This window comes from Solanum dulcamara, chromosome 11, assembly GCF_947179165.1.
Source record: "Solanum dulcamara chromosome 11, daSolDulc1.2, whole genome shotgun sequence".
NCBI lineage: Eukaryota > Viridiplantae > Streptophyta > Magnoliopsida > Solanales > Solanaceae > Solanum > Solanum dulcamara.
This window is the reverse complement of record NC_077247.1, coordinates 32409351-32553529: the sequence shown is the minus strand read 5'-3', so window position 1 is coordinate 32553529 and position 144179 is coordinate 32409351. Positions and strand designations below refer to the sequence as shown.

At 35.3% G+C, this 144179-nt stretch overlaps 6 protein-coding genes and 1 pseudogene across 8 annotated transcripts; 3 read left to right on the top strand and 4 right to left on the bottom strand.

The window, feature by feature from the left end:
- The first annotated feature begins 37380 nt into the window (after window positions 1-37380).
- Window positions 37381-42459, top strand: LOC129874481 (uncharacterized). Its single transcript, XM_055949771.1, is given in 5 exon segments — window positions 37381-37660; window positions 38131-38215; window positions 41124-41178; window positions 41699-41837; window positions 42087-42459. Coding segments are annotated over 5 exon segments (555 nt in total). The 5' UTR covers window positions 37381-37477; the 3' UTR covers window positions 42180-42459.
- A 3351-nt stretch (window positions 42460-45810) lies between these two features.
- On the bottom strand, window positions 45811-50171 carry LOC129873413 (uncharacterized). Of its 2 annotated transcripts, none has more exons than XM_055948505.1 (4): window positions 49778-50171; window positions 47203-47991; window positions 46818-46865; window positions 45811-46722 (listed from the first exon to the last, which is right to left on the bottom strand). In XM_055948505.1, exons 1-4 carry the CDS (start codon window positions 49964-49966, stop codon window positions 46402-46404), a joined length of 1347 nt encoding a protein of 448 aa, XP_055804480.1. In that variant the 5' UTR covers window positions 49967-50171; the 3' UTR covers window positions 45811-46401. The 2 variants fall into 2 exon arrangements, with proteins under 2 accessions (XP_055804480.1, XP_055804481.1); XM_055948506.1 differs by lacking the exon at window positions 49778-50171 and adding an exon at window positions 48933-49695 and having other exon boundaries at window positions 47203-48028.
- A 6975-nt stretch (window positions 50172-57146) lies between these two features.
- LOC129873540 (uncharacterized) lies at window positions 57147-83466 on the top strand. Of its 2 annotated transcripts, XM_055948654.1 has the most exons (10): window positions 57147-57602; window positions 59571-59772; window positions 65632-65850; window positions 73817-73856; window positions 78097-78298; window positions 78769-78853; window positions 82131-82185; window positions 82706-82844; window positions 83094-83189; window positions 83285-83466. In XM_055948654.1, exons 1-9 carry the CDS (start codon window positions 57456-57458, stop codon window positions 83184-83186), a joined length of 1182 nt encoding a protein of 393 aa, XP_055804629.1. In that variant the 5' UTR covers window positions 57147-57455; the 3' UTR covers window positions 83187-83189; window positions 83285-83466. The 2 variants fall into 2 exon arrangements, with proteins under 2 accessions (XP_055804629.1, XP_055804628.1); XM_055948653.1 differs by having other exon boundaries at window positions 83094-83466.
- Window positions 83467-89835: 6369 nt separating this feature from the next.
- Window positions 89836-92077, bottom strand: LOC129873541 (uncharacterized; the record flags this gene model as incomplete). Its single annotated transcript, XM_055948655.1, has 3 exons — window positions 89836-90747; window positions 90844-90891; window positions 91229-92077. Coding segments are annotated over 3 exons (1218 nt in total), but the record flags the coding sequence as incomplete, so codon positions are not given.
- Window positions 92078-94812: 2735 nt separating this feature from the next.
- Window positions 94813-115217, top strand: LOC129873538 (uncharacterized). The gene is made up of 13 exons (XM_055948651.1): window positions 94813-95270; window positions 97830-98940; window positions 104392-104610; window positions 108031-108257; window positions 109108-109182; window positions 111404-111475; window positions 111549-111647; window positions 111775-111843; window positions 111919-112033; window positions 112699-112767; window positions 113066-113399; window positions 113570-113690; window positions 114022-115217. The coding sequence occupies exons 1-13, from the start codon at window positions 95124-95126 to the stop codon at window positions 114853-114855; spliced, it is 3492 nt and encodes a 1163-aa protein (XP_055804626.1). The 5' UTR covers window positions 94813-95123; the 3' UTR covers window positions 114856-115217.
- Window positions 115218-115438: 221 nt separating this feature from the next.
- Window positions 115439-117318, bottom strand: LOC129873539 (amino acid transporter AVT3C-like). Its single transcript, XM_055948652.1, has one exon. The coding sequence runs from the start codon at window positions 117019-117021 to the stop codon at window positions 115744-115746; it is 1278 nt and encodes a 425-aa protein (XP_055804627.1). The 5' UTR covers window positions 117022-117318; the 3' UTR covers window positions 115439-115743.
- Window positions 117319-138250: 20932 nt separating this feature from the next.
- LOC129872505 (putative F-box/LRR-repeat protein At5g02700) lies at window positions 138251-139179 on the bottom strand (annotated as a pseudogene).
- Between the last annotated feature and the right edge of the window lie 5000 nt (window positions 139180-144179).

Below are 144179 nucleotides of genomic sequence, written 5' to 3'. Positions count from 1 at the left end.
ATAATCATTCGTTCTATTCCTAAACAAAATAGATCAACCATTGGCATAAGGGATCATGTTAGAATTAGAATAAAATTTAAACTTCAAGCATTTACAAACACTAGTAAAACAGAGCTAAAATATCAAGCATGATTTGGCAAATTAAAAGAAGATTCAGCATACTACAACAAAAGAAAAATAAAACGGACCTACCATGACCAAAGTAGAACAACTATAATAGAGAGCTGAAAATATACCAACCATACCTCCAAAATTCCTGGGAAATTTGCAGTAGAGAGAAAGCTGAAAATAAATAGGGAAACAACCAAAAAAATACCTTTCTCTAAAATATACTCTAGATAGAAACATCAAAGCTTCAAAACGGAAATTTCAAATACATAATTTCCTCAACATAAAATTCGAAATAGCATGCTTAACAGCTATTGCATCAGATTTGTACCATAGCGAGACATTCATATTTTTTTTATTACAGCAACACAAGCAGACTAGCAAGTTCATAAGAGACCAAAACAGTGAAAATGCATAAGACATCTGGAATAAATTAAATCAATAGAAAATAAAATGTTAAAGAATTAAAACTACGTTCAATCTACAAACAAAGCAAATGACATGTTTAGGTAAAGCAAATCAAGATTGAGAACGATTTTATCTTATGTTGAGCAGCAAACTAGGGATTTTTGTCAAGGATTTCAACTCCGAACCCCTTTTCGAACTTGAATTTAAACTCGAAAATAAAAAGACAATAATTTTTTGAAGTTTCAAATGGATTCTTTGACGTGTATTTCTCTAGTTTCTGTCCTCTGCTTTTTGGAGGTGAAAAACCTTGTTATTTATAAGCAAATTCAAACTTGAAAATTTGAATTTCAATTGAAATGAAGGCATTTATGAGGCTAACAAGGAGAAGGTGAGAAAAGATTTCACAAATCTTACATTTTCTTTGTATTTGACTGAAAGTTGCGGCTTGGAGGAAATCTCGCTGATGATGGCAGACGAAAAAAAGAGAGAGAGAGCAGAAAGTGATGGTCAAATTTTCTGGAAATTGAAAGGAGAACAAGATGAAGGCATGGGTATGATCTTTTCTGAAAATAGGAGAGTAGGAGCTATAGTGATCTGGGGAAGATGAAAGAAAAGGGGAGTGTAGGGGTGATGTCTTTTTTTTTGGGGGGGGGGGATTCTGACTTATTTAGAGCCCTCCGATCGTTTAATCGGATGGCTTATATAAATCAAGAGTTTTAGTAAAAACAAATGATATATTATTACTATATAAAAGTTGCCACAACAAGTATCTCTTTCAAAAAAAAGGTGGACCCCTTTAATATTTCGCTTTATAGCTTTTAAGATTTCTTCTAATTTAATTAATGTTCATTCCCCCAAAATCTCATATTTCCCTCGACTATACACTTTCTTATTTGCATTTCACTCCTTTGAAATTATTAGGTAGATCACCTTCAATCCTTTGGCGTTCTTATTAACTCATTAATATATGTCTCCATTTTTTAACTGACTAAGATTTATCAACAAAATTTCAAATAAGTAAATAAATAAATCATCAAAATAATTAGAATTTATTCAATAATTGGTTAAAATTATATCGATAATATGAACATTATAAATCAAGATTATTAATAACTTAAAATATTTTTTAAAAAAATATTCTGGGAAATTGGACACGTGGTAATTAAGTACTAGCTGTTTACACTTTACAGACTATGATTCTAAAATTACTTTATTATAGTATGAGTGTGTAACGATCCATTAGGTCGTTTTGAGTACTAGAGTTTTTTATTTCATAAAAGACTGATTTTGTAAATTTTAAGGGGTATTTTAGACTATTCGATAATTACGATTATTCAGTTTAGGGGTAACTTTAGATATTTAATTTTATTAATAAGCTAAAGTGGTAATTTATTTAATACCCTATACCACTTATCCCATATTTATTAAAATAAAATAGAATAGGGTAGTAAATAATATAGATTGTATTCTCAACTTCCAGAAAGAAAAGATAAACAAAATAGACGGGCATTCGACGGCACAAGAACAACATTCAGTGCTTGAGGTAATGGCTAAACCCTTCATTCTTGTTCTGCATATTAGTTGCCAGGATATATATTAGTATATTTCTTGGTTCAATTTAGTGTTGTGTTGAAAGGATTTATGAATTGGAAATTGTGTCTGCGTAACGTGGGTCCATTATTTTGTGGGTTAAGTTGTTATCTATAGTGGGTAATATGGCGTCTTTGCTTCTGAATGTTAGGTTCATAAAATAGAATGTTAATTAGAATATAGGAAAAGGAACATTGACATACGCTAACCAAAATGAGTGGATTGTATATTAACGTTTTAGTCACTGGATTTTCAGTGTTGCATGTTGTGTTTTCGTATTCGTCGACCTTTTTATAGATTTTGCTTATAATTATCACATTATAATTAATATTTTTATATATTGAGACATGTAATTAAATATTAGGTGTATTGTATTATATGACTATCATTAGATTTTAATATTGAAGGAATTGAGGCTTAATCCTAGGCCTGAGTTTTAGGAAATTGATTATAGAGTTGGATGAATTTTTGGGTCTAGGTTAAACATATATATAATATTAGTGTTACAGATTCATTTTCTTACAAATATTATACACTTGATAGATTGAAAATAGTTTGAGGCGTTGAACAAAGGAAAAACACTGGTGAATTAGTTTGCTTGACTTTGATTCTTCAGTTGAGGTAGGTTATGGTTTATTCTATATCATATATAGACTCTTAATAGCGATTGATAGTCATTGAGTAAAGTGTGAAGTTTACTATGCATTTAGTTGTTGTGGTTTGGATGGTTGATATGTTGTTGTGATTTGTCTGAAATCCCAAAACCGCAAAATTCATAATCTTGAACTTGCCCTATCAAAAATGGTGACTTGAATAAAGAAGGTTTGATGAAATATTGTTAATGAAGTGGAATAAAATAACAAAGAATGATAAATTAATTATATTTGGATCGGGTGTCATGACCCAACACAGTATGTTTGGATCTGGTGTCATATTTCGGCACGGTATGTTTGGATCGGGTGTCACATTCCGACACGGTATATTTGAGTCGGATGTCACATTTCCGTACAGTATATTTGGATCGGATGTCACATTTCGGCACGATAATATTAAAAGAAAATAAATTAAATTGACTTAATACTACCCAATCTCCAATAACTCATTTTCCAAAAGAGCGTGATGTGGAGGCCTGATACTCATGTGTGATCTTGATATTGTTGACTAGTTATATAATTGTTCATTGTGTTTTCACTTGATCTTGATCTTATTGGTTGTCACCTTTTAAGTGTTATGCTTGATTTCCTGCTATTACTATGCATATTGATTTCTATTTTGAGTCGGCTGATGATACCTACTAATACATGTTGTCCCATACTGATCCCTACTTGTAATTTTCTTTATTTTATTTTGTGGAGTGTAGCGAATGTTTTATCGACTTCGACTCGACCTCAGCTCTAGCCAGTGTCCAGCACATCAAGTTCCAGGGTGAGTTATTCCTTCTAGCTCGTGTTGGATTCTGTCGAACATGGCATGATGTCCTTAGTTTTTGACACATTAAGTTATTTATTTATTCTGGTTTTGATATTTTCAGAGTTAGTATTTTAGAATTAGATGTCCTTGAAGTGATGACTTTTAGATTTTGGGAATGATATGTAATAGACCCTAGTGGATTGTTGATTCTTATTTTCGTAAGTTCGGCTTCTGCATTATTATAGTATTCCATAAGGTGAATCGCTAACATAAGTTGGGTTTGTAGTGTTGGTTCTCCCACCTAGGAGGTTAAGTATGGGTGTCACTCATGTCCCGTTTTGGGACGTGACAGAGTGGGAAGACAAAAGTTGCTACGTCAAAAGGAGTAATATTAAAGGGAACCACTTTAGTTATTTAATCATTAAATATATATATATATATATATATATATATATATATATATATATATATGTTAGTCGTAGGTTGTAATTGTATAATGTAGGAAATTGTTGGATAGTGGGAAATAGGTTGGGTTTTGGGGTTAAATATGGTTAGATTTGAAATTAAGAAAGGGCCACATGATTTTAAATATAGTCAAAAGAATTAAGAAATTAGCCAAATTGAGTATAATTGGACAATTCGACTAAAATTTAAATAAGATAAATTAATATCCATTAATTAACGAACTTCTTAATCTTGACAAACTAAAATAATTAACTTAAGTTTAAACTAATTAACTTAAAATTAGAGTCTATTAATTAAGTCAAACTAATTAACAAAATATTTAGTTCAAAATAAAATCTTTTTGAGACGATTTTCGAATAATGATAAAAAGTAATAATTATACAAATAAAAAACATATGAAAATATATTTATATATTATTCAAGAATTATAAGAAATGCCAAAATTACTTAAAATAATAAAAAGTATTTTTGTATTCTTGCAAGCTAATTATTTTGAAATTGTTTAAAATTGAAGAAGAACTCGATTATGAATTTACGTTGTGGAGGGTCAAAATTGGGTGTCAACAATATGGAGAGCCAAAATTGAGTGTCAACAAGAGGGACATTATATTTTCATCACATTGCCAAGAATGTCAAGCACCATTCAAATCATCGAAGAGGGTGACATTGCATTGACGAAAGGGTCATTCAATGTTGATCTCATCGAAGAGAAACACCAACATTTTCTAGTGTTATAGACGCCTGAAGGGCATACAAGACGCATCAAATATCAGAAAAGATTTGAAGTGCAACTTTCCAAAATATCCATTGTCATGTCGTAAATCGATGAGACATTGCCATTTGAAGGATTTCGTCAGTCACATTGATACCAGACATGGAAATGTGCAAAGGCCATTGAGGCCACATCATTATCCTACCAATAGAGCAACATATATCCTATCGATGGAATATCATCATCCTACAAATGGATCATTATCATTCTACCAATGGTCACACATTTATATCCTATCGATGGAACATCATCATCCTATCGATGGATCTTTATTTTCTATCGATGGACATATATTTATATCCTACCGATAGATAATTTTCATATGTCCTACCAATGGATATGCATTCATTTTGTCAAATATCCCATCAAGGTATTCTCATGTGTTTTACCGATGGACATACATTCGTCGTCAAATATCCTACGAATGGATTCTTATTTGTCCTATCAATAGACTGCCAATTAATTTGCTAGCACACTCATATCCTGTCGATAGATATTGTCTGTCCTTTCAACTGACTCACGCCACACTTCAACATAGTTTTTAGGTTCTGGGAATCAAAGGATGAGTTTAGGGAGTAAAGTCCTTACTTTAAGCGTGAAAATCCACAGAAAATTGAAGAAAATCGCCCTAAGTCACCTCCTATCGTTCTAGAAACTATTTTTGCAGAAAAAGACCATTTTCAAGGCTTTTTCCCTAACTTAAGTTGCGACTGCCCGCTCTGGCGGGATCCATCCCGCTCTGGCGGGATATACGGAAATAGTGAGCTTGGAGTTTGAGCTCCACGCCCCCATTTCTCAACACACGCCCTTTCAAAGACGTATTAAAATATACCCTTCACGTCAAATCCAATTTCGGGAGTTTTATTCGCCCGAATGTCATTCCAATCTCAGCTCAATAGAAGCATAAATAAATGATAATAAATAAAAAAATATCACTAAAATTAGTAATTATTTATTAAAAAATATTCTTTTAAGTAATTTTTACATATTTAATTAACTCATGATTTTGAACCCATAATTTTATAATTTGAGTGGTTTTGAATTTTCTTTATAACCCCTTTACATTACTTCAAAATAGGGGTGGTAAAATTTTTAGATTTGTAGTGTAAAAATTTCCTAAATGGCAAAATCCTAAATTTTCCTCTCCCGTTTCATTTCCTAAGCAGCCGCCACCCATTATCACCCCACACCGATCTCACTATTTTTCTCCAACCAAGAAAACACCAAAACAGATCCCAAAATGACCCATTTCTCCCTTTCCTAACACCACTACTATTCCAACAACAACAACCGAAAGCTCACTGTTCTCCCGCGAACAAAACCCAACCTCGTTATCCTCTTCGTTCCTTACTACTCTATCGTGTGAGCTGCTTGAAATTCTGTGAAGCTTCACACTAGAGCTCGAACCAGATTTTCATACCCACCAAACCCTATTAATAATCCTCTAACTCCGGCGAATGGTGAGCTCCGAGATTGCACAATAGCGAGCAACCAGCTAATAACAAGAAGCCACGCAACCTCACACAACGACGAACAATCGCCACCAACCAACAAACCTCCTGGGTGTCACTCACGTAAGAGATGCTCTCTTTTTCTTTAATTTTGCTTTTTCGAATAATTTTATTTTAGTTATTTTGAGAACATCCAAGAGTAGGCATTCTCAATTTAACCACGGGTGCGAGCTATGTCAACAAAAACGCAGCACAACATGGAACTTTCAATCAGATCACACTCTTATTTGAAGGTCATGAGTTCGGCCAAAATTGAATTTGTCAATTTATTTTGTTCATAATCTCTTCCATCGATCCTATCCAAATAAAGGGACAGTTGTTGATACCTAATTTTGGCCTGATTTTTTTAAATTAATACTTTTAAGTTTTATATTCTTTAGTTAGTTCAAAATGTATTTTTATGTAATTTTAGAGTAATTTATCGATAATTATTCGTATTTTCAAAATATTATGATTTTTATCAATTTAATTTAAATTTTAGTTAATCTTAATTATTAATATTTTATCGCATCCTGTTAAATTTCTTTATATTTTTCAGTTTTTAAATCATCATGTTTTACATGAATACATTTGTTTCAAATTTATTTTAGTATTTTTAACACAATTTAAGAATATGTAGAAACACAGATAAATAATAAATTACCCAGCTATTTAATGGAAAACTTACATAGATATACTATATTTAAAAACTATTTACCATTTATAGCAATAACATGTCACGACCCCGATCCGACATGACTGACACCCATATTTACCCTACAGCAGAAGAACCATCATTTCAGCCTAACTAAATAAACTCGCAATGTACACAAAAGTTTAAAGATGCAAAAGCAGGTTTAAATAAAAAAATAACTACTGAGTTCCCATAAACTCAGAAAATAACTTTGTTATCAACTCCAAACATGCAAAAGTAAAAATACCATAGAAACTAAAAGTCATCATATCAAAACTCTAAAAGTAAACAAGTCTAGAAAGGGAAGTGCAATTCCCAAAAGAAATCATTAAGAGTTAAGAAATTTGTCTGAACATCTAAGCCCCGAAAGAAAGACTAGAATAGATGAGAGAGTCCATATAAGCATGATAGAATAGCTCACCCTTAGACTCGAACGAGATAACTACTCCTCTAGGCGAGATCTCTCCGCAACCAGCTGAACATGCCTTGTACTCAACAAAGACAAAGCAAGTGTAGTATCAGTACACAAAAACAACAGTGTATTGGTAGGATCACGATGTTAGACAGTAAGCAGATCATAGACAAGTAAATCCAATACAATAAGCATACATATACAGAATAAGTTAACCATTTCCACCCAATATAATACTCAGCAAGATCAATAACCTCAACTCATATAATTTCACATAAGCATCCTTTCATGGGACCTGCAAACATTCAATATTGTGTCGGACGTGACATCCAATCCAAGGTTTGTGTCGAAATGTGACACCGATTCAGATATGTATCGAAACGTGACACCCAATCTAGATATGTGTCGGAACGTGACACCCGATCTCAATCATGCAAACAACCATAATTACATTCCATATTCAACATTTTATCCCAAGAACAGGTTCATCATACAACAGGCCAACAAGTGATCATTTCACATATCATCTAGCATGTTTCCCTACTCATATACACATATGCATATCATGAAACAATTTAACAAATATATGAAATACATACGGGAAACAAAACCATCACCTACCTTGAATTCAAGCTTCAACAACTCTAAGATGTAAGAGCCTTCTCTTTCCGGTTCCTTCTGCTAGTTCTTGGTCTAAAAAATCACATATACACTAGAATCAATAAAATATCCTCATTCACAAGAATTATAACTCAATTCTTACCCAAGGCCAAAACTCATGATCCTAACCCCACCCTAGGGCTATTTTCCACCATTAGTTTCAGTTCAAACCCTCTCCAAATGATTATCAACCATAGTTTCTAGGTTCTACGAATTAAAGGATGAGTTTAGGGAGTAAAATCCTTATCTTAAGCGTGAAAATCATGGGAAAATGACGAAAATCGCCCTAGGTCACCTCCTATCGTTCTAGAAACTATTTTTGCATAAAAAGACCATTTCCAGGGTTTTTTTCCTGACTTAAGTTGGGACTTCCCACTCTAACGGGATATAAGGAAACAGTGAGCTCGGAATTTGATCTCCAAGCCCCCATTTCGCAAAACACGCCATTTCAAAGACGTATTAAATTATACCCTTCACGTCAAATTCAATTTCGGAAGTTTTATTCACCCGAATATGATTCCGCGAAGTCGTAAATGCTCTATATCGTCTTGGCTATCAGCTTACCCAATCAAATTAGAGATTTGATCCCCACCATTCACAGGGTCCCCCTAAACCTCACCGAACTCAGAATTCATCCAAGTCTTACCTAGGCTAAAGCTTTTAGGGTTTCTAACCAAAGTTTTCTGGCCCAAAATCTCTTTCCATTTGCCTATCCATAATGATGGGGATAGGTCGTTACATAATATTTTATGTTTGCTGAACATTTATAATACATTTATAATACGGTTTTAATACATATTAAAAAATAATTTATAAAACACCTATAATATAAATTTTATTGATAGATAATACATTTATCACACACTTTAATACAATTATATTACACTGTGTCGATATTTTACTAAGCAAGTATAATATATGTTTAAAACCCTTCTAATATATTTATATTACATGCATAATTCACTTTTAATACATAGTCCAAATTTATCATAGTATTTCTATAAATGGTAATAAATAAAAAATATCACTAAAATTAGTAATTATTGTAACACCCTCCAAAATTCTTCACAAGGATTCGGACCCTTCTTCGTATACGTGTAGGATCAAACCCGGCTATGGTGAAGTGTATGCATGAGTTAGGGTGAGTTCCCAAGTAATTAAAGAGTGTTAGAGGTGATGTGGGGTCACAAAGGATCCCTAGAACCAAGCTAACTCCAAAGAATTCGTCTTGGCTAAGTTTTAGAATGAGTCCGTAGAAGGGGTTGACTTCTAGCGACCATATCTTTTGAAATATGACGATCTGGGTGGCCCATGACCTGTTAAATTAAAGGTCTTTGAGTCTTCTTTCCAACGCCGCCAAGATTGTAATTTTTGGAGTTCGAGGTCAAAAGTTATAACTATCTTAAGACGGACTAGTACTGCAGGAATGTCAGGCCTAGGTGGCAACTACTGAAACCTAGGCTTGGCGCCGCAATGGCGCGATGCGCCACTATCGCATCAGGAACAAGCCTCAGTAGTTTGGTCCCTGGCGCGGCGTGCCACTAGAAGATGTGCAGGGTTTTTAAGCCTATTTTCTAGAACCCAGAAAATATGGGCTTGGCATTGTAAGGGTGCGATGTGCCACTATCGCGCCATAAAACAGCCTCAGTAGTTTGGTTCCTAGCGCGACGCGCCACTATCAGATGTGTAGGTTATAAGCCTATATTCGACTTGGCGCCGCAGTGGCGCGAAGTTCCACTATCACGCCAAGAGTGTTTTAGCCGTTCTTCCAGATTTTTGGAGGAAGGGCAAATTGGGCATTTCCCCAAATTATATATACTCAAGCCTTGAACGTTTTTGGACCTTTTTTCAGTCCCTCTCTCTCTCTCTAAAAGCCCTAGAAAATTCCCTCTCTTCTCCTTCAAATCTTTCTCCAGCAAAGATTGCCTTCAAGAACTTCAAAGATTCAAGCCTTCCATTGAAGACCTAACATCAAGGTTTCTTCAAAGTTTTCACTAAGGCATGTAAGGCTACTCAAAACATGGGTTGAGTCCACCCATGTGCCATATATCTTCTTTGAGATTGATTGTTCATAAGAATGAAGTTTATTGATAGAGTTAGGTCCATATAGGTCCTTTTCATCTATTAATCTAATTTTTATTATGTTGATGTTGTGGAGTAAAGAAAGTGATGTGCTACATATTGGTATGAGTTGATTGAGATGAGAGGTTGAACATATATTGTTAATTTCTTAACTATGTTCATTATGATAAAGAAAGTTAATTTTCTTAAATGTGTTGCTTATCTTGAATTGTTGATTTGAAACCTTGGAGTTGTGATGAGTCCCAAAAGATTTGTTAAATGAATAGAGGAATGATTGGATAGGTTTGTATGTGGTTATAAATGTATATTTAATCTACTCTTGAAAAATATAATTGAGATTGATCGGATAATATGATTGGGAGAGGTTTGATTGTGACAGAGTTGATGAGTTGACAAAGTTGTAAATGAGACTTATCGATATGATTTAATTGAGTTGATTGGATGGAGTTTTATGAGCATTGAGTCTTGGAAGGAGTATTGAGCACCAAATTGGATAAGAGTAAGTAATAACTCGAATCCAATAACTACATCGCCAAACGTAGGAGGGGATTGAATCGTTAAAGTCGGATGCTTCCCCAAAATTATTGTCCTGATATTATAGGACTTGGTTGGATTGGATCCATGATTGGTTGATTAGTTCATACCCTGGCAAAGTATGAACAGACGCGGCAAAAACGTCGGTTTGTTGTACTCTTCACTGGCTCATAAGTGATGGTTGTCGGATAAGAGAAACTCTCATATAGGTCTTGATAGTACTCTGAGTTGAATTGAGTTGAATTGTATGCGAATAGAGTTAAACTCTATAAAACTTCCTTTCTAATTTGTGCGTTTATACGTTACAAATAATGCCTCTTAAATGTACTGCTAGCCAGAGGAATGCTGATAATGCAGAGATGCCACAGTCAGAGGTATGCCCGTCGAGGGCTAGGGGCCGACCTGCGAGGTATGCGGAAGCACTTCAAATGTCTACTACTCCGTCTGCACCAACTTTGGAAGAAGATTTTTGAGGAGCGATTGCTATGCTCACTCAATTAGTGGCTGCCCGAAATGGTAACCAGAGTTTGCCAACTCTTAGCTCTGGTTCCCAAGAGCCGTCTGCTGCCACCAGAATTAGAGACTTTCTGAGAATAAATCCGCCGGCATTCAAGAAGTCTAAGGTTGATGAAGACCCCCAAAATTTTATTGATGAGATGTGGAAGATCCTAAAAGCTATGCATGCTACAGAGATCGAGGGGGTTGAGTTGGTGTCTTATCAACTCAAAAATGGGGCAAACATTTGGTATAACCAATAGGAACAAGATAGAGGTGAGGATGTTGAACCGGCTATGTGGGATGAATTTGAGGGAGTCTTTCTTGACCATTTCTTTCCCAGAGAATTGAGGGAAGCGAAGGTGGAAGAGTTTGTGAATCTGAAACAAGAAAGTATGACCGTTAAGGAGTATAGTCTAAAGTTCATCCAGTTGTCCAGATATGCTCCAGAGATGATCCTAGATATGAGATCGAAGATGAGGAAATTTGTCTCCGATTTGGAAAGACATGTGAAGAAGGAGTGCAAAGCGGCATTGTTTATCTCCGACATGGATATTTCAAAATTAATGGTGTACGCTCAACAAGTGGAGGATGAGAAGAGGAAAGACAGAGAGGAGCATCTGAGCAAAAAGGCAAAATCAGCGGGGCATGAGAATGAACAGAGGCAAAACAAGAGCAACAGGTCCTTCATCTAGAAGAGGCCTTCCAACTATGCCTCATCTACCACTAGTGCACCTATGCCGCAGAATAGGTATGATCGGCAAGGACAGAGTCGCCAGAATCTCAGACCCCAGAGTTCTCAATCCTAGGCTAGCGTGGGTCAAGGTTCGCAAGGGAAGCCACCATGCGGCAAGTGGGGTAAGCTCCACTTGGGGGAGTGTAGAGCGGGAAGGGTTAGTTGTTATAAATGCGACCAAATGGACCATTTTCAGAAGAAGTGTCCAACATGGGGGAACAAAGCCTACTATTCTACCACCACACCACCAGCTAGAGGTAATCAGAGGGGTACTACTTCAGGTACGAGCGGAGGTACAAACCGTCTTGCCAAGATCAGGAGGACTCCCCAAATATCATGACGGGTATGATTCGAGTCTTTTCTCTTGACTGTTATGTTTTGATGGATCTGGGTGCCACACTATCTTTTGTGACTCCTTACGTGGCAAGTAAATTCAATAGAATTCCTGAATGTCTTCGTGAGCCTTTCCGTGTAGCTACTCCTGTCGGTGATGCTGTCTTAGCTGAGAAAGTCTATAGAGATTGCACTGTGTCAATCTATCATAAGGATACCTTGGCTGACTTAGTTGAGTTGGACATGGGTCACTTTGATGTGATCCTTGGCATGGACTAGATTTATGTCTGTTATGCCTCTATTGATTGTAGGACTCGGATTATCAAGTTCAAATTCCTGAATGAGGCTGTCATAGAGTGGAAGGGTAGTCCTGTCGTGCCTAAGGGTAAGTTTATTTCATACCTTAGGGCCTGAATGCTAATCTCAAAAGGGTATATTTATCACATTGTCCGAGTGAAATATGACAAGGTTGAGTCTCCATCCCTTGAGTCGGTTCAGATTGTCAATGAGTTTCCTAAAGTCTTTCCTGAAGACCTTCCTGGAGTCCCTCCTAATAGGGAGATCGACTTTGGGATTGATGTTCTTCCTGATACTCAACCTATCTCTATCCCTTCATATAGAATGGCTCCGGCTGAGTTGAAAGAGTTGAAAGAACAGTTGAAAGACTTGTTAGATAAGGGATTCATTAGGCCGAGTGTCTCACCATGGGGTACTCCTGTCCTATTCGTGTGAAAGAAAGACGGGTCCCTTAGAATGTGTATTGATTACAGGCAGCTGAACAAGGTCACCATAAAGAAAAAATACCCTCTCCCAAGAATAGATGACTTATTTGATCAACTTCAGGGTGTCACCTATTTCTCAAAGATAGACCTAAGATCGGGCTACCATCAGTTGAAGGTGAGGGAGTATGATATCCCAAAGACAGCTTTTTGGACCCGTTATGGCCACTTTGAATTCTTGGTAATGTCTTTTGGGTTGACTAATGCCCCCGCAACTTTTATGGATCTCATGAACTGAGTATTTAAACCATACCTTGAGATGTTTGTGATTGTATTCATAGATGATATTTTGGTTTACTCCAAGAATAAGGAGGAGCACACCTATTATCTTAGAGTCGTCTTGCAAACTTTGAAAGACCAGGTATTGTATGCAAAGTTCTCCAAATGTGAATTTTGGCTTGCATCAGTGGCTTTTCTAGGCCACATTATATCTGGAAATGATATTCAGGTTGATGCTCAGAAGATTGAGGCAGTGAAAAATTGGCCCAGACCCACATCCCCAACAGATATAAGAAGCTTCTTGGGTTTGGCTGGCTATTATTGAAGGTTTGTAGAGGGATTCTCATCCAACTCATCACCATTGACCAAGCTGACCCAAAAGAAGGCTAAGTTCCAATGGTCCGATACATGTGAGGAGAGTTTCCGGAAATTAAAGACCAAGCTAACCACTGCTCCTATTCTAACTCTGCCTGATGGGACAGAGGATTTTGTGATCTATTGTGATGCGTCTAGAGTTGGTTTGGGCTGTGTGTTGATGCAGAGGGGAAAAGTAATAGCCTACGCTTCAAGACAGCTTAAGATTCATGAGAGAAATTACCCAAATCATGACCTTGAGCTGGCAGCTGTGGTATTTGCCCTTAAAATGTGGCGCCACTACTTGTATGGAGTACATGTTAATGTGTTCACCGATCATAAGAGTTTACAATATGTCTTCAGCCAGAAGGAACTCAATCTGAGGCAAAGGAGATGGCTCGAGCTACTCAAAGATTATGATATAAGCATCCTCTACCAGCCAGGTAAAGCTAATATTATTGTTGATGCTCTTAGCAGGATGTCTATAGGTAGCACTACCCATATAGAGGAGGGAAGGGAAGAATTGGCAAAGGAGGTACATAGGTTAGCACGATTGGGAGTTCGTCCTGAGGAGAATAATGAAGGCGGAGTTAATATTCAGGATGGGTCTGCATCCTCACTCATGGCAGAGGTAAAAGAGAAGCAAGACCAAGATCCTATCCTTCTCCAGTTGAAGGAAGTTGTTCACAAACAAGAAGTGATGGTTTTTACTAAAGGGGAAGATGGTGTGTTGAGGTACCAAAATAGATTGTGTGTACCAGATGTCGATGATGTTCGAGAGAGGATTATGGCCAAAGTGCATAGTTCCAAATACTCTATTTATCTTGGCTCTACAAAGATGTACCATTACTTGAGGGAAATTTATTGGTGGAGTGGAATGAAGAGAGATATCGCAGAATTTGTTTCCAAGTGTCCGAATTGCCAATAGGTTAAAGTTGAGCATCAAAGGCCATGTGGGTAAGCTCAAAATATAGAGATTCTGGAATGGAAGTGGAAAATGATCAACATGGACTTTATTACAGATTTGTCGAGGTCCCGAAAGCAGCATGATTTGGTTTGGGTAATTGTGGATAGAATGACGAAATCAACTCACTTTTTGGCAGTTAAGACTACTAACACCGCAGAAGATTATGCAAAATTATATATTCAAGAGATCGTCAGATTGCACAGGGTTCCTCTTTCTATCATCTCAGACCAAGGAGCTTAATTCACTTCGCAATTTTGGAAATCCTTCTAGAAGGAACTAGGTTCAAAGGTGAATCTTAGTACAGCTTTTCATCCCCAGAAAGATGGCCAAGCGGAGCATACCATCCAGACGTTAGAGTACATGTTGAGGGCATGCGTACTTGAATTTAAAGGAATTGGAACGATTACTTACCTCTCATAGAGTTTGCATATAATAATAGCTATCGTGCAAGCATTCAAATGGCTCCTTATGAAGCTTTATATGGGAGGAGGTGTAGGTCACCAATTGGGTGGTTTGAAGTTGGTGAAGCTGAGTTGATTAGGCCTAATTTTGTTCACCAAGCTATGGAGAAGGTGAGAGTCATTCAAGATAGGCTAAAAACAGCCTAAAGCCGTCAAAAATCTTACACTGATGTAAGGAGGAGAGACTTAGAGTTCGAGGTAGATGATTGGGTGTACTTGAAAGTGTCACCCATGAAAGGCGTCATGAGGTTTAGAAGGAAGGGAAAGCTTAGTCCTCGATACATTGGTCCTTACCAGGTTGTGAGAAGGATAGGAAGTGTCACTTATGAATTGGAGTTACCCTCTGTCACGACCCAAGCCTAGGGCCTAGACGTGACATGGCGAATGAGGAACCCGAAAGTACCTCAAACAAGCCTCTTAGCATTCTTTTAGCCTTTTATAGGTAATGATGATAAATAGACAAGCGGAAATCATAATAATAAATCTTCAACTTACATATGTCCAACAATACCTCTAACTATTAGATTTAATGGGGCTAAGACAAGTTCCTAGCTCACCCTCAATCATAATAGAAGAAATGCCATAATAAAATATCTTAACATATCATAAGCTAGAAAGACAAAGGAGTATTGTTCCCGGAACATGGGAACTCACCAAAAGTAGTCTTCAATGGAATATCAACTAGCCACGTGGAGGAGAACGAGGAGGAGCAGCGATCCCTACATGGTGATATCATGTAGGCAAAAGAGTATGCGTTAGTACTTTGAATGTACTAAGTATGTAAGGATGCATGAACATTGAGAAAATATTATAACATTTATGTAATATGGAACATAATGTAATACATGCATAATAAATCATATGGATATCCTTTAAAACATTCATTTTTGTGGGAAGCTAACCATAACCGATATTTAAGACCATGCGAGCTATTACATGGAATCCAACATAACCCCCTACGTTAGCCGGGGAGACTACTTGCCAGGTAAAACTCCGTCAATTTCATTCATTTCTTTAACTTTAACTTTAAGGGCTATTTGTGGATCCATTAGCCTAAGCCTACAAGGGCTCCTATGTTGGCACATAGTTAATGAGACAAGGGGTTGCTACTAGGATTCCCTTACTGAATCCCACCTCAATGCCTCATTCGGTGCTAAGTCAATCCCACGGAATAGTTTAATACTTCAAAATATTCATAGCATATAACTTGAGAATTCAAACATCATATTCGGTAGAATAGCTCATTAAAACATTTGATAATTCAAATATGCAAGAATTGTCCTTATTGCATAAAGAATCCATCATTCATATCATTTCATAAGACTCCCTTTTTGATCATAGATATTGCTTTCATAAACATTTATTTGGAGTCAAAGCTTTCAAGTCAAACTTTATTAAAAACATAGTAAAACTAGGTGGGTTCAAATCACTTCAACTTGCAAATATGTATGTAAATAAATATACATAAATACTTTGAAATCCATTAATTAAAAATCATGCTTTTAAACAACCCACCATGAATTTCAAGAACCTTTAAATAGATAAATAGAGGAATTACTTGTAAACCATCAATTCATACATATATAATTATGTTGCATCAAAATAGACCAATAATCATTAGTTTAACCATGATTCATACTATTAAATAAAAATAAGAATTACCATAAGAAAATATTACTTGAAATCAAGATATATAATTGAAAGAGTTTTTGGACTACATGGATGGAAGAACCCATGGATAAATACACACATAACTTAGAGTAGAGTTTAAAGAAAATAAATATAATTTATCATATAATCAAAATAATTTAGACATGAGAGTGGAAGGAATACTCTCATTGAAACCTTACATACCTGGAAACCGAAGCTTTAGTTGGTACCGGAAGACTTAATGAACACTCTTGAGTCCTAGCTTCTCTCCTTGCCGGAACGTTTTGTGTATTACCCGGAATATATGAATCACCGGAATAGTATTTCTTCACTACTAAGAACTAAAACTATATTTGAGAATGTGTATAGAGAGAAGATTTGCTTGAGAAAGCTTGATGAATAAAATGAGGAAATAAGGTGGGTATTTATAGGTGGGAAAGATGACTTAACAATAAATAAAATAATTATAAATAAAAATCTGAAAATTTAGTGGAATATATTGATGTCATGGATGATGTTAAATGGAGTACAATTTATGTCATGAGTGATGTCAAATGTATCTAGATCTTTCTATGGTAGGTGAAATGAGTTATCTTTGACAGAATACTCTTTTTGGGAGCTGCGTTTGACTAAGATAAATTCCTTATTAGGATTTGGTGTCTTCATAAGAATTGTAGATATGGAAGTCTAGTTTCATATCGTTCAAGAATCAACCAATTTGGATAAACCTACAGTGAGATATGATTTTTCTTCTATAAACACTCATTTCTGTAACAGCATCCTACCTTACAAAGATTAATTTATTTGACCTACGTAACCTTCGAATCTTAAAATATGGTCTTCATAAAAGTTGTAGGTAATGATCTTGTGGTTACTCAGAAATTTGAATCACTCAATTTGGATATTTCTATGAAAAGTTATGACCAAAATACAGAGGCTGTATCATGTTTAGGCAAAAATTGAAACATCGTATACAACGTTTTTAGGGGATATTACATTATCTCCCCCTTGGGAAAATTCGTCCTCGAATGAGAAAAGACTTAGCTTGAGTAGAGTAGAGTATTAACAAACAATCTATCATTAATGCAACAGTGTAATTTAAAATATCGTTTTAAAAAAATATTTCATAATTTTGCAAGCATATGACAAGAAAAGTTGAGATGTAAGGATTTCAAGTAATTGAGCAAGGACAACTTAATACCTTAGGTTTGGGTAGAGGGGAAAAGATGAGGGTATCTCTTAATCATATCCGCTTCCGCTTCCCATGTTGCACTTTCTATTTGTTGATTCCTCCAAAGGACTTTAACAGATGCAATTTCTTTGTTCCTCAATCTCTTAACTTGCCGGTCCAAAATTTCCACATGAACTTCTTCATAGGTCAAGTTTTCTTCAATATTCACTACTGCCATAGGTACAATGGAACTAGAATCACCCACATGTTTTTTCAACATAGACACGTGAAACACCGGATGAACCATGGCCATTTCCAATGGTAATTCCAACTCATATGCAACCTTACCAACACGTCTCACAATTCTATAAGGCCCTACATATCTAGGGCTCAATTTCCCTTTCTTACCAAATCGAACCACACCTTTCATGGGTGAAACCTTCAGATACACCCAATCATCCACATTAAACTCAAGATCCCTTCTTCTAGTGTCAGAATAGGACTTTTGACGACTTTGAGCCGTCTTCAACCTCTCTCTAATGATCTTCACCTTCTCTAAAGCATCAAGTACCAAATCGGGGCCCAACAAGGTCATCTCACCTACTTCGTACCAACCTACCGGTGATCTACATCGTCTCCCATACAAAGCCTCAAACGGTGCCATCTCAATACTTGAGTGGTAACTATTATTATAGGCAAACTCGATGAGAGGTAGATGATCATCCCAATTCCCTTTAAACTCCAATACACAAGCCCTTAACATATCCTCTAGTGTTTGAATCGTCCTTTCGGCTTGCCCATCCGTTTGAGGATGGAATGCTGTGCTCAACTTTACCTTAGTACCGAGGCCTTTTTGAAATGATCTCCAGAAGTGAGAAGTGAATTGGGTACCACGATCCGAAATAATGGATAATGGCACACCATGCAACCTCACCAACTCCCGAATATACAACTTGGCATAGTCTTCGGCACTATAGGAAGTTTTAACCGGTAAGAAGTGAGCTGACTTAGTCATTCTATCAATAATTACCCAAATCGAGTCATGACGTTTCCGAGTATGAGGCAAACCCACTACAAAATCCATATTCACATTTTACCATTTCCAAGTTGGGATTTCAATGTCTTGGGCTAGGCCACCCGGTCTTTGATGTTCGGCCTTCACTTGTTGACAATTTGTACATTCGGACACAAACCTTGCTATGTCCTTCTTCATGCCACCCCACCAATACAACTCCTTTAAGTCTCGGTACATTTTTGTTGAACCGGGATGAATGGAGTATCTAGAATTATGAGCCTCCATCAAGATCAAACTCCTTAGGCCATCAACATCTGGAACACATATCCGACCTTGGTAGTATAGAACCCCATCTCCCCCTTGGGAAAAGACTTCTATCTTCTTTTCCTTTACCAACTTCTTTAACTCGATAAACTTTGGGTCAAGATCTTGCTTTGATTTAACATCCACCACCAAAGAGGATTCAGAACTATTTTGAACAACCATACCCCCATCATTAGTACTACCCAACTTCACCCCTAATCTAGCCAATCGGTGAACATCTTTCACCAACTCCCTCTTCCTTTCATCCACATGGGCCACACTCCCCATAGATATTCTACTAAGTGCATCAGCAACCACATTGGCTTTATCCGGATGATAGTGCACACTCATGTCATAGTCCTTAAGGAGTTCTAGCCACCTCCTTTGCCTTAGATTAAGGTCCTTTTGGGTAAACACATATTGAAGACTCTTATGATCAGTATATACATCCACATGCACCCCATAGAGGTAATGCCTCCAAATCTTCAGAGCAAAAACAACAGCCGCCAATTCAAGGTCATGGGTAGGGTAGTTGCGCTCATGAACCTTTAATTGCCTAGAAGCATAGGCTATTACCTTGCCTTTTTGCATTAAGACACAACCTAAACCAATCTTTGAAGCATCACAATAAACTACAAATCCTTCTAATCCTTCTGGGAGAGTCAAAATAGGAGCAGAGGTAAGTCGATCTTTTAAGGTCTGGAAACTCTTCTCACACTCATCTGTCCATATGAATTTGGATTTCTTTTGGGTCAATTTTGTCATAGGAGATGAGATGGAAGAAAAGCCTTTGACGAACCGTCTATAGTACCCGGCTAGACCTAAGAAGCTCTTAATGTCTGAAGGAGATAATGGTCTAGGCCAATTTTTGACTGCCTCTATTTTCTTAGGATCAACCTTGATTCCATCACCGGACACTACGTGACCAAGAAATGCTACCTCCTTTAACCAAAATTCACACTTACTAAATTTTGCAAATAATTGTTTATCCCTCAATGTTTGAAGCACAACTCTCAAGTGATTTTTATGTTCTTCCTCACCCCGAGAGTAAATTAAAATATCATCAATGAAGACTACTACAAAGGTATCAAGGTAAGGTTTGAACACCCTATTCATCAAGTCCATAAACACCGCTGGTGCATTCGTCAACCCAAAACTCATCACCACAAACTCATAGTGACCATACCTTGTTCGGAAGGCTGTTTTGGGAATGTCACACTCCCTTACCCGTAGTTGGTGGTAGCCGGACCGAAGGTCGATCTTGGAGAAGTGACTTGCCCCTTGTAATTGATCAAACAAGTCATCTATTCTAGGGAGTGGGTACTTGTTCTTAATGGTCATCTTATTTAATTGCCGATAGTCTATGCACATTCGAAGTGACCCATCCTTCTTTCTTACAAATAGAACGGGAGCACCCCATGGCGAAATACTTGGTCTTATGAACCCCTTCTCTAACAAGTCCTTTAATTGTTCCTTCAGCTCTTTCAATTCTGTTGGGGCCATGCGGTAAGGAGGAATAGATATAGGTTGGGTATCGGGGAGGATATCAATACCAAAATCAACTTCCCTTTCGGGAGGGATACCGGGAAGGTCATCAGGAAAGACATCGGGGAATTCATTGACTATAGGAACTGACTCAAGAGAAGGACTTTTGGAGTTGACATCCCTAACCCTCACAATATGGTAAATACATCCCTTAGAAATCATTTTGCGAGCCTTAAGATAAGAAATAAACTGACCCTTAACCACCGAATCACGACCCTGCCATTCAATAACAGGCTCATTTGGAAATTGGAACTTGACTCGACGATTCCTACAATCTATGGAAGCATAAGATGCATGTAACCAATCCATCCCAAGAATGACATCGAAATCTACCATATCTAGCTCAATGAGATCACAAGGAATAACTTTATGCAAGATAGACACAAGGCAATCCCTATAGACCTTTCTAGCAATAACTGACTCACCAACGGGGGTAGACACCAAATAGGGCTCTAATAACATTTCAGGTAAAACATCAAATCTATTAGCAAGGAATGGAGTAACAAAAGATAAATTTGCACCCGGATCTAATAGTGCATACACATCAAAAGAAAAGACCTTTAACATACCGGTAATGACATTGGGTGCATCCTCAACCTCTTGTCTCCCATGCAAGGCGTAAAAGCGGTTAGTGCGTTGGACACCTCCTTGGACTTGTTGACCATGAGCAATTTGGCCTTGAGTCCTACCACCACCATCTCTACAATCCTTAGCATGGTGGCCCAGCTTGCCACACTTAAAGCATGCATTGGAACCAGCTAAGCATTCCCCTTTGTGAGTCCTTCCACACTTCTTGCAAGCAGGGAAAGTTTGAGTAGCAACATTCTCTCTTGGAATCATTGGTTTACCACTCTTGTCCTTGTTGAACCTTGGAGGAGGAGTATTGGTGGAACCTTGTCCCACAAATCGTTGCCCACCTTGACCTTTGCCATTATTACCATAATCGGACCTTTGAGGGTTAAACCCTCCACCATCCACTCTAGCCTTTTTGAACCCCCTTGATCTCTCTCTAAGCTTCTCTTCTTCAATTTGTTCTGCGTAAGTCATTAACCGAGAGATATCCATCTCCTTGATCAACATGGCCGTTTTGCACTCCTTGGACACCAAGCTTGAGACACCGGAAATAAACTTGCTCATCCTAGCTCTTGGGTCGGAAACCATAAAAGGAGCATACTTTGACAACTTAGTGAATTTGAGAGCATACTCCCTCACGCTCATACTCCCTTGACGGAGGTTGATGAACTCTTGGATTTTGGCCTCCCTTAGCTCTAATGGGAAGAAGCGGTCTAGGAAGGCACCTTTGAACTCTTCCCATCCTATCGACCCTATTTCTTCATCCCTCTCAACAATCCATTGTTCGTACCATACTCGAGCCACACCTTTGAGTTGATAGGCCACTAGCTCGGCCTTCTCATTTGGTGGCACACCCATGATAGCCACAATCCGGTACACCTCATTAATGAACTCCATAGGGTCCTCATCTAGTTTAAAACCATCGAACTCGGGTGGATTCATCCTTTGGAAATCCCGAATCCTAGAGGCTGGATTTTGCATTTGGGGAGAAGGAACACCTAGATTCCCTTGGTTAGCTACGACTTGAGCTAACAAAGTAATAACACTGCGAAACTCGGCATGGGTTACCCCGTCCTCATGATGTTGGGCATTAGGAATCGGAGGAGTTTGGTCCTCATCGTCAACCCTTGCTCTTCGAGGTGGTCTTCCACAAGTCATTATCTAGAGAACACAAAATGGGTCGTTAGTTAAAGGAAAGCTTAGGACACTCTAAGGCACGACATGAATTTGAAAGAAGTGAAAATTTTCCTAAACGCCTCATAGTCTTTTATTCATAATTGTGGCGCGCTTCACAACCATGAACAAGAAACTATTCGACGCGGCATGTTGGACTTCCAAGGATCATTCAAAACCTCGGGCTCTGATACCAAGTTTGTCACGACCCAAGCCTAGGGCCTAGACGTGACATGGCGAATGAGGAACCCGAAAGTACCTCAAACAAGCCTCTTAGCATTCTTTTAGCCTTTCATAGGTAATGATGATAAATAGACAAACGGAAATCATAATAATAAATCTTCAACTTACATATGTCCAACAATACCTCTAACTATTAGATTTAATGGGGCTAAGACAAGTTCCTAGCTCACCCTCAATCATAATAGAAGAAATGCCATAATAAAATATCTTAACATATCATAAGCTAGAAAGACAAAGGAGTATTATTCCCGGAACATGGGAACTCACCAAAAGTAGTCTTCAATGGAATATCAACTAGCCACGTGGAGGAGAACGAGGAGGAGCAGCGATCCCTACATGGTGATATCATGTAGGCAAAAGAGTATGCGTTAGTACTTTGAATGTACTAAGTATGTAAGGATGCATGAACATTGAGAAAATATTATAACATTTATGTAATATGGAACATAATGTAATACATGCATAATAAATCATATGGATATCCTTTAAAACATTCATTTTTGTGGGAAGCTAACCATAACCGATATTTAAGACCATGCGAGCTATTACATGGAATCCAACATAACCCCCTACGTTAGCCGGGGAGACTACTTGCCAGGTAAAACTCCGTCAATTTCATTCATTTCTTTAACTTTAACTTTAAGGGCTATTTGTGGATCCATTAGCCTAAGCCTACAAGGGCTCCTATGTTGGCACATAGTTAATGAGACAAGGGGTTGCTACTAGGATTCCCTTACCGAATCCCACCTCAATGCCTCATTCGGTGCTAAGTCAATCCCACGGAATAGTTTAATACTTCAAAATATTCATAGCATATAACTTGAGAATTCAAACATCATATTCGGTAGAATAGCTCATTAAAACATTTGATAATTCAAATATGCAAGAATTGTCCTTATTGCATAAAGAATCCATCATTCATATCATTTCATAAGACTCCCTTTTTGATCATAGATATTGCTTTCATAAACATTTATTTGGAGTCAAAGCTTTCAAGTCAAACTTTATTAAAAACATAGTAAAACTAGGTGGGTTCAAATCACTTCAACTTGCAAATATGTATGTAAATAAATATACATAAATACTTTGAAATCCATTAATTAAAAATCATGCTTTTAAACAACCCACCATGAATTTCAAGAACCTTTAAATAGATAAATAGAGGAATTACTTGTAAACCATCAATTCATACATATATAATTATGTTGCATCAAAATAGACCAATAATCATTAGTTTAACCATGATTCATACTATTAAATAAAAATAAGAATTACCATAAGAAAATATTACTTGAAATCAAGATATATAATTGAAAGAGTTTTTGGACTACATGGATGGAAGAACCCATGGATAAATACACACATAACTTAGAGTAGAGTTTAAAGAAAATAAATATAATTTATCATATAATCAAAATAATTTAGACATGAGAGTGGAAGGAATACTCTCATTGAAACCTTACATACCTGGAAACCGAAGCTTTAGTTGGTACCGGAAGACTTAATGAACACTCTTGAGTCCTAGCTTCTCTCCTTGCCGGAACGTTTTGTGTACTACCCGGAATATATGAATCACCGGAATAGTATTTCTTCACTACTAAGAACTAAAACTATATTTGAGAATGTGTATAGAGAGAAGATTTGCTTGAGAAAGCTTGATGAATAAAATGAGGAAATAAGGTGGGTATTTATAGGTGGGAAAGATGACCTAACAATAAATAAAATAATTATAAATAAAAATCTGAAAATTTAGTGGAATATATTGATGTCATGGATGATGTTAAATGGAGGACAATTTATGTCATGAGTGATATCAAATGTATCTAGATCTTTCTATGGTAGGTGAAATGAGTTATCTTTGACAGAATACTCTTTTTGGGAGCTGCGTTTGACTAAGATAAATTCCTTATTAGGATTTGGTGTCTTCATAAGAATTGTAGATATGAAAGTCTAGTTTCATATCGTTCAAGAATCAACCAATTTGGATAAACCTACAGTGAGATATGATTTTTCTTCTATAAACACTCATTTCCGTAACAGCATCCTACCTTACAAAGATTAATTTATTTGACCTACGTAACCTCCGAATCTTAAAATATGGTCTTCATAAAAGTTGTAGGTAATGATCTTGTGGTTACTTAGAAATTTGAATCACTCAATTTGGATATTTCTATGATAAGTTATGACCAAAATACAGAGGTTGTATCATGTTTAGGCAAAAAATGAAACATCGTATACAACGTTTTTAGGGGATATTACACCCTCGGAGATAGCCATCATTCATCCGATATTCCACGTCTCGATGTTAAAGAAGTGCTTGGGTGATCCCTCGTTGGTAGTCCCCATTTATAGTATTGAAGTTAAGGATAGCTTGTCCTATGAAGAGGTTCTGATCCAAATTCTTGATCGTCAAATTCACAAATTGAGGAACAAAGAGATCGCCTCAATCAAAGTCCTGTGGAGAAATCAATTTGTTGAGGAAGCCACATGGGAGGCAGAGGAAGATATGAAATCTAAATATCCGCATCTATTCGTGCCTACCGATGAGAATATTGAAGGTAATGTCCATCTTCTTGACTTGAATTCGTATGTGCATTTTGAGTTCGAATAGTAAATTATTTTAAGAATTTGATTGGTTGAATGACTGAATTCTGATTGTGATTTGTACCTCGAGTCCATCCTTGGTTTACTCGTCATTCGAGGACAAATGATCCTAAGGGGGAGATAATGTAACACCCCCTAAAATTCTTCACTAGGATTCGGACCCTTTTTCGTATACGTGTGGATCGAACCCGGCTATGGTAAAGTGTATGCATAAGTTAGGGTGAGTTCCCAAGGAATTGTAGAGTGTTAGAGGTGATGTGGGGTCACAAAGGATCCATAGAACCAAGCTAAGTCCAAAGAATTCATCTTGGATAAGTTTTAGAATGAGTCTGTAGTAGGGGTCGACTTCTAGCGACCATATCTTTTAAAATATGATGATCTGGGTGGACCATGACCTATTAAATTAAAGGTCTTCAAGTCTTCTTTCCAACGCCGCTAAGATTATAATTTTTAGAGTTTGGAGTCAAAAGTTATAACTATCTTAAGAAGGACTAGTACTGCAAGAATGTCAAGCTTGGGTGGCAACTGCTGGAAACCTGGGCTTGGCACCGCAGTGGCGTGATGCGCCACTATCGCGCCAGGAACAAGCCTCAGTAGTTTGTTCCCTGACGCGGCATGCCACTAGGAGATGTGCAGGGTTTTTAAGCCTATTTCCAGAATCCAGAAAATATGAGCTTGGTGTTGTAAAGGCGCGATGCACCACTATCGCGCCATAAAACAACCTCAGTAGTTTGATCCCTGGCGCGACGCGCCACTATCAGATGTGCAGGTTCTAAGCCTATATTCAACTTGGCGCCGCAGTGGCACAACGCGCCACTATTGCGCCAAGAGTGTTTTAGCTGTTCTTCCAGATTTTTGGAGGAAGGGTAAATTGGGCATTTCCCCAAATTAAATACTCAAGCCTTGAATGTTTTTGGACCATTTTTCAGTCCCTCTCTCTCTCTAAAAGCCCTAGAAAATTCCCTCTCTTCTCCTTCAAATCTTTCTCCAACAAAGATTGCCTTCAAGAACTTCAAAGATTCAAGCCTTTCATTGAAGACCTAACATCAAGGTTTCTTCAAAGTTTTCACTAAGGCATGTAAGGCTACTCAAAACATGGGTTGAGTCCACCCATGTGCCCTATATCTTCTTTGAGATTGATTGTTCATAAGAATGAAGTTTATTGATAGAGTTAGGTCCATATAGGTCCTTTTCATCTATTAATCTAATTTTTATTATGTTGATGTTGTGGAGTAAAGAAAGTGATGTGCTACATGTTGGTATGAGTTGATTGAGATGAGAGGTTGAACATATATTGTTAATTTCTTAACTATGTTCATTATGATAAAGAAAGTTAATTTTCTTAAATGTGTTGCTTATCTTGAATTGTTGATTTAAAACCATGGAGTTGTGATGAGTCCCAAAAGATTTGTTAAATGAATAGAGGAACGACTGGATAGGTTTGTATGTGGTTATAAATGTATATTTAATCTACTCTTGAAAGATATGATTGGGATTGATCGGATAGTATGATTGGGAGAGGTTTGATTGTGACAGAGTTGATGAGTTAACAAGGTTGTAAATGAGACTTGTCGATATGATTTGATTGAGTTGATTGGATGGAGTTTTATGAGCATTGAGTCTCGGGAGGAGTATCGAGCACCGAATTGGGTAAGAGTAAGTAATAACTCGAATCCAATAACTACGTCGCCAAATATAGGAGGGGATTGAACTGTTAATATTGGATGCTTCCCCAAAATTATTGTCCTGATATTATAGGACTTGGTTGGATTGGATCCATGATTGGTTGATTCGTTCATACCCTGGCAAAGTATGAACGGACGCGGCAACAATGTCGGTTTATTGTACTATCACTGGCTCATAAGTGATGGTTGTCGGATAAGAGAAACTCACATATAGGTCTTGATAGTACTCTGAGTCGGATTGAATTGAATTATATGCGAATGGTCCCGTCTAAACCATATTCTTGTTTAGACTTAGGACACTTGATTGAGTTGTTCTTCTTTCTGAGTTGAGATTCCGAGTTTGTTTGATTCTTTTTTATGTTATTTCATTCGGCCATTTTACATACTCATACATTCCATGTACTGACACCATTTGACCTGCATCATTTCATGATGCAGAGACAGGTACTCGAGATCATCAACCGGCGCACCATTGAAGATCTTCTTACTTCCAGTCAGTTGGTGAGTCTTCCTAGTTTCCGGAGGATACCGAGATTATATTTATAGTTTTGTTTTGTTCCTTTGTTTTGATTGTTTATAGACATGGACTTGTTATGGGCACCTCCTAGATTGTTGATAGAGGCTTCATAGACTAGAGTGTGGAAGTGTTGGATTGTTCGTTTTGTCTAGTTTTATTCTATCTAGTTGTTGATTGGGTATTTGTTTGGCCTTTGGCCCAAAAATTATGAATAGTATTCTTATAATAGAGTCTTCTGCCGATAGAATGTGATTGAATAAAAGTGTGACTGGACCAAGTGGTTCGCTTGAAGGCCAAAAATGGATTTCGAGTGTCGGCCACGTCTAGGATACCCTCCCGGGGCGTGACAATTATTTATTAAAAAGTATTCTTTTAAGTATTTTTTACATATTTAATTAGCTCATGATTTTGAGCCCATAATTTTATAATTTGAGTGGTTTTGAATTTTCTTTATAACCCCTTTACATTGCTTCAAAATAGGGGTGGTAAAATTTTTAGATTTGTAGTGTAAAATTTCCTAAATGGCAAAACCCTAAATTTTCCTCTCCCATTTCATTTCCTAATCAGCCGCCACCCATTATCACCCCACACCGATCTCACTATTTTTCTCCAACCAAGAAAACACCAAAAGAGATCCCCAAAACGACCCATTTCTCCCTTTCCTAACACCACTACTATTCCAACAACAATAACCCAAAGCTCATTGTTCTCCCGCGAACAGAACCCAACCTCGTTATCCTCTTCGTTCCTTACTGCTCTATCATGTGAGCTGCTTGGAATTCTGCGAAGCTCCACACTGGAGCTGGAACCAAATTTTCAGACCCACCAAACCCTATTAATAAGCCTCTCACTCCGGCGAATGGTGAGCTCTGAGCTTGCACAATAGCGAGCAACCAACAAATAACAAGAAGCCACTCAACCTCACACAACGACAAACAACCGCCAACAACCAACAAACCTCCTGCTCCAGCGGACCAGTGATCTCCAAGCTCTGTCAAACTCATGGCCTAAGCTTCGACGAAGAGCAACGCAACACCATTGTAGAGACACGGTTTCCTTTCCTTTCTTTTTTTCACATTTTTATGCATTTTGCAGGTCATAACTTTGACAAATTTCCAGATCTGTTTTGCAATAGGTTCGTTGTTTTCTTGATTTAAATTTATTCTAATTTTTCTATCAATACTTAAATCGGTTTCGGTGTATTAGTTGTTGAATTTTTTATATGTTTAGTGGGTTGATTTAGTTGGTTATGATGTTGTGGTATTTTTCCATTTGAGCTCGTCTTCTCCATTATAATTCACTACATGTAATTATGTATGCCTTATTTAATTGTTGTTCTATTTTTGTTCATATTTGGCTACCGTTAAGTTTGTTAGAATCGATGACAATATTTTATAAGAATTTTTGGTGAACTTATGTTATTATGTTGTTATCATTTGATTACTATTTACGGGTTATTGCATGTTATTTTATATAGTTTTTTAATAATTTTATGTGATTTCGTGTTTTGATAAATGCTAAATTAAATTTGGTCAATGAAAAAATCTCTCCGTCGATTTTCGTGGCCTCTCAATTTTTAAAAAACGGAAATTTTAGTTTAAGTTTACATAATATATTATATATTATAAATTAAAATTGGCCGATGAAAAAATTACCGTCAATTTCCAAGGCCTCCTTGTTCATAATACAGATTTTATTTTTGAGTTATTATTTTTTTATTAATATTTATCCACTACTAACACTTTTACTAAGTGTCTTTACAGGTACCCAAATCAGAGTTGCTTTCCGAGGAAGCTATTCGAATTAAATTCGAATAATATTGTTTATTCATTATTATGTATATCATTGATGTTAGGCAAACATTAGGTCGTTTCTTATAGTATTATTTTACTTTATTTTTGTGTATATTTCATATTTATTTATCTCCTCCTCAATTAGAAAAAATGAGTTCAGTCGGAGATCCTGAAGGGTGCTAATATCTTCCTTTCGGAATAACTTGAACCCTTATCTAAATCTATTGATTTTGTTGACATTTTTTAAATAATAAATTAGTTTCCTAATTATCCTAAAATTAGGTAGCATGTAATGACCCGTTAGGCCATTTCGAGAACGAGTTCTCCTCCTTTCATACGAGACCCTTCCCGTAAAAAATTTAATGGGTTATTTGGACTATTCGATAACCATGGTTATTTAGTTGAGGGGTAATTTAGATAATTAATGTAATTGGTGGACTAAATTAATAATTTATTAAATACCCTTTCCAATTGAACCATGTGTATGAATAAACTAGTGGGAGTTAAAATTTATTTATTTAGTGGTTCATAATATTTGCCCTAATGTATATTTAAAAGAAAAACGAATAGCTCTCGAAGATGACTGCGATAACGAGAGAACGACAACAATAACTTCGGCGATAACCAAAAACTACGGACCAATTTGCATCAGGTAAACTACACCTTCTTGTATTTTGTTTATAGGCGGAGGTTATATCATTAGTATTACATTAATTAGGTTAGAACTTAGATGAGAATGGAGAGATTTGGAGTCGGTGACCCCCTTGGAAATGTTTCTATTTGTGCCTTTTATATCTCAAAATTTTATTAAATATGGTACCACGTGTTAAGACCCATAAATTAAAGAAAAAAATAATGTTTTATGAAGTGCTATGTACTTTCTATTAATTATCTTTTTATAAGTTTAGTGGATGTAGTATAGAGAATTGATCGTTAAGAAATTTTGAGGGATAATGATGGTGCAATGATGGATAAATTATAAATTGGCAAATCTTTACACATTTTTCTTTTCGTGGTCTTAATTCTGCACATTCTCATGGTTAACTTAGTTTTGATTTAAGTTATTTCATCAAATTATAATTCAAGTTTTGATATATTTGTATAACTAATTAAATATTAGGTGTATTGTATTATATGAACACCATTAAAATTATGATATTGGAGAAATTGAAATTTATCCCTAGACTTGAAATTCAGAAAATATGAGAGTTGACATATTATTTGGCATCAAGATTTGGGAACTTGATTATAGATTTGTGTGAGTTTTTGGGTCTAGGCTAGACATATGATAATAGGAGTGTTGTTAGTTTCGAAATTTTATTGTGATTATTTATTTGACTAGATTATATTGATTTGGAGGCCCAACGAAAAGGGAAGGCTCAAGTCCCGGAGTAATTGCTTAATTATTTGAGGCAAGTAAATTTTTAAACCTCAATTTAAGCTTGTAGATGCTTGTGTTTCCTTGTTATGTACATTGGGGAGTAATGAGAATTAGACTGGGTTATTGACTGTATGATGGCCTTAAAAATGGAGATGAGGGTTATAAAATGACGATCTAATGACATGTATTGGTGAAATTGATATGATGAGATTATGGATTTATTTTGGATATGTGAAATGACTAGGTTGATATGAGATAGAAAAAATCATTGTTGTTGTCATGTTATTATCGTGAATCATATGGACATGAATTGATTGCATTGGTTCTGACATATTGTGCTGAGACTGAAAATGATATGAAATAAAGGAGTCGGGCCACACGCTCCATGGCAGGTATTATGAAATAAGGGGTCGGACCACACGCTCCGTGGTAGGATATGTATATTGAGGGGACGGTCCATACTCTCCATGGCAGGTAACATGGACAGAAATGTCCCCCATGGGTTTCAGACTGTAATTCAGTGGATGTGTACCGATAGGACAGACATGCATCATCTCATTGTATTGCATCGCATTTTGTTGATATTTGTGAATTCGTGTTTACCACTTATTGCTCTGTATATGTTGAACTTGACTTAATATGATTCACTTGATGAGACTACTGATGAGTATTCATGAACTGTATTATTATTATTGTGTAGAGTATAGAGTTGGGTTGATTTTATGCAGGTTGTAGTTAAGGAGGTTCGGTTGGGATGACAGGGGTACTTGTATCTATTGAGCTTCGCTTAGTTTTAGTTATCCACTTGTTGAGTACCGTGTTGTTTGGTATTCACCCCTTACTTCTACACTTGTGTAGGTTGTGAGTCCAGACCTGCTTGATCTCCTAGTGTTTTCTACCACTTCCGAGGCTATCATCTCGATTGTTGAGGTAGCTGTTACATCCATCTAGCGGACACATCTTACTGTTTTAATATGTTTTAGTCCTATTCTAGAGACAAAGACATTGTGACTGTATTTTCTTTCGTACTTCGGTAATGTATTAGTGGCTTGTACACGTGACAATCGGTCTTGTGGGATTATGAGATTATTTATTTGTTTTGACTAAGTTAAACCTTACTTTATCTCATTTACTTCCGCATTTACTTTCTGTTGGGTTTTAGGTTGGCGTGTCTCGATGGGTTGAGATGAGTGTCATCACACCCGTGTTTGGGTCGTGACATAGCAACTCTTTAAATTATTTTATTTACATTATTTTTTAAATACCTAAATTGATTTTTTTATGAGTCCCAGGACGTTGCACCTTATTTGCAAAAATATGAATATCAACAATCCTTTTTTTCATAATGGATCCGGGATGGATTTGGATCAGATCATATCGTTACACATGGACAATCCATGACCCGCAAAATCTAACACATTTGAATAATTGAATATATTAAGACTCTGCTTTGATCTCTTTGATTGAACCTACTCCCCCGATTTTTTACTTACCACTCGTCCTTTTGTTTTGATATGCAATTAATGTTAATCCATTAGCTCTCTTTTTGGCACAATGGTAGTTGTCGCGCCAACTGCTAGCTCCGAGTAAGTCTTCTTTTGTTCACCTATATTATGTGTCAATCTATTACTAGTCATGTTTGTATTGATCATATACATGTGGTTTGTTTTTGTGCATATTTTACATTCAACTCCTAGTATGATATCACTTTAACATGATATAACTAAATTATTTTTTTCCACACAAAAAAAAAAAGACTCAACATAGGATTGGTCAGTTCTCTCGAGCAAGATTTACTTTATTTTTTCCCTCTATGTGTAACTTCCTCTTATTTTAAATGTGATTATTTATGATATTTATCTATCATATGTGTGATTTTCATTATTAACGTGCATAAAAAGTCAATAAATAAAAAATACAAAAATATATCGTTTCGACATAAAATTTGGTTCATTATTTGAATTTCAACTTGAAATAGATAATTTGAAGTTAGAAAAATATTTAAGTGAAATAAAGATTCATTTGCCAAGTGAACTTTGAACTTTTCTTTTTCAAAGTGAAATTAATTTCCAAATTCCAAAATTTCATTTTTAACTTTAATCACATTATTTTTTGTCCAAATGCCTACTAATAATTGTCATGTTATTATTGAGTTTAAACAGCACAAGTGTTTTGTTTTGTTTGATGGGGTCCGGATCAACCCGTTGAGATTTTTGTTGTTGATTCCGTGATCAAATCTCTCATTCGTCGACGTTGATGTCGGAGTAACAGTGGCATGGCAGAGGCATTGGCCATTGCAGTAGGAAAATACACATACGTACACGAAGTGGGTGAAGGCCCACCTGAAGCCATTGACGCCCACCATATTGTGGTTCGAAAAGGAGTAGAGAAAAGGGTTTCAATTTATGCCTCTTTACTCTTCTCCTTTTTGCCTATCCGACCTTTCTGTTATTCCGGCAGGTAAAAAGTTTATACCTTCATCTCCCTTGCCAAGCCAATCTCATTGTTTTTCCAACGTCAATTTCATTTCATTACGAAATACTTCTTATTTAAACCTAGAAAACAAAATCTCTAATGGAAATCTTATTCCACGTAATGCTGGTTTCTATAATATAAGTATCAATTTATGTAAACTCCAATTTATACTGCCTCTCTTGCTAGTTCTCATGAATTTATTATTTGACTTGAAAATTGCAATTAGGGGTTTCTTTTTCCTGTAATTAGAAGGAAGAGAGTAGAATAATACTCACTTTTTTCCATCCTCAATAGCTTTAGCAATGACAATAGTATGTAGTATGTGGTGGTTAATCATTTGGGGTTTAAGTCATTTAAATACAGTAGGATGATGTGGCTGTGCTCAAATACTCCTAGAATGGAAAGGAAATACACTCAACTACCTACTTATTCTTTCATTTTCTTATTTGTACGTTTCTATTACTTCCTGTTGTTTCTTTTTCTTCAATTATCTTATTATCTTGTTGTTGTTTCTACATCTCTCTACCCTCTCAAGGTAGGGTTAAGGTCTGCGTACCTAAGTTGCTCGGACTCTACACTTTTGATGCCGCACCGTGTCGACAGAACGTGGTGTAGGATCCATACCAGATTTAGTCAACTAACTTTGGGTACTTTGACCAAATCGATGGAGAAATTTGGGTCATATACAATGAATTTTGTAATCAAAACAAAAGCTAAGGTGAAATTGAGTTAAATGGAACATGTTGTGTATAGAAATTTCTCTGTCATTCCTTTTCCTTTTATCACCTTCTACGATTCTCCTCTTAATGAATATTTTTTCTCCTCGAAATATCTTGTAAATTTTCCACATACTGTGTCATAGTTTAGACATATAACCCTATTTTTAAATATTTATATTATTTTTAGCCAAATCCCTGCACTCGTATTTGTACATGGATCCATACCCTTGAATCTTCAAATTTAGATCATGAAGGATCTAATCTCTAAATCCAAACCCTTATCGGACACCCACAAATGAGTCTACACAATGTAGTTACGTACACACTACTCTCCTTAGACCCTACTTATAGGATTACACTGGGTTTGTTGTTGCGGTCAATCGTTTGCAAGAAACTAGAACATTATAAGTGGAGAAGGGTAGAGGGGCGGGCTCATTATCCACCGAGTTTAGAAGGCTATGGTTGGTCCAAAGGGCGGGTCATAGACGGATTTCTCGATTATCAAAAAAAATATTCTCAAAAAAAGAAACTTGAACATTATAACTACAAAAATACAGTAAATAGTAGTATGGGAGTTTAGAAGGCTATGGTTGGTCCAAAGGGCGGGCCATAGACGGATTTCTCGATTATCAAAAAAAAAATCTGAAAAAAAGAAACTTGAACATTATAACTACAAAAATACAGTAAATAGTAGTATGGGTATTTCTGTGATACCATACAACAATCTATTTGTTGCACTGGATTTGTTGGGTTTGAACCTGATTAAAGACTGTTATAGGCACTAGTATATCAAAAACTGCGTCAAGACCTTTACCTTCTCTAATAGAAAATACTTCAGTTCCTATTGACAGACAATTCTAAAGTGAAAGGTATCATAGCCAAGGTACTAACTGAAGTTATCGAGTGAGAAGGACATAGAATATTTAATGAGATTTGGTCTCAGATTTGACCTCCTTGCACAATTTGCATCAATACAAAGTACAACTGCAGTGATTTCCTGCTGAAGGGACTTCATACTGACCCACATAGCTTATATTCCGATTTAGCTCAAGAAACAATGGATGTGATTAAATCTGGAAAATGCACGATATAAGTTGTACATTAAGTAAATTCATAGAAGTTAAACGTCCTCACCTTTCTTAACTGGCTTCTTTAGAAATAACCTCATGAGCGATGCCATGATAACTAAGCTCCAACTATGAAGAGTATCTAGCTTTCCCTGCATTGAAAGACCTTCATCAAATTAAACACAATGTTCTTACTACACAATTGAGGTAAACCAAGTTTTTGAGCACAGCCACATCTTCCTACTGCATTTAACAGACTTAAACCCTAAATGATTAGCCACCACAAACTACATACTATTGTCATTGCTAAAGCTACTGAGGATGGAAAAAAAGTGAGTATTATCCTACCCTCTTCCTTCTAATTACAGGAAAAAGAAACCCCTAATTGCAATTTTCAAGCCAGATAATAAATTCTTGAGAACAAGCAAGAGAGGCAGTATAAATTGGAGTTTACATAAATTGATACTTATATTATAGAAACCAGCACTACGTGAAATAAGATTTCCATTAGAGATTTTGTTTTCTAGGTTTAAATAAGAAGTATTTCGTAATGAAATGAAATTGACGTTGGAAAAAAAATGAGATTGGCTTGGCAAGGGATATGAAGGTTTAAACTTTTTACCTGCCGGAATAACAGAAAGGTCGGATAGGCAAAAAGGAGAAGAGTAAAGAGGCATAAATTGAAACCTTTTTCTCTACTCCTTCGAACCACAATATGGTGGGCATCAATGGCTTCAGGTGGGCCTTTACCTACTTCGTGTACGTATGTGTATTGTCCTACTGTAATGGCCAATGCCTCCGCCATGCCACTGTTACTCCGGAATCAATGTCGACGAATGAGAGATTTGATCACGGAATCAACAACAAAAATCTCAACGGGTTGATCCGGACCCCATCAAACAAAACAAAACACTTGTGTTTTTTAAACTCAATAATAACATGACAATTATTAGTAGGCATTTGGACAAAAAATAATGTGATTAAAGTTAAAAATGAAATTTTGGAATTTGGAAATTAATTTCACTTTGAAAAAGAAAAGTTCAAAGTTCACTTGGCAAATGAATCATTATTTCACTTAAATATTTTTCTAACTTCAAATTATCTATTTCAAGTTGAAATTCAAATAATGAACCAAATTTTATGTCGAAACGATATGTTTTTGTATTTTTTATTTATTTATTGACTTTTTATGCACGTTAATAATGAAAATCACACATATGATAGATAAATATCATAAATAATCACATTTAAAATAAGAGGAAGTTACACATAGAGGAAAAAAATAAAGTAAATCTTGCTCGAGAGAACTGACCAATCCTATGTTGATTCTCTTTTTTGTGTGTGGAAAAAAATAATTTAGTTATATCATGTCAAAGTGATATCGTACTAGGAGTTGAATGTAAAATACGCACAAAAACAAACCACATGTATATGATCAATACAAACATGACTAGTAATAGATTGACACATAATATAGGTGAACAAAAGAAGACTTACTCGGAGCTAGCAGTTGGCGCGACAACTACCATTGTGCCAAAAAGAGAGCTAATGGATTAGCATTAATTGCATATCAAAACAAAAGGACGAGTGGTAAGTAAAAAATCGGGGGAGTAGGTTCAATCGAAGAGATCGAAGCAGAGTCTTAATATATTCAATTATTCAAATATGTTAGATTTTGCGGGTCATGGATCGTGCATGTGTAACGATCTGATTTGATCCAAATCCAACCCGAATCCATTCTGAAAAAAGGGATTGTTGATATTCATATTTTTGCAAATAAGGTGCAACGTTGTGGGACTCATAAAAAATCAATTTAGTTGTTTAAAAAATAATTTAAATAAAAGCTACCTAATTTTAGGATAATTAGGATACCAATTTATTATTTAAAAAATGTCAACGAAACCAATAGATTTTAGATAAGGGTTCAAGTTATTCCGAAGGCAAGATATTAGCACCCTCCAGAATCCACAACTGTGGATCCCCGACTGAACTCATTTTTTCTAATTGAGAAGGAGATAAATAAACATGAAATATACACAAAAATAAAGTAAAATAATAATATAAGAAATGACCTAATGTTTTCCTAACTTCAATGATATACATAATAATGAATAAAAAAAATTATTCGAATAGCTTCCTCGGGAAGCAACTCTGAGTTGGGTACCTATAAAGACACTTAGTAAAAGTGTTAGTAATTGATAAATATTAATAAAGAAATAATAACTCAAAAATAAAACTCGTCTTATGAACAAGGAGGCCTTGAAAATTGACAGTAATTTCTTCATCGGCCAATTTGACAAAGCTTGGAGCTCACTGGCCCGCCCGAAACTTAAACAATGAGCTCATTTTTAACTTTAAACTCATGGCTTAAGCTCCGGCGGGCCAGTGAAATTAATTTCCAAATTTCATTTTTAACTTTAATCACATTATTTTTTGTCACAATGCTACTAATAATTGCCATGTTATTATTGAGTTTAAACAGCACAAGTGTTTTATTTTGTTTGATGGGTCCGGATCAACCCGTTGAGATTTTTCTTGTTGATTCCGTGATCTAATCTCCCATTCGTCAACGTAGATGCCGGAGTAACAGTCGCATGGCAGAGGCATTGGCCATTGCAGTAGGAAAATACACATACATACACGAAGTAGGTTAAGGCCCACCTGAAGCCATTGACGCCCACCATATTGTGGTTCGAAGGAGTAGAGAAAAGGGTTTCAATTTATGCCTCTTTACTCTTCTCCTTTTTCCCTATCCCACCTTTCTGTTATTCCGGCAGGTAAAAAGTTTATACCTTCATCTCCCTTGCCAAGCCAATCTCATTGTTTTTCCAACGTCAATTTCATTTCATTACGAAATACTTCTTATTTAAACCTAGGAAACAAAATCTCTAATGGAAATCTTATTCCACGTAGTGCTGGTTTCTATAATATAAGTATCAATTTATGTAAACTCCAATTTATACTGCCTCTCATGCTAGTTCTCAAGAATTTATTATCTGGCTTGAAAATTGCAATTAGGGGTTTCTTTTTCCTGTAATTAGAAGGAAGAGGGTAGGATAATACTCACTTTTTTTCCATCCTCAGTAGCTTTAGCAATGACAATAGTATGTAGTTTGTGGTGGCTAATCATTTAGGGTTTAAGTCTGTTAAATGCAGTAGGAAGATGTGGATTTGCTCAAAAACTTGGTTTACCTCAATTGTGTAGTAAGAACATTGTGTTTAATTTGATGAAGGTCTTTCAATGCAGGGAAAGCTAGATACTCTTCATATTTGGAGCTTAGTTATCATGGCATCGCTCATGAGGTTATTTCTAAAGAAGCCAGTTAAGAAAGGTGAGGACGTTTAACTTCTATGAATTTACTTAATGTACAGCTTATATCGTGCATTTTCCAGATTTAATCACATCCATTGTTTCTTGAGCTAAATCGGAATATAAGCTATGTGGGTCAGTATGAAGTCCCTTCAGCAGGAAATCACTGCAGTTGCACTTTGTATTGATGCAAATTGTGCAAGAAGGTCAAATCTGAGACCAAATCTCATTAAATATTCTATGTCCTTCTCACTCGATAACTTCAGTTAGTACCTTGGCTATGATACCTTTCACTTTAGAATTGTCTGTCAATAGGAACTGAAGTATTTTCTATTAGAGAAGGTAAAGGTCTTGCGGCAGTTTTTGATATACTAGTGCCTATAACAGTCTTTAATCAGGTTCAAACCCAACAAATCCAGTGCAACAAATAGATTGTTGTATGGTATCACAGAAATACCCATACTACTATTTACTGTATTTTTGTAGTTATAATGTTCAAGTTTCTTTTTTTCAGATTTTTTTTTTGATAATCGAGAAATCCGTCTATGGCCCGCCCTTTGGACCAACCATAGCCTTCTAAACTCGGTGGATAATGAGCCCGCCCCTCTACCCTTCTCCACTTATAATGTTCTAGTTTCTTGCAAGCGATTGACCGCAACAACAAACCCAGTGTAATCCCACAAGTAGGATCTAAAAAGAGTGGTGTGTACGTAACTACATTGTGTAGACTCATTTGTGGGTGTCCGATAAGGGTTTGGATTTAGAGATTAGATCCTTCATGATCTAAATTTGAAGATTCAAGGGTATGGATCCATGTACAAATACGAGTGCAGGGATTTGGCTAAAAATAATATAAATATTTAAAAATAGGGTTATATGTCTAAACTATGACACAGTATGTGGAAAATTTACAAGATATTTCGAGGAGAAAAAATATTCATTAAGAGGAGAATCGTAGAAGGAGATAAAAGGAAAAGGACTGATATAGAAATTTCTATACACAACATGTTCCATTTTACTCAATTCCACCTTAGCTTTGGTTTTGATTACAAAATTCATTGTATATGACCCAAATTTCTCCATCGATTTGGTCAAAGTACCCAAAGTTAGTTGACTAAATCTGGTATGAATCCTACACCACATTCTGTCGACACGGTGCGGCATCGAAAGTGTAGAGTTCGAGCAACGTAGGTACGCAGACCGTAGCCCTACCCTTGAGAGGGTAGAGATGTAGAAACAACAACAAGATAATAAGATAATTGAAGCAAAAGAAACAACAGGAAGTAATAGAAACCTACGAATAAGAAAATGCAAGAATAATACTAATATTCCTAGAATGGAAAGGAAATACACTCAACTACCTACTATTCGTCTACCCTAATTCTCGACCTCTACGCCCTCCTATCATGGGTCATGTCCTCGGTGAGCTAAAGTTGTGTCATTTCATGCCTAATCACCTCCTCGATACTTCTATGACAGTTTGGCCCACCTCTATCTCTCCCCAAGTCCACCATGACCAACCTCTCACACTGCTTTATTGGAGCATCTGCACATCTCCTCTTCACATACGCGAACTATCTCAACCTCACTTCTGCATCGTGTCTACCATGGGGGCAACTCCTACCTTGTCATGAATATCTTCCCTCCTAATCTTATCTCTCTTGGTATGGGCACACATCCATCTCAGCATCCTCATTTCTGCAACCTAGCCACCACTTTGTAAAACTTGCCTTTAAGTCTCGGTGGCACATTCTTATCAAACAAGACATCTGATGCGAACCTCCATAAAGCAAGTCCCATCGATTGAGCTGTTGATGGAATAAGGGCTGCTTTCAAACCTGAAAGAGTCATCCACCTGCTCCAAAACAATGTGTGACATTAGTGTCGATCTCCCAATTAACTTGGATTACTGACACCAGGTACTTGAAAACTTCCTCTCTTGGGGATGACTTGTGTATCAAGTATTCAATTTTGGTCCTGGTCAACTTGAAACTGTTTGACTCCAAGGTCTTTCTCCAAACTTTCAGCCTCCCGTTGACTTTGTCTCGCATCTCGTCAATGAGTATTATGTCATCTACAAGTAATATGCATCATGACACCTCCCCTTGAATCATATGTTTTACGGATCATATGTTTATTTTACTCTATTTGGGACAATTCCATTCAAATCTGGTAAAGAGAATTTTCTTCCAAGGCAAATTACAGTTTCTCTAGAAACTAGAGGTTCTGAATCACCCTTAACCCCTGCCAGACATAATGTAAGTATAATAAGAGCATTAAACCGTAATCCTAATTTGTTGTTATATAGATCCATTACTATCACTGTGTTCTTCTTTGTTAAATTTGAACTGAATTTGAAGACATTCTCTCTATGTAGTTCTAGGTCTACCTTGTCCTTCTTAGCACCTTCAAGCAACATAGTGTCGCACCTATGGACAAGTGCATTTGGAGATTGACATAAAACAAGCCTAAACTATCTCAAACAATATTCTTTCGTTTTATTATCTATTTGTGCATTTGCGGTCTGTATTTAATGTGATCACTTCTGGTCTTTATTTTATATGGCCCCACATCTATCTTGAAATCCTTATTTCTAACGTGCTTTTCTCGTGGATATGTTAAGCCGTGGATGCCAATATATCACCCCAATATCAAATTGCTGGTCTCACAGTTTTTCTACAAAACTTGCCTTTTACTTTGTTAGGAAAATTCACATTACATTGCAATTCATGTACGTCTTCTTAACTCCACTACTCCATCGAAGTATCAAATTCACGACTGTCTTCTAGGATAATGCTCAAATATTTTGTGGATGCTTTATTGTTTTAACTTCTTCCTTTATAGAAGATAGAATACACTAGTATCATTTGGTTCTGGGATGTATTCATCAACGTATATTTCATTCTGTATCTTGTGTTTGCTTATAACAGAGTCTGTTCTAATTCTGCCAGCTTTTGGAGTTCAACTAGAAACTCAGTATGGAAGGTACGTACTGCTCCTGTTATAGAGGTGAATGTTTTGCTATTTGCTTGAAGTGAATTGTAAAATAATTTTTCAACATTGTTAAAAGATGCTTTTTAAATCAAATAACTTGTCATATACTCTGGCGTGGATCTATCATTTTGTTTCTGCTTCCTTAAAGATTGTTGTGCCTACAGCCACTTGTTTCTTGATCTCTTTTCCGAGATAAGCAACTATGTTACGTAAACTAGTAGAAGTATTTAGTATATTACTTTTGTTCTGTGCCTACCCTTCTCTGTGTGCGCTGCTCAAGTTATTTTCCTATATGAGGTTGGACAGATAAAGTTCTTTTTGGATACAAGTGAAAAATGATTAATTTCTTAGAATCACTTGAATTTATTTTGATGATACCATGTACATGGAACCATGCATGAGGGTACTATTTTATACTTTTTGTATCTGATCTGAGAAACTTCTGTTCAGCCTGTTGTTTTCATTTTTATGTTTATCTAAATAAAATTCTAATTCAGCAATTTGTATACAGTGGGAAAACAGTTCGCCAGTTTGTCCCCATTAGCAGGATTTTGAAACCAGTGCTGACAGAATGTGTCACACCAGTCACCTGTTATTGGAGTCTATCTCTGATTATTCGAGGAGAGGAAGAACTTATGCTAGTTTTCAAGGTGAAATTTATATCCCTGCTATATTTCTTTAGCAAATCCTTAGCAATCTTAATACTTGTATCATTGTAGTAGAAGAATAGTTGCCCTTCAAAACTAGTTTCTAAACTTGTTTGCTCTTTTGGTTGGATTTTAAGATAGAACAAACAAAGGAGAGGACTTTTAATCAACACAAAGGACTTAGTAGAGAATATTACTCCAGTTTATTTTCTCTTGCTTACACAATTTGCTGTATTCAAATATAACGTCCAGGAATTGCGTCCACCAGTGAAAATGTTAGCGCCCATTTGGAAGGCTTTATGTGCTGCCATCGAATGTGGAGAATGCACGGAGGCGATTACATAGATTGTAATAGTATAATCTCAATCGATTCAATTTCTAATATAATTTTTTTTTCAGAATTTGTATTCTTTACATTTAAAGTTGTAAATGGCATGATATAGGTCGCCATATTGTCATCACACATGCTTCCTGCAAAAGGCTAAATCAAATGAGGTGCTTACTGCATTGGAACCACTTTTCATACAGGATACTTTCTTCTAGAAATTTTAGTTTTCCTTTTCCATTACCTTGTAAATAAACCAGGTCCAGATGCCAAAGCTCTAGTTCTAGTTCTTTTACAGATCTAACATAGAGTGTGATTTAAAAGGGAAGATATTATTGGTTTCATCAATTGATATCAGTATGTTGTCAACCTTAAACAACAGCACAACAGGAATTCACTATCAATCTAATTTAGTGTGTATATATATAGTTGCCCACAATAGTGCAGATTTTGGTTCTGCAAAGGTAAACTTTCTGTTGACTGAACAGTGAGCTGATCAAATTATTGCATCTTTCATCTGCTTCAACAATTGTTCAACCAAAGTATAGTTCTGACAAATGTAATTTATGTTAACCATCTCCAAGGCAAAGTTTAGTGATCAGAGAGTATCGAATGTGTGAGTTAAGACACACATTACGAGTTTGAACCCTGCTGAGAAAAAAAAACCTCTATATTTAATTAGAAAGGAAGACAAATGGCTAGATTATTCATCGAGTATCGAACCATCCTAAGCTGGTCCTCGGAGGAGATTTCTTAGTTATAGAACACATTTATATATGTTAAACCAATAGATTATCAAATTATTCCTACTTTTCTGCAGCGTGAATTGCAGGAGAGTTGCTGGAGCCATAATGATAGGTGTAAGGAGTCTGAAATAGTTGGTGTGTGATGTATGTAGTTTGACATATTTTATTATTGAGGAACAATCAGGAGACGATATTTTATTTCACTATAGAAAATTATTTAATGGTCTAGGGGTCAATGAATTGAATTAAGAATTGAGGGAACTTAGATTTAAATCTCATTAGAGGAAAAAAATATACGTATAATAATTGAAGATAGTAAATATTCTATATAATTCGAACACCACAATTATCAAAATGTGAAAAAAGGTAATTTTGCAATCACTAATCATCATTCCAAACGGAGGATTATGGAGGGAAATTTAAGGTACTAAATTATGAAATGGTTTAGGGTTTAGTCCAAATATAATTTTTTTTATTAATGATGATTAGTTTAAAAAGATTGAAGATGATATTATGTGGTGTTTAGAATCAGTCTTGAAGTGAATGAATTAGAAAGAATAAGGAAATGAGGTGACTCTTTCTTAGATTATATCATAAACATATATATTTTCCTCTCTCCACACCAATCACATATTTTTCTCTATTCCTCTTGTTACAAAGAAATTAAAATAAAGGAGGTATATAAAATATTATATACTATAAGGGAGGTTAATGTTATGAAACCAAATCTGAGGAAGGGTCTACGAAATCATCCCTTAAATAGATTATAAAAAGCAAACAAACAAATCACAAATAATTTTGAGTTGAATGAGTTTAGTTTTATGATTTAACTTAAATTATTTCATCTATCTTAATCTAAACAAACACTGATTGAATTATAGCTCAATTCATTTATAATTCAATACATTTGACTTAATTTTTTTTTGTTTTTCACCCGATATTATGTATTTACTTTAGGGTCCCAAATAATCCGATTCATGCCGCATAAAGTCAATTAAATTCTATCGTAATTTTTTTCATTCCCGAGAAAATTTATTTCATTGCCAATTATTAATTATCACGACGTGTAAAGTTAAACTACACATGTAATTTAATAATAACATATATGATTGAAGTTGAATGCGGCTGGGGAATCTTAGTAACTCGTGTGGTTGGTTACATGAAATTTCACCTTATTGGTGAGGGTTCAATTCCACCTTTGTAATCCCCTCCCCATTTCTTGTTCTCCCAACTCTACCCCTGATGATTTTTTATTTTTTTTAAAGTTGGATGCAGCTTGTGAAGCTTGTACCTTGAGCTTAAGAAGGAAAACATACTGGATTATAAGTTTGAGAGATAGTGTCAATTAAGTCTACCTTTAGGGTGTGTTTAGTACGAAGAAAACACTTTTCAAAAAAATGCATTTTAATTTTTTCATATTCGGTTGGTTTAAATGTTCTTCGAATGAACTTTTTTTTCTCCAATTTAATGAAAATGACTTTCCTATCATAAAGTAAGGAAATACTTTTCAAAATTCTCTTTCAACCTTGCCATTGAACCCCAACCTGGGACCCGACTCTCGATCCCAATTCGAGCGACTCTCGACCCTGACCTCCATCCGAGACTAGACTCTCGGCCCTAATTCGGGTTTCAACTCCTGACCCCGACTCGAAATCAAAATCCTGACTTGGGATTCAACTCTCGACTTTGATTCAGGACACGATTCCCAATTCCAACCCAGAACCAATCCTCGATCTCAATATTAACCCAGGACCCCACTCCCGTCCCCAACTCGGTAAATAACTTTCAAACTTATATTTTAAATTTGAGCTTATTTGAAGTAGATTTGAGTTTTGAAATTTCAAAAACCAAAAAAATATATATAATTGAAAAATAAATTCAGACACACGTGATTGAGATTTAAAATAATTTTTACTTGCATTTCATATGTGAATTTTCAATCTCATTCGTGTCCATCTAAATTATTCTAAAAAAAATATTCAAAAAAATATATGAAATTTTAATGACGAGCTCAAAAGTGGATATTTATTCACTTGGCACATGTGTGAAAAGCCCAGAAGTCTTGCTACGAAATTGGGTTGGCACGTGGTCCCTGTAGCGGTATTTGGAAACATTGGGTCTCTTTCACGTCAAGAGCCCATCAATTTCTATTATTCCTCAAGGCCAGGTAGGTGCATCTTCTTCTCTATCACTTTCACCAATTGTACATTTTGCATTATTTTAGCTTCTTTTTCATGTAATAATATTGAATTGAGATGAATTTAAACAATAACAATATCATATTCAATGTAATTTCATAACTAAATCTGAAGAGAGTAGAACGTACACAGATCTTATACCTACTTTTGTAGGATTGAGAAATTATTTTCGATAAACTCTCAACTCAAAAGAAATATATCCTTGTCTAATCACAATTGTTTATTAGTACATCGGTTATAAAAATTAAAATTATTATTTTCCATTTGAGAAACCGAGTGCCACTCAATTATCAGTGATCTTTACTCTTTATTTATGAGCAAAGTTCATGATTCAAGGTTATTTTCGTACGTAGCTTAACAAGACTACTTTTATATCAAACCAAATAATGATCCACTTCCTTGCTAGTCTTAACCTTTAGAAAACTTATTCAATGTGAATCCAGATTGTAGCCATAATTGGAAACTTCATAATCTGTAATCAAGAAGATTCTTGACCTCTCTTTTTTCAGACTAACTAATATCAAACTTGTCATCCTGAGAGACGAGGAAAACAAAAAGGAAGAGAATATTGACTAGAAGTGATTTAACTTCAATAATTTCCCAAAAAGATAACAGATATGGGATATGTAAGTTTGACAAAAAGAAAGAACCAATACAACCATTAGACACAACACCATAAAAAAGGGAAGGTTCTTTGTAAAATTAAGTGGCACCTAATATTTTCAGTGATGTATATAAAAATATGTATATATCAGTTGTTACAAAGACTTCAACCTGGGTTAAAATCAAAAGAGAAAAGAATTCTTTCCTACCTGCAGAAATGGAGAATATACTTCCTCCACAGAATCCAATTCTTTTAATGTTTAATGTACATAACACACTCCATATCAAGAGGCTCCCATTAATGTTTTCTACAGGCTGCTAAAGACTCTTTCCTGTATTGATAATGCTGAGTCCAGATGATGCCATATACTACTAACTCTGTAGCTTGCTTGGTCCTCCGGGCCTTCAATAGAACATGGCCAACTTATTTGTTAGAGGAATGAAGGATTGTCTCTTTGGTGAATGTCAACATCATTAAAACAAGTGGAAGCTTCAACTAGGAATATTTCAGGACCGATGCCAATTTCTCCTATTGGAGGTTGTTTCCTCGTGATAATCAATCAAAATAATACATCTAAGTCTACCAATGACTTGAATCTAATTAAACCATAAAACAATCCAAAATTAATTCACAAGTAATCTGATACTGGGGAGAGAGGTCAATGGAGAGGTGCTGCAGTGAGAAGACCATCCATTCACTTACCGGCCTTCAATTGTAGGTTTTTCATCCCGACATTAACCTTTTCCATACAAGAATCACTCTTCACCTCTGTTTGGTTTAGACTGTTAATGTTGAGCCATGGGTGTTGCAAGGACTGCTGAGCAGTTGGTCGATTCTCTGGCTCAAAATCAAGAAGCGGACAAAGAAATTTGGCAAATTCAAGAGCATCAATTTCAGAAAATTTGAACTTGTCAGTAAGTAATTTTTCTAAAGACCCATACTTTAGCCTCCGGATCCTCTTCAAATCTCCATATCTGTCAAAGTAATCTTTAGATCGAGCCCCACCATTGGCTATCTGCTTCACCATCAGTTTTTATAAGATCTAATGTAAATAATTACTTCTAAATAATTTCTAAAAGGCTCACGTAAGCAAAAAAAAAAGGTGCTCACCTTCCGAGGTATCTTTCCTAGAAGCTCCATCATCATAGCAAGGTGATCCTGGAACCAAAAAAGATAATAAGAAATACATTCAAGTTCAGTTTTTGAAATTCTTCTGATGGTGCAATAAGATCCATCTGATAGAAATCTTTTAATGGCTAATTTGGATAACTCCGCTTCACATGTGGCAAAAAGATGATCGTAAATCAGCAAAATAAACTTCATAAACATGTCTTAACATAAATGAGAACCTTCCCCCCACTGCGAACACCAGTGGACCCAGAGTCTAAAGTTGCAAGAAAAAGGATAATATTGAAATAAAAGGCACTGAGCACAACAGTTGCATAGTACAACATCAAAAGAACGGGATCAAAAAGTATAGATGAAATAATCCTACCTCATCTTCACTGAAACCTTGTCCACCTTTGGGTGTGAACATCATCTCACCAGTGGCAAGCTCAAATGCAATACAAGCAAAAGACCACATGTCAGCAGAGAAGGAATATCCAGACTGAAGTATAACTTCTGGAGACCTATACTGTCGTGTCTGAATTTCTTGTGCAAACTGCTTGTCAGCCCAGCATGCACTTCCAAAATCCACAACCTTGCACCTCAAGTCAATCCCATCAAGACTTCTATTTGTTTTCGCACCTCCTCCCACCCCACCCATTGAAGCCCTTTTACCGGATATCCTGGCTGCCGCCCTCCTTGCCCTTTGTTTTAGCTTTTTCTCAATAATATTCATTGTTGCTCCTCCATTTGGGATCCCTTCAGGCCTTTCAAGTATGGGCGGTGTTCCCGATCTAATTGGATCCTTCGTGGCATTAATCGTGGAAAGTAAAAGAACATTTTCAAGTTTTAGGTCTGTATGAATAATTCCAAGTTCACTGTGCAAATAATCTAGACCAGTTAGAATGCACTTGCATATTTCCCTAACTTTGTCCAGCTCAAGGCCTTTATAACGATTATATTTGACGAGACGCAATAAGTTGTCACCCAGAAATTCAAGGACCATGCATGAATGCTGTCCATTTGGGCCTGTATGTTTAAAATGGTCAATAAGTCTAACAACATATTTACTATTAGAGGGATCACCATCGGCAATAGCAGAAAGGACTTCAATTTCGTGAAGAGCAGCTTGAGCAAATTGTGGTGCACTTTTCTGGATCTTCAAGGCTACAAATTCCTGCCCAAACAAAGTTAAGGACAATAAGCTCCAGAGTCTACGAAAACAATTCAATTTTTTTATAAATTCCAAAACCATCCACAATGAGAATACAGAACAGGAGATTTAATGTGCATGCTTGTTGGAGTTAGTTTTGAAGCGAGATATTTTTGAATCTTTTCAGTGCTTACTAGGTGGATTACAACCGATTAGATATGAACAAACATTCTCCAATGAAGAGCAATTCCATGTGCTTATTCTGCATAACAAGAAAGTATCATTGAACTTCCCTGATAATGCCAACTAGCGCATTGATATTTTAGCTCAGCAATCAGTCTACTATCACCAGTTGACTCCAAGCCAGGTCAAATCCCCCCACCCCAGACAAATGCTTTGACATGGAAACATTCAAATCTCTAATTCTCTATGGAGCTCAGAATATATCATTATAATACATTCGGAGATGAAAGGCATCCCAAACACTTTTTACCCTTTATGATGGCTCATAGGTCTTCAAACAATGTTTTAACCGCATACATAGAATTATCCTCAGCACCAAGGACTTAAAACTGTTACATGGGTCACGGATCTTACAACTTGAAAAAGAGACCTCGTATATTCATATTATTCATAACAAACATAAGCAATATATGCCAAGTCTGACACCATAAAGAAATGGCTAGAATGGTAACGACTAAAACTGAATGCAGATTATTTCACTGTGTAAGCAGTAAGAGACATATTTTACTTGCTCGAAATGGTCGGATATAGACAAGAGTGAACAAATAGAAAAGAAAGTAAAGGAAGCCTACTTGAGGCCTAGTGTACTACACTTCAGATCGTGTTAGAGAAGTTTATGGAAGGGTGTGAAGTGTCAGGCAAAAATAACTATGATCCAACATACAGATATGCAAAAACATAAAGTATCATCCAAATAAACAAGAAGATAGGTAAGGCTGAACCTCATCAAGTGGGAGAAAAACAGAAATAGGTGTACGGATATGTTCAAGTGCAGCATAAGGTATCAGAGAAGAATCATTATTAGACAAGTCTATTTGTTTTGTCTGAAGTGTCATTTTTACCGGGGAAATATTGCCCTCGGAAATCCTGACAAAAAGTCTTGCGCAACAACTTAGTAGCCAGGATGCTACAAATTTAATCTGCACAGTCCAACTTCAAATCACTGGCCGCTGCCAATAAATCAGTAGATCAATGAACTACTTGGAAATTCTCTATACGGATCCTGTGTATCCATTCCACTCTATTTCAGGATCCTAAATCAGTATTCATCATAGTAAGACTAAGAGCTGTCAATCTTCAACGACACTCCTCCTTTATATAGGTCTGGGACTAGTTGAGTTCCCCTCATTAACTCTGTTTTGGGAAAACAGAAAAGAACATACAAGATCTTGACAATATATCAGACGTCCAAACTAGTTGTTTGATTTTTGTAATTCATCTAGGGAAAACCGAAAGGAATATAAACAACATACTCGCTCTTCTCATTCAACTTAGTCAAATAGGATTCTCCGTAACAAAAATTATTACTAATTAACATGTGACAATTAGTTTCGACAAATTGGAAGGTATAGTTACTTAATCAAGGTGTGATCCAATATGATCAATCACCGAGAAAGGAAAACTAAAACCGGATGCATATGTCAAATTGTATTTCACTGATACTACTTAGCGACAAACAAACTAAGTGTTAACTTTTCACAAATCGTGAAATAACGATCTGAAATAAGCATAAAGAACAAAATCAAATGAAATGAGGGAAGTTATTGATGAATTGGAAGAGAGTTACGGATGATCGAGTATCATAAGCGAGCCAAACGGTGGAGAATTCTCCCCAGCCGAGTTTTCGTTGAGCGATATATCGTCCACCGGAGAATGAATCACCGATTCTGACGGCATGATATCCTCCTTTTCTGTATGAATCGATTCCTTCGTCTTCATCTTCCGATGCCGATGATGATGAAGGTGAACCTGACATGATCGATGAGTGGATCAAAGGTGATTTGTACAGTGTGATCTACAAAAATTGGGATTAGAGAAGAAGCAAGGTGGAAATTGTCGGGGTGAGAAGAAACGGAGGAAAAAGCTTTATGGAAGCAAAGAATGAATGAGAGAGTGCGTTAATAAGGGGTTATATATATATGTGGCCTTCAATACCATGTTTTCTCCACTTTTTCCTCTTTTCCTCTTTTATCCCATCCCTATAATTTCCTTTCCTCTTTTATTCAATCTAAAATAAATTCTCACTTTCTTTTTCAATTGACTAAGAAAATTTTGACCACATTTCATTCACTTAGGTATCCTTTTAGCGAAAGAAAATCCCGTTTACTTCATTATATTAAAATTAAATTCAATTTACTTATTTAGAAAAAATTAAGAGATAATTTATAGTTCTTAAATTAATTATAGTCATTTCTCAATATATTATTTAAAATATTAAATTTATTATATTCAAAAGATGATATAGTAAATTTATCATTTTGTTTATTGTTGCTTAAGATACAAGTCAATACTAAATGGATTAATTTTTTTCTTCTACCTTTTTGTGTGTGTTTTAAATTTACATGAATCTCAATAAATGTTAACAAATTCCTTGAATGTGATTTTAGGTTTACTTCATTTTTCTTTTACCATCTTCAATCAACAAGGTCTTACACTAATAAATCTATTCTTCTTAAAGATTTACATAACTAAACCATCTCGATCAAAAAAAAATTATTTATACATTACTCGTACAAAAAAGATACCATAAGTTCATTATTATAAATAGAATATATATTTTTTTTGGCTTCAAATGATTAAAATATAAGCGTATTCAGAACTTTTAATTTATTAATTATGGGCCATGATTCTTTTTGCTTACTAAATTCTGAATAGAGTATTCACATTAAATAAATTATTGTTTATATAAAAATAACAATTAAGCCAAAATTATTTAATTTTTTCAAATTCGTGATTATTACCGTGGCTTTGTCCTTAGTTGGAAATTTGTATATAATGGATTTTCATATTCTTTTTTCCCTACTTTTATTTGTGCATTTGGTATTTGGGTTTAAATTAGTTGAGTTAGAGTAATCATTTGTTGGTGGGGAATTTAGATTTGAGAACTAAGCCAACTACCAAATTGGGCATTAATCTAATGTGAGGAAAATGATGTTCATCATCTCATTAATCCCATGCGAGACTTTGTACACTTTATAATTTGCTCCACGCAACATCCAAACTATACAAATTAATTATTGTTTATCTGTATTAGTGGCCTTGCTTTTTGTTTTTATCATATCATTTATAGTTGCGTTGACACTTTTATAACTTCACTATTTTATAAAAATATATAAAAAAATAAAATCCTAATTGCTACTTTTTAAAATCACTTTTTAATAATAATAATAATAATAACAACATATTATGAAGTGTCAATTCTTGTCTTGATACATTGATAAAATGTTAGGAATTAAAAATTGATAATGAGAAATTCTTTTATCGGATTTTACTTTTGGAGTATTAATTTATCATATCAACTAAGCCAATTCATATTTTGTTGTGGATTTACTGGATCAAATCCAATTTGAAATTTGAAATACCTTTTTAAAACTTGTTAAAATATTATTTTACTAGTGAACTTAGCCGCGTTTCGCGGGGTAATAAGTTTTTTCAAATAATATTTTTATAACATGCAAATGGTAAAATATTTTAGTCTATAATCTATATATGAATTTTCTAGTTTTGATCTAATTTATAAGTAATACTTACTTTAATATTTACTTTCCTCTAATTTTTCATCACTTTTAAAGTGTTACAAAATTTGTAGATTAATTGATCTCTCAAAGTGTATATGAGTAACAAATTTGGAACATAATTTTCATTTGTACATTTAAAAATAAGTATTTAATCCTATTTCCTTTCATTGGAGTTTAATCTTTAATACTGTCATATACATACATATATATATATATATATATATATATATATATATATATAAAGAAAGGCAACTACATAAATAATCATCGTAATTTGTGTGTTCCATCTACATAATACGTATTATATATATGTGTGTGTGCGCACGCGTACAACAGACCCTTGTGGTCAGGCCTTTCCCCGAACCCCGCGCATAGAGGGAATATTAGTGCACCGAGCTGCCCTTTTTTTTGTGTGTGTGTATTCGCAAAGTGTAACCAAATTGTGTAACGCTTGCAATTTTATTTTTTTTGCTTGAATCGTCATTCATCGTGAATCACATTTACCACAAAGAAATATCACATCACCTTGCCTATAGATTAGCTTTATATTATATATAGATGTATATTTTTGATAGAATAATTTCATTTTTGAGCAATTATTGTAAGGAAAATATCAATAAAATTGATTAAAAGAAATAAAGATCAATGCTGGACTAAAAAGGGTGTCATATCACATCTTCTATTTTTAGTTTTATTATTATAGAGAGATAATAGAATATATAGAAGATTATAGTAGTACCAAAAAATTCTAGGCAATAACATTTGTTCTTTAATATGGATATTTTTTAAAAAGTTACTAGTGGTATCTTTTATCAAAAATCATATCATGTTTTATTTAATAGTCTTTTGTGCCTATCTCATACCTCAAATGCCAGCTCAAAGTGAAAAGAATCATTGAAGTCTTCTTGTCTCAATTTGGTGTGGGATCATTCTCATCAACAAAAAAATGTCACCATCTTCGCACATAAAGAAGAATTTTCTTGATTCTTGTAAGCTAATCATTCGTACAATTGAATGACTCAAAATAAATATTACAATAATTTTTTCATCGACAACAATAACACAAAAAAACAACAAAGGATCAAATTTAATTTTACTATTATCACATTATTTTACAAAAATAACTGTAACTACTAAGGATATAATAACAGATACATACATGCATTTCAGATTTAAACACTCTAATAACAAATGAAATAAAAGTAAGAATTTGAAAAAGAAAAAAAAGAACACTAAACATATCTAAGTTTAAAGAGGAAGAAGAGAAAGAGGAACATTTCTATGTTGAGTTTGAGAAAGAGCATATATTGGTGTCAAAATATCCATTATCGAAAGAGATCGATAAAAATGAAAAGTAATGGCTCTTAAATGTAGAAAAAGAGGAAGGATATTGTTACATGTATATAATTTTATTACTTAATAAATGATCTCTAAATCACTCAATTAATGACAATAATTTTTTGGCTTTTATATTTATGCTTTAATGAATTCAATACTATGCTTTAATATTCTATAAAAAAAATTAATTAATATTTTGTAATATTTTATGTCTTTTAAAATGAGAAAAAGCTTCAAAAAAATCACAAAAAGATAAATAGGTTTCTAGTCCTTAGTGACATGTCACATCAGCAAGTCTAACCTCCTTTTATATATATATATATATATATTTATAATTATCACTTTTGTTTTTGTGTTCAAACGCCTATAGGCTATATTTATACCAAATATCATTCAATTTAATCTAAGTATGATGAAAGTTGTTTTATTATTTTGTGAAAAGGAAATAAATATTATTCAAATTTGCCTAAATATTATAAAAAGTTGTTAAAAGGAAACAAGTGAAATATCGTAAATGATAACTACCTAAAGTTAATGACTTTTTTTTTTTTGGTTACAAATAAAATAGTGTCGTTGCTCTTTGTGATATCTAAGCAAATCAATGATGTTTTGGTTATCTAAATAGTTTAGTGACTTTTTGTTTTACTCGTGAGTCATTTGGTATGGTGGAACAAGAATAATAATTTGAAGATAAAATACAGAAATACTTAATTTTGAATTTGTAATTAGTCCTAAAATTATTGATATCATTATTTATATTAAAATGATGAGATTAGCTATCTCATCATATCTCAATCCACTGGATAATTTTTTCTATTTCATCTTTGTATCAAATGATCTTTTAGTGTTGGGTTCATACAAATAAATGATATTTTAAACATGGTTAATATATTACATTTTAAGTTAATTCCACACGTTTTTCCCCAAAATATCTCCCATCATTAAGAATACGCTTCATTAGTAGCTTTTTTTAGCTACATATCAATATGAAATTCTGTTCACGCATATTTTTCACTTACGCCAAGTTTCACTTGATCTATCAATTGAGTGTTTATGATTATCATGACCCACTAACTTCTTTGTGTATGCATCTTTAAAGTTATAAGTACATGTAGTCATAAAAGAGCAAAAACACTAAGCTAGCTCCAACTTATCACTCTATTACTCTGATACTAGTTGTTGGATTAGAACAATTTAATTTTTTTTTTAAAAAATATAATGTGATATTAGTTATGTTAAATTAAATCCGCATGATTTTTTCTTCAAAGACCTTTTGCCATTAAAAGTATAACAGTTTATAAATACTTATTTTACAGCCATAAATTTTGTTTACACATATACAACACTAAGATAAAATTGAGTAATTTTATATTATAAAAATAATTTAGTAATTTTAATTTGATACAATAAAATGAAAAACTACCCCACTAGCAAGAAGGCAAGGCAAGAAGAGGGTAAGGCTATTGGTGAGTAGGGTCTCTATTGATCGGTTCGGTTTATCGATTTTTAATTTTTTCAATACGCTAAACAGATAACCAAATCAATAAGATATTTGTTATTGATTTTCAGTTCATCTATTTTTGATCTTTAAAGGTTCGATTTTCGATTTAACTAATAAAAAATGCTTTCAAAACAAATATATGACTTCTCCAATAATTTAACGCGACAACAAAACAAGCAAATAAGACGTTCTTGTTGTGAATACTCACAATTCACAACTCTAGCCGTCGCCTAATTCTTGCCGTTGTCGTTGCAAACCATAGCCACTGCCGTTCTTAATTATTTAGATTTTGATGTTGTAAACCTAAAGAAATGCTAAAGCCTAAAGGGGTAATGCAGTGTGAACTATAAATTGTGTAGGGTACTAATAGTCTGTATAGTAATTATATTAATATCTTTTGTTTGATACTTTGATATTTAAGTACGAGTAAAAATTAAAATAATCAATTATTATAGTCTTAATGGGTTATCGGTTTACCCAATATTAAAAAACCAATACCGAATAGATAACCCAATATTTTTTTATAAAATCATTAAATAATCGTTAACTCAATAACCCAATAACAATAAACCAATAACATTTTTTTTTGATTCGCTTTATCGATCGTTTTGAATTTTGCACACCCCTATTAGTAGGCGAATGCCAAACTTACCTGCGTTTAGCACAAGTTTACTACCATTAGAGTGCAACTCTTATTTTAAGAAAATTATTAAAGTCCTTTGTATAAAAATATTAAGACATTTTCAAATATTGCTATTTAATAAGAGTGAATGCTAAGTAGGCAGGTGAGCGTGAGCATGTCTGCTTAAAATTATTCATATTTGGTAAGGTCTAAAAAAGTTCCTTATGAACTCCATCTATATCTGGTTTTCACTTTGATAAGGTCTAAAATAATTTCTTATGAGCTTCATCTATATCTGATTTTCACTTTGTTTATTTTTCTTTATTTAGTTTGGAGTTTGCATATTTCTCACTTAGGACATTTTCAGATATCCTTTTTATAAATACGCATACAAAAATAAAAATAAAAAAGGAACCCAACATTCTTAAAATAAACGCAATTTTCTATTACAATTTGCAAGTTTGTAATGTTAAAACTCCACTTCCAAACTTCAGTAGCAGCAAATTTGGCCTTTGACATGGTCATATGGCGCTGATTATTATTTTTATCTTTTTAAAAAATAAATTCTACCAACGAACTTTAGTTAAAGCTATAATAATTGTATCTTAATAATCTAAAATATAAGGTTATTTATCGACCTAATTAATTCAAATTTATTTCATATAAGATTTATTAAAAGGAAAACTTATTTTTATTTTTTTATTTTTAAGATCCAAATACAAAATATTTAATTAATAATGAAGGGATTATTTTTATTATTATGGGAGCATAAATTAATTAGCCTATTGTCATGACCCGCCACTTGATCATGAAGAGAGGGGAAAGATCTAGAGTCTTGGAGAGGTCCAAGAGAATTCTTGAAGAAGGTAGAAGAACCTAGAGTCTTGGAAAGGTTAGTGGAAGACTCTAGATTCTTGTAGAAGCTTGTAGAGAAGTCTTGAAAGACTTGGAATACTCTAGAGTGTGTGGAGAGTTCTAGAGTAGAGATTTCTTTGTAAATATAAAATGACTTGTATAATAAATTTTATTTACACTTAGGCCCCTTAGAAGTAGTATAAATAGAGGGGGCATTCATTTGTAGAAGATTATCAAGTAATCAAGCATTCTTCCAAAAGCAATACAAAAGACTTTTTCATAAAAGCTCTCTTATCTTTCTTACAATCTAGCGTTCCCTTAACGATCTAGTCTTAAAGGCTTACTTGAGCTTGCAAGATCGTGAAAGATTCGTGAGTAAGTTGTCAAGTGCCGCACGGATGTCTTAGTTGAAATCTAAGTCCGTGACACTATGCTATATATTCTAGTAATTGTTTGGATTGATAAGTCCATTGTCTCTTCATCTTTTTATTTTTAAACTGCAATAATATTTAATTTTGTTTGTTATCCAGAAAGCACCCAATTTTTTACCTTTTATCCATTAAGGATCATTTAATTTGCATAATAAATCTGCAAAGGTCTCATATCATACCAACCTTAATCTGTAGTACCAAAGTATATTTTTTGCTACTCCCATAGCAACAATAGGCATGTTCATATGTCTGCGAGGCCTTTATTATAATACTATTAGTAGGCATTTGACTCTAAATATTAAATATTTTGTATTTATTTAAAATTTATGGAATTAAAAATAAAGTTATGCTTGTTGGAATAACGTTTATGCTTAAAAGTAACAAATAAAATAAAAAATTTCTAAATAATTTTCAAATTTGAAATAACTTCAAGTAGAATAAACTAAACTAATTTTATTTTTAAAAATATTTAATAATAAGAGTAAAATAAAATAAAAATGATTACTTTTATTGTAATTTTTTTAAAAAAACTACCAATATAAAAGGGACGAAGTAATATTTTACAACTTTACCAAAGCTTCGGAAGGAGAAAATAGTTAAAATAAATTTCATATTATGTATATCCACAATGTAATTACTAAATTACATCATTTAAATTTCAGAAAATTCAACATTTATGTCAAAAAGGAGAAAATGAATAATTTAATTGATGAAGAACAGCATTCATTGAAATGAAATAACCAGGCTTTGATCACAACACAGGAAACTACCACGGCGAATGCACTGTTTTTTCACTTTACCCCATTCATCCTCTATACACTCCCTCCCCCACCGGCACCGGCAAGTCGCCGTCGGCGGACATTCTAAAACCCTTCTAGTTTTTATATCAAACATTGCTATAAATGATTCGATAACGATTGCTTCACTCACAGATCTAATTCAGAAACGCAATTACTCTGGAGCGATTTCTCAATTAACTAATGGCTGCACAGAATCAGACTCCGAATATGGATCAATTCGACGCCTATTTTAGGCGAGCTGATTTGGATCAGGATGGTCGAATCAGTGGCCCTGAGGCCGTTGCCTTTCTCAAAGGCTCAAATTTGCCTCAACCAGTCCTCGCTCAGGTTATTTGATTTCTGCATTTGTTTTCTTCTTCTTTTACCTGCCGTTTATTCCTTAGCGCCAATGAGAAGAAATAGAATCCATTTACTTTTCTGTCATGCTACTAATTTTTCATTTTTCCATAAATTGGTCCTGTTCAGTTGGCTTAAATTTGGAACTGTTTTAGGTATCGATGTAGCATGAAGTTCACGTGATTGCAATGTACTTTAAATTCATTTTTCTTGCTCTATTTTTTGTAGTCCGTTAGGTGTGTTGGATGAATTAGGAATTGGAGTTACATGGGGTTAGTAGGAACTAGGAAGATTTGAATATGCAGTATCATTTGATGTTCTAAACTTCAATCCCAAACTAATGGTGTCAGCTGTATGAATTTTCTATGCCAATTCCGTTATGTTCGGGCACAGTTCAGTCTCAGTTGAAAATTTTGAAATCATCCAAAGGCTGTTTAATACTGTCTTCACTTAAACCAAGTGATGGATTCAATCTCAACCAGTGGCAGATCTCCCATGTCTTCTGAATCTAGTTTCCCTCTCTATCTTTCAGAGAGGAGCCTATTTGCTGTCCTTTTCTCTCTTTACCATGTGTTTCTGCTTCCCGGTTCTTGCAGCAACTGCGAGCATTGGTTCTAGAGTCGTTGTTGGCAATGGTCAGAATCAAGGGACACTTTTATAGGAATTAAATAACCCGATTCAATCTTGTGAGATTTGTGCTTCACTTGTTGGTTCCCTGTAAATGATGTTGGCTGCTTTGTTTTGTCGTTGCAACACTAGCTGTAATTTTTTAAGATCATTTTAGCTGCAAATTTTGTGGCACTATTATAGTATATGGATTATGGGGGGTGTCTCGAGATGGAATATATGGTTGTTTGGGAAAAAAGTATGTTTTGGCATTTATTATACTGAACCAGTTTTCAGGAGCTTGAGAATTAACATAATGAATGTGAGGTAATAGATACTGAAAAGTTTCCTGAAGTGGTGAGATGAAAATATTTACATGAACTGACAGAACCATAGGCCCTAAGTTGCTCAGATTAGGGTGCGGGTGTCCGATATCGGTGCACATCTGGAGATCGGATCCTTCATGATCTAAATTTTAAAATTCGGAGGTGCGAATCCAGGTGAGGATACGGGTGCGGGAGTCGATTAAAAATAATTCAAATATCTAAAAATAGGGTTATAAAAATGCCTAAATTATGGTGGACTATTGGGAAGGAAATGAATGCACAAATTTTTTAGATCAAGTTTGAATATGTTATTATTGTTAAGTACAGATGCATAACCTTACTGTTTTTTGATGTAACATGGCTATTGGAAATGATATAGAGGCCATAATAGACTTCTTGAGTTCATTACACATTCAACAATAATGTTAACCAGTAAATATCTTTAAAGCACCGTGTGGTTGTTGACTTTTTTTTAATACAAATATCTTTTAACGATAAAAAGACATATGCCTAAATTATGATTTCACCCTAGCTTTTGTTTTGATTTAAAAACTCATTGTATGCGGCATTGGAAGTGAAGAGTCCGAGCACCTTAGACCTTCGCTATGTTTTGATAATTTGATACCTTCAGTTTCAATTCTTACAATGCATGCAAAAGAATAGTGGTCCACAAACTGATATTGAAGGAAGAGATCACTGATGTATTGAACCCAGGAACTAGTTAGTTAAATATATTAGAGCTACTTGAGATGAGGAAAAGGAGTAGAAAATAGCTTTGTGGTTCAGCCTGTGCCTGATGAACCATATCTTTATATTCCAGCAGGTGATGAATTAATTAGCTCTACGATAAATATGCTGCTTGCCAAAATTCAGGTATAGATATAAAGTTCAACATAGTCAAGATGGGGAAGAAGTAGTTTGTATAGTCTCTGTGACTCTTGTTAGATATCTGGAGCTATCGATCTCCTATTATTTTCTTAATAGTTAATACTCAAATTCACATTTGACCGTGAGACCGAACCAACAGGTCCCAGTGCAGAGTTCTGCTGCAAATCCTAGTGCAGGTAGAAATTCTCTTCCTGGTCAACCTCAGCTTCCGTGGCCAAGGATTACACAGTCTGATTATCAAAAGTATAGCAAAGTATTTATGGCAGTGGACACAGATAGGGATGGAAAAATTACTGGCTCAGAGGCACTGAGCTTGTTTCTAAGTTGGAAGCTGCCCCGAGGTGCGATTTCCTGTCTCTGATTTGGGTTTGAGAGTACATGTACCTTCTGTGAGATCCTTCTTGTTGCTAAGAGTAAGCACTTAGGTTTGCTATACGCAGCTTGAACTTTTTCTTGAATTCAAAATGCCAGCTTAAACTAAAGCAAATGGTGTAATTCTATCCTTTTCTATACTTTTAAGTTTATTTCTCTTACTAGTTTTTCCTTTTTTTCTTGATATTTACTCGTCTTAGGTACAACTAAAGTTGAGGTTGGTGTAAGAGAGAGTTCAATTATCTCTGGAGCATTTAGCGTGTGTTAGCAATAGCTGTAATGTATTGTGTTGATGGTGGTTGATAATCTTACTCATAGGATAAACTTACGTATAGGAAGTGATAGACGTTAGAGCTCAGTTGATGGAGTATATTCCAATTGAAATGCCTATAGATGTCAGATGAAAACTGTGAGGGGAATATGTACCGTAACATGATGAATACAAGACACCTATTAGGTGTCATATATATTACACGATAAATGTTTAAGCTGAAAGAATATCTAAGTTATTAACTTAACTCTTCTAATGTTCTTTTGTCAAAAAATGTTTATTTATCTATTTTCCATTTCTAACAGTAACACTATACTTCTAACACACCCCTCAAACTCAAGGTTATGGAAATTAACTTGAGTTTGCTTTTTTTAGATGAAGTAATTGATTCCATTCATGGCATCAAGAACATGCAAAGTAGTTACAAAAGAGTGAGCACCAGTATGTTGTCTCTAGTACACTATCATAGAAAAAACAAAATCTAAAAAGCTATCAGGGGAATCCATTGGGAACAAAAAAAACCCAACTATATAAATACAAAAGACATTTAGCTTTGAGCATAGATTGGCTAGTTGAGAGGCCATCAAAATATATTCTATTTCTTTCATTTCAGATAGTCCATAAGATGGAAGCTGGTATCATCTTCCAAATCTTTCTGATGGTATCATATGCCATAAGTCTGTGGCAGCCGGGCACTGCAGAAACAGATAGCTATGAGTTTCTGCTTCTCTGTTGCACATGTGACATCTATTCACAATCTGATTCTTCCTCCTTGCAGGGTTGTCCTGTGTTAGACAGGCTTCATGCATTGCTGTCCAGCTAAAGCAAACAATTTTGGGTGGAAGTTTGACCTTCCAGATTAGCTTCCAAGGCCAGTTGTCAGTGATAACATTATGGTCCATTGCTATCTTGTAGACTGCCTTCACTCTGAATTTTTGTCCATCAGTATGCTCCCATCTAAACTGGTCTGGTGCAATGTCATTTCCTATGAACCCATTGAGAGCTTGTAAGAGTTTGAGAAAATCCTCTATTTCCCAATCTTGCAAGTTCCTTCTGAAAGTTAGAGTCCAAAAATTTCCCTTTCTACAAATGTTGCACTGTTGCATTTGGCTCCCAAGCTATTTGAAACAAAGCAGGGAAATCACCCTTTAGAGTGGTGTTCCCCAGCCATCTGTCCTTCCAAACTTGACATGCTGACCATTTCCAACAATCAGATGATGATTCTGTGAGAATTCATCCCAAAGCCTGCTTATGCACTTCCAAACTCCTACTCCATGTGGGCCAATTGCTTGTTTAGTACTCCAGTGGTCATGATTTCATGCTTTTCCTTAACCACTTCCTTCTAAAGACTTTGGTCCTCCTGTGTATATCTTTTACAACTATTTCATTACCAGACATTTATTGTGCTTGGCCAGATCCTTGATACTTTGGCAGCACCACCTTGGTACTTTGGCAGCATCACCTTATCCCATCTGACTAAATGGAATTTGTGCTCAGTACTGTTCCCTCTCCACAAGAAGTTCCTCCTGATTTGATCCAGTTGCTCCAAAGTCTATAGTGACATGGAGTAGGTTGGAATGCTGCCAAGCACACTGTTTATTAAGGTTAACCTACCACCCATTGAAAGATATTGCATTTGCCAAGATGCAAGCTTTTTCTCAAACTCTTCTAATACTCCACTCCATATGGAAGATGATTTACATTTTTCCCCAAGTGGGAGGCTTAGGTAGCTGGTTGAGAAAGATTCAATACTGCAGCCTAGGATCTCTGCTAGTTCCTCCATATTGTTCCTCTCATTAACATGATACATAACTCTTTTGAGCATGTTAATGTGAAGACCTGATAGAGCTTCAAAATAAACAGAGTTAGATTCTAAAAAAGCACTTGATTCCTGTCTGCCCCACAGAAAATTAGAGTTTCATCTACATAAAGCTGATGAGAGATGTTCACTGGATTAACTCTTCCCACATCAAAACCACTTAACCATTGCATTTGTTTGGGCCTGTCTAGCATTCTGCTCAATCCCCCCATTGCTAAAATAAAGAGGAAAGGAGAGAGTGAATCTTCTTGCCTTAATCCTCTTTCCGGTGAGGAAAAGTCAACTGGACTTCTATTGATGAGAATGGAATATTTCACAGTTGAAATATTGAACTTGATCCATTTAATCCATCTTTCACCAAGACCCATTAGTTTGAGTATGGAAATGAGATAGGACCAGTTCAATTGGTCAAAAGCTTTCTCTACATCCAATTTGCATAATATACCAGAACCCCTTTGTTTTAACTACCAGTCTAGTACTTTATTTGCAATCGGAGATGTATCTGTGATTGCCTTCCTTTAATAAAGGCGTTCTGGTGATTTGAGACTAGCTTCTCCATAGCCTTCTTCAATCTTTCTGCCAAAACCTATGCTATAATTTTGTAAACACTTCCAATAAGTCTTCTTGGATTCTAAGAAAATGTAGGTTCTTGGAGACAATTTACTTTCATGTGATTTTAGGTCTAACTTATCCTCTTTTTAACATCTTCATTTACCATAATCTCATACCTACCAACCGGTCTATCCGAAGGTCGATGCATGATATGACCAAACCATCTCAAGTGGTCTTCTTTTTTTTTTCTAGAATGTGTACTACTTGCACCTTCTAGAAATGCACTTATCTTATCTAGTCTTGCATTATCGCACATCCATTTTAGCATCCACATCTCTACGACACTCATTTTGTGGATGTGTTGGACAATCACCAAAAATAGGCATGTTGCAGTCTCAACAATTACTACAATTAGGCTTATCGTCACTTGGACGACCATTGAATGTGAGATTGGTGCCACTAGAATGGTTACCAAAAATAGTATAAATTTTTAAAAAAGAGAGAACTCTGGCAGGGGCTGCGACACAATGTTGCCTTACTTGTTCATGCAAGTTACTTAAGTCTGCCAAAATCGTTGAGGCATTAATATATATATGGGCATCCCGGTGCACTAAAGCTCCCGCTATGCGCGGGGTCCGGGGAAGGGCCTGACCACAAAGGTCTATTGTTCACAGCCTTACCTTGCATTTCTGCCAGAGGCTGTTTTCAAGGCTTGAACCCGTGACCTCCTGGTCACATGGCAACAACTTTACCAATTACTCCAAGGCTCCACTTCCATTAATATATATATATATATATATATATATATAAATTACAGTTATCTCTTAAAAGTACTTGACACTCCCTGTCAACTTTTAATTGTCTTATTGAATTACTTAAACCAACTATGTTATCAGTTAATCATAATTCTTTATTTTATTATAGAAAATATTGGACATCCCCTAGCTTTTAGTATTCTAATTCTAAAATTCTAACACTGGCAGCTTACTTCTATTAGAAGTGATCTTATCCCAAAAATATTGACACTACCTAAAAAAATGGGGCTACCTGTTGCACTAAGCATCCCGCGTTCATGCAGGGTCCGAGGAAGGGATGTACCCCTAAGGGGTGTGATGTAGGCAACCTACCTGATGCAAATTAGGATATTTCGTTGATCATAGTTACATTCTATGAAAGGCGATATTAAAATATATGTGAAACATCTTACAACTAGTGATAAACATTTCACACAACTGGATCTCAACAAGTCTTGATACTCATAAATCATAGTGAAGAAGATAAATCACTTTATTACTTATGATAAGGTCGAACTTAATACTTTATTACTTGAAATTATTTACTTGAACAGTTCTTATAGAAAAAACGTTTATGTGCTTGAAGAGTGTAGGAATACTTTTTAAGGGGTTGAAAGCACTTTTGTGTATACTAGAGAACCACCTATGGGATTTGAGGTAGCATGGATGATTGGATGTTATTTGTGGAGAATCATGTATGTCTTTGTCTAGAATTCCTACATTTAATGTACTACTTTCATACAGATTCCCCATTACGTTTAAAGAGTTTAGTAAAAAGACATTCTACCTGTGGTAAATGTCCTCTTATCGGACATGTCCTCACTGATAGATTGAGCCTATGGTCATCTACTTATTAGTTTTGCAAGAAGTTGGCTTGCTGTGAAGAATTTTAAGGTCATAATAGTAGTACTCTGATCGAAGGGGAGCCTTGGAGTAACTGGTAAAGTTGCTGCCATGTGACCAGGAGGTCACGGGTTCAAGCCTTGGAAACATCCTCTGGCAGAAATGCAAGGCAAGGCTGCGTACAATAGACCCTTGTGGTCAGGCCCTTCCCCGGACCCCGCGCATAGCGGGAGCTTTAGTGCACCGGGCTGCCCCTTTAATAGTAGTACTCTGATCAAATTTTACATATTGGACACGGGAAGAGTTCCCAATCATATTTCTAGAATAAAAGAAAACAAGTGTTTTACTTTGTATATAGAGTTGGTTCTGTAGACACTGCATAGTTGCTTGTTATACGTTTGAAGCATTTAACGAGCAAAGTTGTTGACTTATCACTGGTTTATTTTATAGACAACCTGGTGTAACTCACACTGTTGAGCACCTTACCGTGGGTGAATTTGGAAATAAGCTGCAAATGGATTGCAAATAAACTTGGGGCTTGAGGATAACATTCTTGATCTTAAGTTACTAAAGACAGATTTGGACCTTGTATGCTATTGAAGTGACTAATGATCTGAAACTTACTGCAACTACCATAATTACTTCTAATACCATGAAAAGCACATTTGAAATATAATATATGATAATAAGAATGCTGCCCATAGAGTATAAACGGGCACATAATGGAATTCACCAACTACATTTCTTGCTTGAACAAAGAATGGTTGGAGTTATGACTTTAGGTATCCAAAGACAACAGTTTCAATTCAACCAGTGTTATCAAAGGCGAAAAGCGCAAAAAAACTCTAAGGTCCATTGGGGCTTTAAGCGCAGAGCGCAAATAAAGTGTGAGCTTTAATGAAAAAAACGCAAAGGGAGAAAAAAATACAAATATATATGTTTAGTCCAAGACGTATAATTATAATCATGAATGACAACGATATGACCAAAGAAATTGAAAAAAAGATATGATAAAGTGAAATATAAATTGTTCAGTGTCATTTCTTCAAAAGAGGTTCATTGTCAAGGAAAAGTTTGCCTTAGAACCTTGATGACCACACTAAAGCGCACATAAAGCGAGGCAAAGCGCTAAACACGTTTTGAGCCTCGCTTGAGAGCTTAAGCGCGCTTTGACAATACTTCATTCAACAGCTAGTAGCTTTTGTAACAAATACTGACAATGATAGTAAATACTAGTCGTAGAGCATACAATATCGAAAAAGAAAGAGAAAAGAGTAGTGGTAGACCATATCATTCTCACTTCTTTGAGAATCGTGGCTACAATCGTTTTGAGGCATTTTATTTGCTTTGTAGCGATGCTAAGCTGTTGGTCACTTGGTGCTTTGAGACATTGTTTGTACAACCTACTTAGAGTGTGATAGCATATCTCTTACTCTTTTGAGAATCTTTCCTATAATTATCTTAGATTATCTTGTTTTCTATCTTAAAGACAAGCAGGTGTTTACTTGGTCCTTTGAGACATTAATGCAGTTTGTTTTTGGTTTCCCAGAGGTCTTAAAACAGGTGTGGGATTTATCAGATCAAGATAATGACAGCATGCTTTCTTTGAGGGAATTCTGCATTGCACTCTACCTGATGGAGCGACACAGGGAAGGTCGCTCTCTTCCTTCAGTTCTTCCAGCTAATCTTATTTTTGACGAGTCACCATTGCTTGCTTCTGGCCAGCCTACAGGATCACATGGTGCGGCAGCTTGGAGAGACACACCAGGTATGTTTCACCCTTTTTACACCATGCACATACATGCCTTGGACATGGCTTGTAAGCCAATCATGTACACACATGCATATGGAAAAATTGTTAGTTAACTAACATATTACTTTGGCCTTCTCACTTTATATGCAGTTACAGATGAGATATTCATATTGGTTTAGATTATTATTAATTTACTAAAATTTGAGTAACTAATATGAGTAAATATACAGTGATCTTTATCAATATTACTAGGAGAGGCAAACTAATTTGGGGCTAAAATTCCTTGATTGAATAGGGAGCTTGTTCTCAGATTTGTGGCAGTGAAGTTGTATTTATCTTTTTTCTCTACCATAAGTTTTAGGCCTCGTCTAGTGCTCGAAAAATGGACCAAAAATTGCAACAATCCTGTCCAACTCGCCCAATTGAAAATTGGTGGAATTTGGATAATTGATAAAGGATAAAAAATGTTTTTCAATTTTCTAATGTTTGGAAACATTTTCTTTTGGAAAATAAGTTCCTTAAAGATGATCGATTTTTTAATCCATTTTTCATAAGTCATTTTCCTCATTTTTTTAAAAACTGGCAAGGTTCAAACCAGCTGATATGATATATATTGTGATTCTCCCTTTCTTGGGACTGTTACTTTGAGCCGAGGGTCTTTCGAAAACCACCTCTATCTCCATGAGGTAGTGGTAAGGTCTGTGTACACTCTACCCTCCCTAGACCCAACTTGTGGGATTTCACTGGGCATGTTGTTGTTGTTCAAACCAGCCAGAAAATCATAGATTTTTTTCTATCCGATCAATTGTTGAAAGGGAATTGCATCATCAGTATGATTCGCGTGGAGATCCTGGTAAATCATATTCTCCTGTGGTGGATGCAATCACTTTCAGGTATCTTATAAATCTGGCAGTTCATGAAAAACTTGGCATGCATCTGATGGATGTCGTTATAGCCTATTTATATGGTTCTCTGGATAGCGATATCTTTATGAAAATTTCTGAAGGATTTAAAATGCCTGAAATATATAAAGATTACCGGAAAACTTGTTCAATAAAACTTCAAAAATCTTTATATGGGCTGAAACATTCAGGACGAATGTGGTACAATCGTCTTAGCGAATATTTGCTAAAAGAAGGATATAAAAATGATCCAATTTGCCCTTGTGTCTTTATAATAAGGTATGAATCTGAATTTGTCATAATAGCAGTATATGTTGATGATTTGAATATTATTGGAACTCCAAAAGAACTTTTAAAGGCAGTAAAATATCTGAAAAGGGAGTTCGAAATGAAAGACCTTGAAAAGACAAAAAATTGTCTTGGTCTACAAATTGAACATTTTGCAAATGAGATATTTGTCCATCAATCAACATATACAGAAAATATTGTAAGAAGATTTTACATGGATAAAGCACACCTACTAAGTACCCCAATGGTTGTGAGATCTCTTGATATTAATAAAGATCCATTTCGACCTCATGAAAATGATGAAGAGCTTGTTGGTGCTGAAATACCATACCTTAGTGCAATTGGTGCATTAATGTATCTTGCCAATAATTCTAGACCAGATATAGCTTTCTCAGTAAACTTGTTAGCAAGATTTAGTTCTTCCCCAACGCGAAGACACTGGAATGGAATTAAGCATATATTCAGATACCTCCGAAGGACCACATATATGGGATTGTTTTACTCAAATGAATCCACGTCACAATTGATTGGTTACGCAGATGCGGGATATTTGTCTGATCCCCATAAAGGTCGATCACAGAAAGGCTATTTATTTACATGTGGTGGTATAGCTATATCATGGCGTTCAACAAAACAAACTATGAATGCCACTTTTTCAAATCATGCAGAGATAATAACCATCCATGAAGCAAGTCGAGAATGCATTTGGTTAAGATCTATAACTCAACACATTCAAGAAACATGTGGTCTTTCTTTGAAAAAGAGACGTTCCAACAATATTGTATGAAGACAATATTGCATGTATAGCTCAACTGAAGGGAGGATACATTAAAGGAGACAGAACAAAACATATTTCACCAAAATTCTTTTTTACTCATGATCTTCAAAAAAAGGGTAAAATAGATGTCCAACAAGTTCGTTAAGTGACAATTTAACAGACCAACTTCAACCTTTGAGAAATTGAGATACAAGATTGGAATGCGTCATCTTCGAGATATTAGATGATGTCTTCATCAGGGGAAGTATAATACGCGCTGCACTCTTTTTTCCTTAGTCTAGGTTTTGTCCCACTGGATTTTCCTGGCAAGGTTTTTAATTAGGCAGCACTTAAGGCGTATTATCATATGTATGTACTCTTTTTCCTTCATTAGGCTTTTTCCCCATTTGGGTTTTCTCTAGTAAGGTTTTTAGTAAGACACATTTCACGTGGACATCCAAGGGGGAGTGTTAAAGAACAAGTGGGGTGGTTGTCCACTTGTTTACTTTTTCTTGTAAGTGGGCAAGTTGCCCAATTGTGTCATCTTTTTTTGTCTATAAATTGCACTTTGCAATGTAAAGAGAAAAGACACACGACTTTCTCAATTCTCTCAACTCTCTCAACTCTCTCTCCGTTTTCTGTTTTTCCTCTTATTCTCACCTTATTTTGCGAAGTTAATTTACTTTATAATATCTTTCAAATTCAGTTACCAGTTTTTAAAAAAATGTTCTTTCAATACAGAGGGGCCAAGTTTTCTCCGCTCGCCTTTATTATAAATCAAGATAATTGATAACTTAAAATATTTTTAAAAACAAATTCTGGGAAATTGGACACGTGGTAATTAAGTACTAGTTGTTTACACTTTATAGACTATGATTCTAAAATTACTTTATTATAGTATGAGTGGGAAGACAAAAGTTGCTACGTCAAAAGGAGTAATATTAAAGGGAAGCACTTTAGTTATTTAATCATTAAATATATATATATATATATATATATATATATATATTTATAGGTTAGTCGTAGATTGTAGTTGTATAATGTAGGAAATTGTTGGATAGTGGGAAATAGGTTGGGTTTTGGGGTTAAATATGGTTAGATTTGAAATTAAGAAAAGGACACATGATTTTAAATATAGTCAAAAGAATTAAGAAATTAGCCAAATTGAGTATAATTGGAGATTCGACTAAAATTTAAATAAGATGAATTAATATCCATTAATTAACGAGCTTCTTAATCTTAATCTTGACAAACTAAAATAATTAACTTAAGTTTAAACTAATTAACTTAAAATAAGAGTCTATTAATTAAGCCAAACTAATTAACAAAATATTTAGTTCAAAATAAAATCTATTTGAGACGATTTTCGAATAATGATAAAAAGTAATAATTATACAAATAAAAAACATATGAAAATATATTTATATATTATTCAAGAATTATAAGAAATGCCAAAATTACTTAAAATAATAAAAAGTATTTTTGGATTTTTGCAAGTTAATTATTTTGAAATTGTTTAAAATTGAAGAACTCGATTATGAATTTATGTTGTGGAGGGTCAAAATTGGGTGTCAACAATATGGAGAGCCAAAATTGAGTGTCAACAAGAGGGACATTATATTTTCATAACATTGCCAAGAATGTCATGCACCATTCAAATCATCCAAGAGGATGACATTGCATTGTCGAGAGGGTCATTCAATGTTGATATCATCGAAGAGAAACACCAACATTTTTCAGTGTTATAGACGCCTGAAGGGCATATGTAAGACGGATCAAATGTCAAAAAAGATTTGAAGTGCAACTTTTGAAAATATCCATTGTCATGTCGTAAATCGATGAGACGTTGCCATTTGAAGGATATTCATCAGTTACATTGATACCTTGATACCAGACATGGCAATGTGCAAAGGCCATTGAGGCCACATCATTATCCTACCAATAGAGCAACATACATCCTATCGATGGAATATCATCATCCTACCAATAGATCTCCATTCGTCCTATCGATGGAACATCATCTTCCTACCGATGGATCTTTATTTTTTCTACCGATGGACATACATTTATATCCTACCGATGCATAATTTTCATATGTCCTACCAATGGATATGCATTCATTTTGTCAAATATCACATCAAGGGATTCTCATGTGTTTTACCGATGGACATGCATTCGTCGTCAAATGTCCTACGAATGGATTCTTATTTGTCCTATCAATGGACTACCAATTAATTTGCTAGCACACTCATATCCTGCCGATGGGTATTGTCTGTCCTTTCAACTGACTCACACTACACTTCAACAATCAGACAAAAGTTGTTGATATGCATTACTTTTGAAGTAAGAATGACTTTGAAGAACTAAGACAGCAACGTATCCACAAAAAATATGTAAAGAAGATGAAAGAAAGTATCGTAAGAGATGCTCTCTTTTTCTTTAATTTTGGTTTTACTAATCAGTTTTATTTTAGTTTTTTTGAGAACATTCAAGAGTAGGCATTCTCAATTTAACCACGGGTGCGGGCTATGTCAACAAGAATGCAGCACAACGTGGAACTTTCAATCAGATCACACTCTTATTTAAAGGTCATGAGTTCGGCCAAAATTGGATTTGTTATTTTTTTTTGTCCATGATCTCTTCCATCAATCCTATCCAAATAAAGGGACAGTTGTTGATACCCAATTTTGGCTTGATTTTTTAAAGTTAATGCTATTAAGTTTTATATTCTTTAAATAGTTCAAAATGCATTTTTCTGCAATTTTAGAGTAATTTATCGATAATTATTCGTATTTTTAAAATATTATGATTTTTATCAATTTAATTTAAATTTTAGTTAATGTTAATTATTAATATTTTATCGCACCCTGTTAAATTTCTTTATATTTTTTAGTTTTTAAATCATCATTTTTTACATGAATACATTTGTTTCATATTTATTTTAGTATTTTTAGCACAATTTAAGAATATGTAGAAACACAGATAAATAATAAATTACCCAGATATTTAATGGAAAATTTATATAGATATACTATATTAAAAAACTATTTACAATTTATAGCAATAACATGTCACAATCCCGACCCGACGTGATTGACACCCACATTAACCCTACAGCGAAAGAACCATCATTTCAGCCTAACTAAATAAACTCGCAATGTACACAAAAGTTTAAAGATGCGGAAGCTGATTTAAATCAAGAAATAACTATTGAGTTCCCATAAACTCATAAAACAACTCTGTTATCAACTCTAAACATGCGGAAGTAAAAACACCATAGGAACTGAAAGTCATCGTATCAAAACTCTAAAAGTAAACAAGTCTAGAAAGGGAAGTGCAATTCCCAAAAGAAATCATTAAGAGTTAACAAAATGTCTGAACATCTAAGCCCCGAAAGAAGGACTATAATAGATGAGAGAGTCCGTGTAAGCATGATAGAATAGTTTACCCTTGGACTCGAAAAAGATAACTACTCCTCTAGGCGAGATCTCTCCGCAACCAGCTGAATATGCCCTATACTCAACAAAAACAGAGCAAGTGTAGTATCAATACACAAAAACAACAGTGTATTGGTAGGATCACGAGGTTAGCCAGTAAGCGGATCATAGACAAGTAAACCCAATACAATAAGCATACGTATACAGAATAAGTTAACCATTTCCACCCAATACAATACTCAGCAAGATCAATAACCTCAACTCATATAATTTCACATAAGCATCCTCTCATGGGACCTGCAAACATTCAAGGTTGTGTCGGACGTGACACTCGATCCAAGGTTCGTATCGGAATATGACACCCGATTCAAGTATGTATCGAAACGTGACACCCGATCTAGATATGTGTCGAAATGTGACACCCCGATCTTAATCATGCAAACAACCATAATTACATTCCATATTCAACATTTTATCCCAAGAACAAGTTCATCACACAACATGCCAGCAAGTGATCATTTCACATATCATCTAGCATGTTTTCCTACTCATATACACATATGCATATCATGAAGCAATTTAACAAGTATATGAAACACATACGGGAAACAAAACCATCACTTACCTCGAATTCAAGCTTCAAGAACTCTAAGATGCAAGAGCCTTCCCTTTTCGAGTTCTTTCTGCTAGTTCTTGGTCTAAAAGAATCACATATACACCAGAATCAATAAAATAGCCTAATTCACAAGAATTATAACTCAATTCTTACCCAAGGGCAAAACCCATGATTCTAACACCACCCTAGGGCTATTTTCCACCATTAGTTTCAGTTCAAACCCTTTCCAAATGATTACTAACCATAGTTTCTAGGTTTTAGGAATCAAAGGCTGAGTTTAGGGAGTAAAATCCTTACCTTAAGCGTGAAAATCCGTGGAAAATTGATGAAAATAGCCCTACGTCGCCTCCTGTCGTTCTAGAAACAGTTTTTGCAGAAAAAGACCATTTTTGGGTTTTTTTCCCTGACTTAAGTCGTGACTGCCCGCTCTGGAGGGATCCATCCCGCTATGGCGCGATATGCGAAAACAGTGAGCTCGGAGTTTGAGCTCTACGCTCCCATTTCGCAATACATCCCTTTCAAATACGTATTAAAATATACCCCACGTCAAATCCAATTTCGGGAGTTTTATTCGCCCGAATGCGATTCCGCGAAGCCATAAATGTTCTGTATCGTCTTGGCTATCAACTTATCAATCAAATTAGAGATTTGATCCCCCACCATTCACAGGGTCCCCCTAGACCTCATCTGACTCAGAATTCGTTCAAGTTTGGCCTAGGCTAAATTTTTTCGAAGTTACTACCCAAAGTTTTCTGGCCCAAAATCCCTTCCCATTGGCCTATCCATAAAGACAGAGACAGGTCGTTACATAACATTTTTATTTTTGCTGAACATTTATAATACGATTCTAATACATATTAAAAAAATAATTTATAAAACACCTATAATACAAATTTTATTGATAAGTAATATATTTATCACACATTTTAATACAATTATAATACACTGTGTCGATATTTTACTAAGCAAGTATAATATATGTTTAAAACCCTTCTAATACATTTATATTACATACATAATTCATTTTTAATACATAATCCAAATTTATCATAGTATTGCTATAAATGGTACAACAACAACAACCCCCAGTGAAATCCCACAACGTGGGGTTTGGAGAGGGTAAAGTATACGCAGACCTTACTCCTACCAAGGTAGGACGACTGTTTCCGAGAGACCCTCAGCTCAATAGAAGCATAAATAAATGATAATAAATAAAAAATATCACTAAAATTAGTAATTATTTATTAAAAAGTATTCTTTTAAGTAATTTTTACATAGTTAATTAGCTCATTAATTTGCGCCCATAATTTTGTAATTTGAGTGTTTTTGAATTTTCTTTATAACTCCTTTACGTGGCTTCAAAATAAGGGTGGTAAAAATTTTAGATTTGTAGTGTAAAATTTCCTAAATGGCAAAACCCTAAATTTTCCTCTCCCATTTCATTCCCTAAGCAACCACCACCCATTACCACCCCACACGGATCTCACTATTTTTCTCCAACCAAGAAAAAACCAAAACAGATCCCAAAACGACTCATTTCTCCCTTTCCTAACACCACTACTATTCCAACAACAACAAGCCAAAGCTCATTGTTCTCCCGCGAACATAACCCAACCTCGTTATCCTCTTCGTTCCTTATTGCTCTATCGTGTGAGCTGCTTGGAATTCTGCGAAGCTCCACACCGGAGCTCGAACCAAATTTTCAGACCCACCAAAAACTATTATTGAGCCTCTAACTACGGCGAATGGTGAGATCCGAGCTTGCACAATAGTGAGCAACCGGCAAATAACAAGCAGCCACGCAACCTCACACAACAACGAACAACCGCCAACAACCAACAAACCTCCTGCTCCGGCGGGCCAGTGAGCTCCAAGCTCTGTCAAACTGATGGCTTAAGCTTCGACGAAGAGAAACGCAACACCATTGTAGAGGCACGGTTTCCTTTCCTATCTTTTTCTCACAGTTTTGTGCATTTTTCAGGTCATAACTTTGACAAATTTCCAGATCTGTGTTGCAATAGGTTCGTTGTTTTCTTGATTTAAATTTATTCTAATTTTTTTATCAATACTTAAATCGGTTTCAGTTCTTAATTTGGGTGTATTAGTTGTTGAATTTTTTTATATGTTTGGTGGGTTGATTTAGTTGGTTTATGATGTTGTGGTATTTTTCCATTTGAGCTCGTCTTCTCCATTATAATTCACTATATGTAATTATGTATGCCTTATTTAATTGTTGTTCTATTTCTGTTCATATTTGGCTACCGTTAAGTTTGTTAGAATCGATGACATTATTTTATAAGAATTTTTGGTGAAATTATATTGTTATGTTGTTGTCATTTGATTACTATTTACGGGTTATTGCATGTTATTTTATATAGTTTTTTAATAATTTTATGTGATTTCCAAATTCCAAAATTTCATTTTTAACTTTAAACTCATGGCTTAAGCTTCGGCGGGCCAGTGAGCTCCAAGCTTTATCAAATTGGCCGATGAAGAAATTACTGTCAATTTTCAAGGCCTCCTTGTTCATAAGACGGATTTTATTTTTGAGTTATTATTTCTTTATTAATATTTATCAATTATTAACACTTTTACCAAGTGCCTTTATAGGTACCCAACTCAGAGTTGCTTTCCGAGGAAGCTATTCGAATAATTTTTTTTATTCATTATTATGTATATCATTGACGTTAGGCAAACATTAGGTCGTTTCTTATATTATTATTTTACTTTATTTTTGTGTATATTTCATGTTTATTTATCTCCTCCTCAATTAGAAAAAATGAGTTCAGTTGGGCATCCACAATTGTGGATTCTGGAGGGTGCTAATATCTTCCCTTCGAAATAACTTGAACCCTTATCTAAAATCTATTGGTTTCGTTGACATTTTTTAAATAATAAATTGGTTTCCTAATTATCCTAAAATTAGGTAGCTTTTATTTAAATTATTTTTTAAACAACTAAATTGATTTTTTTATGAGTCCTACGACGTTGTACTTTATTTGCAAAAATATGAATATCAACAATCCCTTTTTTCAGAATGGACTCAGGTTGGATTTGGATCAAATCAGATCGTTACACATGCACGATCCATGACCCGCAAAATCTAACACATTTGAATAATTGAATATATTAAGACTCTGCTTCGATTGAACCTACTCCCCCGATTTTTTACTTACCACTCGTCCTTTTGTTTTGATATGCAAGTAATGCTAATCCAGTAGCTTTCTTTTTGGCACAATGGTAGTTGTCGCGCCAACTGCTAGCTTCGAGTAAGTCTTCTTTTGTTCACCTATATTATGTGTCAATCTATTACTAGTCATGTTTGTATTGATCATATACATGTGGTTTGTTTTTGTGCGTATTTTACATTCAACTCCTAGTACGATATCACTTTAACATGATATAACTAAATTATTTTTTTCCACACACAAAAAAAGAATCAACATAGGATTGGTCCGTTCTCTCGAGCAAGATTTGCTTTATTTTTTTCCTCTCTGTGTAACTTCCTCTTATTTTAAATGTGATTATTTATGATCTTTATCTATCATATGTGTGATTTTCATTATAAACGTGCATAAAAAGTCAATAAATAAATAAAAAATACAAAAACATATCGTTTCGACATAAAATTTGGTTCATTATTTGAATTTCAACTTGAAATAGATAATTTGAAGTTAGAAAAATATTTAAGTGAAATAATGATTCATTTGCTAAGTGAACTTTGAAATTTTCTTTTTCAAAGTGAAATTAATTTCCAAATTCCAAAATTTCATTTTTAACTTTAATCACATTATTTTTTGTCGAAATGCCTAATAATAATTGTCATGTTATTATTGAGTTTAAACACCACAAGTGTTTTGTTTTGTTTGATGGGGTACGGATCAACCCGTTGAGATTTTTGTTGTTGATTCCGTGATCAAATCTCCCATTCATCGACGTTGATGCCGGAGTAACAGTGGCATGGCGGAGGCATTGGCCATTGCAGTAGGAAAATACACATACGTACACGAAGTAGGTAAAGGCCCACCTGAAGCCATTGATGCCCACCATATTGTGGTTCGAAGGAGTAGAGAAAAGGGTTTCAATTTATGCCTCTTTACTCTTCTCCTTTTTGCCTATCCCACCTTTCTGTTATTCCGGCAGGTAAAAAGTTTATACCTTCATCTCCCTTGCCAAGCCAATCTCATTTTTTTTCCAACGTCAATTTCATTTCATTACAAAATACTTCTTATTTAAACCTAGAAAACAAAATCTCTAATGGAAATCTTATTTCACGTAGTGCTGGTTTCTATAATATAAGTATCAATTTATGTAAACTCCAATTTATACTGCCTCTCTTGCTAGTTCTCAAGAATTTATTATCTGGCTTGAAAATTGCAATTAGGGGTTTCTTTTTCCTGTAATTAGAAGGAAGAGGGTAGGATAATACTCACTTTGTTTCCATCCTCAGTAGCTTTAGCAATGACAATAGTATGTAGTTTGGGGTGGCTAATCATTTAGGGTTTAAGTCTGTTAAATGCAGTAGGAAGAGGTGGCTGTGCTCAAAAACAAAACACTTGTGCTGTTTAAACTCAATAATAACATGACAATTATTAGTAGGCATTTGGACAAAAAATAATATGATTAAAGTTAAAAATGAAATTTTGGAATTTGGAAATTAATTTCACTTTGAAAAAGAAAAGTTCAAAGTTCACTTGGCAAATGAATCATTATTTCACTTAAATATTTTTCTAACTTCAAATTATCTATTTCAAGTTGAAATTCAAATAATGAACCAAATTTTACGTCGAAACAATATGTTTTTGTATTTTTTATTTATTTATTGACTTTTTATGCACGTTTATAATGAAAATCACACACATGATAGATAAAGATCATAAATAATCACATTTAAAATAAGAGGAAGTTACACATAGAGGAAAAAAATAAAGTAAATCTTGCTCGAGAGAATTGACCAATCCTATGTTGATTCTTTTTTTGTGTGTGGAAAAAATAATTTAGTTATATCATGTTAAAGTGATATCATACTAGGGGTTGAATGTAAAATACGCACAAAAACAAACCACATGTATATGATCAATACAAACATGACTAGTAATAGATTGACACATAATATAGGTGAACAAAAGAAGACTTACTCGGAGCTAGCAGTTGGCGCGACAACTACCATTGTGCCAAAAAGAGAGCTAATGGATTAGCGGCATTAATTGCATATCAAAACAAAAGGACGAGTGTTAAGTAAAAAATCGGGGGAGTAGGTTCAATCGAAGCAGAGTCTTAATATATTCAATTATTCAAATGTGTTAGATTTTGCGGGTCATGGATCGTGCATGTGTAACGATCTGATTTGATCCAAATCCAACCCGAATCCATTCTGAAAAAGGGTGTAACGATCTGATTTGATCCAAATCCAACCCGAATCCATTCTGAAAAAGGGATTGTTGATATTCATATTTTTGCAAATAAAGTGCAACGTGTAGGACTCATAAAAAAATCAATTTAGTTGTTTAAAAAATAATTTAAATAAAAGCTACCTAATTTTAGGATAATTAGGAAACCAATTTATTATTTAAAAAATGTCAACGAAACCAATAGATTTTAGATAAGGGTTCAAGTTATTCCGAAGGGAAGATATTAGCACCCTCCAGAATCCACAACTGTGGATCCCCGGCTGAACTCATTTTTTCTAATTGAGGAGGAGATAAATAAACATGAAATATACACAAAAATAAAGTAAAATAACAATATAAGAAACGACCTAATGTTTGCCTAACGTCAATGATATACATAATAATGAATAAAAAAATTTATTCGAATAGCTTCCTCGGGAAGCAACTCTGAGTTGGGTACCTATAAAGACACTTAGTAAAAGTGTTAGTAATTGATAAATATTAATAAAGAAATAATAACTCAAAAATAAAATCCGTCTTATGAACAAGGAGGCCTTGGAAATTGACAGTAATTTCTTCATCGGCCAATTTGACAGAGCTTGGAGCTCACTGGCCCGCCGGAGCTTAAACAATGAGCTCATTTTTAACTTTAAACTCATGGCTTAAGCTCCGGCGGGCCAGTGAAATTAATTTCCAAATTTCATTTTTAACTTTAATCACATTATTTTTTGTCCAAATGCCTGCTAATAATTGTCATGTTATTATTGAGTTTAAACAGCACAAGTGTTTTGTTTTGTTTGATGGGTCCGGATCAACCTGTTGAGATTTTTGTTGTTGATTCCGTGATCTAATCTCCCATTCGTCGACGTAGATGCCGGAGTAACAGTGGCATGGCGGAGGCATTGGCCATTGCAGTAGGAAAATACACATACATACACGAAGTAGGTAAAGGCCCACCTGAAGCCATTGACGCCCACCATATTGTGGTTCGAAGGAGTAGAGAAAAGGGTTTCAATTTATGCCTCTTTACTCTTCTCCTTTTTGCCTATCCCACCTTTCTGTTATTCCGGCAGGTAAAAAGTTTATACCTTCATCTCCCTTGCCAAGCCAATCTCATTGTTTTCCCAACGTCAATTTCATTTCATTACGAAATACTTCTTATTTAAACCTAGAAAACAAAATCTCTAAGGGAAATCTTACTTCAAGTAGTGTTGGTTTCTATAATATAAGTATCAATTTGTGTAAACTCCAATTTATACTGCCTCTCTTGCTAGTTCTCAAGAATTTATTATCTGGCTTGAAAATTGCAATTAGGGGTTTCTTTTTCCTGTCATTAGAAAGAAGAGGGTAGGATAATACTCACTTTTTTTCCATCCTGAGTAGCTTTAGCAATGACAATAGTATGTAGTTTGGGGTGGTTAATCATTTGAGGTTTAAGTCTGTTAAATATAGTAGGAAGATGTGGTTGTGCTCACAAACTTGGTATACCTCAATTATGTAGTAAGAACATTGTGTTTAATTTGATGAAGGTCTTTCAATGCAGGGAAAGCTAGATACTCTTCATATTTGGAGCTTAGCTATCATGGCATTGCTCATGAGGTTATTTCTAAAGAAGCCAGTTAAGAAAGGTGAGGACGTTTAATTTCTATGAATTTACTTAATGTACCGCTTATATTGTGCATTTTCCAGATTTAATCACATCCATTGTTTCTTGAGCTAAATCGGAATATAAGCTATATGGGTCAGTATGAAGTCCCTTCAGCTGGAAATCACTGCAGTTGCACTTTGTATTGATGCAAATTGTGCAAGAAGGTCAAATCTGAGACCAAACCTCATTAAATATTCTATGTCCTTCTCACTCGATAACTTTAGTTAGTACCTTGGCTATGATACCTTTCACTTTAGAATTGTCTGTCAATAGGAACTGAAGTATTTTCTATTATAGAAGGTAAAGGTCTTGACGCAGTTTTTGATATACTAGTGCCTATAACAGTCTTTAATCAGGTTCAAACCAACAAATCCAGTGCAACAAATAGATTGTTGTAATGTATCAGAGAAATACCCATACTAATATATACTGTATTTTTGTAGTTATAATGTTCAAGTTTCTTTTTTTGGGAATTTTATTTTGATAATTGAGAAATCCGTCTATGGCCCACCCTTTGGACCAACCATAGCCTTCTAAACTCGGTGGATAATGAGCCCGCCCCTCTACCCTTCTCCACTTATAATGCTCTAGTTTCTTGCAAACGATTGACCGCAACAACAAACCCAGTATAATCCTACAAGTAGGGTCTAAAGAGAGTAGTGTGTACGTAACTACATTGTGTAGACTCAGTTGTGGGTGTCCGATAAGGGTGTGGATTTAGAAATTAGATCCTTCATGATCTAAATTTGAAGATTCAAGGGTATGGATCCATGTACAAATACGGGTGCAGAAATTTGGCTAAAAATAATATAAATATTTAAAAATAGGGTTATATGTCTAAACTATGACACAGTATGTGGAGAATTTACAAGATATTCCGAGGAGAAAAAATATTCATTAAGAGGAGAATCGTAGAAGGAGATAAAAGGAAAAGGACTGATATAGAAATTTCTATACACAACATGTTCCATTTTACTCATTTTCACCTTAGCTTTTGTTTTAATTACAAAATTCATTGTATATGACCCAAATTTCTCCATCGATTTGGTCAAAGTACCCAAAGTTAGTTGACTAAATCTGGTATGGATCCTACACCACATTTTGTCGACGCGGTGCGGCATCGAAAGTGTAGAGTCCGAGCAATCCGTAGCCCTACCCTTGAGAGGGTAGAGAGATGTAGAAACAACAACAAGATAATAAGATAATTGAAGCAAAAGAAACAACAGGAAGTAATAGAAACGTACGAATAAGAAAATGCAAGAATAATACTAATACTCCTAGAATGGAAAAGAAATACACTCAACTACCTATTATTCGTCTACCCTAATTCTCGACCTCTACGCCCTCCTATCATTGGTCATGTCCTCGGTGAGCTAAAGTTGTATCATTTCATGCCTAATCACCTCCCCGATACTTCTTTGACAGTTTGGCCCACCTCTATCTCTCCTCAAGTCCACCATGACCAACCTCTCACACTGATTTACTGGAGCATCTGTACATCTCCTCTTCACATACCCGAACTATCTCAACCTCACTTCTGCATCGTGTCTACCATGGGGGCAACTCCTACCTTGTCATGAATATCTTCCCTCCTAATCTTATCTCTCTTGGTATGGGCACACATCCATCTCAGCATCCTCATTTCTGCAGCCTAACCACCACTTTGTAAAACTTGCCTTTAAGTCTCGGTGGCACATTCTTATCAAACAAGACATCTGATGGGAACCTCCATAAAGCAAGTCCCATCGATTGAGCTGTTGATGGAATAAGGGCTGCTTTCAAACCTGAAAGAGTCATCCACCTGCTCCAAAACAATGTGTGACATTAGTGTTGATCTCCCAATTAACTTGGATTACTGACACCAGGTACTTGAAAACTTCCTCTCTTGGGGATGACTTGTGTATCAAGTATTCAATTTTGGTCCTGGTCAAGTTGAAACTGTTTGACTCCAAGGTCTATCTCCAAACTTTCAGCCTCCCGTTGACTTTGTCTCGCATCTCGTCAATGAGTATTATGTCATCTACAAGTAATATGCATCATGACACCTCCCCTTGAATGTGTTGCTTCTGTACGTCCATTGTCAAGACAAATAAAAATGAGCTAAGAGTATCCTGGTGCAATCCCATCCCCATCATGATTGGAAAGTGTTCCGAGTCTCGTCCCACTGTCCTAATCCGAGTACACCCTAGTGTAAGCTACTGGAACACTTCTAGCCTCCAAGCATCTCCGTAGCTACCAAAAGAAGATGGGGAGATGTGAAAATATGTGTATGTGCGTGTGATTCTTCCTTGTTTCCAGCTTCAATAAGGCTGCTTGAACACAGAAATCATATGCTAATAGGAATTTTACTGGGAACCAAGATGATAGGACATTCATTTGCGGTTCATGTACAATCAATCAATCAACTACATCTCGGTCACAAATTAGTCGGGTGCACGTCTGTGCTTTATGGATCATATGTTTATTTTACTCTATTTGGGACAATTCCATTCAAATCTGGTGAAGAGAATTTTCTTCCAAGGCAAATTACAGTTTCTCTTGAAACTAGAGGTTCTGAATCACCCTTAACCCCTGCCAGACATTATGTAAGTATAATAAGAGCATTAAACCGTAATCCTAATATGTTGTTATATAGATCCATTACTATCACTGTGTTCTTCTTTGTTAAATTTGAACTGAATTTGAAGACATTCTCTCTATGTAGTTCTAGGTCTACCTTGTCCTTCTTAGCACCTTCAAGCAACATAGTGTCGCACCTATGGACAAGTGCATTTGGAGATTGACATAAAACAAGCCTAAACTATCTCAAACAATATTCTTTCATTTTATTATCTATTTGTGCATTTGCGGTCTGTATTTAATGTGATCATTTCTGGTCTTTATTTTATATGGCCCCACATCTATCTTGAAATCCTTATTTCTAACGTGCTTTTCTCGTGGATATGTTAAGCCGTGGATGCCAATATATCACCCCAATATCAAATTGCTGGTCTCACAGTTTTTCTACAAAACTTGCCTTTTACTTTGTTAGGAAAATTCACATTACATTGCAGTTCATGTACGTCTTCTTAACTCCACTACTCCATCGAAGTATCAAATTAACGACTGTCTTCTAGGATAATGCTCAAATATTTTGTGGATGCTTTATTGTTTTAACTTCTTCCTTTATAGAAGATAGAATACACTAGTATCATTTGGTTCTGGGATGTATTCATCAACTGATATTTCATTCTGTATCTTGTGTTTGCTTATAACAGAGTCTGTTCTAATTCTGCCAGCTTTTGGAGTTCAACTAGAAACTCAGTATGGAAGGTACGTACTGCTCCTGTTATAGAGGTGAATGTTTTGCTATTTGCTTGAAGTGAATTGTAAAATAATTTTTCAACATTGTTAAAAGATGCTTTTTAAATCAAATAACTTGTCATATACTCTGGCATGGATCTATCATTTTGTTTCTGCTTCCTTAAAGATTGTTGTGCCTACAGCCACTTGTTTCTTGATCTCTTTTCCGAGATAAGCAACTATGTTACGTAAACTAGTAGAAGTATTTAGTATATTACTTTTGTTCTGTGCCTACCCTTCTCTGTGTGCGCTGCTCAAGTTATTTTCCTATATGAGGTTGGACATATAAAGTTCTTTTTGGATACAAGTGAAAAATGATTAATTTCTTAGAATCACTTGAATTTATTTTGATGATACCATGTACATGGAACCATGCATAAGGGTACTATTTTATACTTTTTGTATCTGATCTGAGAAACTTCTATTCAGCCTGTTGTTTTCATTTTTATGTTTATCTAAATAAAATTCTAATTCAGCAATTTGTATACAGTGGGAAAACAGTTCGCCAGTTCGTCCCCATTAGCAGGATTTTGAAACCAGTGCTGACAGAATGTGTCACACCAGTCACCTGTTATTGGAGTCTATCTTTGATTATTCGAGGAGAGGAAGAACTTATGCTAGTTTTCAAGGTGAAATTTATATCCCTGCTATATTTCTTTAGCAAATCCTTAATAATCTTAATACTTGTATCATTGTAGTAGAAGAATAGTTGCCCTTCAAAACTAGTTTCTAAACTTGTTTGCTCTTTTGGTTGGATTTTAAGATAGAACAAACAAAGGAGAGGACTTTTAATAAACACAAAGGACTTAGTAGAGAATATTACTCCAGTTTATTTTCTCTTGCTTACACAATTTGCTGTATTCAAATATAACGTCCAGGAATTGCGTCCACCAGTGAAAATGTTAGCGCCCATTTGGAAGGCTTTATGTGCTGCCATCGAATGTGGAGAATGCACGGAGGCGATTACATAGATTGTAATAGTATAATCTCAATCGATTCAATTTCTAATATAATTTTTTTTTCAGAATTTGTATTCTTTACATTTAAAGTTGTAAATGGCATGATATAGGTCGCCATATTGTCATCACACATGCTTCCTGCAAAAGGCTAAATCAAATGAGGTGCTTACTGCATTGGAACCACTTTTCATACAGGATACTTTCTTCTAGAAATTTTAGTTTTCCTTTTCCATTACCTTGTAAATAAACCAGGTCCAGATGCCAAAGCTCTAGTTCTAGTTCTTTTACAGATCTAACATAGAGTGTGATTTAAAAGGGAAGATATTATTGGTTTCATCAATTGATATCAGTATGTTGTCAACCTTAAACAACAGCACAACAGGAATTCACTATCAATCTAATTTAGTGTATATATATATAGTTGCCCACAATAGTGCAGATTATGGTTCTGCAAAGGTAAATTTTCTATTGACTGAACAGTGAGCTGATCAAATTATTGCATCTTTCATCTGCTTCAACAATTGTTCAACCAAAGTATAGTTCTGACAAATGTAATTTATGTTAACCATCTCCAAGGCAAAGTTTAGTGATAAGAGAGTATCGAATGTGTGAGTTAAGACACACATTACGAGTTTGAACCCTGCTGAGAAAAAAACCCCTCTATATTTAATTAGAAAAGGAAGACAAATGGCTAGATTATTCATCGAGTATCGAACCATCCTAAGCTGGTCCTCGGAGGAGATTTCTTAGTTATAGAACACATTTATATATGTTAAACCAATAGATTATCAAATTATTCCTACTTTTCTGCAGCTTGAATTGCAGGAGAGTTGCTGGTAGGGCTGGGCGTTCGGTATTCGGTTCGGTATTTTTAAAATTTGGATTCGATAATTCGATAATCGGTAATTCAAAGTATATACCAAATACCGAACTTTTAAACTTTGGTTCGGTAATTCGGTAATCGGTAAATTAAAATTCGATTCGGTACTGTATTCTGTAATACCAAATTTTTTGCATCTTATAAGATCAATCAAAATGCAAGCACTTTTTTTTAAAATGGATCACCTCCGTATGCAGTTGCAAGTTTCTGAAAGCTAATATTTCAGACAACAGAAGAAAGGCCAAGTCTTCCCATCTTTTAATTTATCTCTAGCTTCAAGCATACAAATGCTTCAAAAAATATATGCAAGGGGGAACACATTTGCTGGAGTCACATACTCACATTATATTTATTTACAGCATGACATAGGAGGATAGATTATGGCCTCCAACAGGTGAGCTGAATGATTGAATCTAATCTAATTACAAGATAAGTAGCCACAAACCATCTTAATTTTACTACTATCTGAGTTTCTAAAACTAAAAGGCAACAACAGCAACAAACAATAGCACTCAACAATACCATCTGCAACAGCTACACTACACCTGCAACACACAACAACAACAACATCAAAAAACATAAGCTGCAGCAGCTACACAGCCTACACTACACCTGCAACACACAACAACATCAACAAACAACACCCACCTACAGCAGCAACACACTACACTTACAACAGCCAACACACAACAACAACAGTCAACACCACCACCTACAGCAGCAACAATTGACACTTGCAGCACACAACAACAAAAAAAAAACATAAGCTACAACAACTACACTACACCTGCAACACACAACAACAGCAACAAACAACACCCACCTGCAGCAGCAACACACAACAACGGCAGTCAACAACAACACCTGCAACAGCTACACTACACCTGCAACACACAACAACAACATCAAAAAACATAAGCTACAGCACCTACACAGCCTACACTACACCTGCAACACACAACAACAACAACAAACAACACCCACCTGTTTTTCAGCTTGAACAATGCAGTCAATATCATACATAGCTAAAAAGAATTTAAAATGTGTCAACAATTAAATAAAGTAAAAAAAATATAAAAATAAAATACAAAAACTGAAAAACATACCAAGTTCAAGTTTCATAAGATCATTAAAATCTTCTTCAACATTTATGGGATAAGGCTCATTTCGACGCCAATCTTGAAGACAGATAACAGCTTGCACCAATTTCGGAGTCAAAGAACTCCTAAATGAATCAAGAATACGGCCTCCGGTGCTAAAGGCAATTTCGGAGTCAAAGAATTCCATTTTTAGTTGAATCAGCTAAGAGAACTTTACCACAATACTTGCACTTTGCTTTATTAATTTCATCTTCTATGAGCTTATCATAATGCGGCCAAGCAGCAGATCTTGATTCTATAGCTTTCCTCTTCATAGTCACTGAATGTTGTTCAACTTTTGGTTTGAATCAAGAGACTTAGTAAGAGCCAGAGGTGCGCTTCCACTGACATTGGTTGTTCGACTTGTTTCATCTTCCATCTAAACATAGAAGAGATTACAAATATTATAAGACATAAATTAACAATCATTCGAAACACACAAATAATATGCCCGTTTATTGAAGAGATGGAAGAGATGTCCCGAGTTTGGACAGACCATTGGTACTGAAAAAATTACGTCGATGATGGTCATTTACAATCCCCTGTGAAGAAATAGAATGAACACACTGTTTATTGTTTTAGTATAGCTTTTCTTTATTTTTTATCTCTCTCTCTCTCTATATATATATATTCTTTTCTTTTTTTGATGTTCTGAAATTTTTGGGTGCTCATAGATTTTGTTAATTTTACATACTAGTGTTCTTTCTTTATGTGCAATATATACATTCTTTCTGGTTTTTTTTTGATGTTCTGGAAAATTGAGTGCTCTTAGAATTTGTTAATTTTACATAGTAGTGTTCTTTCTGTGCAATATATTCGAGTTTTTGTTGTTGTTGTTGTTGTTGTAATTTCTATTTAACTAGTCTAAGGTTACAAATAAAAGTAATTTGGTTCAAGAAAAAGAGACTAAGGTGAAAATTATTTGTGCATATGCCCCCAAAAAAGAACTAAGTTGACACTGAATCCCGAGAAATTTCAAATGCCTGATTAGTGATTACACAGCCAAATGATGACAATGCGATAATAAATTTGCGGGGAAAATAGAGACAAAATGTGAAGGAAGACTGGAAGAGGAAAAGGAAGAGAAGAAGCAAAGAGAACTTACCTTCAAGTGAAGCGGTGAAGGTGAAGGCGGCGTGAAGCGGTGAAGGTGATGACGGCGTGAAGCGGTGAAGCTGATGGCGGCATGAAGCGGTGGAAGTGAAGGCGGTGTGAAGCAGTGCATGAGGCTATAAAGCCTAAGCAGATACAAATCTTTCCAAAAGATTTGGTATTTGATGGAGAACGGGAAGCTGATGGCGGCGTAAAGCAGTGAAGGCGTGAAGCTGAAGGGATGAAGGCGGCGTGAAGACTGATGTCTGAGGCGGTGAACTCATAAGTTAGAAGTGAAGAGTGAAGAGTGAAGATTAGGGCTGGGCAGTATAGGGATGAATATTGAATACTGAAATGGATCATCTGAATAAGTGAATAGGTTAATTGAGCTAATGGGTTGTTAGGACTTAGGGTATGTTACATAATTGGGCTGGGACTTAGGGTATGTTAGATATAGTTAAATTATAGGAATGGGCCCAACAAAAATAATTATAGGAGGCCCAATAGCCAATAGAAATAATTTCGGTATTCGGTATTTATCGAATACCAAATGGAAAAATTATAAATACCGAAATCGAAATTGAAATATCGAAATATTAAATTTCGGTACCGAATACCGAACCGAAGTATCGAATACCGAAATACCGAAATAACCGGTTCGGTTCGGTAATTCGGTTTTCGGTATTTTATGCCCACCCCTAGTTGCTGGTGACATAATGATAGGTGTAAGGAGTCTGAAATAGTTGGTGTGTGATGTATGTAGTTTGAAATGTTTTATTATTGAGGAACAATCAGGAGACGATATTTTGTTTCACTATAGAAAATTATTTGATGGTCTAGGGGTCAATGAATTGAATTAAGAATTGAGGGAACTTAGATTTAAATCTCATTAGAGGAAAAAAATATACGTATAATAATTGAAGATAGTAAATATTCTATATAATTCGAACACCACAATTATCAAAATATGAAAAAAGGTAATTGTGCAATCACTAATCATCATTCCAAACGGAGGATTATGGAGGGAAATTTAAGGTACTAAATTATGAAATGGTTTAGGGTTTAGTCCAAATATAAATTCTTTCATTAATGATGATTAGTTTAAAAAGATTGAAGATGATATTATGTGGTGTTTAGAATCAGTCTTGAAGTGAATGAATTAGAAAGAATAAGGAAATGAGGTGATTCTTTCTTAGATTATATCATAATTAAACATATATAATTTCCTCGCTGCACATCAATCACATATTTTTCTCTATTCCTCTTGTTACAAAGAAATTAAAATAAAGGAGGTATATAAATATTATATACTATAAGGGAGGTTAATGTTATGAAACCAAATCTGAGGAAGGGTCTACGAAATCATCCCTTAAATAGATTATAAAAAGCAGACAAACAAATCACAAATAATTTTGAGTTGAATGAGTTTAGTTTTATGATTTAACTTAAACTATTTCATCTATCTTAATCTAAACAAACACTGATTGAATTATAGCTCAATTCATTTATAATTCAATACATTTGACTTAATTTTTTTTGTTTTTCACCCGATATTATGTATTTACTTTAGGGTCCCAAATAATCCGATTCATGCCGCATAAAGTCAATTAAATTCTATCGTAATTTTTTTCATTCCCGAGAAAATTTATTTCATTGCCAATTATTAATTATCACGACGTGTAAAGTTAAACTACACATGTAATTTAATAATAACATATATGATTGAAGTTGAATGCGGCTGGGGAATCTTAGTAACTCGTGTGGTTGGTTACATGAAATTTCACCTTATTGGTGAGGATTCAATTCCACCTTTATAATCCCCTCCCCATTTCTTGTTCTCCCAACTCTACCCCTGATGATTTTTTATTTTTTTTAAAGTTGGATGCAGCTTGTGAAGCTTGTACCTTGAGCTTAAGAAGGAAAACATACTGGATTATAAGTTTGAGAGATGGTGTCAATTAAGTCTACCTTTAGGGTGTGTTTAGTACGAAGAAAACACTTTTCAAAAAAATGCATTTTAATTTTTTCATATTCGGTTGGTTTAAATGTTCTTCGAATGAACTTTTTTTTCTCCAATTTAATGAAAATGACTTTCCTATCATAAAGTAAGGAAATACTTTTCAAAATTCTCTTTCAACCTTGCCATTGAACCACAACCTGGGACCCGACTCCCGACCCCAATTCGAGCGACTCTCGACCCTGACCTCCATCCGAGACTAGACTCTCGGCCCTAACCCGGGTTTCAACTCCTGACCCCGACTCGAAATCAAAATCCTGACTTGGGATTCAACTCTCGACTTTGATTCAGGACACGATTCCCAATTCCAACCCAGAACCAATCCTCGATCTCAATATTAACCCAGGACCCCACTCCCGTCCCCAACTCGGTAAATAACTTTCAAACTTATATTTTAAATTTGAGCTTATTTGAAGTAGATTTGAGTTTTGAAATTTCAAAAACCAAAAAAATATATATAATTGAAAAATAAATTCAGACACACGTGATTGAGATTTAAAATAATTTTTACTTGCATTTCATATGTGAATTTTCAATCTCATTCGTGTCCATCTAAATTATTCTAAAAAAAATATTCAAAAAAATATATGAAATTTTAATGACGAGCTCAAAAGTGGATATTTATTCACTTGGCACATGTGTGAAAAGCCCAGAAGTCTTGCTACGAAATTGGGTTGGCACGTGGTCCCTGTAGCGGTATTTGGAAACATTGGGTCTCTTTCACGTCAAGAGCCCATCAATTTCTATTATTCCTCAAGGCCAGGTAGGTGCATCTTCTTCTCTATCACTTTCACCAATTGTACATTTTGCATTATTTTAGCTTCTTTTTCATGTAATAATATTGAATTGAGATGAATTTAAACAATAACAATATCATATTCAATGTAATTTCATAACTAAATCTGAAGAGAGTAGAACGTACACAGATCTTATACCTACTTTTGTAGGATTGAGAAATTATTTTCGATAAACTCTCAACTCAAAAGAAATATATCCTTGTCTAATCACAATTGTTTATTAGTACATCGGTTATAAAAATTAAAATTATTATTTTCCATTTGAGAAACCGAGTGCCACTCAATTATCAGTGATCTTTACTCTTTATTTATGAGCAAAGTTCATGATTCAAGGTTATTTTCGTACGTAGCTTAACAAGACTACTTTTATATCAAACCAAATAATGATCCACTTCCTTGCTAGTCTTAACCTTTAGAAAACTTATTCAATGTGAATCCAGATTGTAGCCATAATTGGAAACTTCATAATCTGTAATCAAGAAGATTCTTGACCTCTCTTTTTTCAGACTAACTAATATCAAACTTGTCATCCTGAGAGACGAGGAAAACAAAAAGGAAGAGAATAACCTGCCGCTACCAGATAATTGTTCTTTGTTCTTGACTAGAAGTGATTTAACTTCAATAATTTCCCAAAAAGATAACAGATATGGGATATGTAAGTTTGACAAAAAGAAAGAACCAATACAACCATTAGACACAACACCATAAAAAAGGGAAGGTTCTTTGTAAAATTAAGTGGCACCTAATATTTTCAGTGATGTATATAAAAATATGTATATATCAGTTGTTACAAAGACTTCAACCTGGGTTAAAATCAAAAGAGAAAAGAATTCTTTCCTACCTGCAGAAATGGAGAATATACTTCCTCCACAGAATCCAATTCTTTTAATGTTTAATGTACATAACACACTCCATATCAAGAGGCTCCCATTAATGTTTTCTACAGGCTGCTAAAGACTCTTTCCTGTATTGATAATGCTGAGTCCAGATGATGCCATATACTACTAACTCTGTAGCTTGCTTGGTCCTCCGGGCCTTCAATAGAACATGGCCAACTTATTTGTTAGAGGAATGAAGGATTGTCTCTTTGGTGAATGTCAACATCATTAAAACAAGTGGAAGCTTCAACTAGGAATATTTCAGGACCGATGCCAATTTCTCCTATTGGAGGTTGTTTCCTCGTGATAATCAATCAAAATAATACATCTAAGTCTACCAATGACTTGAATCTAATTAAACCATAAAACAATCCAAAATTAATTCACAAGTAATCTGATACTGGGGAGAGAGGTCAATGGAGAGGTGCTGCAGTGAGAAGACCATCCATTCACTTACCGGCCTTCAATTGTAGGTTTTTCATCCCGACATTAACCTTTTCCATACAAGAATCACTCTTCACCTCTGTTTGGTTTAGACTGTTAATGTTGAGCCATGGGTGTTGCAAGGACTGCTGAGCAGTTGGTCGATTCTCTGGCTCAAAATCAAGAAGCGGACAAAGAAATTTGGCAAATTCAAGAGCATCAATTTCAGAAAATTTGAACTTGTCAGTAAGTAATTTTTCTAAAGACCCATACTTTAGCCTCCGGATCCTCTTCAAATCTCCATATCTGTCAAAGTAATCTTTAGATCGAGCCCCACCATTGGCTATCTGCTTCACCATCAGTTTTTATAAGATCTAATGTAAATAATTACTTCTAAATAATTTCTAAAAGGCTCACGTAAGCAAAAAAAAAAAGGTGCTCACCTTCCGAGGTATCTTTCCTAGAAGCTCCATCATCATAGCAAGGTGATCCTGGAACCAAAAAAGATAATAAGAAATACATTCAAGTTCAGTTTTTGAAATTCTTCTGATGGTGCAATAAGATCCATCTGATAGAAATCTTTTAATGGCTAATTTGGATAACTCCGCTTCACATGTGGCAAAAAGATGATCGTAAATCAGCAAAATAAACTTCATAAACATGTCTTAACATAAATGAGAACCTTCCCCCCACTGCGAACACCAGTGGACCCAGAGTCTAAAGTTGCAAGAAAAAGGATAATATTGAAATAAAAGGCACTGAGCACAACAGTTGCATAGTACAACATCAAAAGAACGGGATCAAAAAGTATAGATGAAATAATCCTACCTCATCTTCACTGAAACCTTGTCCACCTTTGGGTGTGAACATCATCTCACCAGTGGCAAGCTCAAATGCAATACAAGCAAAAGACCACATGTCAGCAGAGAAGGAATATCCAGACTGAAGTATAACTTCTGGAGACCTATACTGTCGTGTCTGAATTTCTTGTGCAAACTGCTTGTCAGCCCAGCATGCACTTCCAAAATCCACAACCTTGCACCTCAAGTCAATCCCATCAAGACTTCTATTTGTTTTCGCACCTCCTCCCACCCCACCCATTGAAGCCCTTTTACCGGATATCCTGGCTGCCGCCCTCCTTGCCCTTTGTTTTAGCTTTTTCTCAATAATATTCATTGTTGCTCCTCCATTTGGGATCCCTTCAGGCCTTTCAAGTATGGGCGGTGTTCCCGATCTAATTGGATCCTTCGTGGCATTAATCGTGGAAAGTAAAAGAACATTTTCAAGTTTTAGGTCTGTATGAATAATTCCAAGTTCACTGTGCAAATAATCTAGACCAGTTAGAATGCACTTGCATATTTCCCTAACTTTGTCCAGCTCAAGGCCTTTATAACGATTATATTTGACGAGACGCAATAAGTTGTCACCCAGAAATTCAAGGACCATGCATGAATGCTGTCCATTTGGGCCTGTATGTTTAAAATGGTCAATAAGTCTAACAACATATTTACTATTAGAGGGATCACCATCGGCAATAGCAGAAAGGACTTCAATTTCGTGAAGAGCAGCTTGAGCAAATTGTGGTGCACTTTTCTGGATCTTCAAGGCTACAAATTCCTGCCCAAACAAAGTTAAGGACAATAAGCTCCAGAGTCTACGAAAACAGTTCAATTTTTTTTATAAATTTCAAAACCATCCACAATGAGAATACAGAACAGGAGATTTAAGGTGCATGCTTGTTGGAGTTAGTTTTGAAGCGAGATATTTTTGAATCTTTTCAGTGCTTACTAGGTGGCTTACAACCGATTAGATATTGAACAAACATTCTCCAATGAAGAGCAATTCCATGTGCTTATTCTGCATAACAAGAAAGTATCATTGAACTTCTCTGATAATGCCAGCTAGCGCATTGATATTTTAGCTCAGTTATCAGTCTACTATCACCAGTTGACTCCAAGCCAGGTCAAATCCCCCCACCCCAGACAAATGCTTTGACATGGAATCATTGAAGTCTTCTTGTCTCAATCTGGTGTGGGATTGTTCTCATCAACAAAAAAATGCCACCATTTTCGCACACGAAGAAGAATTTTCTTGATTCTTGTAAGCTAATCATTCCTACAATTAAATGACTCAACATAAATATTACTTAATAAAGATAAATAGGTTTCTACTCCTTAGTGACATGCCACATCAGCAAGTCTAACCTCCTTCTTTTTATATATATATATATATATATATATATATATATATATATATATATATATATATATATATATATATATATATAAATATAGATATATATATATATTTTATTTTATTATTATTATTATTATTATTTTTTGGTGTTCAAACGCCTATAGGCTATATTTATGCCAAATATCATTCAATTTAATCAGTTTATCTGTTTTTAGTCTTTAAAGGTTTGATTTTCGGTTTAACCAAGAAAAAATACTTTCAAAACAAATATATGACTTCTCCAATAATTTGACGCGATACATGACATACAACAAAACAAGCAAATAAGACGTTCTTGTTGTGAATACTCACAATTCACAACTCTAGTCGTCGCCTAATTCTTGCCGTTGTCGTTGCAAACCGTAGCCACTGCCGTTCTTAATTCTTTAGATTTTGATGTTGTGAACCTAAAGAAATGCTAAAGCCTAAAGGGTAATGCAGTGTGAACTATAAATTGTGTAGGGTACTAATAGTCTGTATAGTAATTATATTAATATCTTTTGTTTGATACTTTGATATTTAAGTACGAGTAAAAATTAAAAGAATCAATTATTATAGTCTTAATGGGTTATCGGTTTACCCAATATTAAAAAACCAATACCGAATCGATAACCCAATATTTTTTTATAAAATCATTAAATAATCGTTAACTCAATAACCCAATAACAATAAACCAATAACATTTTTTTTGATTCGCTTTATCGATCATTTTGATTTTTGCACACCCCTATTAGTAGGCGAATGCCAAACTTACCTGCGTTTAGCACAAGTTTACTACCATTAGAGTGCAACTCTTATTTTAAGAAAATTATTAAAGTCCTTTGTATAAAAATATTAAGACATTTTCAAATATTGCTATTTAATAAGAGTGAATGCTAAGTAGGCAGGTGAGCGTGAGCATGTCTGCTTAAAATTATTCATATTTGGTAAGGTCTAAAAAAGTTCCTTATGAACTCCATTTATATCTGATTTTCACTTTGATAAGGTCTAAAATAATTTCTTATGAGCTCCATCTATATCTGATTTTCACTTTATTTATTTTTCTTTATTTAGTTTGGAGTTTGCATATTTCTCACTTAGGACATTTTCAGATATCCTTTTTATAAATACGCATACAAAAATAAAAATAAAAAAGGAACCCAACATTCTTAAAATAAACGCAATTTTCTATTACAATTTGCAAGTTTGAAATGTTAAAACTCCACTTCCAAACTTCAGTAGCAGCAAATTTGGCCTTTGATATGGTCATATGGCGCTGATTATTATTTTTATCTTTTTAAAAAATAAATTCTACCAACGAACTTTAGTTAAGCTATAATAATTGTATCTTAATAATCTAAAATATAAGGCTATTTATTGACCTAATTAATTCAAATTTGTTTCATATAAGATTTATTGAAAGGAAAACCTATTTTATTTTTTATTTTTAAGATTCAAATACAAAATATTTAATTAATAACGAAGAGATTATTTTTAATATTATGGGAGCATAAATTAATTAGCCTATGCTATATATTCTAGTAATTGTTTGGGTTGATAAGTCCGTTGTCTCTTCATCTTTTTATTTTTCAACTGCAATAATATTTAATTCTGTTTGTTATCCAGAAAGCACCCAATTTTTGACCTTTTATCCATTAAGGATATTTAATTTTCATAATAAATCTGCAAAGGTCTCATATCATACCAACCTTAATCTGTAGTACCAAAGTATATTTTTTGCTACTCCCATAGCAGCAATAGGCATGTTCATATGTCTGTGAGGCCTTTATTATAATACTATTAGTAGGCATTTGACTCTAAATATTAAATATTTTGTATTTATTTGAAATTTATGAAATTAAAAATAAAGTTATGTTTGTTGGAATAACGTTTATGATTAAAAGTAATAAATGAGATGAAAAATAAGTTCTAAATAATTTTCAAATTTGAAATAACTTCAAGTAGAATAAACTAAACTAATTTTATTTTTAAAAAAATTTAATAATAAGAGTAAAATAAAATAAAAATGATTACTTTTATTGTAATTTTTTTAAAAAAACTACCAATATAAAAGGGACGAAGTAATATTTTACAACTTTACCAAAGCTTCGGAAGGAGAAAATAGTTAAAATAAATTTCATATTATGTATATCCACAATGTAATTACTAAATTACATCATTTAAATTTCAGAAAATTCAACATTTATGTCAAAAAGGAGAAAATGAATAATTTAATTGATGAAGAACAGCATTCATTGAAATGAAATAACCAGGCTTTGATCACAACACAGGAAACTACCACGGCGAATGCACTGTTTTTTCACTTTACCCCATTCATCCTCTATACACTCCCTCCCCCACCGGCACCGGCAAGTCGCCGTCGGCGGACATTCTAAAACCCTTCTAGTTTTTATATCAAACATTGCTATAAATGATTCGATAACGATTGCTTCACTCACAGATCTAATTCAGAAACGCAATTACTCTGGAGCGATTTCTCAATTAACTAATGGCTGCACAGAATCAGACTCCGAATATGGATCAATTCGACGCCTATTTTAGGCGAGCTGATTTGGATCAGGATGGTCGAATCAGTGGCCCTGAGGCCGTTGCCTTTCTCAAAGGCTCAAATTTGCCTCAACCAGTCCTCGCTCAGGTTATTTGATTTCTGCATTTGTTTTCTTCTTCTTTTACCTGCCGTTTATTCCTTAGCGCCAATGAGAAGAAATAGAATCCATTTACTTTTCTGTCATGCTACTAATTTTTCATTTTTCCATAAATTGGTCCTGTTCAGTTGGCTTAAATTTGGAACTGTTTTAGGTATCGATGTAGCATGAAGTTCACGTGATTGCAATGTACTTTAAATTCATTTTTCTTGCTCTATTTTTTGTAGTCCGTTAGGTGTGTTGGATGAATTAGGAATTGGAGTTACATGGGGTTAGTAGGAACTAGGAAGATTTGAATATGCAGTATCATTTGATGTTCTAAACTTCAATCCCAAACTAATGGTGTCAGCTGTATGAATTTTCTATGCCAATTCCGTTATGTTCGGGCACAGTTCAGTCTCAGTTGAAAATTTTGAAATCATCCAAAGGCTGTTTAATACTGTCTTCACTTAAACCAAGTGATGGATTCAATCTCAACCAGTGGCAGATCTCCCATGTCTTCTGAATCTAGTTTCCCTCTCTATCTTTCAGAGAGGAGCCTATTTGCTGTCCTTTTCTCTCTTTACCATGTGTTTCTGCTTCCCGGTTCTTGCAGCAACTGCGAGCATTGGTTCTAGAGTCGTTGTTGGCAATGGTCAGAATCAAGGGACACTTTTATAGGAATTAAATAACCCGATTCAATCTTGTGAGATTTGTGCTTCACTTGTTGGTTCCCTGTAAATGATGTTGGCTGCTTTGTTTTGTCGTTGCAACACTAGCTGTAATTTTTTAAGATCATTTTAGCTGCAAATTTTGTGGCACTATTATAGTATATGGATTATGGGGGGTGTCTCGAGATGGAATATATGGTTGTTTGGGAAAAAAGTATGTTTTGGCATTTATTATACTGAACCAGTTTTCAGGAGCTTGAGAATTAACATAATGAATGTGAGGTAATAGATACTGAAAAGTTTCCTGAAGTGGTGAGATGAAAATATTTACATGAACTGACAGAACCATAGGCCCTAAGTTGCTCAGATTAGGGTGCGGGTGTCCGATATCGGTGCACATCTGGAGATCGGATCCTTCATGATCTAAATTTTAAAATTCGGAGGTGCGAATCCAGGTGAGGATACGGGTGCGGGAGTCAATTAAAAATAATTCAAATATCTAAAAATAGGGTTATAAAAATGCCTAAATTATGGTGGACTATTGGGAAGGAAATGAATGCACAAATTTTTTAGATCAAGTTTGAATATGTTATTATTGTTAAGTACAGATGCATAACCTTACTGTTTTTTGATGTAACATGGCTATTGGAAATGATATAGAGGCCATAATAGACTTCTTGAGTTCATTACACATTCAACAATAATGTTAACCAGTAAATATCTTTAAAGCACCGTGTGGTTATTGACTTTTTTTAAATACAAATATCTTTTAACGATAAAAAGACATATGCCTAAATTATGATTTCACCCTAGCTTTTGTTTTGATTTAAAAACTCATTGTATGCGGCATTGGAAGTGAAGAGTCCGAGCACCTTAGACCTTCGCTATGTTTTGATAATTTGATACCTTCAGTTTCATTTCTTATAATGCATGCAAAAGAATAGTGGTCCACAAACTGATATTGAAGGAAGAGATCACTGATGTATTGAACCCAGGAACTAGTTAGTTAAATATATTAGAGCTACTTGAGATGAGGAAAAGGAGTAGAAAATAGCTTTGTGGTTCAGCCTGTGCTTGATGAACCATATCTTTAGAGTTAGTGATGAGTTTCACGCGCTCTAAGCCCGGCACGCGCGCGGTTTGGAAGATTGGTCGCAGAGCGGTACCACCCACCCTACCCTACCACCTATAGGCGGCCGTCCTACAGCCACCCGAAAAGGTTGCAAACAAAAAAGCGCCCTTACGCTCTAGTTTGATCGGGGGGCCGCTACTAAGATCAGAGGGATAAACTTTTCCGTTATCGGAACAATTTTTATCTTCTCGAGAGAAGCCCAAGAATTCCGGCTGTTGCAATTTCTTAACCGCTGCAGTTTCCCTTATCTTCATCCTTATCTTCATCAGTCTCTCATCAGTCTCTCAGAGTCAAAGCTTTTGTTGGCGCAATCCTCTCTGGAACCCACCTTTCCTCTATCAATAGCGTAAAGCCGCCAAAGTAGGCAAACCTATAGGTCCTTAGTAGCGTTGACACTTACCATATAGAATAAATACCTAACAACATATATTGCTCTCTATTACCTATTGAATCAAATCAAAGCTTTCAACTCGAGTCGAGGCGCTGGAAGCGAGCAAAGAAGCACTTCTTGTAACCAAAACAAAAAGCCCATGGATCCGCAAAGGAAAGGCTTGTTCTGATTCTAGCAGGTGATGAATTAATTAGCTCTACGATAAATATTCTGCTTGCCAAAAGTCAGGTATAGATATAAAGTTCAACATAGTCAAGATGGGGAAGAAGTAATTTGTACAGTCTCTGTGACTCTTGTTAGATATCTTGAGCTATCAATCTCCTATTATTTTCTTAATAGTTAATACTCAAATTCACATTTCTTTTTCATTATGTAGATATGGACATATGCTGATCAAAGTCGTACCGGCTTCCTTAGTCGCCAAGAATTTTATAATGCTCTCAAGCTTGTTACGGTAGCACAAAAACGAGAGCTGACTCCAGAAATAGTGAAGGCTGCACTATTCACTCCAGCTTCAGCCAAAATTCCTGCTCCCCAAATAAACCTTGCAGCCATACCAGGTCCTCAACCAACTAATAAGGTTGGTTCTACAGTTCCTCCAGTTAGTGGTGCTACTCCAACAGCAGCTCAAACTTTTGGCGTTAGGGGTCAACAAGGCTTACCAGCTCAGCAAAGTTATGTGAGGCCTCTAAGGCCCTCAAATCCTAGCCCTGGTTTCCAATCTCAACCAAATGTTTCCGGTCAAGGAATGCTAGTTGGAAGTACTATTGCTGCTTCTCGCCCTCCCAGTTCCACTGATTTATTTGTCGGTCAGATTGGTGGCTCACAAGCAGGTGCCAATTCCCAAGATCCTAATACAAGTGTCAGTTCTAGAAGTCAGGATGCATTTGGTCTTGCTGTATTGACATCATCTGCACAACAAACCCAACAAGCAACCATGTCATCAGTGCAACCAGATCTATCAAAGTCAAATAATGCAACTTTGTCGCATGGTAACCTGCCTGATGCCAAGGTTCCTAAAGCTATTTCAGTCGCAGGAAATGGATTTCCGTCAGATTCACTCTTTGGAGATGTTTTTTCAGTTGCATCAGTTCAACCAAAGCAAAGCTCCGCACCAACTATGTCTTCAGCTAGTAGCTTAGCAGTTTCATCAGCCACAGACCGAGCATCTATAGGTTCTCAACCTCCTGTAAAGGCTGACTCAGTTAATTCGCAGACTACACTTCCTCAGCATCCGGTACACCAGCATCAGCAAGCTCATTTGACCGTTAGACCGAACCAACAGGTCCCAGTGCAGAGTTCTGCTGCAAATCCTAGTGCAGGTAGAAATTCTCTTCCTGGTCAACCTCAGCTTCCGTGGCCAAGGATTACACAGTCTGATTATCAAAAGTATAGCAAAGTATTTATGGCAGTGGACACAGATAGGGATGGAAAAATTACTGGCGCAGAGGCACGGAGCTTGTTTCTAAGTTGGAAGCTGCCCCGAGGTGCGATTTCCTGTCTCTTATTTAGGTTTGAGATTACATGTACCTTCGAGATCCTTCTTGTTGCTAAGAGTAAGCACTTAGGTTTGCTATACGCAGCTTGAACTTTTTCTTGAATTCAAAATGCCAGCTTAAACTAAAGCAAATGGTGTAATTCTATCCTTTTCTATACTTTTAAGTTTATTTCTCTTACTAGTTTTTCCTTTTTTTCTTGATATTTACTCGTCTTAGGTACAACTAAAGTTGAGGTTGGTGTAGGAGAGAGTTCAATTATCTCTGGAGCATTTAGCGTGTGTTAGCAATAGCTGTAATGTATTGTGTTGATGGTGGTTGATAATCTTACTCATAGGATAAACTTACGTATAGGAAGTGATAGACGTTAGAGCTCAGTTGATGGAGTATATTCCAATTGAAATGCCTATAGATGTCAGATGAAAACTGTGAGGGGAATGTGTACCGTAACATGATGAATACAAGACACCTATTAGGTGTCATATATATTACACGATAAATGTTTAAGCTGAAAGAATATCTAAGTTATTAACTTAACTCTTCTAATGTTCTTTTGTCAAAAAATGTTTATTTATCTATTTTCCATTTCTAACAGTAACACTATACTTCTAACACACCCCTCAAACTCAAGGTTATGGAAATTAACTTGAGTTTGCTTTTTTTAGATGAAGTAATTGATTCCATTCATGGCATCAAGAACATGCAAAGTAGTTACAAAAGAGTGAGCACCATTATGTTGTCTCTAGTACACTATCATAGAGAAAACAAAATCTAAAAAGCTATCAGGGGAATCCATTGGGAACAAAAAAAACCCAACTATATAAATACAAAAGACATTTAGCTTTGAGAGATTGGCTAGTTGAGAGGCCATCAAAATATATTCTATTTCTTTCATTTCAGATAGTATATAAGATGGAAGCTGGTATCATCTTCCAAATCTTTCTGATGGTATCATATGCCATAAGTCTGTGGCAGCCGGGCACTGCAGAAACAGATAGCTATGAGTTTCTGCTTCTCTGTTACACATGTGACACCTATTCACAATCTGAATCTTCCTCCTTGCAGGGTTGTCCTGTGTTAGACAGGCTTCATGCATTGCTGTCCAACTAAAGCAAACAATTTTGGGTGGAAGTTTGACCTTCCAGATTAGCTTCCAAGGCCAGTTGTCAGTGATAACATTCTGGTCCATTGCTATCTTGTAGACTGACTTCACTCTGAATTTTCGTCCATCAGTATGCCCCCATATAAACTGGTCTGGTGCAATGTCATTTCCTATGAACCCATTGAGAGCTTGTAAGAGTTTGAGAAAATCCTCTATTTCCCAATCTTGCAAGTTCCTTCTGAAAGTTAGAGTCCAAAAATTTCCCTTTCTACAAATGTTGCACTGTTGCATTTGGCTCCCAAGCTATTTGAAACAAAGCAGGGAAATCACCCTTTAGAGTGGTGTTCCCCAGCCATCTGTCCTTCCAAACTTGACATGCTGACCATTTCCAACAATCAGATGATGATTCTGTGAGAATTCATCCCAAAGCCTGCTTATGCACTTCCAAACTCCTACTCCATGTGGGCCAATTGCTTGTTTAGTACTCCAGTGGTCATGATTTCATGCTTTTCCTTAACCACTTCCTTCTAAAGACTTTGGTCCTCCTGTGTATATCTTTTACAACTATTTCATTACCAGACATTTATTGTGCTTGGCCAGATCCTTGATACTTTGGCAGCACCACCTTGGTACTTTGGCAGCATCACCTTATCCCATCTGACTAAATGGAATTTGTGCTCAGTACTGTTCCCTCTCCACAAGAAGTTCCTCCTGATTTGATCCAGTTGCTCCAAAGTCTATAGTGACATGGAGTAGGTTGGAATGCTGCCAAGCACACTGTTTATTAAGGTTAACCTACCACCCATTGAAAGATATTGCATTTGCCAAGATGCAAGCTTTTTCTCAAACTCTTCTAATACTCCACTCCATATGGAAGATGATTTAAATTTTTCCCCAAGTGGGAGGCTTAGGTAGCTGGTTGAGAAAGATTCAATACTGCAGCCTAGGATCTCTGCTAGTTCCTCCATATTGTTCCTCTCATTAACATAATACATAACTCTTTTGAGCATGTTAATGTGAAGACCTGATAGAGCTTCAAAATAAACAGAGTTAGATTCTAAAAAAGCACTTGATTCTTGTCTGCCCCACAGAAAATTAGAGTTTCATCTACATAAAGCTGCTGAGAGATGTTCACTGGATTAACTCTTCCCACATCAAAACCACTTAACCATTGCATTTGTTTGGGCCTGTCTAGCATTCTGCTCAATCCCCCCATTGCTAAAATAAAGAGGAAAGGAGAGAGTGAATCTCCTTGCCTTAATCCTCTTTCAGGTGAGGAAAAGTCAACTGGACTTCTATTGATGAGAATGGAATATTTCACAGTTGAAATATTGAACTTGATCCATTTAATCCATCTTTCACCAAGACCCATTAGTTTGAGTATGGAAATGAGATAGGAGCAGTTCAATTGGTCAAAAGCTTTCTCTACTTCCAATTTGCATAATATACCAGAACCCCTTTGTTTTAACTACCAGTCTAGTACTTTATTTGCAATCGGAGATGTATCTGTGATTTGCCTTCCTTTAATAAAGGCGTTCTGGTGATTTGAGACTAGCTTCTCCATAGCCTTCTTCAATCTTTCTGCCAAAACCTATGCTATAATTTTGTAAACACTTCCAATAAGTCTTCTTGGATTCTAAGAAAATGTAGGTTCTTGGAGACAATTTTCTTTCATGTGATTTTAGGTCTAACTTATCCTCTTTTTAACATCTTCATTTACCATAATCTCATACCTACCAACCGGTCTATCCGAAGGTCGATGCATGATATGACCAAACCATCTCATGTGGTCTTCTCTCTCTTTTTCCTGAATGTGTACTACTTGCACCTTCTAGAAATGCATTTATCTTATCTAGTCTTGCATTATCGCACATCCATTTTAGCATCCACATCTCTACGGCACTCATTTTGTGGATGTGTTGGACAATCACCAAAAATAGGCATGTTGCAGTCTCAACAATTACTACAATTAGGCTTATCGTCACTTGGACGACCATTGAATGTGAGATTGGTGCCACTAGAATGGTTACCGAAAAGAGTATAAATTGTAAAAAACGAGAGAACTTTGGCAGGGGCTGCGACACAATGTTGCCTTACTTGTTCATGCAAGTTACTTAAGTATGCCAAAATCGTTGAGGCATTAATATATATATATATATATATAAATTACAGTTATCTCTTAAAAGTACTTGACACTCCCTGTCAACTTTTAATTGTCTTATTGAATTACTTAAACCAACTATGTTATCAGTTAATCATAATTCTTTATTTTATTATAGAAAATATTGGACATCCCCTAGCTTTTAGTCTTCTAATTCTAAAATTCTAACACTGGCAGCTTACTTCTATTAGAAGTGATCTTATCCCAAAAATATTGACACTACCTAAAAAAAATGGGGCTACCTGGTGCACTAAGCATCCCGCGTTCATGCAGGGTCCGAGGAAGGGATGTATCCCTAAGGGGTGTGATGTAGGCAACCTACCTGATGCAAATTAGGATATTTCGTTGATCATAGTTACGTTCTATGAACGGCGATATTAAAATATATGTGAAACATCTTACAACTAGTGATAAACACTTCACACAACTGGATGTCAACAAGTCTTGATACTCATAAATCATAATGAAGAAGATAAATCACTTTATTACTTATGATAAGGTCGAACTTAATACTTTATTACTTGAATTTACGTACTTGAACAGTTCTTATAGAAAAAACGTTTATGTGCTTGAAGAGTGTAGGAATACTTTTTAAGGGGTTGAAAGCACTTTTGTGTATACTAGAGAACCACCTATGGGATTTGAGGTAGCATGGATGATTGGATGTTATTTGTGGAGAATCATGTATGTCTTTGTCTAGAATTCCTACATTTAATGTACTACTTTCATACAGATTCCCCATTACGTTTAAAGAGTTTCGTAAAAAGACATTCTACCTGTGGTAAATGTCCTCTTATCGGACATGTCCTCATTGATAGATTGAGCCTATTGTCATCTGCTTATTAGTTTTGCAAGAAGTTGGCTTGCTTTAAAGAATTTTAAGGTCATAATAGTAGTACTCTGATCAAATTTTACATATTGGACACAGGAAGAGTTCCCAATCATATTTCTAGAATTAAAGAAAACAAGTGTTTTACTTTGTATATAGAGTTGGTTCTGTAGACACTGCATAGTTACTTGTTATAAGTTTGAAGCATTTAACGAGTAAAGTTGTTGACTTATCACTGGTTTATTTTATAGACAACCTGGTGTAACTCACACTGTTGAGCACCTTACCGTGGGTGAATTTGGAAATAAGCTGCAAATGGATTGTAAATAAACTTGGGGCTTGAGGCTAACATTCTTGATCTTAAGTTACTAAAGACAGATTTGGACCTTGTATGCTATTGAAGTGACTAATGATCTGAAACTTACTGCAACTACCATAATTACTTCTAATACCATGAAAAGCACATTTGAAATATAATATATGATAATAAGAATGCTGCCCATAGAGTATAAACGGGCACATAATGGAATTCACCAACTACATTTCTTGCTTGAACAAAGAATGGTTGGAGTTATGACTTTAGGTATCCAAAGACAACAGTTTCAATTCAACCAGTGTTATCAAAGGCGGAAAGCGCAAAAAAAACTATAAGGTCCATTGGGGCTTTAAGCGCAGAGCGCAAATAAAGTGTGGGCTTTAATGAAAAAAACGCAAAGGGAGAAAAAAAATACAAATATATGTTTAGTCCAAGACCTATAATTATAATCATGAATGACAAAGATATGACCAAAGAAATTGAAAAAAAGATATGATAAAGTGAAATATCAATTGTTCAGTGTCACTACTTCAAAAGAGGTTCATTGTCAAGGAAAAGTTTGCCTTAGAACCTTGATGACCACACTGAAGCGCACATAAAGTGAGGCGAAGCGCTAAACACGTTTTGAGCCTCGCTTCAGGGCTTAAGCGCGCTTTGACAGTACTTCATTCAACAGCTAGTAGCTTTTGTAACAAATACTGACAATGATAGTAAATAGTAGTTGTAGAGCATACAATATCGAAAAAGAAAGAGAAAAGAGTAGTGGTAGAGCATATCATTCTCACTTCTTTGAGAATCGTGGCTACAATTGTTTTGAGGCATTTTATTTGCTTTGTCACGATGCTAAGCTGTTGGTCACTTGGTGCTTTGAGACATTGTTTGTACAACCTACTTAGAGTGTGATAGCATATCTCTTACTCTTTTGAGAATCTTTCCTATAATTATCTTAGATTATCTTGTTTTCTATCTTAAAGACAAGCTGGTGTTTACTTGGTTCTTTGAGACATTAATGCAGTTTGTTTTTGGTTTCCCAGAGGTCTTAAAACAGGTGTGGGATTTATCAGATCAAGATAATGACAGCATGCTTTCTTTGAGGGAATTCTGCATTGCACTCTACCTGATGGAGCGACACAGGGAAGGTCGCTCTCTTCCTTCAGTCCTTCCAGCTAATCTTATTTTTGACGAGTCACCATTGCCTGCTTCTGGCCAGCCTACAGGATCACATGGTGCGGCATCTTGGAGAGACACACCAGGTATGTTTCACCCTTTTTACACCATGCACATACATGCCTTGGACATGGCTTGTAAGCCCATCATGTACACACATGCATATGGAAAATTTGTTAGTTAACTAACATATTACTTTGGCCTTCTCACTTTATATGCAGTTACAGATGAGATATTCATATTGGTTTAGATTATTATTAATTTACTAAAATTTGAGTAACTAATATGAGTAAATATGCAGTGATCTTTATCAATATTACTAGGAGAGGCAAACTAATTTGGGGCTAAAATTCCTTGATTGAATAGGGAGCTTGTTCTCAGATTTGTGGCAGTGTAGTTGTATTTATCTTTTTTCTCTACCATAAGTTTTAGGCCTCATCTAGTGCTCGAAAAATGGACCAAAAATTGCAACAATCCTGTCCAACTCGTCCAATTAAAAATTGGTGGAATTTGGATAATTGATAAAGGATAAAAAATGTTTTCCAATTTTCTCATGTTTGGAAACATTTTCTTTTGGAAAATAAGTTCCTTAAAGATGATAGACTTTTTAATCCATTTTTCATAAGTCATTTCCTCATTTTTTTTAAAACTGGTAAGGTTCAAACCAGCTGATATGTTATATATATATTGTGATTCTCCCTTTCTTGGGACTATTACTTTGAGCCGAGGGACTTTTGGAAAAGCCTCTCTATCTCCATGAGGTAGTGGTAAGGTCTGCGTACACTCTACCCTCCCCAGACTCCACTTGTGGGATTTCACTGGGCATGTTGTTGTTGTTGTTCAAACCAGCCAGAAAATCATAGATTTTTTTTTCTATTCGATCAATTGTTGAAAGGGAATTTGCATCATCAGTATGATTCGCGTGGAGATCCTGGTAAATCATCAATCTCCTGCCATAACCATTTAACTCGGAATGATAATGATAATAAGTGATAGTCAACTCACTTTGCTTGGTGGCATGAATTTTATTTCAGATCTCAAAGGTCTGGGCTTCACTACCTTGCATGATATTTTTTGCTCTCAGCAAAAGAAGGAAAATGAGCTTTGCTAAGAACTTGAACCCTAATATGATCTTGCTCTTGGTTCAAATTGGCCAAAATATTATATATTCTTTCCTTTTCAACCAATTGTTGAAAGAAAATTGCATAATCGGTACACTTTGCTTGGAGATCCTGGCAATAATCAATCTTCTGCCGTAACCCATTCACTTGGAATAATAATCAGTGATAATCAACTCACCTTGCTAAGTGGCATGAATTTTATTTCTATCTCAAAGATCTTGGCATCATTACCCGTGTGTGAGTAAGTTTGCTTAGTTGAATTCCAGATATTTTCAGCAGTATCAAGCAATAGATATTGCTTAGGGATTCAGGGATGCATGGTATTAAAAAGCCATGTCGTAACAACAGAACTATTAAAATTCCATTGACCAGGGTTAGCGTTAGTCACAATAGGTGCTTTCTTTTTCTCCAGAAAATTTAACCTAAGTAGTATTTTAGATTTAACTAAATGCAAACACGATTTGACCATGCAAGGTACATATCAACCCAAGACTGCTATGCACCTTGACTTTTGCCTTTTTGTTCTTTCTGATGCAGCTGTTTATCTATATTCGTATCTTTTTACAACACCGATTTGTGAGAGTTATTATCTACTGCCTTTGTGTTCCCATAGTTTAAATAGTGACTCTAGATCAGAAAATAGACTTTTGTCGAATTTAGAAAGAACTTATCTTCAAACCAGTCCCTCAGAGAAAAAGAAAAAAAGGGTAAATCGCCAGATAGATCTGTCTCACCAGAAAACCAGGTTTTCTAACCCTAGTTCCAGTGATCAAAAAAATCCGAAACTTGGTCGGAAGCTCGGAATTGACAGGCAAAGCTTAGTAAGAAAGAATCTCGAAAAAATCCGCCGAAAGTAGCCTCACACATCGACACGTGATGGTTACGCGTCGTGGGAGCCAAACCTTCTGGTGGTGCGTGATGGCATGTCTAGGCTGTAGAGAATTGAGGTTTGCACTTCATTGTCAGCTGGAAGCCTGGAACCTGTGATGGTATTAGATTTTTAAAACACCGACAAAAGTAGAGTTTTAGTTGCGGACAACTTCAAGGAAGAAGAAACTCGACCTCTTTTTGAAATAAAAGGAATCCTTATACTGCAAGGGAGAAATGCTCACCTCAAACGGCAACAATGACTCTGATGCCATGTAGAATTTGAGAAAGAAGACAAGGCTTCTTTGTATTTTAGTATATCTTTACATCCCATTCGAAGAAGTATTTGTACAAGTGAGTCCTAACTAATTAAGAAAAGACAATTAATTACAATAAAATGAAATATTAAATTCCTATAATTACGTTAGGAAAAGGAATAATAAAGGGGCAGCCCGGTGCACTAAAGCTCCCGCTATGCGCAGGGTTCGGGGAAGGGCCTGACCACAAGGGTCTATTGTACGCAGCCTTACCTTGCATTTCTGCCAGAGGCTGTTTCCAAGGCTTGAACCCGTGACCTCCTGGTCACATGGCAGCAACTTTACTAGTTACCAGTTATTCCTCCAGGAAAAGGAATAATAAAGTCTCCTAAAATCATGCTAACTATATAACACAATCAGAGATAAAAGATAGATGTTCAACAAAGGAAGGAGTATTTGAAGGGATGTTGGTGTGCATGGAGGAGTTGTCATAGTCTTAGAGTCTGTAGGATCAAGATAATTCTATGTTTTCATTTTTTATTAACAATATTAATCCTAATAGGTACAAGTTCCCAAAATGGGATTCTATTTTTTTTTTTGGGAGTTTGACTAATAAACTCTCTACTTTGATCTAATGTGGTTAATATCATTATTTTGGTTTAGACCTATAAAAGAAATATTATTTTTGTGGTTTTGAATTTTAGATTTTGTTAATATAAAACCTTCCATTGAGCAAGTACGCAACTTATGAGATTTTATATTCCTTACATTTTTTGTTCATATCAACTTATTTAAGTTTATGATAAGCACACATGTATTTGTATTTGCTGTTAGTGTACTATATCAAGTAGATGGAATCAAGCAGCAAATTAATGGCGACAAGTTTATTTGTACTAGAGCAATGCTCTGTCATCTGTTAAAGAGAACATGGTAGATGAATGTCTAAAGAGAATGCAGTAGATGATTTATTTCTTTTTTTTATAGAAACTGTCCATATTCTTTAAGAGAGGTAAGAATTTCAGATCAATCTCTATGTTATTGAATTTGAGAAGGAAGCGAAACCTTTAAATAGTATTTTCAAACTCCTTTTGCATGGTAAAAAATTGAAATTACAATTTAAAGGCATTACAAGAGTGAGCAAACTAATATGTCAATCACCAAGGTCTTCGGTATTTCTTATGAAGTATCTATATCAAGAATCTCACTTGCAACTTCTTACTTTTCACTATTCAGTTAGTCTCGTCATTTCTTTCTCCCTCAGGTTTCCAGCAAACACAGGGGCCAAGTGGTGCACGGCAAGCGGCTTTTGGTGCTCCAAGGAGGCCTCCACGTCCAGTACCCATTCCCCAGCCTGATGAAACTGTGCAGCCTAGTAAACAGAAGCCTAAAGTTCCAGTATTGGAGAAGCATCTGATTGACCAACTTAGCACAGAGGAACAGGATTCATTGAACATGAAGTTCCAGGAAGCAACTGATGCAGAGAAGAAGGTTGACTATAAATGTTCTTTCTAATTCAGTTACCAGTTTTTTAAAAAATATTCTTTCAAATGTTTTTTCCGCTCGTCTTTATTTGTCTGAAACCTCCATTCTTCTCTTCTTTCCAGTGAGAAAAAAATATTTGGGATGAATGTTTTTCACTGGGTGATAGAGTAGTGGTCATTTTGTCGAATCTCGTATCAAATGTCTACTTATTGACATGTGTAATCTGTAATGTACAGAGATGTTGTATGATGTAGTTTTTGCCTTGAATTAAATTAATAGCGGACATGATTCACATATGAACATCATACTTGGGTAAATCTTCCAAGAGATGTCTGGTTTCTTGCATGTTCTTTTGTTTTGACATTTGTTTGTATTTACCTTTTTCCTTGCATCTGATATATCGGAAGTCCATCGAGTAATTCTGATTAGAAACTTAAGAATAGAAAGATTGTTTATTGGTGAAGCAACACTGTGACTTTGCTGAGCAAAGAATTTATAATTGCTTCAGATTCTGAAAAATATGCATGGTGTATGGTCCATCATAGTTTCATAAGAAATTTTTTTAGATACTTCTCACATGCTCATGATATCTGGACTTTGTGGAATTGCAAATGCTACTTTGATGCTATGAAGACATTGGTAATAAAATTCCCTTCTTTACCAGTTATTATCTGCTCTGCTATTAAGGATCAATGATGATCTTCATTTTTGACTTAAAAGAAGTTGATTTAACTTGATGCTTAAGATTCCAATTTCATTTGTCAGTTAAAGCTTGATTTATTGGCGAGTACTTGTAAAATCCATTAGTAATTGACATATATTCCTTTTATCTCTAATGCTATAATGCCAATCACAGGTCATGGAACTGGAGAAGGAAATTTTAGAGGCCAAAGAAAAAAATCAGTTCTACCATGCCAAGATGCAAGAAATAGTGAGTATTTTGATCATTACATACCTAAAGTTCTCTCGGTTTTATTCAGATATCTGTCAATGTTTTGAACCAGGAATATAAATCCTGAAATTGGGCCCTCTACTCCATGCCCCTTGGGGGATAGATTAGGTGTTATTCCGATGGTTGAATTTCCTGGTTATGTACTACAGTTTGTGTTCAGTTTGTATGACTTGTTATCTCATTACTGACCAAATAAGTGACATCACCTGATTCAGAACCAGTAGCAATTATTATTATAAACTTGTTTTAGCATTGCTGCATAATTTTATTGATAAATTTAACTATGCTGTTTGAATAAGGTTCTTGATACTTGTTCTGCGCAAAAGGAAAAAAAAGAAGGAATTACTAGGGTGGGGGAGAAGTAGAGGGAAAAGGAGGGGAATCAGAGAAATGGACTGAAATTTCAGTGGCTGAAATGATCGTCATATGTCGGAATCCCATACGTGGTTTGATCTGGTCTACTTATGTGATAAACTATTTCTTAAGTCTGACTAACCATATGTTTTTGTTGGGTATATTATGGTCAATGTTGTAAATGTTTGGGCTGCAGAGATGGAGGAAACTAGGAATACTTTACACATTTCTCCTATGTTCGTATGTGGTTTTGTAGTGCTTAAGTGCCTGGCATTTATAGTACTTTAAAGCTGGGATTGCACGTTCTGAGTTTGCATTTTCCTCATTTTTGCTAGGAGAGCAATATCATCCAATAAATCGAGATGGTTGTGTTTACTGGGTGTATAGTGTCGCTAAGTAATGAAATTGTAGTGATTGTAAAACTCCCTCATATTTTCATTAATTTGCTTCATTTTAAAGATGTGTTAGAACTTTCATACTTCTCAAGTTAAGATATGCGTGTCAAAATGCTCAATCAGTGAATTGCTAATCGAACACGAAACAGAATTTTGGATTAGGAAATAAATTTGAAAGTGCATGGAAAGTAATACATACCGTTTTTATGCAAATGAACTAACTAATTCATGAGGAACCCATGGAAAGGGTAATGAAGGTCAAACACAATATGAAAGAACACAATACAAAGACTTTAAACGAAAATAAACAAAAAATTTAGAAGATACAAAATCTTAAAAGAGGGGGATAGGCAGAGACAAAGTATACAATTAAGAAATCATTTGGCACATAACTCAAAAGCATAGCATCAGACTAACAGACAGCATAACAATGGATGGACAGGCAGCATCTGTTACTTTTTTTTCTTTGAACTTTTCACTGCTGCAATATTCTGGTATGCTGTTCCAACAACAGGAGCCTTTAAATACTAAATAGTTGTGGGTGATAAGCAGGCCCTTTCCGTTGTCTAGTGGTAGACTGAGATAAACTTTTGCAAAGAAAAATGGAAACAGCAAGGGAAGCTGGTCAAATGTGACTAGATTAGATCTGGCCGAATGTAGAATATGACCCATAAGATGCAGCGAGATCTTGGATTATAAGATCCAGCTGAGATTAAGAGTGCAGGTCACAATTTCATAAGAAATGGACTTAGGGCTTAACTCAATCCCAAAAGCTAGCTCATGAGGTAAGGATTGCCAAAACCTTTTAAGGAAACAAATTACTACATCCCATGCTGATGTGGGACTCAACACTCCCCTCACACACATGTCTGAACATTTGGAGCATGGACAATATAATAACATGAGGGCCTAACATTGGGTAAACCAAGAATTAGGATGGACGTGGCTCTGATACCGTGATAAGAAATGGACTTAGGGCTTAACTCAATCCCAAATGCTAGCTTATGATATGAAGATTGACCAAGACCATATAAGGAAACAAATTACCACATCCTACTTTGATGTGGGACTCTAACACCACTATTTCTACTTGTCTCCTTAACTAATCTTGACTTTTGAGTCTGAAATTCACTTACCATTTGGATCTTTTATTATTCATATTTCATACGAGAGCTTGATGTTGCTCCATTTCATCCAGGTGATGTGACTTAACAGATTTTGTCCTGTGGCTTATTGATTTCTGAGTAATTAGTGATTATATATTTATATGCTCTAGGGTATCATGTCATACATTCATTCATAGCCTTGGTCTAGAGTTGTTCTTCCTGAAACTGTGAATTTCTGTTCAGTTACTGATTGGTGGGTTTCCTTGCTGCATGTTCAGTAATGGATATCTGAAGAGTTGAAGCACATCACTATAACTGTCATTTTGTGTTGGCCTTTTTCACCAGATTTTATACAAAAGCCGATGCGATAATAGACTAAATGAGATAAGTGCAAGAACTTCTTCTGACAAAAGAGAGGTAAAAATTAATTGGGCATGACAAATTTGAACACGTCCAATGATTTGTGATGTAATAAAATTGACAATTACAGGTTGAATTACTGGCTAAAAAATATGAAGAGAAATACAAGCAGGCTGGAGATGTTGCTTCTAAATTGACAATTGAGGAGGCCACGTTTCGGGATATTCAAGTACTACTGTGGCTCTTTCTAGCCCAATGCACTGATACTAACTCTTATGTTCTACTAGCGTCTAGTAAATTGTGCAAATCTAGCAGAGTTTTTGTGGTGATATTGTGTTTTACTGAAACTTTTGCAGGAGAAAAAAATGGAGCTGTATAAAACAATTGTCAAAATGGATCAAGATGGTAAAACTGATGGTATCCAGGTAGTATATTTTACCACTAATAGATTTGCTTGAGATATCTAGAACTTATCTAAATTCAGTCTCTGGTTTTTGTAGGACCGTGCTAGTAAGATTCAGGCAGACCTCGAGGGGCTAGTGAAAACTTTGAATGAACGCTGCAAAACTTATGGGCTACGGGCCAAACCAACTACTCTGCTTGAGCTTCCATTTGGTACTGGCGCTTGTAATTTTGTTCTTTTGCAATTTATATATGCTTTCATTTAGTTATTTTATGTGTTCTTTATTCTTGATATAATAAAATCCAGATTAAAAACATTGTTAAGTTTATTTCTAGCATTTCCTGTTATTTTTGGTTCTGAGTTGACCCCATATGAGTCATTGTTATGTGCGACAAATTTTGGTTCTACTGGGCTGTTTTTTTGTTCTTTAAAGTGCCATTTATATTTTGTTTTTGTTGGCCTTCCTTTTGGCACCTGAGTTCAGTGTAGTACTTAAGTAGGAGTATCATTATCAACTTCTTGCTGGCTGCATTAGGATTTGTTCCAGTTTTGTAGTTTATAAAAATAAAATAGCACCTATTGATCATATGAGGATGTAATCTGGGGCACGTATACTAAAAAGGAGTATTTATATATTTTAATTTCTGTCATGAGACCTATTCCTTTATATTTATATCTTGTGTATCTGAATCATGAGTTGGGACTAATTCTGATGTTTAAGAGATGTGTTTGTTCATCTAATGGTCGGCACGTTGGTGGGAAAAATGGGATAGCATGCCATTTTGATGACTCTTGTATTTTTTTTTTTTTACCTGAGCTGTCTGGTTTTCAATTGTTTTATTTTTTAATGTTTTCTGACATAATAATAATTTTAAAGGTTGGCAACCTGGCATCCAAGAGGGGGCAGCAGACTGGGATGGAGAGTGGGATAAATTTGACGATGAAGGTACGTTGTAAGATATATATTTGTTGTTAAATCAAAAGATGGATATTCTTCCTGAAAACGAGGTGATCCAGCCCCACCTTCCAGTATGGCTACCTTGTTACGATCAAAATGCCTCCAGAGACCACCTGATCAGCTTCTGTCATTTTTAGATTTAAAAAAACTTAACTTTCATTGTGCCTTCAGAGACGATTGAATCAACTTTTTCTCCTCCCTAAACTTTGAGAAATTTTATTACTAACTTTTTCAAGTTTTTCAAAAATTTAAACTCATTGCATTGTTGAATAATTGTCCTCCGCAGAATTCACATCTGTGAAAGAGCTCACCCTTGACGTACAAAATGTCATTGCCCCTCCTAAACCAAAATCTTCACTGGTTCGGGAGAAAGCATCTTCTTTGAATGACCATGATACTGGAAAAACATCTGCTGATGCTGCCACTGATGAAAAGTCAGAGAAGTTGCCAAGCCCTGTAAAAGCCAGAGCGATGAGTGATGTGGAGACTGCCCATACAGCAAGAAGTTCAACTAATAGTCCAACCAGGAGTAATGCAGTTGAGAGTCTGTCAAGGGAATTTGAAGAATCAGTGAATAGGAAGGACAGTACTTTTGATGGTTCTCCCCATGGTGCCCAAAGGTAATGTGGTTGTTTTCATCCTTCCTTTTTGGTGATTTAATCTACAGTGGTGTTATACTCTCCAAATAATGAAAGACCTTTTCTGTTATTCAATCGTATTCTTTGATGGATTCAGCTTCTCTGAACTGTTAACTTCTCTAGAAATTTGAACTTCTGTATTACTAGTGCAGTGAACACTGGGGAGCTGAATCTGTGTTCTCTGGGGACAAAAGTTATGATGAATCTGGTTGGGGTACATTTGATACAGACCATGATGCAGGTGCTGCGTGGGACATTAATGCTGCTGCTAAGGTAAATGGATACAATCTTCATTTTAGTTATAAAAAAAGAAGAAGAAGAGGCAAATGGATACATTTACATGTTCATATATTCACTTTTTCAATTACTATGCCATAGGAAAAGAATTGTGAGGGGTCATCACTGGTTCTTTGAAACCTTTTCTGAAGCATCTCTTTGCCTGACCCCCCCCCCCCCCCCCCCCCCCTTTTTTGGGGTCACTGCATCTTCTGGTGCATCTTGGTCTAGGCAATTTTTTACTCATCTGTGATGATTGGAATAATTTGTTTCTCATTGGCTCAGTTGAAGGAGTTTATCATATTGCTTCTTTTCTGTGGTTTTATAGGATTCTCGTGATGAGAAGCACAGGGAAACTTCTCTTTTTGACGACGACGACTGGGGCCTAAGGCCCATAAAAACAGAATCCACAAATTCCAGCAACTCACTCCCGAAGCAAGCCCTATTTTTCGATTCTGTTCCAAGCACCCCTAGTTATAATACTGGGTTCAGTTACTCAGAGAACCAGTTCCCAAAGAAAAGCCCATTCTTTGATTCTGTTCCAAGCACACCAAGTAACAACTCTGGATTCCCACAGGGAGACAACTTGTTCTCTAGGCGAAGTCCCTTCTTTGATTCTGTTCCCAGCACACCAGCCTATAATGCAGGTGGCTCGCCAGTTGCTGACAACATGTTCCAGAAAAAGAGTCCATTTGCCTTTGCGGACTCGGTTCCAAGCACACCTATGTATAGCTCTACCAACTCACCTCGAAGATCCAATGACATGTCTGAAGATCACTTGAACAGCTTTTCCAGATACGATTCATTCAACATGCACGATGGTGGCCTCTTTGGTAGTCGTGAGTTTTCAAGATTTGATTCCATGCGCAGCACCAGAGACTCTGAATACGATAATGGTTCAGTTCAGCAGCGTGACTCATTTGCTCGGTTTGATTCATTCCGCAGCACAGCAGACTCTGATTATAATTTTGGAGCCTTTCCAGCTCGCGAGACACTATCAAGGTTTGATTCCATCCGTAGCACTAGGGACACAGATTATGGTCATGGTTTCCCATCTTTTGATGATGCAGATCCATTTGGGTCTCATGAACCATTTAAGACATCAGCAGAGAGTCAGACACCAAAGAGAGATTCTGATTCTGATAATTGGAAAGCATTTTAATATGGTAATGGATTTCCTTACTCTGGATGCGGTCTCTTTCTCTTTTCTTTCTTCCCTTCATTTAAAACTGTTTTCGGCCAGGTTTTTAGGTTGTAGGGATAGTGAATTGGTTGTGATTAGATAGTCTTTCTGTGTGGTATTATTTCATTCCTTAATATTATTTCATTTAGCTGGTATTTTCTTCTTTTTTTAGCCGTTTTTTTTTTTTTTTTGACCTTTTCCTTTCTCGCATTAATTCTTCGAACGTCAAGGTGAACAGAACTTATGTTGTGTTCACCCATACCCATATTCAATGTATAAAAACTTGTAAAATGGTCTTTTCATTTTTGTTAACTGCTATTTGTGAGATAATCTAGTCTCGAGTGATTTGTTCCCATTTGACTGCCATAGTGCCAGTTATTATGATACTAGTTGATTGAGGATTGTAGTAGGGATCATATAAATCACATGTATTCATTTCACATAATTTAGCATTCAAATGATTTATGAAAGTTGTAATATGTCTATGACGAGCGCCTATCACAAACATTGAATTATGTTGCTCCTACAAACCAACTTGGCCTTGCTATAAGAACAAAAAAAATTAACTGCACGATTCTTATAATAGCCAAAACAGTTGGGCAAAGATTACTTATCAATGACCTTTGGTGGAAGAAAATTTAATACAAGCAGGTGGGAACTTATGGAAAACTTATTCTCATAGGAGAATCAGTCTGATCTTATTATACATACACATTTTTTTTCCTGCATTATTCATCTCTGTTGACTCAAACGACATGACAAATTAAATATGTCCTTGGGAGTAACTTGAACTCAACCTAAGCCAGAGAGTACACGATATATGTTTCATGATTCAATTAAATTGTAATAAGCAGCAAGTAGCCAACTTCAAGCTTTGACTCCAAAGATCTCCAGCATGGAAGAGTAGGTTCCATAGACTGCAAAAACTGCACCCATTAAAACAAGTGCAGCATCAAAAGCCAAACCATGCCAGGCTAGTTCTTTCTTGAACACAATTAAGTGAAACATAGCAGGCAACACAAAGCCAAGAACAATGCACACACTGCTCCCAACTAGTGACAAGAAATCAGCAAAATTTGGCACCATCAATGCCACTAAAGTGACTGCCAACACCACAATCCATCTCAACCAAAAGCAGTATCTTCCTTCACAAAATCTCCTTTCCATCACTTCATAAACAGGGTTCATCATCAGTGGGAAAGTAAAAAAAAGATTTATGCAAAGTCCAATCTGCACTAAGGTGCTTAACAATCCCCTCCCAAGATTAGTAGTGATTATATCCTTGGTCTCTTCACCGAAGGCAAAATAACCCAATACTCCAAAAGAACCATACATCAAAGAAATGAAAGCCATGGACAAACCCAAAATTTTCCCAAATTTGTCCTTGTCTTTCATCTCTGCTTCCAAAGGTAAAACCATTCCAACTCCTTCAAAAGCATAGACAGATACACCAAGGCCATAGAAGAAAACACTTAACCCACCAAATGCTTCAAGAACTGGTCTGTTCTTGAGAAAAATTAACACATCCTCAACTATAACTACCCCCATAGCACCTAAATCAACAACATCAGCAAATATACTCAAAGGGGCTAAATGGGTGAGTGTAGGAATTGAATTCAACCCCAACTGAAATGGGAAACAACTCCAAATATACACCTTTTTAGCTGACAAACCCAAGATTTTGGGACTTGAATTTGTAACAGAATAATTGAATAAGTGTGCTAAAGTATTAGCTATGAAAATCAAGTAACTGATACAAAAACCAGCTTGGGAAAGAACAATCATAGCATCAACAGTACATCTACCAATGGATCCACACACAGCATATCCCAAATCACCAAAAGATGAGATCTTGGCAACTTTGTAATGGGATTCAAGCTTACGCCTTGAATAGACCAGAAGCATCATACAATAGTAAGTAAGGGAGGCTACTGATAAAAGCATGAGAGTACCCATGACCCATCCTGTTTTCTTGAAGCTGTAAGGAAGGCCAAGAACTCCAGCTCCAACTACTGCTATGAAAACATTAGCAAAAGTCTTGGAGGATGAAGAAAGGTGTTGGGTGTCTGCTAAAAGTGGTGTATCTTCTCTTGGGATTTGTAAGACATGGGAAGATGAACTTGCTTTGTCTTTATCAAACCCCATAGTACCAATTAAAATCAAGAATCCAATTTTAAGTACCAAAAAAACAGAAAAGATTAAAACTTTATTGATTTTAATTACTCAAACTTTGAGGAAATAATAGTATTGCAGATCAAATAGTAGTGTTACAAGATCAGAAAATCTTTGAGCTTGTTTCACAGTTACAAAATGCTGTGTTCTGGAGTTCAGATGGAGTTTTTGAGGATGAGAAAATGGCTTGTGGATTGTACAGTTTCTTATCAACCCAGAGAAAATTCCAGATTTGAAAGTGACAATCGATTTTTTTAAAACTGAAAAATCTGTACACGGCTTCTTTTTTTTTTTTTTTTAATCCAAAAGAAATGTCATTTTCTTGTTCTCACTTTGATGAAAACAGGACAGATGTTCGGTTGTAAGAATAATTATATTTTCTACCTGCATTAATTTAAAAATAAATTAAAAAAAAAAACAACCTGCATTAATTTAGTGTGCTGTATGACTTTGATGACTACATCTCTAATTCAACGTTAAATTTTACGCTAAATTTTGTATTTTTCATCTCCAACCCGGTCTTTATTTTGAAAAAGTCTTGTAAGAGACTTTTAAACAGTTCTTTTCGATCTTTCAGATAAAATTATATAAAATAAAATTAAAGTTTTGTTTGGATATATTATTTATATTTTTAAGTTGTATTTTTTTATTCATAATCATAAAACCCTCATAAATTGTGAAAACTGTCAAAATTATCCCAATTTTTAATACAATTGTATCAAATAAGTAAAAGTATAATACACTACAAAGCTATTCTAAGAAAAAATACAATATTTATTGTTTGACCTTTAGTTCAATAAAAAGGTAAATTGAACATGAGTTGTAATGCACTACTCTTTGTTAAAATTGAATGTGTATCAATATCATTACTAATTATACAATCATGTTCATATTTTGTGAATATTTCATCACTTCTTTGATATTTTCACAAACAAATATGTAGATATAAAATTGTGGATTTTGTTTTATAAAATATAAACTTGTGAGTCAATTTTTGTATTTGAAAAATATGAAATCATGATATAAAATTCTCAAAATCAAGCTTTTTGGAGATTTAGAATTTCATCTCCTGATTTGAAATCAAGAGATGAAATTGCATATATAAAACACTGATTTCATCTCATAATTTTAAATTATAAGATGAAATTACATATCCAAACGTCTACTAAGTGTGTTATAGGGTTTACGTTTAGTTAGTTGATAGTTTATTCTTTTTTTATGTTGATTATTTGAAAAAATAATTAGTAGTTAGTTATTTCGAATATGTGATTTATATTTTTTTTATTATTAATTTAAGATGTCACACAAGTCAGTAGAATATGAATAATAAAAGTTATCATTAAGAAATAAACACACACAAAAAATATAATATTTACTTAAAATTTGTTTGAATTGATTTTTGGCATTTGGCTTATTTTTATTATTTTAATTTACCATCAAGTGCTTATAAATATTTTTTAAATTTGGCTTTAAAGTATTTAAAATAAGACAATTCAAACAAGCTCATAAACTATAAAAAATAATTACATATATACACTAATGAAATGATTTATAGCTACACACACATTTATGGCTTATTTTAAAACACAAATTTTAAAAGTTTTTTTTTTCTAGAGACCACGTGGCAAAACTAATTTTACATGATCGCGTTAAAAAAATAATAGCATAAAATAGCGATGGCATACATAAGCTAAAATTTCAATGAATATAATAGTCTAATAGCATATTTAAACCATTTTCCTATATTAAAAAGCATGTACTTAAATTTCTCTCATAAAATCCATACGATAATAAGATACAAACGAAGTTAACATACTTTGATAAAAGTGCAAGTGATGTGGACACGCATCATAATATCCTATATAAAATATGATATTTAACTAAAAAAGAAGGTGATAAATTCATTCTCTGTTTTGAGCCTTACAACACTTACCTCAAGAATTGCTTAATTAAAACAGACGAAACACAAAATAGCTTGTTTTTATAAATGTATGTATTAATCAAAATACAACAAAGAATAACTATTCCAAAGAGTTTGATTTTCGTGTTAAAAAATAGCGATTTTTATAAAAACAAATAATAGATATGTTATTGGAATTTGGTTAGTTTACCCACAATAATTTTACTTGCCTTGTCTTAAAAAAACCGCCCATGTATTATCTCATTCGGATTAGTATTTTAATTTTGAGAAAATATTAGAGATTTTCAAATAATTCAAAATATTTTTCTGAAAATGAAAAGTAAGTTTTACAACAACAACAACAAAAAAAGCACTTACATACCAAAAAATTTGCTCACTAGAAGTGTCCAGAACACACATTTTCTCAAAAGGTAACTTTGTTTCATTTTCACGTTGTTTAAATAAGCTGTCAAAGCTACTCAATTATTGTTGACATATCAATTATTTTCACCATTTAGATAATGAAAATTGTCATCTTCAGAATGGTTTTATTTGTTTTTGACATCTTTAATATTTGTCATTTATTTCCATGTGTGGACAAAACTACTCATACCTTTTTGAATAATCTTGACACACTCCCTTTTTTCCATTCAGAGATGAGTATATTGAAAAGAACTCTTTGAATTAGTTTATCTATTTTGCACTAATTAACAAATGCAGTTTAAGTTTGTTGACAATTGAATTATTGAGTGCAATTATGGTACATAAAAATATCTTCTAGTGCTGAGAAAGAAACTTGAAAGACATAACCTTTACTTAGATCAAACAAATCCAGCTAACTAAACGTGTCAACTGGGCCGGGTCAATAAGTTCTGACCCGCAACAGGCTCGTTAAGGGATTGGTATACGGTCCACCAGCCCGGTATACAATTTTTTTAGGAAAAAATTACTTAATTACACTTTTTTATTTATCATATTTTTCATTACTTTCATCCATCTCAAAAAATTTCAAAAATTCCTTCTTTCTATCGGAATACATTAATTCAGTAATCCGAATACATTAATTCTGATTCATTAATTATCTCTATGTTTAATGAATCATGCTTTAAATGTTATCTGCTGATACATAAAATCTTAATTAATGTATTCAGATTATTGAATTAATGTATACGGATTACTGAATTAATGTATCCGAATTACCATGTTTTTAAGGAATTTCTGTAAATTGAAAAAGGATAGGAAAAAATGATGATAAATCCTTTACACTATGTGATTTATGTAAGTTTTTATTTTATTTTATATTATTATTGAAATTGTAACCGTTGGACCACTTTTCAAAAAATGGACGTTGGCCCAACGATTATATTAGTCGTTGGTCCAATGGCCACTTTTCCAAAATTGCCCAAATTTAATAAAATAAAATTTAACGTTCAAATTATTTACCTATAAATATTTTCTACATTTCATTATTTGTTTTTACAACAATCATCTAATTCTCTCTCAATTTCTCAATTCTCTCTTAAAGTGATAGCAATCATATATTATATTTGCAATTAACAACATCAATTAGAAGTTTTCACCTTTCAACCAAGGGCGCCTCATGCCTTACAAAATAACGTACTTGCCTTAGGTCCCTAAATTTGAGGGGCACCATTTTTTAGCAATAATAAAATTATTATAGGTATTTAAATAAAATAAATTTATATTGTTTGTTTCAATTTTTAGTCTAATATTCAAAAGTCTTCTTTACTTTTTTTATTAAACTAAACCTCATGTGAAGTTAAATAAAATCAAACAAACAAATCAAAACGGAAAGTACTATTTATAATAAAAAGTAAAATTTTCATATGGATTGAAGCAGGCTAGTAGATAGTGGTATGATAAGCTCGCAGAAGCAGCGTTAAAAAATTATATTGTATATATAAGATAATTTTTTTTTATTTATGTGTATATATTTAATATTGAACCCCCTGAGCATAAGCCAAAGGACTAGCTCAGTGCCAAATGGGGTTCAATATTTCGCTTTAGCTTGTCTCAGCTCGCGAGTTTGAATCCGAATAAGCACATTTTTTTTTTCGATTAGCGTGTTTAATTTATTTTGAACCCTCTTCATAAAATTTCTGGGTCCGCCACTGCGCAGAAGCACTACAGTCAATGGGGTTTGCCCACTCAGTTGAGGACTACTCACTCTTCTACAAAAAATCTGTTACTTCATCAGTTATTGTGTCAGTTTATGTAGTTGATATAGTGCTCACATGAACAGATCTGACAGAATCAACAACTTAAAATCTTTTCTACATAGTGCTTTCAAAATCAAGGATCTAGGAAAACTATACAATTTTCTTGATTTTGAGTTGTTCTACAGAAAGATGGTGTCATTATATCCCAAAGAAGCTCACCACAGAGTTGCTAAAGGAATTTGATTGCATGTCCTACACACCAATAACTACTATATTATAATCCAATCTCGCAGATGAAGGACCCCTTCTTAGTGATCCTACCTATTACTGGAAATTGGTGGGGAAATTGAACTATCTCACCAATACTAGGTTGGATAAAGCATACATTGTTCAATATTTGAGTCAATACATGCAAGATCCTAGATAACCTCAATCTCAAGGCTGCAATGCATGTTCTCATGTATTTGAAGAATGATCCGTCCTTAGAAATTTTCATGTCAAAAGATCCTATATTCACTCTTAAGTTATATTGTGATTCAGACTGGATTTTTTCCCTGATACAAGAAAATTAATCAGTGGTTGTATTGTAATGGTTGGGACAATCCAATTAGTTGGCAGTCCAAGAAGCAAGCAATAATTTCTCTTTCGTCTGCCGAAGTAGAGTATGTGTCCATTAGAATGGTGATTGGAGAATTGATTTGGTTGAGAAGAATCTCGACATAGTTTGTTGTTCCTTGCACTAATCCTACTCCTGTGTATTTTGTTAGTCAAGCAGCAGTCCATATAGCTAGGAATCCTATTTTTCACGAACGTACAAAATACATAGAGGTGGATTACCATTTTGTGAGGAACACCCTACAAGATGGGATCATTACTCTTCATCATGTCTCAACTCATGACCAATTAGCTAATGTGTTCACTAAGTCCCTGACAGAAATCAAGCACACTGCAATACTGGCAAGTTGGCAGTGGATTCCTCCCCTCCAACTTGAGGGGGGGTGTTGAGAATGAACAAATTATTTATTTATGAAATCAGTTAGTCAGATTAGTTGTTAGAATTATCAACAACTTTACATGATTAGAAAAATTTGTTATTTAGTTGATTCTTTATATAAATTAGTCCAAACTTGTAACTTGTTGCTAAATCTTTTCACTTTAATGAAACAAAAGATTTTTCTCTTCTCTCAATTTTGTTCCTCAGTTTTCTTCTTCCTCAAATTTCAATTGTCACACCCCGGGAGGGTACCCTAGGCGTGGCCGGCACTCGAAGGCCATTTCTGACCTCCGAGCGAACCACCTGGTCCAGTCACACATTCATTCAATCATATTCTCTTAGCGGAAAACTCAATTAAGGATATACTGCTCATAAATTAGGGCCAAAGGTCAAACAATCGTCAACTCGACAAGAGATTTTAAAAAGGGCTACTTAAAAGAACAATTCAATATTTCTACACTCCGGTGTATGAAGCCTCTATCTACAACCTAGAAGGTGCCCATGACAAACCCATGGCTACCAACAATCAAGACAAAGTAAATGACATCAAAACTATACAAAAAGGGCTTAATATCCTCCGGAACTAGGAGGACTCACCGCTAGCTGAGAGTGGGTGTGGATCTTCAACGGAGCGCCGGTTGATGATCTCTAGTACCTGTCTCTGCATCATGAAACGATGCAGGCCAAATGGCGTCAGTACGTGGAATGTACTGGTATGTAAAATGGCCGAATGAAATGACATAAAGGAAACATCAAAACCACTCGGAACTCAACTCAAGAGAAATAACAACTCAATCAAGTGTCCTAGGTCTAAACAAGAATATGGTTTAGAAAGGACCAATCACATACCATTCAACTCAATCCGACTCAGAGTACTATCAAGACTTATGTGGGAGTTTCTCTTATCCGACAACCATCACTTATGAGCCAGTGACAGTACAACAAGCCGACGTTGTTGCCGCGTCTGTTCATGCTTTGCCAGGGCATGAACGAGTCAACCAATCATGGATCCTATCCAACCAAGTCTTATAATGTCAGGACAAACATTTTGGGGAAACATCCGACTTTAATGGTTCAATCCCCTCCTATGTTTGGCGACGTAGTTATTGGGTTTGAGTATGGACTTTACTCTTACCCAATTCGGTGCTCGATACTCCTCCCAAGACTCAATGCTCATAAAAATCCATCCAATCGACTCAATCAAATCATATCGACAAGTCTCATTACAACCTTGTCAACTCATCAACTCTATCACAATCAAATCTCTCTCAATCATACTCTCTCAATCATACTATCCGATCAATCTCAATCATATCTTTCAAGAGTAATTTAAATGCGCATTTATAGCAACATATGAACATAACCAATCATTCCCTCCATCCATTTAATCAATCTTTGAAACTCATCACAACTCTAAGGCTTTAAATCAACAATTCAAGATAAGCATCATTTTTAAGAAAATAGCATCCTTTATCATAATCCACATAGCTAAGAAAATCAATAAATCATATTTAACAACTCATCTTCATCAACTCATACTCATATAAAGACTCTTTTTGGAAGTTCTTGACTAAATCTCATCAACATAGCAAGAGTCACTCTAATAGACAACAAAACTCATTTGAACACAACCCTAGCAAGAAACTCCATTTCTATGGGCATTTATTCTCAAAGAAGGTATAGGGCATATGGGTGGACTCAACCCATGTTTTTAGTTAGCCTTACATACCTTAGAGAAGACTTGAAGAAAACCTTGAGGTTGGGTCTTCAATGGAGAGCTCGAATCTTGAAACTCTTGGAACACTTCTTGTTGGAAATGGGGAAGAAGAAGAAAAGAGAGAGAGAGAGAGAGAGACTCCTAGGGCTTTTAGAGAGAGAGAGAGCTGGAAATTATGATCCCAAAATGACCAAGGTGATACATATATAATTTGGATAAATTCCCAAATTATCCTTCCTCAAAAGTTCTGAAAATAGGTTAAAAATGCTCCTGGCGCGATAGTGGCGCATCGCGCCATTGCAGCGCCAGGTCGATTACGCCTAAAAACCTGCACATCTGATAGTGGCGCGCCGCGCCAAGGACCAAACTACTGAGGCACATTCTTAGCGCAATAGTGGCGCATCGCGCCCTTACAGCGCCAAGGCCATATTTTCTAGGTTCGGGAAATTTGGCCAGAAAAACCCTACACACCTCGTAGTGGAGCACTGCGCCAGGGACCAAACTACTGAGGCATATTCCTGGTGTGATAGTGGCGCATCGCGCCACTGCGGTTCTAAGCCCAGATTTCCAGTAGTTGAACCCCAGGCCTAAAAATCCCTGCTGTGCTAGTTCATCTTAGGATCGACATATCTTTTGACTCCGAACTCCAAAAGTTACATTCTTGGTGGCGTTGGAAAGAAGACTCGATGACCTTTAATTTGATGGGTCGTGGGCCACCAAGATTGTCGTCTTTCAAAGGATAGGGTTATTAGAAGTCTACCCCATACACGAACTCATCCTAACTTAGCCACGACGAACCTTTTTGGACTTAGCTTGGTTCTAGGGGCCCCTTGTGACCCCACATCGCCTCCAACATCCTTAAATTTCTCGGGGACTCATCCTAGCTCATGCATACGCTCCTCAATACTCGAGTTCGACCCTACCCGTATACCAGAAGGGTCCGAATCTTAGGGAAATATTTTTGAGGGGTGTTACATTATCTCCCTCTTGGGATCATTCATCCTCGAATGACGAGTAACCAAGAATGGACTCAGGGTACAAATCACACTCAACATTTTCAGTCATTCAACCAATCAAATTCTCAAACAATTATCAATCAAAACCCAAAATGCACAAACAAATTTAGGTCAAGGAAAAAGGGACATTACCTTTAACATTCTCCTCGGTAGGCACGAATAGGTGTGGATATTTAGATTTCATGGATTCCTCCGCTTCCCATGTGGCTTTCTTAACAATTTGGTTCCTCTATAGGACTTTGACTGAGGCGACCTCTTTGTTCCTCAATTTGCGAATTTGGCGATCAAGAATTTGGACCGGAACCTCTTCATAAGACAAGCTATCCTTAATTCCAACACTATCAATAGGGACTACCAATGAGGGATAGCCCAAGTACTTCTTCAATATCGAAACATGGAACACCGAATGAATAGAGGATAGCTCTGAGGGTAACTCCAACTCATAGGCAACACTCCCAATCTGCCTCGAAATCTGGTAAGGACCAATATATCAAGGACTGAGCTTCTCTTTCCTTCCAAACCTCATGACACCTTTCATGGGTGACACTTTCAAATACACCTAATCACCCACCTAAAACTCTAAGTCTCTCCTCCTCACGTCGGTGTAAGATTTTTGGCAGCTTTGGGCTGTCTTTAGCCTCTCTTGAATAACTCGCACCTTCTCCATGGCTTGATGAAAAAAATCAGGCCCAATCAACTCGGCTTCACCAACTTCAAACCACCCAATGGGCGATCTACACCTTCTCCCATACAAGGCTTCATAAGGAGCCATTTGAATGCTTGCATGATAGCTATTGTTATATGCAAACTCTATGAGGGGTAAGTGATCATCCCAATTTCCTTTGAAGTCAAGTACACATGCCCTCAATATATCCTCCAACGTCTGAATGGTGCGTTCCGCTAGGCCATCCGTCTAGGGATGAAAGGCCGTACTCAAGTTCACCTTCGAACCTAATCCCTTCTGAAAGGATTTCCAAAATTGGGAAGTGAATTGAGCTCCTCTATCTGAGATGATAGACAAAGGGACCCCATGCAATCTGACGATCTCCTGTATGTACAACTTTGCATAATCTTCTGCGGTGTCAGTAGTCTTGACTGCCAAGAAGTGAGCTGATTTCGTCATTCTATCCACAATCACTCAAATGGAATCGTGTTGCTTTCGGAACCTCAGCAAGCCTGTAATAAAGTCCATGTTGATCATCTCCCACTTCCATTCTGGAATTTCTATGTTTTGAGCTAAACCGCATGGACTTTGATGCTCAACCTTCACCTGTTGACAATTTGGGCACTTGGAAATGAATTCTGCAATATCTCTTTTCATCCCACTCCACCAATAGATTTCCCTCAAGTCATGGTACATTTTCATAGATCCCGGATGAATAGATTATCTGGAACTATGTGCTTCGGCCATAATCCTCTCTCAAACATTATCGACATCAGGCACACACAATCTATTTTGGTACCTCAACACACCATCTCCCCCTTTGGTAAAAACCATTACCTCTTGTTTGTGAACAACTCCCTTCAATTTGAGAAGGACGGGATCACAGTCTTGTTTCTCCTTTACCTCTGCCACAAGTGAGGATGTAGACCCATCCTGAACAGTAACTCCGCCTTCATTGTTCTCCTCCAGATGAACTCCCAATTGGTCTAATCTATGTACCTCCTTCACCAATTCCCTCCTTCCCTCCTCTACCTGGGTAGTGCTACCCATGGACAACTTGCTAAGAGCATCAGCAACAACATTAGCTTTACCTGGATGGTAGAGGATGCTCATGTCGTAGTCCTTGAGTAGCTCGAGCCATCTCCTTTGCCTCAGGTTGAATTTTTTCTGGCTGAAGACATATTGTAAGCTCTTGTGATCGGTGAATACAACAACATGCACTCCATATAAGTAGTGGCGCCAAATTTTAAGGGCGAACACCACAGCTGCCAGCTCAAGGTCATGAGTTGGGTAGTTCTTCTCATGAACCTTAAGCTGTCTTGAAGCATATACTATCACCTTTCCCCTTTGCATCAACACACAACCCAAACCAATTCTGGATGCATCACAGTTGGCCACAAAGCCCTATGTTCCATCGGACAAGGTCAGGACAGGAGCAGTGGTTAGCTTGGCCTTCCATTTTTGGAAACTCTCCTCACAAGCATCGAACCATTGGAACTTAGCCTTCTTTTGAGTCAGCTTAGTCAATGGTGATGATATGGATGAGAATCCCTCTATAAACCTTCGATAATAGCTAGCCAAACCCAAGAAGCTTCTTATCTCTGTCGGGGATGTGGGTCTGGGCCAATTCTTCACAACTTCTATCTTCTGGGCGTCAACCTGAATACCATCTCCAGATATAATGTGGCCTAAGAAGGCCACTGATGCAAGCCAAAATTTATATTTAGAGAACTTTGCATACAATACCTGGTCTCTCAAGGTTTGTAAAACGACTCTAAGATGATAGGCGTGCTCCTCTTCATTCTTGGAGTAGACCAAAATATCATCTATGAATACAATCACAAACATATCAAGATATGGTTTAAACACCCGGTTCATGAGATCCATGAAAGATGCAGGGGCATTTGTCAACCCAAAGGACATGACCAAAAATTCAAAGTGGCCATAACGAGTCCGAAAAGCAGTCTTCGGAATATCACATTCCCTCACCTTCAACTGATGGTAGCCGGATCTCAAGTCTATCTTTGAGAAACACGTGGCACCCTGAAGTTGAATCATCTATTCTGGAGAGAGGGTATTTGTTGTTTATGGTGACCTTATTCAACTGCCTGTAGTCAACACACATCCTAAGGGACCCATCCTTCTTTCTCACAAATAGGACGGGAACACCCCATGGTGAGACGCTCGGCCTAATAAATCCCTTATCTAGCAAGTCCTTCAACTGCTCCTTCAACTCTTTCAACTCAGCTGGAGCTATTATATATGGATGGACTGAGATAGGGTGGGTATCAGGAAGAACATTAATCCCAAAGTCGATCTTCCTATCAGGAGGGACTCCAGGCAAATCCTCAGGAAAGACGTCGAGAAACTCATTGATAATCGGGACTGACTCGAAAGATGAAAACTCAACATTGCCATCTTTCACTCGGACAATATGATAAATACACCCTTTTGAAATTAGCTTCCTGGCCCTAAGGTAAGAAATAAACTTACCCCCTAGGTATAACAGGACTACCCCTCCACTCTATGACAGCTTCGTTCGGGAATTTGAACTTGACAACTTGAGTTCTACAATCAATAGAGGCATAACAGACATAAAGCCAGTCCATGACAAGGATCACATCAAAATCAACCATGTCTAACTCAACTAGGTCAGCCAAGGTATCCCTGTGATGAATTGACACAGTGCAATCTCTATAGACTCTCTCAGCTAAGACAGAATCACCTACCGGAGTAGTTACACTGAAAGGCTCAAGAAGGCATTCAGGAATTTTATTGAATTTACTAGCCACGTAAGGAGTTACAAAAGATAGGGTGGCACCCGGATCCATCAATACATAACAATCAAGAGAGGAGACTCGAATCATACCCGTCATGATGTTTGGAGAGTTCTCTTGATCTTGGCGACTACCTATGGCATATAAACGGTTTGTACCTTTCCTCGTGCCTAAAGTAGTGCCCCTCTGATCACCCCTAGCCGGTGGTGCGGTAGTAGAGAACTGGGACCTGTCTCCCCATGCTGGACACTCTCTCTCTGAAAATGGTTCATTTGGCCGCATTTAAAACAATCGGCCCTCCCCGCTCTGCACTCTCCCAAGTGGAGCTTACCACACTTGACGCATGGTGGCTTACCTTGCAAACCTTGACCCATACTAGCTTGGGATTGAGAACCCTGGGGTCTGAAATTCTGGTGCACTTGCGGTAGATGAGGCATAATTGGGAGGCCTCTTCAGGAAGAAGGACCTGTTGCCCTTGTTTTGCCTCTGCTCATTCTCATGCCCAGCTGATCTTGCCTTCTTGCTCAGATGCTTCTCTCTGTCTTTTCTCTTCTCATCCTCCACCTTTTGAGCATACACCATTAGTCTCGAAATATCCATGTCCGAGATCAACAATGTTGCTTTGCACTCCTTCTTCACATGCCTTCCTAATCCGGAGACGAACTTCCTCATCTTTGACCTCGTATCTGGGATCATTTCTGGAGCATACCTGGACAACTAGATGAACTTCAGGCCATACTCCTTAACTGTCATACCTTCTTGTTTCAGGTTCACAAATTCCTCCACTTTCGCTTCCCTCAATTCTCAGGGAAAGAAGTGGTCAAGAAAGGCTCCCTCAAATTTATCCCACCTAGCAGGTTCAGCATCCTCACCCCTAACTTGCTCCTATTGGTTATACCAGATGTTTGCCATATCCTTGAGTTGATAAGACACCAACTCAACCCCCTCAATTTCTGTAGCATGCATAGCTTTCAGAATTTTCCACATCTCATCAATGAAATTTTGGGGGTCTTCATCAACCTTCGAACCCATGAATGCCGGCGTATTCATTCTCAGAAATTCTCGAATTCTGGCGGCAGCAGACGGCTCTTGGGGACTAAAGCTAAGAGTCGGCGAACTCTGGTTACCATTTCGGGCAGCCACTAACTGAGTGAGCATTGCAATCGCCCCTCTAAATTCTGCCTCTGATATGGGTGCAGGCGGGGTAGCAGGCACTTGAGGTGCCTCCGCATACCTCGCAGGTCGGCCTCTATCCCTTGCCGGGCGTACCTCAGGCTGGGGCATCTCTGCATTTTCGGTATTTCTTTGGCTGGCAGCACGTTTTGGAGGCATTATCTGTAACGTATAAACGCACGAATTAGAAGGGAAGTTTCATAGAGTTTAACTCCATCGCACGAATTCAGAGTATGAAAGAGGGGAAACAATTCCTAATGTCCTATAGCCTCCTGCAGATAAGTGTGGTGCACAACACACCCATAAGCAAGACTCTACTAGACACGGCTTCATAGACTCCCTAGGATACTTGAACTCTATGCTCTGATACCATGTTTGTCACGCCCCTGAAGGGTACCCTAGGCGTGGCCGACACTCGAATCTGACCTCCGAGCGAACCACCTGGTCCAGTCACACATTCATTCAATCATATTCTCTTAGCGGAAAACTCAATTAAGGATATACTGCTCATAAATTAGGGCCAAAGGTCAAACAATCGTCAACTCGACAAGAGATTTTAAAAAGGGCTACTTAAAAGAACAATTCAATATTTCTACACTCCGGTGTATGAAGCCTCTATCTACAACCTAGAAGGTGCCCATGACAAACCCATGGCTACCAACAATCAAGACAAAGTAAATGACATCAAAACTATACAAAAAGGGCTTAATATCCTCCGGAACTAGGAGGACTCACCGCTAGCTGAGAGTGGGTGTGGATCTTCAACGGAGCGCCGGTTGATGATCTCTAGTACCTGTCTCTGCATCATGAAACGATGCAGGCCAAATGGCGTCAGTACGTGGAATGTACTGGTATGTAAAATGGCCGAATGAAATGACATAAAGGAAACATCAAAACCACTCGGAACTCAACTCAAGAGAAATAACAACTCAATCAAGTGTCCTAGGTCTAAACAAGAATATGGTTTAGAAAGGACCAATCACATACCATTCAACTCAATCCGACTCAGAGTACTATCAAGACTTATGTGGGAGTTTCTCTTATCCGACAACCATCACTTATGAGCCAGTGACAGTACAACAAGATGACGTTGTTGTCGCGTCCGTTCATGCTTTGCCAGGGCATGAACGAGTCAACCAATCATGGATCCAATCCAACCAAGTCCTATAATGTCAGGACAAACATTTTGGGGAAACATCCGACTTTAATGGTTCAATCCCCTCCTATGTTTGGCGACGTAGTTATTGGGTTTGAGTATGGACTTTACTCTTACCCAATTCGGTGCTCGATACTCCTCCCAAGACTCAATGCTCATAAAACTCCATCCAATCGACTCAATCAAATCATATCAACAAGTCTCATTACAACCTTGTCAACTCATCAACTCTATCACAATCAAATCTCTCTCAATCATACTCTCTCAATCATACTATCCGATCAATCTCAATCATATCTTTCAAGAGTAATTTAAATGCGCATTTATAGCAACATATGAACATAACCAATCATTCCCTCCATCCATTTAATCAATCTTTGAAACTCATCACAACTCTAAGGCTTTAAATCAACAATTCAAGATAAGCATCATTTTTAAGAAAATAGCATCCTTTATCATAATCCACATAGCTAAGAAAATCAATAAATCATATTTAACAACTCATCTTCATCAACTCATACTCATATAAAGACTCTTTTTGGAAGTTCTTGACTAAATCTCATCAACATAGCAAGAGTCACTCTAATAGACAACAAAACTCATTTGAACACAACCCTAGCAAGAAACTCCATTTCTATGGGCATTTATTCTCAAAGAAGGTATAGGGCATATGGGTGGACTCAACCCATGTTTTTAGTTAGCCTTACATACCTTAGAGAAGACTTGAAGAAAACCTTGAGGTTGGGTCTTCAATGGAGAGCTCGAATCTTGAAACTCTTGGAACACTTCTTGTTGGAAATGGGGAAGAAGAAGAAAAGAGAGAGAGAGAGAGACTCCTAGGGCTTTTAGAGAGAGAGAGAGCTGGAAATTATGATCCCAAAATGACCAAGGTGATACATATATAATTTGGATAAATTCCCAAATTGTCCTTCCTCAAAAGTTCTGAAAATAGGTTAAAAATGCTCCTGGCGCGATAGTGGCGCGTCGCGCCATTGCAGCGCCAGGTCGATTACGCCTAAAAACCTGCACATCTGATAGTGGCGCACCGCGCCAAGGACCAAACTACTGAGGCACATTCTTAGCGCAATAGTGGCGCGGCGCGCCCTTACAACGCCAAGGCCATATTTTCTGGGTTCGGGAAATTTGGCCTGAAAAACCCTGCACACCTCGTAGTGGCGCGCCGCGCCAGGGACCAAACTACTGAGGCATGTTCCTGAAGCGATAGTGGCGCATCGCGCCACTGCGGCGCTAAGCCCAGATTTCCAGTAGTTGAACCCCAGGCCTGAAAATCCCTGCTGTGCTAGTTCATCTTAGGATCGACATATCTTTTGACTCCGAACTCCAAAAGTTACATTCTTGATGGCGTTGGAAAGAAGACTCGACGACCTTTAATTTAATGGGTCATGGGCCACCAAGATTGTCGTCTTTTAATGGATAGGGTCATTAAAAGTCGACCTCATACACGAACTCATCCTAACTTAGCCACGACGAACCTTTTTGGACTTAGCTTGGTCCTAGGGGCCCCTTGTGACCCCACATCGCCTCCAACATCCTTAAATTTCTCGGGGACTCATCCTAGCTCATGCATACGCTCCTCAATACTCGGGTTCGACCCTACTCGTATACCAGAAGGGTCCGAATCTTAGGAAATATTTTTTGAGGGGTGTTGCATCAATAGAAGCTTAGCTTAAGTCATCAATGGAGTTTTGATTTCAAGCTTTTGTTAATAAGTAAGATCAGCGTGGATCAAAGATGGCAAGTCCCCGAGCCTATTATTTAGTTATCAACTATAAATATATATTTAAGGAGGATCCTATAACCTCCTAACGTATTTTAAACTGAAATATATACTTATACCACTAAGTAGTGATATGGCATAACAAGTGTGTTCGCTTTTCTATAGATAAGTGTGAGGCACAATAGTAAGTCAAAATAATTAATTTTATAAATGGTATGAAATAATTTCCTATTCCCAAGCTCATTGAGCAACTAAAATTATTTCATACGAGTAGGGGTATATATCGGTCGGTTCGGTTTGATTTTAAGTATTAACAGTTCAGTTTATCGATTTTTGGTTTCTAAATACGCTAAATCGATAATCAAACCAATAAGATATTTGTTATCGATTTTTGGTTTATCAATTTTTGGTCTTCAATGGTTCGGTTTTCTATTTAACCAATAAAAAAAACTTTTAAAACAAATATACGAATTTTGGAGCCGCCGTCGTAGCAACTTGCAAACCCTTGCCGCAGAACCTAATGTGGAAAAGCCTAAAAAATAAATACTAAAATACTAAATAGTATTATATAGTGATTAACTGATTATAAATTTATATTAATATTTTTTTGTTTGATATTTGTGTATGAGTAAAAAAACTAAAAATTAAATTAGTAAACTATTATAGTCTTAATAGATTATCGGTTCGCCCAATAACCCAATATTATAAAACCAATACCGAATCGATAACCCAATAATTATTTTTTATAAAACCATTAAATAACCGTTAATTCAATAACCCAATAGTAATAAGCCAATAACACTTTTTTCGATTCGATTTTTGCACTCCCCTACCTACGAGTTGTTAATGAAGATGAAAAGTCATTAAATACTTTGTATATTTTATGTGTACAACAAATTATACAATATTTTTAATTAAAAAAAATTATTTGCTTATCTTTAAATGAAATAATTAAAAATACGGTCTTCTCAAATGAAACACCTCTACTACATCAATTTTTTTGGATTTTTATTCCTCTGACTATAACCCAAACATGAATTCATGACATGACCACGAAACTATGAGGATGCAGAAAAATATGACTCCAAACGAAGAAAATATGAATAATACCAAATAATTTTTTGTGGCGGATGAACACATTAATACATATATATATTTTTACTTATTAGTTCCAATGTAATCATCTTTATTTCATTTTTTTTTAAAAAAAAGAAGATAAAGTATGATTATTCTAGTTAAGAACTTAATTATTTCCTTGTATTTCAGAAGAACTTCCACTAGTGGTGTTACCATGTGACCCACGACTATTGGTCTTAATACTTTAGGACTCGAGTGGAGCTTTCTTATTGGCTGATATCTCACTATTGTAACATATAAATAGTTTACTCCATTCATTTACAAGGAGACTAATTTCAGGAAATACAATAGCACTATTTTTATTCTTGAGCTCCAAATTTACTTTACATTGTCTACCTCGTTCTTATTCACGAACTGTGACAAAGAACTTTTCTTCCTAAGTATGTCAAACCATAATTTATATAACAGTAACCTTATTTTACTCTTAGATGGAAGGAAAGAAGATCAAATTGAAGTTACTTTATTAATAAGGCAGAACAATTTATAGAATCATTCAGATATTAGCTTCATTTTTAAGTTAGGGCGGAATATCTTAAACAGTCAAGTATTTTAACAAGTTTTTACACTAACCACATATATAGAAGGCTATCGAATAAATGTAAAGAGTTCAAAATATTTAGGGAAACAAACAAGAATAAATAAAAACATATTCTACTCTCTATGAAAGTCAACACGATTCTAAGGAAATAACAAAACTGGTAACAAACTTTCTATCCTTTTTGAACGACCACTGTACTCTATAACCAGTTTCTCCAGATATTTTGCATGCTCAAGCAAACACTTCATCACTTCAGTTTGCTCTTTTATCGTGTCATCGTTGTGTATAAAGAAACCCCACTTTAAAATAACCTTTAAGGTTTTCAGATTCTTCAACGAACCTATGAATATGTTGTCTTCCAACACATCCATGTCTTCACACCAGTAATTTAAGAAGCAGTCCTAAGGATACAGAAGAACCACAAAACCGGATATAATTAATTATCAAGGGGAAAAAGCTTAACAATATATATAAAAGATCTTTAAGAATATCAACTAATCTGAAAAGCAATATATCAACACTTTCCAGAAATAAATTCAGTATGCTTTCATGAGAAATACTTTGTGGGAACACATAAAACTAACGAGATGGACGTGTATTAGTTACACTTTTATGCCACACAAAACAACCATTTAAGTACTCATTGTAGAAAGCAGTCTTAAGTTAAGCACATTTGATAAAAATAATAATAAAAAGGTATCTGATCCAATACACAGTATGGATTGGATAAAAGGGAACTGTACAGAATACAGCCTGAAATCCAGAAGGATAAAATAGGACTACATGACGAAGAGATCGAACCCTATACCATATATAATTCCTACTAACTAACTAACACATACACATGAAGAAATAGAATAAACGAAATAAAAGCATCATGAAGCATTAAATCAATTAAAAACATACATACATACCTCTTTTGAAAGTACTATTGTCAAATTCTCTTGACCTTAAGAGGTTGGCAATACCAAGGAAGGTATGGTTAATTTGTAATCCAAGAATTTATTGTCAATTGTTTGCACTCCAACAATGGTAAAGAGACATCTTCCTTTTGCAACACCAACATTGAAATCATCAATATACAAACTCATAGCACTTGAAGACAAACCAAACTATACAATACTACTCCCTTTTTTAGATTTCCTCTCACACAATATAGTGTGAGATTTACAACTTAATTTGTGCCTTGCCGGAAATGGTTAAAGGTAGAGGTTGACCCAGGAACATCCATGAATTATATAAGTGTTAAAGGACCTGTATAGGGTTTCAGTCCCCCGAAGTAGCAATACTAAGAAACCGTAGCTGGCACATGAGAGAAGTACTGCGAAATCCACCACCACTCCTACTTCTGTAATCTCAATACCAAAGCACCCGACCGCAGGCAGGACAGCATCCCAAAGCTAAAGGAAGTGACCTATGCGAAGGAGGACAATCAAAACTAGGCTAATCTGTTTACTGATAACAGATTAGCATCGCGAGGAATAAATTTGGAGTATGTCTCGCCAATGAAATATCAAGTTGTTAGGACAATATCTTGTAAAAGATTATATCTAAAATCATTAATACATTGAAAAGAGTGATTGATAGTAGTCGAGGAGCTTTTGTGCCTGGGTGCATGTTAAAGTTAGAATAAGAACGAGTCACGCATTGGTAAAAGGATATCTCCTAAGTCCGAGGTAAATGTTTGAAGATAGATAAGTAAAAAGCTCATTATTTAGTGGGATGGGCATTCTTAGAACAAGTTCTAACTAGATTGAGCTTCACTGAGGTATTTGTTAGAACCCTTTGCACCGCTAAGACAGGGTGATCTCATGTCACCACAACTTTTTGCCTTAGTGATTAGTTAACCATAAGTCTTTTGAGTTCGAGTTTTGGAATCGAGTCACCTTTATTGTTAAGAATTAGGAAAGCGCTTTACCTTCAAAGTGAGACTTCCCAGCGAAATATTGGATTAGTTGGGCCCAAAAGCAGGTACCCAAATACGGATAGGGAAGCGAATGGAAATCAAATGCACTTTACTAGGACTTACAAAGAAGCACAGTGTTGATAATATCAAACCAAAGCGTTTTCAAGTTTAGAATAATGTTGACAAAGCTATGAGATTATTTTTTTGATAAGTTACAAAGTTAGAGTAGTATTGACCGCTTGTCATTAGAAAATGCAAATTTGTATCTCTAAAGAGACACTAAAGGCTAGATAGCTCAAATGGTGCGCCCCACTAGCAGTATAGAATTTATTTTTTTGACAATCTTGTTAGCTTAAAAGTTTGACATGAAATCAAAAGGAGATGTATGTGCTGAAAACAGGCATGCTTTTTCTCCCTGGGACACAAGTACAGTGCTATAATACCAGCAATATCTCTTTTTCATCAAGCTTTGTTACTTGTCACAAGTAGCAGTACTAACCCAAGGAATCACAACCCAAGAAGGATAGTCAAACCTACCTCGATAGCCGAAACCACACTCGAACACCTCCACCAACGATCAACTCTCGAATTCAATACCCAGAATAATAGCCCACTATCAAGAATGAAATATGCGTATCATAATGAGTCCAATGACACCCATATTGATAGATTTCGGAGGAAAAATAGTCCAAAAATTTATTAATTTCAAAAAGGGTCAAATCTTCAAAAAAACGTTCTACACGTTGAGGGGAGTTTGTGGGTGAAAAATTCATAAAAATAGGACAAGAAACAAGATAGAAATCAATGAAAATCATATTTGAAATTTCAAAAACAAAACCCCCAAAATCTCAATTAAAACTAGACTTATTCAAGAATTAAAGAAAGGAAATTAATAGATAAATGATGGGAATTGAAAAAGGAACTTATCCACATGAAAATCTTCAAGAACTTGATCCAAAATTGCCTACTCAAAGCTCAAGATCAATACAATGGGGTTTTTTCAGAAATGGGACTGTTTTTATGACTTAACACTGTTCACGCACAATTTGTGCCTCCATCGCGAGCCACCACTTACTTTCGCGATCACAAAGCACTGGCAAAATATACTTCACAATCATGTCCCCATCTTCCGCAATCGCAATAAATCAAGAAATGATCCCTCACGATCACGTGGATAGAGTCGCGATCGCGTAGAACAAAATTTGAACAACCCCTTATTTGCCTAAACTACTTTTGGCCTAAAAATTCAAAACAATGATTAAGGTTCTAGAACTTTAAGTTAACGCTCAACTAGACCAAATTCGACATTTCGAACGCAATAGAACTGATAGAATTCTCATCCGACACTAGGATCTCAAAACGTTGACCAAAATTATACCAACTCATTTAAAAGTTCACTTTTCAACTTACGACTTCAAATTCACATATCAACCCAAAATTTGTTTCCAACTACGGGCACAGACCAATTTCTCATTTCAAAGATGATTGAACTGGCAAAATCTCATTCCAAGACCTATAGCTCCATTTGGTTTCTCACCTTTTAACTCTATAGAACTCAAAAATATGTCCATTTCATTATCTATTAAGACTTTAACACAATCAACTACACAAAGTAAACAAATAATAGTCAGGAGCAGTAATGATAAGGTAAAATGATAATTTGGTGCAAATTTCCAAAAATGACCCTCAAGGTCTTTACATTGGTAAAGGAAATTATCATCCATTACTAGTTAAGACAAGAATTTTATTGACGTGTTAAACTTCATTTGAGGCTCCCTCAAATACCAAAAGCTGCTTTCTCTTTGCGTTAAAACTATTCTTACTCTTCATCACTATTGATAATTTTCATTTAAAAAAATTAATAACATCACAATTCACAGACAGTCTATTTCTTCATGACTTGTTGTAAATATCAGTTTCGATCATATCTTTGGCACTAGGTAGGGGAAAGCTAGGTGTACGCTCAACTCCCCTCTCCTAAGATTCCACCAAATCGGATTACAATTGGTATGTGTTGATGTTAATCATATCTTTGGCAAAATAATTTTAGATTTTCTCTTACCTAATATAAGATTATTATTGTTACATTGAAGTATAAGTTTTAAAAAGGAATGCCAGCGATCTGTAAAATCTCTTATTTTAATTCTATATCCTTTTACACACTTCTTGAGTTACTTCTTGTCCTAAAAGAGAGAAATGCTTAATTTTAGTAACATTCAATTACGCTGAGTATATAATTCATGTTTGCATAAAAAGACATTAAGAGTAAACTGACCTTGATATACAAGGATGGGATGATTAGCCTCTTAGCACATGCTATGCTTGTCAAGTGATCTCAGTATGATTTTGTCAATTTTGTCATCTAAGTCGAAAGTAAGATCAGCGTGGATCAAAGACGACAGGTCCCCAAGCCTAATTTCCACACCATCAAAATCCCTTGAAATACTTAAATGTTGAACATATGGAGCAACAATTTCAAAGTAACAATCACCTCCCATATAGTCAACAGGATGTCTGTGGTTAATCAATTCCAGTCTCATACATTTTGGGGAAGTTAAGTGCAAACGATGAAAACCACAAAAGTCACACAGCTTTAATGATTCCAGCTGATGACAATTTGATGTTATTTGTTCCATGTGTTCAAGCATAGATGATAGAGTTAAAGTCTATAGGGATGTCCAATTCAGTATACGATCTTCTTGTATTCTGCAACACTGGCAATTTAGTTCTAGAACTGATGAACTTCTGCAAAGATCATGTGGCAAGCTATAGCGATAAATGTCCAAATAAAAGCCAAGGCGATCATTGAAATGACGTACATGTAGTTCAAAATCCTCCACTCCTTTCTTCCGATCAATTTCAAGCCATTTGTCAAGTTTGGAACTATAATTTGATAGAGCGAGCTTAGGTCTGAAATGTAGAGTGAAGCTTTCAATTTTAGAGGAGGTAAGAAAAGGCAATGCATTGTGCATGAAGGAAAGAAACCTGTTATCAGACCAACCAGACTTGGAATTCAGGTTGTGGATACAAGTCCAGAGCGTTTAGAAAGAATAGTTGTTGTGCAGGCATCTGTAATGGGGATCATAGAAAGAATTTGAACAATTAGAGAGTCACTGATCCAATCAATTGCAGTTTGTACCTCAATCTTGTCACGTAATACAGCCTCTGTTTGGTGAGGTGAGTATTGGGATTTTGGGTCACCACAATTGCGTTGGGATTGGTCTTGCTCGGCCATCTCACTGCTATTGTGCTTTCAAAGTTTATTGCAAGACATATATACTAGTAGTGTCATATTCTTACTAGGTTCATGCGCTGGTGCATTGAAATCAGCTACTATTTCAAACATCGTCTCAGTTAACTCCGACTGTTGAATAGTACTAACATTTAGTATCGATGTGACTCTTCGTTTGACAAACCAGCCACTCCATCTCCCATTACATTTTTGGTAGAGGGTGTCAAGAATTTCAAAAGAATCAGTGCATCACTATTTATAAATGAATTTATTGGGGTGTGAAACACTAACGTTACTAACTCCGTCATATATTAGATAAACATCTTATTAAAAATATTTGTCATTTATTAAAGCAAGATAGAATTAATTAAATTTTTCTTATTTTATCCTTACAAATTAATATGGTCTTTTGAATGTAAACAATTTCAATACTAACTATTTCTATATTTTATGTATATTGTATTGATATAAACAAATGACAAAATGATAAAGTCTTTTCAATGTATTAATAATTTCTTAATCACCGTACAAAGTTAAAAGTGCTCATTTAATATGGAACGGAGGTAGTACTAAAGAAAGATATTTAAAGATACTCCCTTTATTCCATATTAATTGAATTTTTGAGGAATTTTTCATTGTTCAAAATAATTGAATTGTTCAAAGTTCAAGATAGATGTTTGAAACTTTTTCCTGTGAAAAGTATGATTCAAATTATGTCCTTTAATATTTTTTCTAATATATGTGCATTGTCTCACAAATTCAATTAATACAGAATGGAGAGAGTACTAAGTATTAGGGATAAATTCAGAGATATCCGCTATTGACTTCCCTTAAGGTTTGCAATATTACATTTCTCTTCCTTATTATGATTTTTTATAACAAAACTTTTAATCTATTTATTATCTAAAAGTATGAAGGTCTTAAAAATATTGATTGAACTTTTTGTCTTTCATTAAAAGTGTCTTTTTTTAGACAAAATCGTAATTAACTATTTTTTTACATATTTATTATTTAATATAGGATTTTGAAATTAGTTAAAATTCTTATTTGACCTAGGTAAGAAATCTTGACTATTAAAAGGTTCCTTAGTTGAACAATGTACTGATCCTAATAATTAGAAATCCACCTTTTGAAAAGTTAACATTTAGAAAAGGAAATAATTTTGGTTTAAAAAAAGTAGAATACTACGAATTTTTTTAATTTGAGTACAAAGAGGACTGAATTTGCCTTAATTAGAATCTTAACTTAAAGTATTATTTTGGATCTAAATTTGCAAAAAACATACATTCTTCTATTTCTACTTTTTCCTTTTTATTTTAATTTTATCAAGTCGTCTTCTTACGTTCATTATCATCATCCGTTTTGTCTTAATTTATTTTTTTAGTTAATAGCTTTAAAATTATATATAAATTATACATAATTAGTAATTGACAATGAATTCTTCTTCTTTTTTTATGATTTCTTGTGTTTTTCTTTCGGTTAAAATTTTCTGATTGAAAAATTTGACTAAACAAACATGTTGCAACCAAATGAAGTAGCAAAAAGAATTCAAAGGTTTATCCCTTCCTTTTTTAATTCTTTCTTTATTTAACTGTGATTTAGTTTTGATTCTGTTATTTAACTATATTTTGATATATGGTTCATTAGTATTATAATTGAATATTTAATTAAGTTATAACAACAGTGTGAAATAAAAATGGAATTGGAAATAAATAAATATGAAATCTAAATACGAGTTTCTCTAATTGTTAGAACTTTCATGGATAAATAAATGGGTCAAATTCATGCACTTCGTTCATGAAGACTCTCTTCTCATTTTCTCTCATTCATATTACGATTAGACATTAATTACAGCTTGAAATTCAATTAATTATTTCTAGAGGAAAGTTCAAAAATAACTAAGACTAAAAACATAATCCGGTCCTTAGCTATAGTTTACATAATTATGATTTGTAACTATATGTTAGAAGGAGGAGAGAGGCGAGCGAAATTCGAGAGAGAAAAAGAGAGCGACACATTGATTTATATATCTAATCGATAATTATATCACGAATACAATTGATTTGTATAAAAAACTAGCTACGTGAAGAAGGAGAGAGGCAAGCGAGATTGGGAGAGGGAGGAGAGAGGCGAGCGAGATTGGGGAGAGGGAGGAGAGAGGCGAGCGAGACCTGGGAAAGAGGGAGGAGAGGCAAGAGAGATACATTTGATTAGTATATCTAACCGATAATTGTATTACGAATGGAATTTGATACAATTGATTTGTATCAATAAATACAATTGTATCAAAGACTATTGTATTCAATTCTTTAATGCAAATCAATCGCATCAAGAATATTAACTAATACAATTTGAATCGTTATTGTGATTTATAACAAATTGATTTGTATTCATGTGCATTTTTTATTCGTCTGTTGCTTTGTGTATTGTATTTATGTGCTACCATGTGTGTTTGTATTACCATTTATATTTATATCATTAGTTGCTACTATTTGTATTTGTATCATTGACCGTTTCTATTTGTATTTGTATTGCAGAGAGGGAGAGAGGAAGAGTCGAGAGAGAGGGGGAGGGGGTAAAGAGATGAGAGAAACAAGCGAGCGAGAGTGCATAGAAAGGAAGGAGAGAGGCGAGGGAGGGAGAGAGGAGAGAGAAATTGATATAAAATTCTAATTATAGTTACGAATCATTATTCTTTTAAACTATAATTGTGTATAATGAGTACATATTATATGTTTGTCTTTATGTAATTTTTCCTCTCTATTTTGCTTATCTTTTTTTAAAAATAAAAATAAAAATAAAATTATGACTTATACTCTACTCCAATTTTTATTAATAGAAAATATGAAAATATCTGGAAAAATAATTTAAAGTCACGGTTCATGATAACTGTTAGAGTTCTCTCATGGCATATACTTCATTTTACTCTATCAATTTTGTTCTTTGAAGTTCAGTGCAAATTGTGCCAATATAATTAATTTTCTTTTACAGTGATTGACGGCTTGATGTGAGACACATGTGTAAAACACGTACTCTAAACTAGCTAATATAAAAGGTTGTAATTTGACTAATTTAAAAGGTACTCCCTCCATTTCATATTAAGTGAATTTTTGAGGGATTTTTCATTGTTTAAAATAATTGAATTATTCAAAGTTCAAGATAAATATTTGAAACTTTTTTCATATTTGTCATTTTATTTATTGAAGTTTTATATTTTCTAGGAGATAAATTACACTATTTGCAAAGTTATATTTATGATTTTACAAAGAACAATAGTGAAAAATATGTCTCAAATTAAGTCCTTGAATGTTTTTTTAAATATATATGCATTGCCTCATAAATTCACTTAATATGAAATAAAGAGAATATGTGGTATCATGCATATTCCCTTTGACGCTGATTTCATGTCCATTAAGGGACAAATGCCGGGGGGGGGGGGGCTTTGTCCCTTTGATTTCTTCCACAATATCTTTGCCCATTTGGTATTTTGGGCAAAATTATTGCCTTTTTGACTTGTAAATGTGTTCACTTTTCTATAAATAAGTGTGAGACAAAAAAGTAAGTCAAAATTAATTAATTTAGCAACTGCCATTTCTTAATTAGAAAAGACTCTGCATAACCTTATTTCAGATTTTCCTTAATAACTTTCTCTCCGAAATGTACTATTTCCTCTATTTCATATTAAGTGAATTTGTGAGGCAATGTATATATATTAAGAAAACTATTCAAGAACGTAATTAAACCATAATTTTCACTACTGTCCTTTTGTTTATTCTCAAGTAGTACAATTTATCTTTTAAAAAATATAAAACTTTATTAAAGAAAAGGGTAATATGACAAAAAATTCAACATTTTATGAATGTAATATAAATGTATTATAAGTGTTTTAAGATATATTATGCTTGTTTGGTAAGAAATTAACACAATGTATCATAAGTGTATTAAAGTGTGTGATAAATGTATTATTCATGAATAAAACATATATTTTATGTATTTTATAAATTATTCGGTAATATGTATTAAAATTGTATTATAAATATATTATAAGTGTCCGGTAAAATTTTTTATTGCTATAAATAGTATATATTTTTTTAATACTCCCTTTATTCCATATTAAGTGAATTTATGAGGCAATGCACACATATTAAGAAAAATATTTAACGACATAATGTGAACCATATTTTTCATTACTGCCCTTTGTAAAATCATAAATTTAACTTTGCAAGTAGTGTGATTTATCTCCTAGAAAATATAAAAACTTCAATAAATAAAATACAAATATAAAAAAAGTTTTAAGCATCTATCTTGAACTTTAAATAATAAAAAATTTCTCAAAAATTCATGAAATGGAGAGAGTATAACATATCTATGTAAGTTTTCCAATACTAAATACACTAACTTTTTCCTATTCACAAGCCCACTGAGCAACTAAATTTGTTTCATACGAGAGTTGTTAATGAAGATGAAAAGTTATAAATATTCTGTTTTGTGTGTATAGCAAAGTATACAATATATTTAATTAAAAAAGAGAGCTGCTATATGACCACAAAAAATTGATCCAAATATGGTCACAATTGTAAGAAGTCTACAATATCCTTATGTTAAATTTTCTGGCAGTATTCCTTCCAAAACAAAACTAACTTGTTCCAATTCCCCAAACTCTTTTAACTATTCTTTGATTACTAAGGAAGATGAAAAGTCTTGTTGTGTATATTTTCTTTTTGTTGTTATATGGTTCATTTGATTAAAACAAATATATGGTTTAGTTTATAAAATAAATATATTTCAGTTCATTAAAAAAAGTTATACACTTAAGTTAAAAAAACATTTTTGTAATTTCATTTTTACATATTAGTATTGTTTTATCATTACTATACAATATAAACTGTGTGTTGAAATCTATACATAACCTCCACCCACCCACCCCATCCCTCCCCAAAACCCAATTTTCCAGAACGTACTAATGAATACCTTTATCAATTTTTTTTCCTTCTTAAAATAGG

Bases quoted from the DNA above. Each gene is read 5' to 3' on its own strand.
- LOC129873413 (XM_055948505.1), bottom strand. From the start codon at position 49,966: ATGTCAGGTTCACCTTCATCATCATCGGCATCGGAAGATGAAGACGAA. The intron at 47,992-49,777 runs GTAACTCTCTTC...TTGTTTGGGCAG, and splicing joins CTTATGATACTCGATCATCC to GAATTTGTAGCCTTGAAGAT. The intron at 46,723-46,817 runs GTGAGCACCTTT...ATGGTGAAGCAG, and splicing joins TAGGAAAGATACCTCGGAAG to ATAGCCAATGGTGGGGCTCG.
- LOC129873540 (XM_055948654.1), top strand. From the start codon at position 57,456: ATGGCTGCACAGAATCAGACTCCGAATATGGATCAATTCGACGCCTAT. The intron at 59,773-65,631 runs GTGCGATTTCCT...TTGGTTTCCCAG, and splicing joins AAGTTGGAAGCTGCCCCGAG to AGGTCTTAAAACAGGTGTGG. The intron at 78,299-78,768 runs GTAAAAAGTTTA...CTTTCAATGCAG, and splicing joins CCTTTCTGTTATTCCGGCAG to GGAAAGCTAGATACTCTTCA.
- LOC129873538 (XM_055948651.1), top strand. From the start codon at position 95,124: ATGGCTGCACAGAATCAGACTCCGAATATGGATCAATTCGACGCCTAT. The intron at 104,611-108,030 runs GTATGTTTCACC...TTTCTCCCTCAG, and splicing joins ATCTTGGAGAGACACACCAG to GTTTCCAGCAAACACAGGGG. The intron at 108,258-109,107 runs GTTGACTATAAA...TGCCAATCACAG, and splicing joins CAACTGATGCAGAGAAGAAG to GTCATGGAACTGGAGAAGGA.
- LOC129873539 (XM_055948652.1), bottom strand. From the start codon at position 117,021: ATGGGGTTTGATAAAGACAAAGCAAGTTCATCTTCCCATGTCTTACAA.